General features: G+C 39.5%; 1 protein-coding gene across 2 annotated transcripts; it reads right to left on the reverse strand.

Annotated features, from left to right (window-relative positions):
* Positions 1–6792: 6792 nt before the first annotated feature.
* Positions 6793–114088, reverse strand: gnao1a (guanine nucleotide binding protein (G protein), alpha activating activity polypeptide O, a). 2 transcript variants are annotated; one of them, XM_008412506.3, is made up of 8 exons: positions 113371–114081; positions 112654–112696; positions 88268–88409; positions 43031–43191; positions 33960–34088; positions 31507–31636; positions 13735–13888; positions 6793–9477 (listed from the first exon to the last, which is right to left on the reverse strand). In XM_008412506.3, the coding sequence occupies exons 1-8, from the start codon at positions 113486–113488 to the stop codon at positions 9290–9292; spliced, it is 1065 nt and encodes a 354-aa protein (XP_008410728.1). In that variant the 5' UTR covers positions 113489–114081; the 3' UTR covers positions 6793–9289. The 2 variants fall into 2 exon arrangements, with proteins under 2 accessions (XP_008410728.1, XP_008410729.1); XM_008412507.3 differs by lacking the exons at positions 6793–9477; positions 13735–13888 and adding exons at positions 14337–21513; positions 23977–24130 and having other exon boundaries at positions 113371–114088.
* Positions 114089–124364: the final 10276 nt, after the last annotated feature.

Genomic DNA, 124364 nt, shown 5'->3' on the forward strand with positions numbered 1-124364 from the left:
GCAGTCAACACAGCCCGTCATGAATGCTAAGGCTAGCATTGGTCAGCATAGCCACCGATGTCGGCGATAAACGGTTTTCATGTAATGATAAGTTGTTTCTCTGCCATTAGCATATTTAGCAGCGAGTACAAAAGATTGATTGACAGCGTTAAGCCCCTCCTCCTGACTCTGATTGGTTGTTTTTGGGGTTTTCTTCAGACAGCAATAGTAGCTCAGAGAGAAGGGAGAGGAAAACGATCTTTTACAGATTATCCGACTCATAACATGCTGTCATGACATGGTGATAGTTTTAACAAATAGGTTTTGTTTTTTTAACAATAGTTACATACTGCAGCTTTAAAGAAAACAGGGAATCAAATCCTTAATCCATGTTTGACCTTTTTTAATAACTTTGAAAACACCAGAAACACATTTTTCAGAGATCAATTAAAACGTGTTTGTTATGGCTCTTTATTTATAACATTATTATATATCATGTCTCTGAAATCTAACACTAGCAGTAAAGTTTATATCTTTGAATCGAAGCGTCTTAAAACAGATGCAGCTTTGTTTTTGCTGCTCGTCAGCTTTTTTTTCATGAAATGCACTGAGTCGGGTCCGTTACTTAATGATGCAGTGCTACAGTAAGGGAATTCGTCCTCTGAGAACCATAAGGACCAGAACGCTCCAGCTCCATTAAAATGAGAGTGTGAGACCTGTCGGCCGGATTTATGACAACACAAAGCAAATATTCAGCACAACAACAAAGTAACAGGATACTGATGGGTTTTAGTTTGAAGTTTGTGGCTCCACACCAGCATAATGAATATAAGAGGGAGAAATGGCTGGGGCGTCTACACTGTAATTTATATCGCTGTATGTTAACAACCTCCCAATGCAACACCTTTTCCTAAAGCAAACTGAAACCGTTACTGCTCATATTTAAATGAGTCAGCACAAAAGACATGTAAAAACTCTGTTTTCAGCTTTGCATCTGCAAAAATATAGTATTTGTATACAAGAAACAAATTCACAGCATAGATAATATCTCAGACCTCTCATTCAGACAAGAATGAAACCAAACAAGCTTAATACAGCAAACAAATGCAAGCAAAAATGGAAAACGAACACAAATAGAAAGTATGGTGGTGGAGGGATGATGACTGGGGCTTTCTTTGCACCTTTCAAAAAATTTAATATTCCATATATCAAGAAGTCAAGAAATGTTATTTTTCTTTTAAAAAGAACAGGATTTTTATGACAAATATTTAAAAGTGCTCTTGGAAGTGTTGATTTCATAAGAGATTTAACATAAAAACAATTGAAAGAACCACTGGCTTTTGTTGGTAAAAATGTTTAGACCTATTTTTCCTCAACACATCTCTATTTTATATTATTAATATAGGTAAAAATAGAAATATCCCTTATTGTGGCAGAGTGGATAAATTCTGATGCAACAAGCAAAGCGACAGACAGGATTATAAAATCTATAAAAACAGAATAAAGGCAGCCTAGTCTCCAGTAAGGGAAATATTTCAACATGAATACTGTGCAGTTTTTAAAAATAGTGCAATCTTGTCCAGTTCCTCGGTTAAACATGGATAACTCAACAGCAACAATAACAACATGACACATTTTGATCTTCCTTTTCTTTGTGTTGTCAGAAATAATCTGGAAAGTTTTTCAGATAACCAGGGAAAGCTCGACACATCCAAAGAGAAAAGGATTATTAAATCCCCACAAAGCACACTGAAATAAATCCGACAGAGTTTTTTCCTTTTAAGTTCTGCCTGCCTTCATTGATTATACTGACCATGAACATATTACTTTGTATCTGCTATTAAATGTCAGCAGAGAGAGAGAACAAATTGTCATGTAGTTGTCATTGGGGATTTTTTTTGGCTTAAAATCAACACCGTTATGCACAAAGTTCATTTCCTCAAAGAGATAAAGCTGAGATAGATTCCTAGATCTAAATCTAAAAAGTGTTTAGCAGCATTTCTGTTATCTCATGGCATCTGTTTTATTTTCAGTTCATTTAAAAAATCTCTCTGCATTCATAAATACCTCACAGGTTGAAAGGCGCTAAAGTAACCCTCAGCTAAGATTTAGTTTTCTTTATCCCCGGATGTGTTTATGGACTGACTGCTCATCACTTCATCCCCACTCGGTTACATCAGAAAATCGATAACTCTCTCTGTCTCTGCTGCAGTCTGTTCTGAATTTACTTTCATTTCTCCTCAAACGTCTGACATCCTGTTGTACTTTCACTGTTTTACGAGCTGCTACTAATCTGCGTAAAACTTTTATGATATTCCACTAATGTTGAACAAACACAATTTTGCAATTGCCGTATTCCGTTAAGTAAGAAACATTAAAAAACATTTCACCCTTCATCCTCCTAACACTTCCTGTTGTCTTTTTCAACATTTCCACCAGAAGTAACATCCAATTGCTGATCAAATGACTTGAGTGATACAAAACAGATTTTCTTTGCAGATTTCCCAAATACACTCATTTTGATATGGCTATGCAAAAACTTTTTACAAAAAAAGTGAGTTTTTTTTTATTTTATTTATGTGTTTCCATTAAGCAATTTTATTTTTGTATTTCAAATTTGCAGTTTCATAGTCAATGAAAATGCAGCTACTGTCCCCTTCATTTTCTTTTCTTTTCATGGGTGAAATCCCACTGGTTGAAGCATAATTAAAGAAAAAATAACATTATAAACAGACCAACGCGTTTTGGCTTGTGGCTTTCTGCAAAGTCATAACAAAACAATGAGGAGTTTACAGTGAAAAGTGGGAAAATTCAAGTTAAGTAGTTAAGGGCGTGGAGTCACATGGTTGAGGCAGAATCTAAATATTTGGTTTGAATCTCTTCAAAGTAAATGAAGCTGTTTGGGTACTTACCAGGTGGTGAGCAGCAGAGCAGGCGCCCCATGTGATTAAACTGTTTAACTACCAACCTCTTTCTGCTACTTTCCAGATCTTAAACACTGTAAATAAAAGTCAGGGATATGTAATATCCCGTCAACTGCTAACGCGCTAAAAGTCTCAGGCATGCGCAGAAGAGGGCACAATAACGTCACACATAGCTAGCATGCTCAGTGTTTTACCAACCGGTATAAAAAAGAAGTGCCCAGAGTTTGCGGCAGTAAACATGTATGCTAATGATGGAGCATATCTTACAATTTTAAAGTTGTTTTCCGGCCGGAGCCAGCACATTAACAACTTTATCCTCATTATAGTCCGCCATGGTGGTTGTTTTTCTTCCCGTTTGCGCATATCAGGACGCAGAATAGTGACGTTTGTCGAGTATCAGTGACGTTCAGACTCAGGTCAGATTTGAAAAAATCTGATCCGTGTTGGATTCAGGACCACGATTCAAATGCAGAGGGCTGCATTCTTAAAAATCCGACCATGACAGTGTTCAGTGTTCAGACTGTCATGAAAAGATCAGATGCAGGTCGCTTTAGGGAAAAAACTTCGGATTTGAGTCACTTCAGGTTCAGGCCACAGTTTGAATGTAAACATTGACACCACTACAGCTAGCTTTAGCATTTTAGCTCATTTTAGCTCCTTCCTCTGGATAACTGAAATCTGGAGATAGACACACATGAAACTAATTCCATATTTTTTTAACATCTTGATGTAGTTGGCATGCTTCAGAATTTACGTAAGTGAAAAGTGCAGAGTCACTTTCAGGGTTAGCGGTCAGTTTGCCCAATGCGCGCCACATTTCTTGCCTACTCATTGCCATTTCATCACTTCCTATTTTTTCCTGTAAATAAACTTCATACTGAAACTTCAGACTTATACTCATGCTTTCTTTTGTAGTAAAATATTTTCACAAATTATGGACATTTTACAAATAATTCACTTGAGTTTTAGTTATTTACTCAATATATTTGCATCATTTTTTCATTTATTTTGGGTGTGAGCCCTGTTTATTCTGATCAAATCGGAATAACACTAATAAACCTTCTGATGGGAGACTATAACCTTAAACTGTCAGTTGATGAAGGGAATAAAAACCAATGCATGTGGAAGAAGTTTGATAGGAAAAGAGTAAATCTGAAAAGAGAGGAATCCACTTCTCATTCCAATGTTTCTTTTTTGTGTGTTCCTGATCTATTAGCATCTCATCTGAAGAAAAAGTACAAAATTCTTAGCTGTGGCTGCAACGTCCTTCAGTCGCTCTCACACAAACACATCTACACTAAATGCATACGTCTTTGCTCTATAAAAATATAGCCTATGTATATTTCATAAAGCAGTGGGAAAAACATAAAAAAACAAAGTAAAGGAAAGCAAAAAACTGTATATTTCTTGCAGATGTTTGAGGCTCTGTTTCCTGCACTTCTCTGTTATTATGTATGAACTCAGTGAACCAGGCTGGTCCTTGCAGCAGCAGCAGCACCAGGGAGGATGAAAGCAGTTGCTCTCTGCCTCAAAGCTCCACTTACATCGACTTTCCCATCTACTGTGACAAGGACGCTTTGTGTTATGCTTCATGTCAGGATAAGTACTGGATGTGTAGGACTTTTTCTCTGTGCTATATCTGAGGAAATCCAGTTACTGATATGTGTATTCATGTTGCAGAATTACAGATAGATATCCGTGCACATGTAATAAATCCCACTGGAAGAGGTTAAGTGTACTTTGTAGGACATTCCTGTAAATACACCAACAGAGGAGGAGTAAGTGAATCCAATTTCCTGTTGACAGTAAGAGTGTGGAGAACAAGAAGCACTTTAGGAATGTGTGTGGAGAAGACCAGAAGACGTAAGGATACAATTACAAATTTAATGGCAGGAAACCGAGCGTTAGATGAGTCGGATGTTTCAATGTCAGTCACAACTATAAAGCAAGTGATACTTCACCTCTTTACCCCCAAACTGCTGAGCTTCTGTGAGAAAACCCATGGAATGGCCTGGTGCTGTGAATGACCTTTAACCTGGTGTTTGGACCTACCTGCAGGAAGTGGTTTCTGGATGGTAAGTCAACAACAAAACACTTGTCTTTTCAGCAGCCATTGGGCAGTGCATTCCGCAGTAAAACCAGCTGACCAAACGTGTTGGAGCTCTGCTTTGGTTGCTAGGTAACGGGCTGGGCTTCGCTGGGGTTGCTAGGTGATGGGCATTCGGGAGGGTTTTGAAACAGCTCATTTTCTAGACACCAAAAAACATTAAATTATTGTCAAAAACAGCTCTGTGTTTTTTAGGTGCTTGGTCTGTTTTTAGAAACAGTAGGAAACCAAATGGAAGCACAAAAGTGTTCAAAATTTTAATTTAGCATAATAAGTCCCCTTTAACAGCAAAGCATTGTGGTCCTGTGCTGTTCTTTAAAACTGCTTTATGAATAAAATTTTATTGAAACTATAAAGTACAAAAACTTTTCACACCTTGGACTTTCTCCCGCTTGTGAAGACAGTAATCACATTTCCTTTAAACAGTGAGGAACAGCGAGGAGATTTTTTATAATGGAGCGCTGGATGACAGTAGCCCTGCGGCGAGCAGCGCCGTCACTCTCAGCTTTTATTGCCCTTCGTCTGACATGAAATTAAATCAATGCTGTTGCTGGAAGCTTCCTCTGCAGGGACAGAGATGCATTCCTCTAATTTACTGCGGCGCTTCCTAACTGCTCCACATGGCTTTTGGAAACTCTAGATTTAAATGTTTTATCCGAGTGAACTATTTGGAACAAATGTTAAAACATTACAGGATTTATTGGGATGTTAATTTTATCCTGAGGTTGAAGAGTCAAAAATTTAGTAATGATGTAAGAAAAATGGTAAAACGTAATATGAAGTCAAAAATGTGCAACTTTTGAAACTGAAATTTCAATTTTTTTATATAAAGTTTGGAGATTATTCTCAAAATGTCAGTTTTCAAAAATTAAGCTAAGCTAAGAGTGGAAAAACAAGATAAAGCCACAATGTAGAACTAGACTTGATTATTTTACTGTCAGAAACAGAAACGAACTGAAAAAGTTCCTTACGTTGGTCATTTAAGGTCTTTTGGTCCGTAAATAATTTTATGCAGCTGCTTTTATCTTATGGGAAACTGGACCTCATTGGTTCAGTTATTTTTATTCTAAAGCAGACTTTGATGCCTTTTAATTACTTACTGGACTTGCCAATCACAGCATGTGTTCATAAAAACAGTGACTCATATATAGTTGTTATTGCTGACAGATTTGTTTTTTCAGCAGAGCTCAAACTTTTTTCCAAACTGGATGCCTTTCTTTTAATAAGGCAAATATGAACTGATCTATAATATTTTTCCTACACAAAAATATAACTTTTTTTTAAAATATTGTACTTATTGCTAATAAGGGGAAAAAGAAAAAAAAAATCAGACTTTGGGATTTTAGAAAAATCAAATACTGAAAATACCTTTGACTTGTTAAATTGGTTCCACTTTGTTTTATTCTGGTGCTATTAATTAAGATATATTTTGTTCTTGAACTTTTAATCTAGGCAGTTATACATGTTTACAGAGTCTCAGGGCTTCACTGTAATTTAACAGAAGGGTAATACATGAATGATCAAATATTTAGTCAGAATTATCTTGTTTTGTTGTTCTTTTCTTTAAGAAATGAGAAAAAGGATAGTCTTTTAAAAAGTGTTGCTCCTGTACCTTCTATAATTATCCACCGTGAAAAAAGAAGGTTTAAGTGTTAAATGTTCATGGTGGAAACTTTCCATCACATCTCTAGAATGTCTCATCAGTCGCTTGAAGCTTAAATATGAAACAGCGATGTGTAACGCTTCTTGCAGCTGAAAGTCAGAAAACCAGAGACAAGAAGGTATTTTTTCTGTAGTCATGAAAACAGTGGCTTTTTAATGTAAACACTACATTCGATTGGTTTTTCCAGCACGGACATCCCACATGAAATAACAACCATTCACTAAAGAAGAGTAGAGGGAGAGAAAGAGAGAAAAAAGCTGCACAGAAAAAAAGCATTCACTGGGTAAAGAACAGAACGAAGGTAAGAAAAAAATAAATCATGAGGATAACAGGAACAGAATGCAAAAAATAAAACAGCTTCATCGTGTCATTATACACAGTTTTTTCTTTTTTAAAAACTAGAAATCAAGAAGGCAAGAAAGAGAGGTTTCTATAGATAGATTGATGAGGGGGAAACATAGATCAGGTATGAATAAATAAATTTCCAAATCTACTCATTGTGTGTCTGTGTGAGTGTGAGTGAGTGTGTATGTGTGAGGTGAGAACTGTGCTTTTCATTATAGACCTGGAAGGTGTGCACTAAACTGAAAAGATAGAGAAGAAGAAGGAGCATGACTTTATACAGCGCCGATGTGTTAACATGCGGCATCCCTAACTAGCGGATGCAGCCAGAAACGTGCTCTCCCCCACAAAAAGAGTGTTTTTCTTTTATCCCCCCCAGAAATAATAAAAAATAGATATTGTTATAATATTATATTTAATCGTTCTGAGTCAGGCTAAAGTGAGGAGACGGTTCTAATGCAGGGAAACAGGCAGAACGGTAAAAGAGGTGGAGCTTGGGCCTGGGGGCGGGGCTTAGGGACGGGGCACAGATCGGAGCGTTACAGCAACACCGGGTTCTCCGTGGTTCCTCGTCAGCTCGCCGTCCAACCGGAACCGCCCACCAAACATCGGCTCATGTAAAATGGAGAAAGAAAACGTTCCGTAGCTACAAATCACGAGAAATCGTCATGATGTCGGTCAGTGTCGTGGTGAAGGCGGTTTTTCTCTGGGAGGTTTTTGCCCTTTGTGTCGCTGCAGGAAAAATCTAAACTTTTCTTCACTTCAAAGCTTCACATGTGAGCTGTTCCTGCTCGGAAACTTCAACTCACATTTTTCTGACATATTCTCATAATTCATCCCTCACCCCCCATTCAGAAACCAATCAGCTTTCCCCTTCAGTTGCTGCTTCCACATTTATTTATTTTTTTTATTATTTTTCCATTTAGTTTGCACTTTTTATTAAGTGTTTTTTTCCCTCATAAGCAGCTTTATGCTTTAAGTTTTAACAATTATCTGGTCTTTTTTTTTATACAAAGTTGAGTATCTCATGCTATTTGTGTTGGGAATGGAAAAGAGAATGACAAGGACAGGAGGGGGGAAGGGTCAAATCCCGACGCCTGGGCGCCATGCAAGAATCGACAGCGAGGAACGAGAGGATGGCGGGCGATTGGTCAATAAATAAATTAATAAATTAATTAGTTTTCTTAAATGGACAATGTTATTGGGTTATTATGGGGAGGAAGGTAGAGTTTTACCTGCTTCTAAAAGCGCAGCTATCTACAGCGCAGTGCCTCTGTTACACGGCACTGACGATTCAGTCAGTAAGCGAGTTTCCTATTGGCTCTCGAGTACGGCTGTGGTCAGCGGCTGGCCAATCACAAAGACCAGATTATGGAAACAGGAAACCAGGAATCCTGGGTGGAAACTGGGTCTTGAATGTGAAGATGTTAAAAGTTACTCAAAAAAACAAAAAGAAAAAAAAAAACATCTTAAAATGTCTTCTCAAATGTAAACAACAAAAATAATCAAGTCAGTTTTAGCAGATTTCTTTTTACGTTCTTATCCAACTTGTCAGGTGCATTTTAGTGCCGCTCACATATACACATATTTCTGCAAATAAAAAAAGTATTAATAACCCGCAAAACAGCCCAAAATGACCAGGATTAAACAGGAAGTACAGCTGAGAGGTGAGAAAAATCAGTGTACAGACTCAATAAATATACACACGATCATCAAAGAAATAAAACAGCATCATCATTTTCAAAGAAACAATACATAAAAAAGTATGCAAGAAAAAAAAGTACAGGCTTCGGTTTTGTTAACAAAAAAAAAATCCCACAGTCGACCACGTGACGGAGCGGCAACAGAGGCTTTCCTCAACTTTGTTCAAGATGTTTCAAGGCTGCAGGTTTTGGGGTTTTTCCTACTAAAACTAATTTTGTTTGCTTGGCAACAGACCCAAAAAAACATCAGGGGGAATCAGAGCAGAGAGGACACAAGAACTAAGAACATTAGATAGATTTATATATATATTTATATTTATATGCATGTATGCCTATTTTTTTTTTTAATCATCCTCATTATTAATATGTACCTAGTTGGATTTTTGTTGTCGTTTTTCTTTAGAGAATCATCATCATCATTATCATCATCGCCATCATCATTTCCACAGCAGTGCCAAAGGAACAAGACAGAGGAGGAGGAAGAGGAGGAAGAGGACAGGAAGGATGGGAGAAAAGTGGTGGGGTGGTGGTGGGGAGAGGAGGGGGGTCCAGGGTGTGTGTGTGGGCGCGCTCAGTACAAGCCACACCCTCGAAGGTTGTTGGCGATGATGATATCGGTCACAGCATCAAACACGACCTGGATGTTCCCCGTATCCGTGGCGCAGGTCATGTGACAGTAGATTTCCTTATTTGGAGAGCGGTTCTTGCTCTCGAACTGTGCTTGGATGTAAGCTGCCGCGTCTTCGTAGGTGTTGGGTCCTGGACGAGCAGAAAGCAGAACAAAAAAACTCAATTTAAATGAGATTTTATCAGATTTTACGTTAAAATCTGCCTGTTTTGCAGAAGCTGCTCTCGGTTCAGTTGCATGTTGATGTAGTCAACTTATAGAACAAGTGATCACCAACAGTTGAGATAATTCTGCCATCCGCTGATCGTTCTCCTGCTTTTAACTTTCTATTTTCATGAACATGAAAAATAATCCTAGGTCAGTTCTTCCGTTTCTTTCTGTGTCTGCTCTGACTTCTCAAGCCTCCAGTCGGTCGTGTCAGATGGTTCTGGTTCTGCTGGAGGTTTCTTCCTGTTAAAGGGGAGTTTTTCCTCTCTACTGTGGCTACATGCATGCTCAGTATGAGGGATTGCTGTAAAGTCAACAACTCAATGTAAGCGATTGTCGCTGCATCCAGGAGGAGTAAATGCTACAAGTCACCGACTCGGTCCAATCTGCTGGGTTTTTAAATAAAAACTTTAAAAACTATTCTGAATAATCAATTGAGCAGAATGTTCTGTTTGATGAGTAGGATGAATTGGAACGTATGCATGGCTGAATCAAAATGATTTTTTTGTAAAGTCCCTTGAGGCAGTACTTGTGAACTGGTGAATATCTGTTAAAGGTGACCCACTATAAACCCTTGAACAGGTTAGGATAGGTCTATGGTCTAAACAAAACATGGTAATTAAATTAGTTTGCTCAAACATCATTGTTAGTCTGCTCAGTTCTACCCATTTTGAGCTCATTCAGGGTCTCTTGTCACTGCTGCTGCTGGCCACGCCCATCAACTCAACATAAAGAAACCTGCGAACAAACGTACAACTGTACATCTTTGAAAAGCAGAAGTGGAGCCTCCTGCACATTCAACACGAATGCAGCAAGTGGTTTCTGGGTGATAAGTCAACAAAACATTTAGTCTTTTCCAGCAGCCATTGTACAACGCACAGCGGTAAAACCAGCTCAACAAATGCGGTGGAGCTCTGCTTAGGTTGCTAGGTTACGGAGCAGTTCCTGCTGATTTGTGATGTTACATTCTGGGGGGTTTTGAAATCAGACACCAAAAAGCATCAACTTATTTCCAGAAAACGTGCTTGGTTTGTTTTTAGAAGCAGTAGAAACCCAAATGAAAGTACAAAAACGTGCAATATGTGACTTTTACATAATACTTTCCCTCTATGGATGCAAAGCTGCCAAACCCTCCAACTCCACCTCAGCCTTTCTGTCATATAAAATGAAATCAGAAAAGTATTTCCAGTGATCAGAATGAGGAGTGTTCAGACCTTTGGCTGGACAGAGAGGGAGAACGTGACGCAGCAAAAAGAAAAGGTGGCAGCTGTCAGAGCGGCTCAGTGTGACTATCAGAGCAGCGTGAGAGACGGGTGCGCCGCTGTGAGTGTGTGAAGAGGCTTATCATAGCGCACCACGAGCGTCTATTACTCACTGCTTTTATCCGTCACCACTACATCTGGCTCCCACTTCCACGTCAAGAAGTCTTTCTGCTTCCCTCTGCCGTTTCTGCAGACTCTCACTGCCAACAACTTTCCTCTCCTCCCTGTGCACACTATCATTTCTCCACTTGTGGAAATGCAGTAAAGTAAATCTCTTCTTGAAGTGAGGTTTTATGTCCCTCCAACCATTTCGCTCTCCCTCTCTCTGCTGGAAACTAACTTGCAGCTGTAATCATACCGCAAGATTTAAAGTGGCACATTTTTCAGACGGTTTATAATGCAGAGACAGTAAATCCACATCTGAAGGTCCCATGCACAACTAATGCCCTCAATCAGGCAGCTGTTAATCAGAGAACAGACCTGAGGGTTTTAATTTCCAGGAAATCTCACTCAGACAGTAAATATCAGACATTCATGCTTTCGTATCCAGTATGAAATGGGATCAGGATGTCCACACGGCTCTCTGACTGAACAATCTTAAGGTTAATTTAAGGTTTTAGGTCAAGAGTTTGATCTCCAAAGATGGTTTGCCTGTTTGCTAAAAGCTGTTGGAGAAAACTGATTTTCTGTCCCAACAGGAAATATGAAACCATCACTGACAGTCGGAACCGCTGAAACATAAAAGCAGCAACTTGAGCTCTGACCAAAGGCGATGAACGCAGCTCAAAGTTTGGGCAATTTATTTTGCAGTTTTAAACAGTCAAAGTTACATTTGTAAGAAAGTCTGAATCAGAATCAAACCATTTTGAGAAGTGGAGTTATACTGGGCCAACACTGCAGATACAGGATGCATTTTTCCAATATTTCCTGCTAAATATTTCTTAGTTCAAAATCATCAACATTTTCTATTGTAAAACAGAGATAATCATTAAAAAAGTAAATTATTTATCTACGTTCCTAAGCAATACAGACATCTTCACCCTCCTTTGCCAAACTGGGATGATTCTTCCTGAGGTTATTTCACCTTCTGCTGTTTCTCCTGAGTCTTTAAAATATGGGACTGGCTTTTCCAGGGCTGAATAAGCATGAAAAAACCCAACAACATAAAACTGAATGTGGAAAACAGCTTGCTCACCAGACTCTTAAACATATTCCTTTTTTCTAAAGCAAAAAAAGACTTTATAAGGTAAAGTCTCAGAAAAAGTCCTGCTGGCCACAAAACCGACGTATGACAAGAAAAAAAAACCAGGTACTAATAATTTTGATGTGACCATTTCTAGAATCAAGAACTTGATCATTTGGGAAGGTAAAGTGGTGATTAAGGTGCAAAAAAACCCAAAACGTTCTTTATGATCCCCATCAGGAGATTAGTGCATAACCTGTGAATGTGAAGCTTTAATGTTTGCAGCTTGAAACTGCTGGCAGCATGACCGTCATAAATTCAGGCTTGAAATAAAGGTATTGTTTCAACAATTCAAGCCTCAACATCTCCAGATCAGGAGACATTGGAATGAGTTTCTCATCAAAGAAACCTTGAGGGTCTCATTATTTCAGCAGATTAATGGAATAATAAAACTGTCGCCTCAAGAAAAAAAATGTAAAAACCTTGATATTGTTTTTTCTATTGAGAAAACGGAGCTGTTATTGAAACAATAATAAGTTTGAGAGTTTATTTTCTCAAAATAAACAAACAACCTCAAGGTAACGTCATCTCCAGCTAATGAGATAATGAAACATTAACATGCAAAACAAACTCCAGGTCATATTTAGAAAACTAAATCTAATGGCATAATTAAAACAAGCATCACATTTATCATCTCAAAATTATTCAAGTCAAGAAAACTGTAACCTAAACAATCTTAACATCACTTAATGTCTACATGCTGATGGCAGTAAAGCATTTCCATGTCAAATTAATTTCTTAACTCCATATTATAAGCTTACAATTTTTGACAGAATTAATTTAAGATCGGCTCAAAATCTGTTTATGAGTTACTGACTGTGAACTTTTCTATAATAATCAGTGCTGTAAATGAAAAGGTGTTTACGTCTTTCATTTTTTGTTTTAGAAGTCTAAGGTGTCCAAAATATTTTAAAATCAGAGAAAGATGAGCTGAGGAAAAACAAGTGTTTTTGCTCCTGCACGTAAGTTGTAGCTCATTTGGCAAAAACAAATAAAAACTGGCAGCTACTGTTGAAATCATATTCCCTTAACAACAACACCAATACCACTACTACTACTACTAATAATAATAATAATAATAATAATAATAGTAATAATAATAGTAAAGCATATTGTTTAACGATTGTAATTGTGGGGACACAGTTGGCCACACTCCTGTCTTGTAGCAAGAAGGTCCTTGGTGCAAATCCCAGTCTAAGGTTTTTCTACATTGAGACCTGAACTAAATGCCATCATCACTTGAAAACTGTTTTTTTGTATTTATTGTTATCGTTGTTTAATGTTAATGTTTATTTTAGGACCCAAAGCCTTTAAATGTGACAACATCCCTTTAAGAAATCATCATCACATGGCTCTTCTATTAACCCTTTAAAGTTTTACCAGCGTTGCTCTGAGAAGTAACTCCTATAACGAGCTCAGCAGATGCACAGTTCTATCAGATGTTTGCTAATTGATGTTGGCTAGTCTGAAGGAGCTGAGTGGAGGAGGAGATGCGTCTCAAAGGCGGAGCTAAGTCCCAACACGTGTTTTTCACAGCTGAATGGTTGCAATGGAGATTAAAGGATTTCTCCAAAATGCATGAAAGAATCAAGGTAGCACTCCAGGTATGTTTTTGATGAGGGAATAACATTATAATAATGTGATACTGCCTCTTTAAGTGAAAAAAAATCTCTCACCTGTGTACTCTGGGAAACAGATGCTGAGTGCAGACTTCTTAATCTTCTCTGCAAACAGATCCTTCTTGTTGAGGAAGAGGATGATGGAGGTGTCGATGAAGAACTTGTTGTTGCAGATGGAGTCAAACAGCATCAAAGACTCGTGCATGCGATTCTGCAGACGAGGAAGAAAAGGAGTGGGGAAACGGTGAGAGAAGCGGGAACAAGCATGAAAACGGGACGAAGAGGACGTATGACGGGGAAGATGAGAAAAGAGGAAATTCTCAAAGTTAACAGCAAAAGTGAAGATTTACACAATAACACGTTACTATTAAAAGTTGAGCGAAAGAGTGATGAGAGAACAAAGAGGGAAACTTTTCTCTAGAATTAATGCTTCAACATTTTCCTCAGCCATTATGCTGCTCTCATTTGTCTCGCACTCAAACAAGCGGCTGTTTTACTTGTTTACGGAAATCCTTTGTTAATAAATAATTACAGCTGTGGGAAAAAAAGACAAACCCAGAAAAAGAAATCGGAGGAAGAGAAGCGAAGAACGCGAGCAACACTAATAAACTCCTTGATATCCAGCAAAAACATTTTAGGAGGGAAAATAATCACACATCTCCGGTTGCTCATGTGGTGCTTTATTATCATTGTCTCATGTATAAATACAATGTTCAATAAATTATCAACAGCGAGGGAGTTACAGCACAAACAGTTTAGCCCTTGCACACATACAGTATATACACATCCATATACAGTTTGTGCAGGTTTTGCAGTACCTGGACAGTGTTTACAGTGTTGGTTGGCATGGAGATGGAGTTAACTTATGGTTGGGTCATGGGTGTGATGAGAAAAGGCACAGTTGATGCTCCGGAGTCAAATCTGCTCTAATGCAGCCGGGAGACTTCCTGCAGGAGAGCGAGCGACTCCTCGGCTTAAGTGCTCATTACGGCAAAGTGAGACTGAAAATCAGAAGATAAGGGCATGCAAGCAAGGTCAGGATGGGAGCTGCTCTGGAGCTAATCAGGGAAATATTTGGCACTTTGGTTTAGTTCTTCATCTGTAGCGCTGTGGCATAGCAGCAGCTTGTTGTGGAGGGAAAAAAACAAACAAAGAAAAACGTGGCACAAATGCAACCATTTCTCTGCTGCAGCCATGCAGCATTTTTTTCATCTGAATTTAAGATCTACACTGAGAAATGACAGATAAACTACATTACCCACAAATCCCTATTTTATGCAGCCAACACAGATTAGATATTTACTATCAAAGATCAAGCTTTTTTTTTGGTCTTGGCTGTTTGGCCCCAACACACACGTCTACACACAGACACACTGATTGGCTCATTGTTCTTCTCTCAGCGCCGTTTCCATCCTATTAACCTCTAACTGCTTTAGTGCTACAGTGCGGTACTTTATTTCTAAGAAACAATCGGATGTTCTGGAAGGTCAAGCTGAATGAGCAGATCACACTGTTTAATCAATACAAACATTATAAGCTGCTACGAAATGTTGGTTCTTCACTGTTTATTAAAGAAAAAACTTTCTACACATTCTATAATGTATAGATGAGCAAAACTCAAGGCTTGTATTTATAATAAAGACATACATTTAAGTTATGTTTGGAAAAAAAACTGACTAAATAAACTGTAAAAAGAAAACTCCCCAAAGGTTTTCACTAATAAACTTTTAATTGGAAACTTTGGGATGTTTTGCTCCATTTCCTAATGTAATGTGGACTTTTGTGAACCATAAACTGCTTTAATTTAAACAATGGACGGCTTTTTTTTCCAATTAAAAAAAGTCATAATAATTACTGAATAAAACTAACAATGAAAATATCAGAACTTTTTTGAATCCTGGCCGGTACAGTCCGTCCCTGTACCTAACAAAGCAAAACATCATAGAAAAGTAATGAACCCGGACATGACGAGGCAGAACAACGTGAATTCCACACCACTGATCCCAGTGGTCACACTCCATCAAAAGTCACACATAATTCTGCTTCTTTTCCTCATGTTTAGACCCAGGAAGGACGCCAACCGATACCGCATGAGAGAAAACAGTGAGACGGCAGCTTTAGCTTAAAAACATAATGATGATAAAGTGAAATGACCATCAGAAGGTGCATTTCTGGTTCTGAAGCTCAAATGTTTCTCACCAACCCTGCTTTCAAATTACAACATAGCTGCAGTGTGTATAAAATCAAATACTAGATACAGTTATAAACTGGTTATTTGACCTGATAAACATTTGAATCTTAATAAATCATTCATACAAACATTGCTCATAAAATTTGTTACTAAAAGTGATAAGCAAGTTACTCAACATTTTGAAATGTCTCAAACAGGTTTGATTGTTACATTATTTTCAGATTTAAGAACTAGCAACTGGAGTGCAGCATAAAGGTCATGTTTCCCTGCAATGAAATGCAAAAAAAAAGAAAAGTAAGGTAAATATAGGATTTTTTTAACGAGTTCAATGTTTGGTTTCCTGTGAGGGACTGGTGACCTTGTCCAGAGTGTATCTGACCCTGAGAAGATTCCTGCAGAATCCTTCTGTACATCCTGATTTTAAAACCATTTATCCAAAGTTCTTAAAAACCTTTAAGCTTTTTCTGGGAATCAAAGGAATCAATAGGAGCCACATTGACAGATGCATGTACAACTAGGCCTGTCACGATAACACATTTTGCTGGACGATTGTCTAAAAAATTATTGCGATAAACGATAATATTGTTTCAAGACCTTTTGACACTGATTTAATGGAAATGACTAATAATACATGCAATTTCCTGATAGACACACTTTAATTTCAAAAGAACACGTAACACTGCAACTGATAAACTAAATAAACAAAACAGCCAAAAACAAAAATAAAATGGATTCTCAGTCTCCATTAACAAAAAACGTGCTTGAATAAAAACTAAACAACATAAAGCCAAAGTGGAAATAAATACTGCATTCAACCAAAAGAGTGCAGATTATGAAGTCTGTATACTATATTGGCCTTCAGTAATCACTAGATTTAAATAGAGAATCTGGGCACATCCAACTACCTAATGCAGTAGTTCATACTACACCATTTTTTGCCCCTATTTTCCCCTTATGACAACCTTAGATCGTTGGCCGATCTAACCGATCATCCTGCAGTGTGGTGGGTTACGGTAGATCGTCGTGGTCGCTCTGATCTAAATCAGGGGTTTTCCCCGTCTGGGAGCTTAACGCAGCCTGTTGAATGTGACAGGTAGCCAATCAGAAAGTGCGGATTCTCCTCCGTGCTTTCTGAGGGGAAATTATGGAGGGGAATCCCAAACTGCTGACACTGCGCAACCCGAAGTCCAGCGGACATTGGAGATGATTTGTGCTATCATTAATGTTTATTCAACATTTCGTGCAAAGAATATAGAAATGACAAGGGGAGGAGTTGGAGCCAAATTGCTACACAGTTGATAAACCCGGTAAGTTTTCAGCTGTTCTTCGTTAACGTGACATAAATGGGTTATAATGATTTTCATTCAGTCAGGACTTTACGCTGACTCTAGCCACATGCATCACAGGTAGATTCTAGTAAAACATTGATTATTGCCTGATTTTAAAATTAGTTAACTGGACTTGTAGCCTTTATTTTGTGCCCAGGTGGCTGGACACCACACGGCACGACGAACCCGATCGAACCGTTATACCTGGGATTTCTGTCGGCTAATGTGTCTCTCAGGTTTTGGAAATGGGCCAACAATCAGCCGACAGCTTGCGCTGGACATTAGACTAAGGAAATGAGGAAGGGAGGGTCAGTGGAGAGCACCGGAGCTGAGCCTTTTCTCATTCAGGGTCATCAACAGAAAGAAAAAAGGCCGGAAGAGATGATAAAGACGATAATTATTAATTGATTTATCGTTTATCGCGACAGGCCTACAGCATCAGGCAAACCAAAATGACTTAACCACATGTCACTTCAGAATGTTTCCAAATAAACCAGATACTCTAAGACATCTGCAAAGACATTTCAGTTCTGGAAAACAATCAAATTTAACCAAAAATATGCAAAATGCTTAAAGCTCACAAACACTCTAACTAATTTAGATGTACAAAACGCATATTAGATAATTTAGGTTTGAATTTTGTTTATGCTGTGAACCAACTGGGGGTAAATTAATAATACTGATCAAGAACAGCTGATAAAACACCTCCATGTCATTTAGTGCTGCCAGAATCGAGGAGATGGAGGTCAAACAGCATGTTGTCACTTTCTGCTGCGAGGCAAATAAAAATGAAGACTTTTATTTTATCACTGTGAACTGGAGCTTACAGAACATGGAAGATTCAGCAGGATATCTTCCTCCAACTGGTGACAGCTCTTTATGTCAGGCACTAGAAACAAAAAACTAACAAAACTAATAAACTGCGCTCATTTGCTAATATCTTATTTTATAGCCTTTTCTGGCTTAATTCAGTGAGATTAAACAACAACAAAAATTTTAAGGCAAAGTTTAACAAGATCAATGTTTGTTGATGAAAAATGTTGCCAGTAAAGTGCATTATCTGGATTTGGAGACCCAAGAATTTAGTTTTCATAAAAAAAAAAAACATGCAACTTCCCCTGTGGATTTAGATGGAAAGTAATTTTCATAAAAAGGTAAGGAGAACTTTATTACTAAATAATTTTAATGCACAGAACAAACAAAACAAAAATAATATAAAAAAAAAAAAATCAAGAATACAATTATTGTTGTTATTCTACCAAGAGATGTTAAGAACACAATGCATCATTATTCTTACGCACAAACAGCAGATTTTCTGTTTGCCAAATCAAGCAGCATCCATCAGATGCTTTTAGCTGCGAACGATGGGAACATTTGGCAAAGGAAGGTGTGGCGACATTTTAAAAACCCCAGGGCTGTTCTGTGCGTTCAGTGCATGTGTGTACACTTGCCTGTGCTGCTGTGTGTGTTTGTGTTAGCGTAAAGGGTAGACAGGTGCCTTGCGGGTAATTAATCCACAGATACTGACTCCACCACTGCACCCCTGAGCTGATGCCGTCTCCCAACACAACACGTACACACACGTTTGTGAGCTGACCTTTCCTGTTCTGTTAAATGACACACACACACGCACACACACACCATTAACTGTACGCAATCTGCAAACACACACAGACACAGAAAATCCACAAGCAGAATCACACACAGCAGGCCGATCAACAGCCTCGGGGAGCTCTCCGCCGCTAATTAGGAAATTTGGCGCAGATGTGGAAAGATGAGCTGATGATGTCATCTACCTGTTTAAAAGTGAGGCAGAGGATGGGAGTGATGAAGCACGAATCACATCAGACACTTTCAGTAGGGGTGGGCAATATGGACTTAAAGTTTTAACACAATATTCTGTGGTTCTGTTGTGATAATGATAAAAGTGACGATAAGAACTTCTCTAGTTGGTAACTTTATGGCTGTGACTTTTATCATCAAGTGCGATTTTTATTACTAAAATGCCCACAGTAACTGCTTTTAATCATATTTTCAAACATATGGATATTTATCAAAACTCTTATTGAATAGTGGAGAAAATAGTAAAAAGAGAAATGTTGACATGAATAGCTATGCTTCCTTTACAAATGTGCAAAAAACTGTTGCTGTTCCACTAAAGTGAAAAAAAATAGAATTTTGCTACTGCAGTGTTTCCATTACAAAAGAAACACAATTAAAATCACACGTGAATAAGTTTGTTCACGTGATAAGTTATTAAAAAAACATGGCCGCTCCATTATCCTCCAACTACTTCCTGTCGTCTTCTTCTTTGTGGTTTGTGCCAGTGGCAACATCCGATTGTTGATCACGTGAGTCGTGATGCATAAAAAGTTTTCTATTGCAGTTCTGAAAAATAAACTGATTTTGATAATACCAAAAAACCTCATAGCGCCAAATCTTTTTACTGAAAGTTGAGTTTTTGCAGAAGTGGTGTTTTCATAAAAAAAAAAAAAATTGACATCTTGTATGGCCGATGAGAAACGCAAGTAAAAGATATCAATTTGAATTTTATCACGATAAATGATAAACGATGTGATAAACGCCCACTCCTACCTTCATGTAATAACCTTTTCTTCAATCTGAACCCAAACCCAGCCATACACTCTCTCCAGGTTTCAGTCTTCCAAAGCTCAGCTGTGTTTTCACGGCGGACAGCAGGAATGTTACAGAGAGCAGCCTCAGATAATGGCTGTAGTCTCAGGGCGGGGTGAAATCGATGCGTCCATCCAGCCACTATCGGTAGCTGCCGGGCTGAGTCAGCTTTTCTAGCCCTTTGTTTTAAGTGGTTTCATAATGGAGTCGTTCACACTGCAACATGAGGCAATGATGCAACCTCCTCCCAGCTCAGATCCTGTTTTCCTCCTTTACATCCTAACTGTCTACAAATGAAAAGCAAAAACACACAATTGATAATTATGTAATAAGGAATGTTAGAGTTGAAAGTATTTAACATGGTGAGATTTTTAATAATAACGTTCTTTGTTTAAAATGTGGTTGATTCTCAGGTCTTATGTCTCATATCAGAAGCCAGAGGAAAAACTAGGCAAAAATGGTTTTCATTGTTAAAAACCATGTAACTATGCAGAAAACAGCGTAGAGAAAAGTGTGGCATCCCTGCAATTCATAGGAGATATGGACCACAACTGCCAATGAATAGCTAAAACATCCCCTGAAATGCTTGTAACTCCCTACTTTAATAGTTCAAACACCAAATATACCTTAATATATATTAATACAGACAGTGGAAACCGTCTCAACACTACCGCAGAACATCAACCGTTTTCCTCATTTCCGCTCTCAGGAGTTACAGCTAATCTGTGTCAAGGAAAAATAGGATTGGCTGCTTTGCAAACGATGTCAATGAGCATTATGTTTAGGTATTTTAGTTTCTCAAGCTTTTCTTTTGAATAATTTGGAGTCACATTCCACAAAAAATCCATAAATATAAAGACGTAGCTAATGTAGGAGTGTTCAAATAAAACCACAGACATTAGCTTACGTTTGTCTTCAGAGACTAGCTAACTGTGGTAGCAAAACAACCCAATTTTCTGGTTTGCTATTGTGTTCAATCTCTGTAGCAACAAAGATAGCAGAGTACTGTGTGTGCGACTGATTCAATGAAATGCAAAATGCAGTAATACAAAAAAATCAGGTAATTATAGGAGATAAGATTACACGAGCAGCGGCCATGTTGGATTCTGAACGAGGTTGGTGAGGAATCTCGTGATATGAGGCCAAATAGGATGAAGCATTAAGCAATGGAAATTTCTTACAACACTATGTATGCATTAATGGCTTATCTAACAAACTTGTTAAGCTTTTCTCACAATTGCCCCTTTGCAGAATGAACCAGGACACCGTTGTTTGGTATAAAGGCCTGAGACAGAGGGGCTGGGACAGGATTACTGGGAAGGTCAGAAAAACAACAGTGGTCCAGGACTAAACAAGCAGAAGTTTCAGCCAACCAACCAACGAGTTAAATCAAGCTGGACCAACAGTCTGCTCTGTAGTAAAGGAGGACATCATTTGACCAACTCTCACAGGATGACCAATCAAAACAAGGTACCACAGAAGTAAAAGCATCCGGTCAGTACAAGCCGCAGCCCCGCAGGTTGGTGCCTATGATGACGTCTGTGACAGAATCGAAGACGAACTGGATGTTGTTGGTGTCCGTGGCGCAGGTCACGTGAGAGTACACTTCCTTGGTGGGCGACTTGTTCTTGCCTTCGTACTCAGACTTGATGTAGGCAATCCCATCTTCGTAATTATCTGGACCTGGAGAGGACATGAAGCAGGAGTTACGACCAGTTTCAGATTTTTGATTTGTTTAGTTTTATTTCGTTTTGACTTTTTGTTTGTTTAATTCTGTTACTTTTATATGAAACTAACTGAATTAGTTCAATTCAGTTACTTTCTAGTTTACTTTATTAGTTTAGTTTTAGTTTAGTTTTTATTACTTTTAGTTTTTTTCATACTTTGGTTAATTTTTAGGTGCAGAATTCAAAAAGGTTGCAGTATTTTATTGTGATACATCGATAGGGAAATGAGTTCTCAACAGTAGACACTGTTTTCATAAAATGTAGTTGATTGTTGTTGAACAACAGACTCTGGCGTTTTTTCGCCATTTTTCAGACCAGCCGTCATTTTGTGGACTGGTGTAGGAAGAGTAAGGAGTGTTGTCATTTCCTGACAGTTGACATAAACGGCTTGTGCGAAAAAAAAAAAATCCACATCAGTTTGAACGACTAATGAATAAATCCAGAGACACAAAAACAAAAGATATTATAATTCTAATTTCAGCATATTTTAGGAATATATGCAGAATATAGTCCCAGCTAGCTTTCTCCCACTTAATGAAAATGTTTCGGTTGTCTTTAGTTTATTTTTGATAACTTTAATAACCTTGGTAGCTTTTAACGCGTTTTTCATCCGAACGTTTAGATCCGTGAGCCGCCTCCTACTTCTCATTATCCCCGTTTTTCCTCCATCAGCGCTATTTTGTGATTTTCTTTCTGAAAACCGAACCTTTGACTCTTGAGCTCAGCAAACATTGTGCTGAGGTTGTGCTGAGCTGGATGCCAGCGCGCTTTAATAAACGTGATGCATGGGCAACTTTCTGAGACAAACTGGAGCTCTGAGTTTGCTCCAGTAAATGGAAAGTGATGGACATTAATACGTCCCGTTGTTGTTGCCGCAGTGCGCCGCTTTCTCCTGGATTCCTAAGATAAACCAGCAGCTACAGAACGAAGCTCTGACAGTTCTGACAACCTGAAGCTAAAAACACTGGAGCCATTATTTGTACAGTGAGTGTGGTGATCAGTTTAACACCGGAGCCAAATCCACTGTGGCTCCTTTCAGGTCCAGTTCATAATTAGCCGTTGGGGCGAGCGTCACCTTCTGCCAGCTCTTGGCTCGCTTTCCTTTGTTCTCGTGCTTTTGGGATGAGTCTGAACTCAGAGACTGGAGTCATTTTTGGTCCAATGTCTCGGTGGCTCTTGGCCATCAGCAGCCGCTGCCTGTCTGCTCCGGCAGGAAGTTGGTCGGAGAGCGGCTAGTGGGGAGGGATGAAGAGGGGAAGGAACAGCTTTGGAACCCTAATCCCTTCTTTCTCACAGTCTTGCTGCTTTTTGTCTTTCTGTACCCTTTTTTCCCACAGTTTTTTTTCTTCCTAATTTTCCTCCCACTCTCAGGCGCTTTCATGTTTGGTTGTTTTGTCTCGTGTTTTCTCGTGTCTCACACAAACTCAGGCCCTGGAAGTTTGGACCCTGGAAGCCCTGATCTCATTCTCTCCTGCTGTTTTCCTTTTTTTACTCTCTGTAACTTTCATCCCTGGTAGGATTCATAGTAACATGAACCTGCAGCTCTGTTGTCTAAAATTTAGCAAATATGTCCTCCTTTTTGTATAAAACGGCCACTGTGATTACTCTCGACTTTTATTAGTTGTAGGAAAGTAATGAAAAAAGAGAATTCAAATTTAATTTCTATTTATAAAGGTTTTGCTTTCAGAAAAATCCATACTTGAAATTTAAGTATATTATTTAGCAAAATGTTACTTCTCACAACTACCTGCTCAATTAGATTGTTTTTCATTTGGGCTCTTAATTAGTCTTAATTTATTAGGACTGATGTTATTGTAAATAAAAAATTATTTTAGCATCCAAAAACAAACAAAAACTATCTACAAATGAATTGAGGGTTGTTTAAATTGAACCAAAATATTAAATTAATATTCACAAAGAAATAAAGGTCTTGTTTCCATGGTGGAGAGCCACCTAGTGGTTTAAACTGAAAACTGCAGGTAACTTAAAAGCTCATTTCTTTAAAAAATTGGATTTTAGAAAGTTTTTTTAAATTTTTTTTATATAATGAGGGAGTAATGTCAATAAAATGAGGAATAATTCACCAGATTAACAGATTTTCTTTGTCTTTATAGCACAGAAATATTGCATAAATGTTATTCTTTTTATCTGTTATTTTTATTCCTCCTATATTTGTGATTAAAATCTGTACGCTGAGCGTGTGCAACTGGAGTCAGATTCCTTATTCGAGCTCATAAAGCAGCAGATGCTAAGATGGTTCACATCAGTAAAATTTGAAAAAATATTCCAAAAATAGTTGAGCAAAAGCCCAGAGATTGGGATTGTCTGTTTTTTTTTCTGGAGGTTAGGCAGTTTGGTGACTTTCTAATGTTTTAACCAGAATCCAGCATAAAGGGAAGAGTCACTGTGAAGGATGTACCGGTGTATTCTGGGAAGCAGATGGTCAGCGGAGACTTGACGATCTTGTTTTCGAACAGGTCCTTCTTGTTAAGGAAGAGGATGATGGAAGTGTCGTTAAACCACTTGTTGTTACAAATCGAGTCGAAGAGCTTCAGCGACTCGTGCATGCGGTTCTGCAGGAGAGAGATCAGAACATGTCAAACGGGACAGAACTCAAAGAGACAAAAACTCCAAACTGCAGAATATCATGACGTGTGCAAACGACACGTAATCTGAGCTCAAGGAGGAACTGTGATAAAAGCTAAAACCAAAAAGCAGAACAGAAGTTTGGGGGAGTTCCTCGTAAAACCACAGTTTGTGATCCGAGTTTGTTAACATTTTGTATCAGCATGCAACATTCAGAAATGATTAGCAAGACTCACTGGCAGTGAGCTTAATGAAGCCATGCATGTTGAGATGTTAGCTGTGTGTTAGTCTGCTCTAACTGCGTCATGCTAAACTTAACGAACCCTGTGAAGTTTTCACCAGTAGGGGCGCTGCTGAGCACAATTCCCTCATGTCACAACAGTTTGATTGAACCTGACTCGTGAATCACGATCAATCAGCCCAGTAATTAGTGAAGGGCTTTAAAAAAATAACTTTTTAGAAAAGTTTTAGGGTTGTAAAAATTAAAAGAAACTCGTTTTTGTGATCAAACCCCTGTTATAGTGAATAATTTAGGAGAAACTGAGGCTAGGGGTGTGGATGCACCACAGACAACTAACAAAATGAAAGCAATCATTTTTAATATCAACTATTAAAAATAACTATTTTTAAAATGTAATTTAACTATAATTATTTAAGAACAAGTATTTCGCAAAAATGGTCAAATATGCACACAATAAGGACTCACTAATACAAATGTAAAATTATTTTGAGGCTCTTATTAACAGATATCTTCAATTAAAGTTGAAGAAGCGGAAATAAAAACATGGACGTCGTCCTCCTTGTTCAAAACTAGTTATTGGAAGGAAGAAGGTGAATTTCCAGCTTCTGAAAATTCATCTTCCCAAAGCATAAAGCTTTGGTTATTTAGCATAAAGCTTTGGGAAGATTAATGCTTTGGTATTATTTTGAAACACTACAATTAAAAAAGAGAGAGGTGGGAAATCCCTTCTTGACTACAAAAACAGTGAAACTTTATAGGAGACCGAATATGATTGGGGCTTTGTGTATAATTTTAACCTTCTGCTGTAATAAATCCAACTTGTGGATTTATTACACAATATGTTGCCTAATCACCTCACTTTGAAAAAGGAACAATTTAATAAATCAAATCATAATAACATGAACTGCATGTAGTTAAATGATAACAATAACAACTCCACAGGGTTCTAATGTAGAAATAAGCAGAAACATTAAGAGCAGATGTAAAAGCTGCTAAATTAATGTTGGAGCTGCTTTGGTTATTTAGTATCAAACCTTGTTTATTACATAAAACCAGAATACTTGATTATTTTTCCTTTTACAAAATTTCTCATGCTTAATTTGTGTTTTCGGTGAATCATTGCCACCTAATTATCCACATTGCATTAAAATAAATGGTGGATTAAGGAGAAAACTAACAAGCTGTTTCAGTGATTTTTTTTTATGTGACAGGTAATGAAAACAGACAGATTCCTTCAAACTGTGAGCTGGAAGCAGTTTCTCTCTGGTTCTGATCCAACATTCACTTGAGGAGAAAGAGATCGATGGGATCCATCGACCAGATTCATGAGAAACGACTGTTGGAGTTTCACAAACCAGGAAAAGGAAGAAGAGAGATCTATTAATAGAGATGCAGCTTTTCATTTCCGATACCAATATCTGAGGTTTATCGATCTGATACAGAAAAACAGCTGAATTGACTTAAAACATTTCTTCTTTTTTTTTTTTAAACACATACATGTACTAAAATAGGAATTTATTTGATAATTCTGCTCCAGTACAGCTCACGTAAATACACCAACAGCTTCACAAGCTTGGTCAAAAATGTAAAAACAACTTTAATTTGTTTTTAATTTGTCAATGCAATTAGGAATAAAACAGCCAACGTAAAGTAAATAATGAAGAAACTGAACTACAGGGTGACTACCTTGGTCAAACATGTAAAAATAAACTGCAACAAATCTACTTCCAAATGGATCAGAAAGTGCAACTAGGATTTGTAAACATAATGTGAAATAAATAATAAAGCATAGAATTAGACCGAATAGATCTGCCCTTATGGATCGGGAACATTGTCGCCGATACCCGATCTAGAATGTTTTTCAATATCAGGACCGATACCGATATTAATAAGGAATCGGTGCATCTCTAGCTATAAAACAGAGTAAACAGCAAACACAGAGAGGACCTGCTTCCAGCCGCTAAGGTGAGTGTGTCGACCTATTGGAGGTTTTCATACCTGGCTGTGGGTGGAGCATCTGCATCTGACAGCTGATTGGTTAGAGAGGACAGTCGGTGGCGACAGTGACAAGAGGAGTAGAAGGAGCCAGAGATGCTGCAGGGCGGAGCTCAGAGAAGGAACAGAAAAACGCAAGGGACCCGCCCCCCGCGTCCGCTTCCCCTCCCTCCTCAACCCGACATGCTAACGCTAACACACATCCGGTGCTGCAGAGAGAGTGTTCACAGGGCAGGAAGGCAGCGTTCACAACGAGCAGTCGTCATTTCAGAGAACACGATGAAGAGGAGCAACGACCAAACACAGTACATGCGCATCTGAAGAAGAAGGAAGGGAGTGACAGAGAGTAAGTGGTGCAGGGCGTGTTTGTACCAACAGACACCGATGGGAAACCAGTCAGAAGCTGGAGGCGGAGCCTGTCAGGAGCTTTTACTGCCTTTCCCAACAGAGAAAACAAAACCAAGCAGCTCAAAACTTTCTGGAGTGAAAGGTTTTAATATCTGATGGTAAAATATGATCCTCCAACAACAGAATCATGAAAGAAATTTATAAAACGGATAAGACTCAATAAATTAACGAGTAAGAATTTTATAAAAAATTGGAAGACATGTTTTTATATTTGTCACTGAAGCCAAGTGTAAGAAGGACTCAAAATGAACTAAATACGTTTAGATGAGATTATTTTTTCTCTTTTTTTGAGAAACTGATGTTACCTGAATATTTTGGTCTTATCTTCAGAACTTTCCATCTATCATATTCCTCACAAATATCATACCTGTGCAATGTATTTGTACGAGTTCTTTCTTTTTTAAGTATGCATTACAAAAATTAAGTTGAAAAAAAGAACAATCTGTTTGCTGAATAATCTTTAACAAGTTTTGTCTCACTCAGAAACAGATATGAACATTTTTAACAACTTGATCTTGTGAATATCATTTCTCAAGATGTTGAACATTTAATGTTTTTGATAAAATAGGCAAAACTTTGAGCAAAACTTTCCCCTTAAGAACCTAAAAACACCTCAAGAGTTTTTGGTTTTTAGTGTTTTTCCTTTGCACTCTGGTAGCCAAGCAACAACATTTTGTGACAAAATTCACTGTTGCCTAAGTCTAATCTAATAGAGTAAGAAAATAGTCCACCTCTGAATGGCCTAGTCAAAGTCTGACTAGCAACCATGCTAAAAATCGAAACAAAACAGTGTAGCTGAATCAAAACTGCAATGTGAAAGACTAGTTCCTAGTTATCACATTTTATGGCAACTATTAGGTTGAAGGGGCACTTACTTTTTTTAACAGAGGAAGGAATGTTTAAAGTAGCTTTTCCATAAATAAATGACAATATTCTTTGAAACTAGCCTTTTTATAAGCTCTGAAATATTCCGGTGTGACAAAAAAACAGCAGACATATGAAAGGAGCCAAATACTTTTGCTCTGCACAGCAGATGACTAATCCACTAAGTTAATATGCAGCTGAGTTTGCTCTTCAGTGCTGTGACACACATCAGCTCTGTTACTTACCCCACAGGTCCTTTCACAGGTGTTTTGACATTATAAAACTATACACCTCCCTTTGACTAAAGTTCAGCCTGTTTGCATGCAAATGTTCCTTTTATGAGTCTAATTATTGAAATACAGAGACAGGAGGCAGAGCACAGTTAACAGCTTGCAGCTCTGTTTCCTACAGCAGCTTCAGGAGCTGGTGCTAAAATCTAACATTCTGGTCCAAGATTTAAATGGTTTATAGATTATTACTGCCTGAAAATATCTCCTTTAACTGATCCCAAACTGTTTTGGGAAAGAGAGACCGTTGACCTGAAAAGTTCAGCGTCTTGCCAAAAACTACACAGGATTTTACTGGGAGCTGAAAAGGTGAAAGTCGTGTATAAATTCTGATGTTGGAGAAATATTATTAGAAATAAAAATCTGAAAAGTCTGCATTTGAATTCAGCTGCATTTACTCTGAAAAATGAAATACTGTACAGCTTCACTAGCAAACAGAATCAGAAATCCAGCTGTTCTCTGAAGGCATCACATTTTACCAGAAGCCATGTGAAGAACACAGCAAACGTTCCTCTGGTAGGTTCTCACATCCCGACACCAAAAACTAACTGTGGCGCCGCACCAAGAACTACTGAGGGAAACGACATCATCAGAAAACATCAGAAGACACTGAGCGCAATTTCCTTCTTCACAAAACATAAACAAACCTACTGCGTCAGATTTTAGCAGTTATAGGATTTATTTTTTGTCTTTGGTAAAAAAAAACACAAACCATTTTTCTTACTATCATTAAACTTTTGTGTGTGTCTAGGTTACATTTACCCAGAATGCCTTGCGCTGTAGTCTACTTCCTGCTTTTGGAGCGGTCTCTGGTTCACTTTGTGTTCACATACGTGATGAAACCACAGCAGAGTTCACCTCAAATGAACTGAACCGAGGCTTTTAGGTGGACCAGAGTTCGCTGTTTTGTTGCGCCTCAGAGAGTGATTAGCATTCACACTTTAACAAACAAACTGGACTTTAAACAGACTGGAGTTGAATTAAAGCGGACTGAACCGGGCTGAAAACAAATGCAGACCAAACTTTTCAGAATTTATTTGTGAAAACAGATGGAAACCAAAATAAATAATTTTCAAATCAGTACAATTGTTTGGTTGGAAAACACCTGAACCAGAACTCATCACTGAATAATAACCAGGAGTGAAAATGGATTCAAATCCATGTTTCCACTGCTTCCTTGCCGTTACAGGCAGATTAGCAATATAAGAAATGTTGCTTGCCAATTAAAACTCCAGCAGAGCAGTGAGTTTAGCGAGCTGCCGGATCGGGTTATGTGTTGCTTCCTCAGTCCAATTACTGGAAGGTCCTTCGCTTTTTCTTCCAAATTGTGGAATATTTTTGCTGAACTGGAGGCTTTTGGTAGTAAAACAGAGAAAAGGTTGGAGCCAGGAGGAGAAACATTTGTCTGCTAATTAGAACTCCTACTTTATTTCTAGCTTGGCGATAATAAAAATGGATAACAGAATGAAGATCGGTTCTGTTTAAAGTCTCACAGTTTTGTCTCACTGCAAGTGCCTCAGTTTACAGACGTCTAACAATCACAGACGCGGCTGTGATAAATGAGTCAATACAGTTCTCCATTTATTTCCTCCATGATGGATTGTTTCTCCCTGTGTGGTTATGAACCAACCCTGGGATTCTAATGACGCTGACTGCAGGCGACGATTCTCTCCGTTACTGTTTAAAATGTCATCGAATGACTTTAAAACATGTTCACAGCACTAGCTGCACTTCCATTCACCTTGAAATTAACTGGTTTCTCTGCTGTATCGAAATTAGTGTCTCTTGTAAAACGGCAATGGAAATGATTTATTCTCATCACGAGTCACATGATCAACAACAAGATGTTGGTAACAGGAAGTGGTGGGAGGACGATGGAGCCGCGTATTTTTAAATGACTTATTGCATGAACAAACTTATTCGAATGTGTTTCTTTTTAAACATAAACAATAGAAATGAAAAAATTTAGTTTTTTCGACATTAGTGGAATACTGACAAAGTTTTGCTCACATTTGTAAAGGAAACGCAGCTACTGACAGATTTTTACTTAAAGTTAACCTTTAATTTAACCAACATGCTTCTTCAAACCAGAAAGTACGATTAATATAAGTCGGCTTGAATCTGTGGATGGAGCAAAAGATTAGGGTTTTGGCCAAGAGGCCTTCCAATGTCAAGGACTTTGAACTCAATGCAAACAATAAATCAAAATAAATGAGCAGAAACATAAAAAACTTGTCACGTATCATTAGTAATTTCATTAAAGGATATTGAGAATTGTATAAAAATTACAGCTGTTACACATTGTCTGCCATGAGTATAAATCATTATTATTTTGTTTTTCACAGCCTTTTGCATCATTTCAGACGTACTACATGGAGATCTGAGCGGCTTTACCCCCTCGACTCAAAGTAGGCAGGTTGTTTAATAAAATATGATCCTGTGTTTGTATGACGTTAAGCTTTTGGATGCTTATGTGGGCGTGATATTTATATATATCTTATATTTCAAATTTATTGCAAATGAAAAATGTAAAAGTATGTGAACATTTTGGATTCAGTTTACCATATCTGAGTGTACAATGATGCAAACATGTAAAAGCTTTATGGTTTGAAAGTTTAGAAAAGCAGAACGGGGGCCTGATTAGGATTTCAGAATCACTGGTTTAGTGAAAAATGAGGGTGCAAAGTGGCAAAGGGCTGAAATTATCCTGAGATTTATTGATCAGATATTATTTCTGAATGGAGACTCTGCTGCTTTAGGTCAGTAATGACATATTTTACCTTCAAGATACTCAGTAAATCCTCATTAAGGTAGAAAGGATTGTGAGCGTGTTTACTCTGTGATCAGCTCTTGCAGCTCTGAATGAACTTTGATCATTTTTTTAAAGCGTTCTCTGTAGAAGAAATGCTTATTCCTAAATTCTGGAGACATTTATCCTTTCCTGTCTGAAGCCTTTCCACAGGTCGTCTGTTTACTGTCGGCTTATTCAACACTTTCTACGTTTAAAACACACATCGCGTCTATTTTCAGAAACGTTCCCTTCTGGAATAACTGAACAGCAGCAGACACTCAAATATATATGGGTAGAAAATCAGAGTTTTTATCTTTATGTTCATCTTTCAGATAAATTAATTACACAATGTAAAGTTACTATTGAGACTAACAGCTTCAAAAATCCCCTTTCAATAATATTTATTGGACACATTTATGTAATCCTTAATTTTTTTTTCCTGACTACTGAATAAGCCATACAGGAGCATTTTCACATAAGCCTTTTTATTTGCCAATAATATTAATATATTTTAAGTTAGTCACAGATGAAAATAAGGCTACATGTCGCTAACGTGCAAACATATCAACTATTAGAAATAATATCTGACTTGTCAGGTGTTTAAGCTGTTAAAACTCACTAAGTTACAAACAGCTATTTGGCTCAAGGGGATTTATTTGACTTCAAACCACATTTATAAATGATAAAACAGTTATAAATAAAGCTAAATGTAAAATATTGTTGCTAATCTAGCGTTAGCTGTTTCCGGAGTCGAACCCAGGCTCGTCAGGTTCTTACCGTGGTTTCGTCCTCATGCAGAACCTGGTCGTATCCGCTCAGAGCCACGCAGAAAATGATGGCCGTCACATCTTCAAAACAGTGGATCCATTTCTTCCTCTCCGACCTCTGACCTCCCACATCAAACAGCCTGCAGGGCAGGAGAAACAAATACAGCAAAATAAAAGGTTGTGTAGGTGCAACGCTGTCTATCTTCCCCTTTTAGCATCTAAAAACACAGTTCCACTCTGGAAACTGTTTACACTCCGATTATCTGTGCTGCAGAGATATTAAGGCCCTGAAACACCTGAAGGGTCAGGCAGCTCAGCTTGAAGTGAAAAAAGTGGATTATAATTACACACCCAGGCTCCAGTGTGCACATAAAGTGTCAGTAACATGTAGCTAACTCTCCATTAGCAAGTTGGAGAAGTTGAACAAAACACTAAATTGTTAAACAAGAAAAGACAGAAACTCCAAAAGCAACAAATGCCATTAAGCAAACAAAGATAAGCTATCTTAATTATTTGAATAATGCAGAACACAGAATTACTGAAACACAAGTAAAATATAGAATAAAAACACAGTTGACCTGTCCATCTGGACAGCTTCACATTTCCGTTGAGTTCAAAGATTTTTGAGACTTTTGGAGACTTTGGAGCGTTTCAGTCAACACTGGAGTTCCAGCATGAAATCCTGAAGCTTCATCTATTGTCAGTATATCTGATACTTTGACACAGTTAGGTGTTCCTCATTAAAACATTAAGCTGCCGGAGAGGCACAAACAAGAATCCTGCTGAAGATTTTTCAGAGTAAACTTTAAAGCCGAACCATTAAACGCAACATTAATGGAGGTGTATGAATATATTTGAGCCTGAATGTATATATTTGACTGGATGTGGTTAAGGAAAAAAAAAATCTGCAGTAAATTCAAGGCTGTGAACAAAATCGTTGCCATGATTTATTTTCTGCAAAAAGAACTGAATTATAGAGCAATTATAAATTTTTTTTCTCATTTAAATGTTCTTGTAAAACCATTTATACAGATACGCACTATTTTTTATAGTGAAGGGATTTAAGCGTAGCTGGAAAAACCAAAACCTGGTTGGATTGCTGAAGAACAGCTAAAACTATGAAGTGTTTGAACCGAGAGGAAAATGTCTGAACAACAGATGTTCTCCATTACGTCATTTTTGCCCCAGCAGAAAATCACCCAGCCTCACTGTGTTGTGTTTTTGTGGTGTTGGGAATGAGAGGCCTGAGTCCGGAGAGAAACGGAGCCAGCCGTGTGTGTGACAGGTCTAATGGTAGGCAGGCTGACGGGTCCCACCCGTTACAGGAACAGAGGAGCCTCCCACTCCCCACATCACCACCAATAATAGCAGCCCAGCTGGAAATCTGCCTCTGAGAGACACACAGCGGCGGCGCATCACAACCAGCGCAGTGGAGAAAGAACCTCGATCAGCAGCACAAACAAGCATATGAGCCTGTCACAATAAATCAACAAATCGTGTGACAAATTAAAATGAGTTGTTAAAGAAATACTCCCCTTTAAAAAATTTGAAAAGTCGATATTTTGAAAAATGCTGCAAACATTTGACACCCAGTTTGTATTTAGTTTGCACTACCTGCATGTTTTCCCTGTCAAATGATGATGATGATATTTTGTGAAATGTACTTTTAGTTACCAAGACTTCATTATCCATCTTACTTATTGCTGTTTCAGTGTTTTTATGTCTATTTTGGATATTTAACATGTTTTCCAATTCCAGCGTTGAATGTTCTTTAGAAATTAAAATATATTCTTATTTTTATTATAGTAGTTGAAATTGTCTGAAAATCTAAATATTAACTTTAATCACAATCATTTCTGTACAAAAGATGTTGAGGGCCAGTGCCAAAAAAAAGAAAAAGAAAAAGAATTGTGACTTTAATTTTCTGCAATCAAAAGTCAGAATTCTAAGAACAAAGTTTGAATTTTGAGATTAAAGTCCAAATTATTTTCTTGTCAGAATTGTCAGAATTCTGAGATTAATGCCAATTTTCATTTTTTTTCAGTGATCCTAATTCTCTTCCATATTTGAGCAAATATGGAAGAGGATGTATTACTGTGACCGGCCTCCATGCATCTACAGCTACAATTTGTTGATACAAACAGCAAAAAAGAGGCATAATGATGCACCCATCCAGATAAATAACGGCCCTTTAACAGTTTACTAATCCCTCACTCTCCATGTTTGAGTTGCTTTATAAATGGTGTGCAGCTGAATTATGACAAAGTCTCATCCTCTCCATTTCGCGCCTCGCCTCTCGCTCCCTCCGCTCCGTGCTCTAATTGAATCTGACCTCGTTAAAGAGCCAGAGAATCATAAATATAGATACTTGTTTAAACCATCAGATCTAATTAATTACAGAGCGGAGTTTCTGCGGTGTGAGTGGAGTGGGGAGCAGGTGGACACGCTCTGGGTCATCCCAACCTGAAGTGAAGGTTTTTGAAGGTGAAGTGCGTCTCGACGATGCCTGTGGTTTTCACTCGGGTCCGGAGGATGTCCTGCTCCGTGGGCTGGTAGTCGGCCGCACCGATACGATCTAGGCTGTCGAGGTAGCTGCACACACACACACACACACACAGAGGGGAAATGTTAAACAGCAGCAGACAATCACTGCCCAGAAGATCAAATTATGGTCGGATACCAAACTACTCTGAACACAAAACCAAATATTAGACTTTTACGAGCACTGAGGCAGATTCAACATCAACTGACTTTATTAACACATTATTTTGATTTTATTGTCACATGACTTTATTCTCATATTACTAAGACTATCTTCTTGTAATCAGACTTTACTCTCATATTTAAAAAAGAAATATCATAGGATTGACATGAATTCAAAATCCAAATAAATAGAAGCTGTAAAACGAGATGGTAGACGATTTTCCTCTGAGATGTGGAAACACAATGAGGGAATTGGTGAAAAAATTCAGGTTTTCCAAAAATCAAATCTTCAAAAACCATAAAATCAACGTGTCGCCCAGCCCTATGGGTACATGATGGTTACATTGTATTTTCATTCTGTTACAACATGTTGTCATAAACTAATGTGTATTTCTGATTTCTCTGTAATGTTTCTACATTGTCTTGATCAAAATATATCCAGACTTTCTGAAGCTTTTTGAAAAACTTTCTTAGGTTTTCTACAAATTTTTTCAGTCAAAGCCTTCTCAAAAAAAAAAAAAATTAAATTAAATAATGACTTCATTATGTTCACTGTACATCCCAGAGACGCTGGTGGAGGTGAAGCAGATGAAACGGAGAGAACGACGCTGGGTGGTCTAACCTACTTTCCATGATAGCAGAATGCTGGTGATGAATATTATGGCTCAGGTGGTTTATAGGTAACATTACATAACAGTGATAATATCACTCCCACCTACTACATTACTGTCACTGTAGTTAATGTATTTATTTCAGGGGTTCTGCCGGCTGCAGATCAGCTTCACTACAACATGCCGGGGAAATCAGCTCAGCAGTAAACAGATGGGCTGATCTTACCTGAAAAAGCTTCATCATCTTTATTGTATTTCACACAAAGGAGAATAATGTTTTTAAAGTGCAAAGCATTATTCATATTTACCTCTCCTGTAGGTGCTCAGCTAGCTGAATGTCTAAATGACATCCTTGCCAAGTGAGCACAGCGAGCAGCTGCTTGTTTAGAAGAGAGGAAGAAAGGCAGGGAGGATGAGGTGATTCTGTTCGGTTGTGTAATGGAATATCCCTGGAAGTGCACCTTTATTTTTACTGTAAATCAAATGATCCCGAACAGAGCCGTGCAGAGATGCATTCCAGCAGTGTGTGGAGTGCTGCTCTCACTTTCAGCTACTGTAGTGAAACCCAGCAGTAGTTTCTCGTCATGCTAACTGCCTGGCGTTGTGTCGTAGTTGGTAGCACTACTGCAAGTTTCTGATCCCCCCACCCCCCAAAAAAACCAAGAAAACATTTTCTGCTGGACTTTCTGGCCTGGTTTTGTTTCTCTGAGTTTAAAGAGTGCAGAAGTTTCCTCCCCAGATCAAAAATACACATGGTTACTGGTAGCTACAGACTTCCGGTATTAAACTTGAACCCTCAATTAGTGGGAACTTGCTGAAGGCCTCTGGTCAAGAGGCCGGGAATATCAGGAGAGGTTTAGTCTGCAGAGTCATGAACACCTTTAGAAAGACATCGTTCAGTCTGCAGGCCAGGAGCAGCAGTCTGGGTGGTCTCACTGCTTTTTAACGCCGTTCTACTCATGCTCATTATTTCTTCATAATTAAGGTAGACTGATGGCTTCATGCATATTTTTCCACCTTATTAGGACTCTTTATTTCAGTCCATCAGACTAACAGGCCAAACCAGGAAGAGGCAGACAGCCGCTCTCCTGTGTTTAGATGCCTTTACTGGCTTCCTGTTAAATGTTGAACTGAATTTTAATATTAAATCATTTTGTTTTTAAGGCACTACACTCGTGTCAACATAACCCACCATGGATGCTAAGGCTAGTTAGCATAACCACAGATGACAGATAAATGGTTTTCCCCGTTTCTCTACCACACTGAGCAGCGCAGACAGGAGGATGATTGACAGCGCTAAGCTCCTCCTCCTGGCTCTGATTGGTTGTTTTTGTGGTCTGCATTTTCGCATAACAATGGCATGGGGAGGAAGTGGAGGAGCTTGACTCATACAACATGGTGCCTGTTTTAATAAGAATGGAAAAAATATTTTTTAACAAGTTTCACACTGCAGCTTTAAGATCAAATTTAAAAGCTAGTGACAGATCAGTTTAGATCAACATAAGCAAAAATATTGATTACTAAAAATGAAATAGTGGTTAAAAGGACCCAAACTGTTTCCGGAACCAATCGGGTTTTATCCGTCTCTCATACGCCTCACTGTTTTCTTCTAAAACTTTCTGAGGAAGCAATCATAACAAATCACTTCTCCCAAACAACCAAACATTACCGATGCTCTCCATCAGCAGAGGTGAACCCTGAAGTACGGACTGAGAGAAGAGATGAGCACCACGCGCACTCAAACGTCCTCCCAACGTAATGGATATAATGCTTTTTTATTTTTAGATTGGTGGTGTTCTTTTAGGGCTAGCGGACACTCAGTTACTTCAAAAGGAAAAAGATAAAGGCTCCAGGGAGAAGACATGTTGACAGAGTAAGAAAAGGTAGACGGAATACACACACGGCTTCACTGATGAGAACTATTGATTTTATAGGAAAACATTGCTTAGATTGTGGTTTGAAAAAGAAGAAGAATATGACGAGCTGGTCGGGAGGAGACGAAGAAAACGAGAAGCAGAAAGCACTCTTTACCTCCTGAGGCACAACTGGGCATTAATCTGCAACCGCAGTGTGTTTTATGGAATGAAAATGAACGCAAACGCGCACCACATCCTACACAGGCGGGCTTTGTTTGCTCCCAGGGAGCGTGAGTGGACAGGATTAATGACGACTCGATGCTGAGACAGGTTTCAATTTACAAAGTGAAATGGCAATGATTAGATTACAAGGCAATCAAACAACCCACACATTGTTAGCATTAATGCAACAGAAGGAAGAGGAGTTCAATTGAAAAGAGAATTGAGAATAAATTAAAGCTGCAAGCAGTGAAATCCATCCAGGCCTCCGACGCCAGATCAGAAGGATTTTATTGTCAGAGACTTTTCAGGTGGCAAAAACCTGAAGAATATTCCTTCATCATGTGTCAAAAGCACTAAACTACCACAGATAGAGTCTGGAGCAAAGCATTTGTAGCATTATTGGTATTTTGTGTAAATCCGCTAAGTGTGGCAGACACTTGAATTCCATCCGCCTAACAACATTCTTACTAAAACCAACCTTCACTGCTAATATGACAGCAACTGTTTGAGATGCGTCTCTGCTAGATCTGCACATCTAGAGACTGAAACGTTTTCCCATTTCCCTCTACCAGATATTTCAAACTCAGTCAGATTGAGGAGAAAAGCTGTTGGTAAATCCTACTGAGAATCTTTCAAAAGGATTTAGGTCTGAACTTTAAAACTTTAAAAATATTCATAATTTATTTTGTATGGAGGCCAAGAAGTTTCATTTTGTTTTCAGCTGACCAGAGTAACTTCTGCCTCCGGTTTGATTGTTTCAAGCTTGTGTCAAACTTTTCAGTGGCTTTCTTATTGCCATCCTTTTATAACTGAGACTAATCAAACGATGACAACAGATAAATGAGTCATTGACTCAACGGATTCTCTCCTCCAGCATTACTACGGTCTAGTTGACTGTTCCTCTGATTAACACGCTCCTCGCTCCAGTCTGTCAGTTTGGGTGGACTGCAGCTTCTTCATCCTCTCTCTTTGTTTCCAGATGACGGATGAAACAGGGTTGATGTTCAATGCTTGTTGTTTTATAACGTAACGCTGCGTTAAACTTCTCCAGTTAACAACGAATGGACCGATCTGTTGTTAATATCTGTGTCTGTCCCGATACTGAAAAAGATTCTAGATCTGGTGTCAGTGACAATGCTCCCGATTCATAAGATGAAATCTATTCGGGACTCTTAGCGACGTCATACTTTATTATTAATTTTACATTATATTTAGAATTCCTAATCACACTAGAAAGAAACTGCTGCAGTTTATTTTTTACTAATTTAGTAAATCCATTGTTTTTATCAATTTCAGTTTCTGTCATTTATTTTACATTGGATGATTTACTCCTAACTGTTTGCTTACATGTTTGACCAAGCAGGTGAAGCTGTACTTGTGCAGAGTTACCAAATAAATCGGATCGGTATCAGCTGACGATAAACGATAAAGGTATCGGTATCTAGAAGTGAAAAAAGTGGATCAGTGAATCCCTACCCACAACATTCTCTCTGACCTTTCTGCTGTTCCTTAGTCTTCATGCTGCTGTTTGTTTGTTTACTAATGTTCTCTATGAAACATGAAAAAGTCAAAGAGCTCTCTGTAATTTTGCAAGACGCTGTACAATGTGACACCCTTGCAGTTACAACAATAGATGTAAGAAATGTTTCCATCTACTGCAGTGAGCAGAGTAACTATGAAGGCTATCAGTCTACTTCTACAACTCCAGTTGTTTGATAATTGAGTTAGAAAGGTCAGTCAAAGGTCAGTAATTGTTTCGACTTATCCATTTGTCTTCCACGACCTTTCCTTTGACACGAGGCTGACCCCTCTCTGCTGCTTCTGTTTGCCGTTCACCCTGCAGCCACTTCTCGCCGCGCTGAACTTGCACTAACACTCATGTCAACATTATTTTATGCACAGCACCGTTGTCCGCCTAAAGACTCACACACAGACAGCAACGTAAATTACATTTAAAGCAGCCTGGAAAGGGATGATAAGTTTTCTGTCTGGTTTCTGGATGACATATAGTATGTGCACAGCTGCTGCATTAGTCTTTCCTCTCAGACTGATATTTCTCAACATGGCGCATTAAGTTGATTAACTCCAGACCCCTGAGTGTGCTCGCCTCATTTCACTGGTGATGTGCAGAATTATAGAAGAGTGGTGGATTTAAAGCCCAGAGAGGCTGTTACTGTTCAAGATGAGCGGCCAACTGGTGAAAAAGCTAATAAATGTTCATTTGGAGAAACAAAGTTTAATTTCCTGTAATCATTAACAGTCCACATCCCGCCCTCTGACTTGGAGGAGTCTACCATGTATGGTATAGGAAAGATCCCAACCGCTCTGTCTATTCTAAAAGTTCACATGGCTGAAGCTTTCAGAAAACTATTTGAACTCTTCCAGATTATTTTGGTTGTCTCTTTCCTCTCCGATGCTCTTTTTTCTCTACAGCATCTGAACTGAGAAGCTCGACTTTGTCCCTGACCCAGTTCTGTGTTTATTTGGTTATATGTTTTGATCGACTCCTCCAGGGCTGTCTTATGTCACCGATCCTGTTTGTGGTTTTCATGGACAGCATCTCAAGGCGTCCTCGTGGAGAAGAGGGCGTCTGGTTTGGGAACCGCAGGGTCTTATTGTTGCTCGTCACAGATGATGCGGTTCTGTTGGCGTCACCTCCAGTGTGAACTGGTGAGTGTAAAGTGGCTGGGATGAGAGCCGCCCACCTCTGGGCTGGGGGTCAGTTGCTGCCTCAAGCAGAGGAGTTTAAAAGGGACATATTATGTAAAACTCACTTTTTGCACATCGTTGTACTTCCATTTGGGTTTCTACTGCTTCTAAACACAGTACAGAAACACAAAACTGTTTTTTGGAGATTAATTCATGTTTTTTGGTGTCTGGAAAAATAAATTTGTCAAAAACCTCCAAAACGTAACGTCACAAATCAGCAGGCACTGCACCGTTACCTAGCAACCCCAGCTGAGCTCCAGGTCATCAGGTCAGGTGATACAATGGCTGCTGGAAATAATAATAATTGTTGTTGACTAATTGTTCAGAAACCGCTTTCTTGATTCGAAGATGCATGATTATATAGTTGCGCATTTGTTTTTAGTCATTTTAATATGCAAGTGTAAATGTTGAGTTGGGGGCGTGGCCAGCAGCAGCTTAATGGTATTTAAAGTGACAGAGGTCCTAAAATAGCTAATTCTGCAAGGAGCTCACAATACGCAGAACTAAAATCTCATTATCTAAGAATCATTTTGTGCAAAAAAATGAATAGACATGTTTCGTATTGCTACACCTCCAAAGCAGGAGCTGTCTAAGGAAACCTTATATTAGCTTTTTAACCCTTTAATTTGATTGACAGCATTAGTTTTTCTTGTACCAGGATTTCATATGCTGCTTTTGGAGACATTGTATCTACTTCATGTTCTCAGGTGATTTCATGATTTATCAGACCTGACAGTAAATGTGGCTCATGAAAGTTAAGTCATGATGTAACAAGGAAGCAATAACATTGTCACAAACGGTCAGGTTGATTGGATAGACTCGTCTTTTAATACATAAGTCATCATTTGGAAACTCCATTTTACATTTACTCCGGTTATTTTGCCTAAAATAATAAAAACAATCTGCAGGGATATATCTGTAATACTTTTTCAGGGCCAAGTATGTGACGTTTCTTTACATAATTGTTTAAAAGAAGGTCACCACAGCCGAATGAATGCATGGCTGTTGCTTAGTAACCAGTGTTGGGATGGTTAGATACCACCCTCTGGTGTGATTTACTGACATAGTTTTACTTGTGACTTCTTCAGAAGCAGGGCCGACAGAAAGTAACATAACAAAAACACAGAGCAGCATGAAGAAGAAACGGTTTTTCTGCCGTCGCTGAGCAGAGGAAGCAGGATAAGGAGAGCAAAGCTATTTCCCATAATGAGGGATATAATGATGGTTTTTCTTAAAAAAAAAAACAAAAAAAGAATTTTAAAGTTTCTTACACCAATTTACAGCTGCAGCATAACCACCTTCAGAGGCACTGCTGCATTTAAAGTGGATGTTCTGAACAAAAAGTCGAATTCAAAATCTGTGGTAAAAAACTGAAACTGCAGGTTTTCTTGCCTCGGCATGGACTGTTAAATATTGCCAACTCAGAGAATTTAGCCACCTCATGTGGCATTTTGACATCTTTCTCAGTGAGAGTACGTGCATGTTGTGTGATCGCCTTTCTAAATTATGGCCGTGTCACAAAGGCAGGAATGTAAATCGCAGATGGAGTGTACAGTATGTGCATTGTGGTAAATAGGTCAGAACACTCAGGGCCTTTGCACACAAACACACAGAGGTGGCTTCAGGCGGGACCTACTCCTTTCACACAGCAGCGTTCTGCTTTCTATGGAATAAAAACACGCATTACATGCATGTGTGATTACCAAACCTGCACCATGCATAGAGACGTCTCCAAAAGAGCAGAAAGCTTTGACCACAGCTGATCTCTGGGTCACTGAAACATCACCAGATTTCTGGGGTTTCTCAGGAATGATGCACAAACACACGCTTATCAACAGTTTGTGTGGTCTGGTCATGTGATGTCTGTCCTGTCGTTTGATTGGCTGGGCACTATGCTCGGCTGCACAGGCCACAGCATAATAGGAAGTGTGCATCAATTTTTAATGTGACATTTAACACACACACAAAAGCGATAAATAAGCTGCAACTAAAAGGTTCATGTCTGAGTTCATCATCAGTTTGGACACAATTCTTATGTTTTCACCACTTTTTATTGGCTTTTACCCCAAAATGATGCCTAAACTCTTCTGTGATAATATATCCACTTAAAAAAAAAAGAGGATACCAATTTCAAAAATGCCTTTAAGTTCTTCACTTCTTCTCTGCTCACTTTTTTGTTGGGTAAGTACTCCACCTTCTCCTTTATTGTACTGTAAAGCTTTGATTTGATTCCTGTTATGAATTAAATCATCTGGGCTTCGGGACATGTGAACAACTCAATGGTCTGAGATTTGCAGAAAACCAGGAATTTAATTAAAACAAGAGTAGAAAGAAGAAAAGATGTGAACAAAGACAGATGTGCTTTGTTGTGGTTATTGTTGTTGTTCTGTTTGAACCTTTAATTTTCCTTTATGGAAATCTGATATGTGATTTAAAAATATGCAACTGTACGACAAAACAGTTAATGAGTCAGATCTTTAAATGGTTCTGCTACAAACAGCAAACTTATGTTTAATGTGTACAAGCTCTTCTGTGTCCAACTAGCAGTTATTAAATCTGAGCAGACTAAAAAATGTTGAATAACTTTTGACATTTGGTTACTTTGTTCATATACTTTACTACCGGAAGGTTAAACTATTCTTTCTTATTTTATTTTTAGTCCTTTCAAAGGATAAAATATCCTGACTACTACTTAGCATTGTGATTTTCTGCAGGACCAGAAGTGTTTTCATCTTTTTCTAGATTTCCTGATTCTTTCTCAATATTGGTGCCAATTGTCTTCAGAGAGCTCACAGTAACTTGATCATTTACATCAGCCCTGTTAATCCGCTTCTATCAAACTGCAGATAGTTTGTCTAGAAAGTCTGGTTTGTTTGACCACACAAGCAAATTCAGGTCCGCCTCAAAACCTCAGAGTGAAGTCTGATGCGGTTTGAATGCATATGTGAACGCCAAGCACACCGGAGGCTGCTCCAAAAGCAGAAAAAGGACTAAAGCACAAGGCATTCTGGGTAAATACAAACAAAACTAATGCACAAAATGGCTCATAACCTTTTACCAAAGACAAAAGAGATTTCATACGCCTCTAAAATCTGACACCACTCTATTTTTGTTTACACTTCATGAACAAGAAAGTTGTGTTCAAACCTCTGACTTCTTCAGAGGTTTTTGTGCCGTTTTCTTCAGAGGCTGTTGATACAGCGCCACCACAGGTGAGGAGGGGTTATAGCTTGCTCAAAGTTCTTACAGGAGAATAACCAATCAAAATGACTGTTTCAGGAAGAAGGCAACCACAGGAAGTAAAACGCCACCCAAAATGCGCTCACAAGTAGAGAAGAAACTCGTATCAACAAACCTTGAACCAAACCTCAGTGAGTCTCTAACGTCTGATTTGTTGAACTCTACATGAACAGATTTAGAAACATGGACGTACTACTGCGCTGAGTCGTTGAGCTGGTACTCCCGGGCGCGGCTGAAGCACTCCTGGATGCCCGAGTCGGCCCACAGGCGCATCATGGCGCCCAGCAGCTCAGCGGAGTACGGCTCTGTGTCTTCCATACGACTGACGACGTCACACACCATCTTAGCGTCCGCCTGCAACACAAACACAAAAAAGAAAACAACCGGTTAGCATGCTGCTAGCTATTTCTGAGGGACTGATGAAAACACCTCAACACAGCAGGACGTCTACCCGTTCACTTCGACAAATAATAACTGATGAAGTGTTAAATATAGCAGAGAACAAGGGCAAAGTTCAAACAGGGAGAATAAATGACATAAGCCCTGAAAACAGTGGAACATGTGCTATTACTGAGCAAAACCACCCAACAGAGCTGCTCTTACAGAGGCGTCACTCCACATTTATTTTCATCACTCTTCATTGTGGGCAAACCTTAAAAAAATATATATATATATATAACAACACTGGACATTCAGACTGAAGTGGCTGTTTGAAAGCTGCACATCCAGAAGATCCAGAGGGCTGGAAATAGACGCAGCGCTCTGGCATCTCGCTCAGCCTGGCGGAGGTTTGTTTTTAGGCTGTTGTCATGCAGCTGTGATCCGGCCGCGCTTCCCTTCAGGGCCAGAGGCTGCTGATCAGCTCCGGGCTCCTTCCACACAAAGACGCCCCAATGCAGCACTTCTCACCGAGTCACAACATCATAAACTGCTCATATGATCGCAAACACCCGACAGTGTTAATCTGCTACACTTAAAACATACAGATGTTTATGTCTTCATATTCATGGTTTAGGTTAGAAGAAGCAAAACATCACGAAAAAAGACAATATTGATAGATTTTCTTTTTAAAATCAGCAATTTGGTTTTGTACTTGAAATGACAAGCCATAAAACTTGATTAATAAATGCATTCAGTACAGGGTTAAAGGTTAAAACCACCCATAATTCATCCGTTTTCCTTCAAAGCAGACGTTCGTTCGTTGAATCATCTGAAGCGGTCCTGATTAAAAACTTCTCCAGGTCTTCTGGGCATTTTCAAAAACCCTTTATTGAAGTTTGGATACATTTTTATTCACTTTCTGTCCAGATTTCATACTTAACCATGAAACAATTTGATGGTCAAGTTCCACTCCTGCTAGAAGTGAGTTATTCAGTAGTAACATGTTTTGTATCGCCCGTGGAAGCTCTCCTAACCTGTTCCAGGACTAATTATAAGTCACCATTAAATCACAGATTTCTAAAAAATATTTGGAAACTCAGTTTTGCATTTACTTGTTATTTTGCTTAAAATATATAAATCTCCAACGGTAAACCTGTAATACTTTTCAGGGTACTGTATGTCATGTTTCTTTTTACATAATTGTTTAAAAGAAGTTTACCACAGCCAAATACATTTTTTTAAATTAAAAAATTCTCTTAATTTGATAAAAAATCAGATTTTAAATGTGTATGTTAATGCATTTGCTTACAAGAGCTTAAACATTGGGATTTCTGTCAGCAGACCTTTTTTTTTACAAAAAAAAAGAAATTCTACATCGTTCCGGAATCGTTCAATCCTCCCTCTGCTTCCTTGACAATAAACATTCCTGGATTAATCCGTTTTCCCCACACAAATGTAAACGTCAGCAGTAAAGGCGATCAGATTTACACAGCTTTTGTTATCTGAGTCAGTGATGCTTTAGATTTACAGACCACAGTGAAAAAGCAACAGAACATACAGCAGGATATACTGTGTTACTATAAATGTGAAATAGGAAACCTGGAGAGCTCAGCGGTAAAATAAAGACATAACACAGCGACAGGAGATAAATATCAATTAAGGAATGCATTAAAATCCACATTAGACCCAGTAACTGCTGTCACTAAAACAATACATCATTAAGCTTTACATCAGAGAAGTCAGCATGAAGCCAGTGGAGCGGTATAGTGTGTCAGATTAGAGCCGATTCTCATCGAAATGTAATCATAGCCAGACATTATAATTAGATTGTGCAGCACTCAGGCTGATATTACACCACCTGAAGTCAAGGTCTGTGTGAAGTCTGACATTCTACAAAATTTACCAGCAAAGTGACTGACGCTGAGCACAGACTGAGCGCTGTGGTGATTTAAACACAGCCGCTCTGATGAACTCATGGGTTGCACAGTTTAACCCCAAATCAGAGCCACAAGCTGCAAACGGCTTAATAAGCAGGTTTTCTTTGTTCTTTTGCACTTTTACCCTTTTCTGTTGCATCACTTCATTTGCTGCCTCTAGATTATTAACAAAGGTTTGTACCATCATTACACTCCAAGTGCTTCTTTACTGAAACTCTGCTCCCAATTCAACTAGTTTTGAACACTGCAAAAACATAAACAAGTATTTTTGTCTAGTTTATAATGCAAATATGTTAATACACTGAAAATAAAATAAAACTTATGAGTTTTATTTTATTGTTTATTTCATTCAGTCAACAATAACTATAAATGTAACAACTAAAAGACGAATTAAAGCAGAAATAAGTATAAACGTATAATATATGCCTCCTATTCATATAAAACAAAATGAAGTATTCAACTCAAAAGACTATTGCAAACATATTTCAAATATATAGATAAACAAAAAAACTGTCAAGATTATTCTGTAAACTGATAGTTTTATTGAAAAGCATCTTTCTATTGTCATCAAGTCACTTTTTATCAAGATATATTAGCTTGTTTTAAATAATTCCTTAAAATTGATGAAATAGTTCTAGCTCCACTGGCAGAGTATTTCACTAATAACATAACATTTTTCTCTTGGTATAAGTAGAATTAGAACTTTTTAATCAATATTAAGGAATTATTTATTTATAATACCCTTATTTCAGATATTTGCACTACAAACTAAACCAAAAATATTTAAGATTTTGTGTTTTTGCAGTGAAGCTGCTGCAGAGAAACAGTTTTCTGAAGTTTATATATATTGCATATTTCAGCGAGAAGACAGTTTGATGTCACCGAATCTGTAAGTGTGTGTTGTTTAACAGATGATAAAACTCTACATGAAGGTTGTGCACATGAACATGGAGATGATCCACCTTCAGCTTCGATTACAACACATGCATGACTGTGATGAGTCTGCAGAATGCAGCGCTGCATCATTCATCTGCTGCCAGCATGCGGCTGAGTGACGTCTGAGATTCTCAGTTATGTTCTGGAGCGCCTGGTCGCCACGCTGCTTCTAATATTAACTCGCCCCACTCTGAACCAGGGTCTCAGCTCTTTTACATACTAGCAGTTCGTGACTCGGTCGGCAATGAGCAAGGAATTAATGTAATAAATAATAATAATAAAAATCTAAAGTCGCTGACATCACCTCCTGGTAAATCCAGAGACCGGGATTCAACTCAATCAGCAGAACTTCTCACATCATTTATTCATTTTAACTTGAAAAACCTTCTGCATGATCTCACAAAGTTCAATAACAACCAGCTGAAACCTCAAAATCAATTAGCAATTTTTATAAAACAAAACCTCTACTTCTGGTGGACAGCGTAGCTTTTCAGATCTAAATTAGAACCGGATGATTTAATCAAGATGAAGCTTTAACCTGAACAGAAGGAACAAAAGGGTGAACGGGTAAAGGAGAACAAGAAAAAGAGTGGGACTGAAGGAAGGAAAGAAGAAAAGAAGGAAGGAAGGAAAGAAGAAGGTAAGGAGATGAATAAAAGGGGCATTAGAGGATGAGTAAAGGAAGGGAGGAAGGAAGGAAAAACGAAAGGAAGGACAAGAAAAGGAAAAAAGGTGAAGGAACGAAACAGAAAGGAAGAAAGGAGGCAAGTAGGTAAGGAAAGGTGAACGAACACAGGAGAAAAGTTAAAACTGAAGAAAGGAAAGAAGGAAACTAGGAAAGTTGTGGCAGAAATGACAGGATGAGTCCCAGTTGAACCAGTTGAACCAGTAGACTGGTTCATCAGAATCCACCCAGAGCTGCCGCTCCTCTTCCTGTCTCTCCCTCTTCATCTCCATGTGCAAACATGTCAGCTCTCCGCCCTGCAGCCAGCGGGCCTCTGGTCCCTCATCAGTAGTCCCTCCATCCCTCCATCCCTCCATCCTGACCTCCATCTACACTCGTCCCTCTGTAGCATTGTTCTGTCCTTCATCTGTCTTTCCGTCCCAGCTCACCGACATGTTTGTTTTGTTCTCTAATGTTCCTCCCTCTGCATCATATTTCCCCCCCTGATTCTCCTCAGAACTTCTGTCGTTCCTTCGCCTGTTTTCCGTCTCTTCTCGCCTGTTTCACCCTGCTGTGTTCGGTTTCCCCTCTGCATCTATTTTTGAACACCAGTCACATTCACCATGACTTCCTCCTCTCCTTTCAGTCAAATCTGTCTCTTCCCTGCTCGTCCTTCCCATCTCCCCTGTCAGTTCCTCTGCTCTACCCATCATGGCAGAGATGAACTCAACTGTGTTCTGTTGTGTCAAGCCATTTTTCAAACCTGACACCAAACGCTGCATGTCAGTTGTTTTTGTTGTATTTTAAACTCATGGGTAAAAAGTTGCCATTTTAGACAGTTAACATATCCTTTGAAACTAGATTCAATAGCTTACAGAGTATCTGATCATGTTATGTATCATGTTTACCGTATGAACAATAAGATTCTGTATTTGCAGATTAACCTAATTGTGGATTTTTCAGGGGAATGTAACTCCAAAATCTGCTGACTCACAAAATGTTTCATAAGCCATTTGAGAGAAACAGAAACTTACGAAACTTTGGTGCAAAGCAGCCAATCCAGAAGCAGCTTTTCTGTTCCTTGGTGCCGATTGGCTGGACCCTCAAGAGCAGAAATAAGGAAGTCTGCAAATATTATCTTCTGGTGTAGCACAAAGATGGTTTCCACTGTGCGAATCAATGCATTTAAGGTACATGTGGTGTTTGAAACATTAGAATAAACATCTACTGTTCCTCTAAGTAGTTTGTTTTGGTGTAGAGAAATTTATTTCCACCCTTTATAAATGTCATTTTTCTAAGTTTTTAAAACAGCAGTTTGGGGCATTGCTTTAAAGTCATTTAGCTGATTAGGATTGGTTTATTGAGCTTGTGCGATGTGGCAACTGCAGAAAGTTATTGCAGCAATCATCCTGAGTATTGATTTATTTTACTGTTGTGTAGGACTTTAGGTGATTATCAGCCAAAGTGATAAAAACACCTTTGCCAGTGAGTCACATTGTGCCAGAATTCACAAAGCAACATCACCTGGCTGCTGATACGCATGTGGGAGTTATATTTCCACTTAGTATTTGTGAAATATTAAAGCTAAAGCTTGTTGTCAGGCAATCGTTCTGGCCAGAAACCCAAGAAGGTAATGAAAAAAATTATCAAAAAATAAAATTCAAGCATTAAAGTACAAATTGTGACAAAATAAAGAAAAAGCACAAAAACCCTACATTTCATCACTTATAATCCAGTATCAGCCTGATCAGTACGTTTCAGCTAATTTACTCTCCAGCTTTAAAGCTCAGTGCAGTTTAGTCTCATCATGCATCATAATCAGCTTCATAAACATAATAAACTCAAACTGGATCATTCACCACTTATCAATACAGACTGGAAAAACTAAAAACAAATAAAAATATGGCCATCAAAACGCTTCCTGTCTTTTATCTTCCCATCCACTAACAGGTACCATGATGAGAAAACCATCAGGGCTGTTCACCTGTCAGATGGACCACAAGTCACTGCTTATTTTACATAATACTTTTATTGTACCATATTTGGGTTTTTGTGTGCAGGTTTAGCTTAATATGTACAAAACCTTACAGCTTCTGTACAATATAGAAGAAATCAGTCAGAAAACCACATAAAGTGGGATATTGGGAAATTTAATGCATTGAAATTCATGTCAAATTGAAAATTGTACCATTTGCAGTAAGAAAACATCAACTTCCACTCAACATGCAAAAACTGTCTTGTGACAGAGAGGAGAGTTATAATTTAATGGAACAACCAAAAACAGTTTTTGTATATAAATGTGTGGAGTAGATTATGGAATGAATAAAACGATAAACTCAAAGTACAGATAAAAAGCATCTTAAAAAATGAACTGATCTGAAAATATGTTGGCTAGAGGTCAGAGGTCGAAAATCTTCTCAATTCTCTCTATTATGATAACGATAAAATCTGTGTCACAGCAATTACAGCCCCACAAACACAAATACTGCTCTTGAAAAACATTCCCACATATAATACGCTTCTTTAGGACACCAGTAACATAAACAGGTGGCATTTGTATAATTAAACTGCAAAGCATATCTGTACTTAACCATATTCTCAAATTTGTTGATGCTTTCATTGAAAAGGTTTTTTTTAAATATAATTAACTGAAATTTATCATGACAACAATAAATCAGAATTATTATGATAATAAAAAATTATCATAATAAATGCCCACCACTAATTCTAAATACAATTTTTCTAGCAAATTGTGTAAAATTGCAAGTCAATTGGCACAACTGTTAACCTTATTATATTTTTTCAGTCTTTCCTTTGTATTGTTTGTTCAAAATAATTAGATAAATACACATAGTGCATATGGTTTTGTTTAGCAGCTTCGAAACAAAAATGAACTCCTGTTCAGGTCATTTTTACTGACTTCTGAACAATCAGATCCAGTTTTGTTCACAGTTAACGTCCACAGAATAACAAACACAGAAAGTGACTCCGCCTCTTTCAGTGAAGACATTTCTGTCCCAGAGGGACAGAAGGGGGTGAAGTGCCAGAGTCCGTGGTGTGACCTTTGACCGGGATGTGCCAACAAGTTCCTCCTAAAAGCCGAAGCTGCTTCTCAGAGTCATCCTCTGCTGAACACTGATCCCACTCAGACTGAGTGGATTTCAGCGAGCTGGAGGAAACGGAGCTCCACGTTTTCCTGCGACGGTCCTGAGTGAGCAGAGCCACACAATGCCTGAAATGGACTGAAAGTTGTGGGCTTCAGGGGGTTTGAATGGAGGAGGACACCAGATGAAACAGAGCATGAGCTTCCTGTGTGTGTGTGTGTGTGTGTGTGTGTGTGTGTGTGTGTGTGTGTGTGCGTGCGTGCGTGCGTGCGTGTGTGTGCATCCAGCTTTGGTTTGAAGAACTGGGCACTTGCGCCACAAACTCACTGCCTATCCAGAGCCAAAGCCCAGGAAACTCTTCCAACATATTAAAAAGTCACGGCTGTTTATTTTCCAATGAAGCCACGAACTGAAATTCTCCAAATATCTTTCAACACTTGTTTTTGCCACACATTCAGTTGTAAATTCAAGGCACTAGATCTAATTTCCTGATCACACAGATACGTAGTTTCAGTGAGATGAGCTTGTTTCGCTGTGTTTTGACCTGATAAAAGTTTTTCTTTTTCTAGAGAGAGAAATCTTCGTCACACTATTTTGGAAGTAAAAGATTTACAATTATAATTCCTTTTAAACAACTGTAGAAATTCAGTTCAGTTCATTTTATTTATATTGCACCAGAGCACAAACTCACCTCAAGACGAGTTGTTTATTTCAATTACAGACATTTCAGACTTGTTCTTTTTTTTTTTTTTTTTTACAGTGCTAAGAAGAAAACAAACCTGGAAGTCCTGCTTGCTGCATCTGTTGTGTAAAAACTGCAATGTGATATTTCAAATTTTGGAATGTCGCCTAAAAATGCAAATGATTCCAGTAGCAGCATTAAAACAAAATATATAGTTTCCTGTAGTGGCTGTGAATGGAGGCTGGTCTGTATTCTCACCAGAACCGCACCAGAGTTCGTTTGGAAGCAGACCACCTAAAAAAGTCGGATCAAGTCGGGTCGTTTGGCTTGAGACCAGAATTAAGTGTATTCAGTCCAGATCAACGAGCAAAACCAACTCTGGTCCGATTAAAGCAAACCAAATGCATCAGGTGTAAATACCTGAAACCCTCCCTAAAAAAAATACCAAAGTCAAAAGACCAAATATATCTTAATATACATTAAGTTTCATTTATGGGGAAGTGTTTATTTCTCCTCAGTTTATATCAAGGAAAAACATGCAACTTGAGAAGCTTTGGGTCATTTAGTTTTCCTCCCATACTCGTGTCTTCGTACTGTTATTTTGTTTTTCAGGCCGGCTTCATGCTTTTAGTCTTTAAGTTTGTGAAAAGCCACTGAGCAGTGAATAAACTGATACTCAAAAAGCAACAGAAAACACCAGAGCGCAGATTCTAAATGGATCAAAGACTTTGGTTGGATGAAATGAAAATTTACGTGTTTGTCCTTTCAGGAAAATATACTGGGACACTTAAAATGGTTGATCACTGTTTAAAAGGCACATTTATGATATATGTGAAATAAATAAACTGATTTATAACTCTCACTCATTTTAACAATTAGCAGATCTGTTTAGGAGACTTTGTTAAAAAGAAATAAGTGAAATGAATCAACGGACAGTGCAGCAAAAAAAGTTAAGATTATATTTGGGTTTCCAAAATCCATCAGGTTATATTTAGAAACAGAAAAACACAAAATTCCCCAAAGAAGACTTAAAATAAAATATGGAACGGATCTAGATCTGTTTAATAACCAGCAGGTCCCGTCATCAGACATTCATCTCATTTTTGTTTGGTATAAATGGAACTTTATTTTCGTGTTTCTAACATGTCAGCCGTTTCCTTCTCTGGTGTGTTTTACTGAGTAACTGGAACATTTTAAGAACAGAACCAGGTCATTCACATCCAGTAAAAACGAGGCGTATAAATGAGTTTAACTGGCTTTTTAACAACGCCAGGGGACTCACCAGCCAATCGGATTACTGTAAAAAATAAACCCAGCCTTTGGAGAAACTTCTGTGACTCAAACCTCCTTTGTGATCCGTTTTTTGACTCTTTGGGTCTTCTGCTGGTTCTGGAAACCATTTATTTTCCTCACACCCGTCCCCTCTCTCCCACTGTCTTCCTCCTTCTCCTCCTTTGCTGTCTGCCGGCGGAGCGAGACGCCCCACCCTTCTGCTCCGTCTTTCCCTCCCTCCTCTGCATCACGTGTCGCTCGGCTGCAGTTGCCATGGTAACCCTCCTCTTTTCCCGGGATGGTGAGATAGTCCGACTTTCCTCCTCCTTTCTCTCTCTCTCTCATCCTTCCCATCCATTCTGTTGCACCCCCTCTTCCATCTACCATCCCTCTGTTTTTTTCCTCCTCTTCCTTTGTTTTCCAATCCTAGGATGAATCTGTCCGACTCACATCAGAGACAGAGATGTCAGAGAAGCATCCGGAGTTGGGCGCACGACCTCCCTCACCCCCCGCCACCCCCTCGTTCTCTCAGGCAGTTACTGAATAATAAAAGCGATTCAATATTTCATCGGCGTTCAGCCCTCCTGCAGTCCGCCTCAGCAGCTCTTACTCTCAGACTCGTGCGCGCCTGTCAGCGTGTGTGCCATCCTTTACCGTTGCCACCCTGGCTGAGCTCCCTGCAGCCACACCCATCCCCGACCACGGAGGCGGCGGATGTAGGGAATGTACAGTATGTGCTGTTAGCGAGTTAAAATCCACTCAGGGCGGGGAAGACAGTGAGAAAAAAGAACTGCTGTTCAGCCTCACACTCAGCAGCAGAGAGGAGAGACTCACTGTATGTAATTATGGTTGTGCACACAAAGCGTGAAGGAAAGGAAGGATGCATTCATGAGATGCAGATCCGTGTTGCAGTGCAGCTTTGTGCTGATTAAGTCTCCATTACAGTTATTGATCCTGATTATTAGGGCACGATATACCGGTTTAAGTCACTGCCGTTTCAATCAGCTCCAAAACTATTTTAATTATGTTTTCTCACATCTAGTTTTTCAGCTACTGATATATAAACTGTACGCCAGCAGGTAGTTCAGGTCTTAGTTAAAAAATTATGATAAACACAAAACAAACCAACCAAGCTGTTAAACTATTTCTGTCAGCTGTTTTGTTGACAGTTTTAGAAATGAAAACATGATGTTCATCAGACATCTTTTAGATTTTGACGTCATTTTTATAAAAATGATTTCCCAGATCCCAGACGATGTTTAAAAGCTTTGATTTGTATGTTTATCCAACTCTAAGGTGGTCATAATGCTAAAGAAGAAACAAATCGCTCATTTTTTGTTTTTGTAGATCCTGATAATCTCTTCAGTCATTGTAGAATTATCCATTTCAACCTTGACTGGAAACAATCAGAAATGTGTAAAAACAAAACAAAACCTTGGAATAACCTTTCAGTTTGGAGATAGCCAACAGAAAACTACAACTGCACCCAGAAAGTATTGAAAAATCCCAACTAACTGCTACAAACATGCAAAGAGTCTAAAATTTAAAAGCTGAACTTTGGAGAAAGGATGAAGAAAAGAAAAAAAAGAAGTTTTCAATGACAACATTCATTCATTCAGAAGCAGAGTACAGCGTGTCCTCAAACGGAAAGTATTTTTTATTTTTTAGATTTTGGTAAAAGGTTGGCATTGAGTCAGGAAGGGCAAACATTTATGGATTCATAACTTATTTATGGCTGCAGAGAATTCTAAAAATATACTTCAGAAAAGCAAATCCAGATGAGATTCAGAACAGGAAGACCTGACAACAAGAACAGACGATAAAAGTAAAACAGGAGGAGCACGGATGCTTATTGGAGGTGGCAAGAAAAACGCAGAGATGAAGGATCTGAAACGGAGTCAGTGGTGACCTCTGAAGGGAGCAGTCAGAGGAAAACAAGAAAGAAAATCCTAATCTGGGCGAAAAAAATCTTAATCCACATTTTTGGATGTAATTTACAAAACTGGCTGGAAAATGTTCTCAGGATAAAAAGGAAGTTTGTGCAGATCTGCAAAACTGCTACAAAGACGTTGTAAAAGAGGAGAGGATTCACTCTGATCATAGTTCTAAAGTTGTTCTTGCTATTTATTGCCATTAGAAAAGGTGTTGCATGTAAAACCTTAATGTGACCCTCACAGCCCACCATAGATCCAGTGATTTAAAAAAAAAAATGCTGTTGTCGGTTTTACAAGGTTAAAAAAAAAAATCATTCCAATCTGTAAAATGTTGTTCTTCACTTTTATTTAATGATACATCATAAATGTAGATTTCTGGTAAATTTTCAAGCTAAATGTAAATTTTAAATTATGAATTAAATGTTGCAGAATAAGACAAGAGAAACAGTGAATAAAAAAATAACTTAATTACGTAATAATTTACAAGGTGTCATGCTTTCTGTATTAGACATCAGATTGAGCCTGAATAAACTGCTGCTGGCTATAAACTGAAAGGTTTCAAGTCATCTTTAGATAAAGTAAACTCATCAGAGAGAGAGTGTGTGTACCAGGTTTTTATATCCTTATGGGAACCTATTTCTGTCTACAGTGCGGGGTTATGGGGACCATTTCTCCTTGCGGGGACATTTTCTTGGTCCCCATGAGGAAAATTGTTGTTTTTGGTTAGTGGTTAGGTCTGTGATGGTTAGGTTTAGGGTAAAGGGTAAGGTAAGGGTTAGGTATGTGATGGATGGGGTTAGGAATAGGGTAAGGGTTAGGCTGTAGAAATTAATGGAAGTCAATGTGAAGTCCCCACAAGTGATGAAAACACGACTGTGTGTGTATATGTGTGTGTGCGTGCGTGCATGTGTGTGTGTGTGTGTTCCCCTACAAGCTGAGATCAAACCCACCAAACCAGACGAGCGCCGTCACATCCCAGAATGATGAACAAGCCGTTCACCTTCAGCCGTCATGACGACGCCCCCCGCCCCCCGGAGTGACAGTGAAAAATGCTTTGCATACAAAGTGTATTGGCTCAGGACAGCTGTCTGGAATACATCCACTTCTTAAACACACACACACATTAATACACACAGAGCAGCACCTCCATGTGTCTTTGTCAACAACGGTTCCTGAATAAAAGTCCAACAGGAGCCGTTCCTCTCTTTCTCTCCAACCACCGTCTGCTCCATCTCATGCTGGCCTGATAGTTTCCTATTAAAGATTTCCAGCTATGCGGTATTATATCACTTCCAGGCGCTTCATCTTTGGCCGGTTATTCTGCAGCTGAGCAAACCACTCAAGAAAGAGAGAGAGAGAGAAAGAGAGAGAGATAGATAGAGAAAAAGAGAGAGACAGTGTGCTTCGTTAACTATTACATGTAAAAAGCTGATCTCAGTAATCGGCCTGCATATTTCTGGAGGTGGTTTTTTTTCAGCGGTTTTGGGTCTTTCGGTTGGAAATGTGGAAATTTTTTTCTTTGCAATATGATGCAAACAAAATGCAACAAAGAAACATCCACACAACTACACGAAATGAGCTCCAATTATGGGTGGGAGTTCGCTTTGCTTTTATTTTTGATTTAAATCAACGTTAGTAAGCGTTTAGCAGCTGTCGTCAAAGGTTTCAGCAAATTTAAGTGCTAATGCAGTAGACAGAGATATTTACATCCTTTTCTTTGTCAAGTTCAAAAACATTCAAATCTAATCTGAGGTGGACAAAATAAGATCTATTCAATAAAGTTGAGGATAAACTTGAATTGTCAACACAGTGGATTGCTGGACCCCAGTCACACAAGAATAGTGAAAACCTCCAACTGCACCTTAATATGCATTAACACACACAGTTGACGCCAACACAGGAGCTGACATCCTCAGTCTCCCTTTTTCTGCTCTTGGCGGTTCAGCCAATCAGCACCAAGTCCAGCAGCATTGCTTCTGGCTGTTTCAGCTTCCAAAGTCACATTCTTACTTTTTAACATGGTAGATATTCTCTATGAAAAGCCCCCCAATAGGGAAAGATTGACCAAATAATTAGAAGTTATGTTCCATAGAGAAATCTGCAACTAATTTCAACTCAAAACATTGTAAAAGGCTGTACAGTCAGGTTCATTTACTTCACCACATTAACTGTTACAGAGCAAACAATGAACAAAAACGCATCAAAGAAAGAAGAAAACATTAAATCTGGTAATAACCAAAAGGGAGGACAGCTTCTCCGTCAGGCTCGGTTCATATTTCCACCATGATGGACAGAATCAGCATCTCCAGAGATGCTGATTCCGTCCCAAACTGAGAATGAATCTCCGTTCTGTTTGTTTTAACTCAGGTAAGACATATGAACTCCTCCACCTGTTTCAGTGACCCCTGACCCATGTGACAAGACAAGGAGTCGTTCTTTGTACCGATCTGCAGAGGCGCAAAAAGTGGGTATGCAGCGCATGCAACGCATAGGGGCGCAGCACCAGAGGGGGCGCCAAAACCCCATCTGGAGGGGGCGGCGTGCCGATTATGTTTTCCCAAACACTTCAGCGCGCCTGAAGCTCATTTACCTCAAGCTCATAACGAGGGAGACGAGGTAGATGTAGCAAGTTTTACCTTTCACATATCGTCGCCCTCCCCCGAGGGAGGCTGGGGGTGGGGTTCTGACCTGACTGACGTACCTTTCTTCCGGGGGGGGGGCGATTTATGTTTCGCATCCACCTGAAAAATGTGTAGTTGCGCCACTGCTGATCTGTAGCAGAACCTGCGGACCGACACATTCCAGCGGCTCCTAATAACTGGCTAAATATTATCTAATGGTTTTGAAAATGGCCACAATAACGTACAAAGGTTTTAGCAGTTTTTCAGTCAGATTCCATTACTTCATTATATGTCCACAACAGACACTAAGCGTACTAATAATATACTTTTAAAACATGCTCTTTGTTTTATTCTTGAAATATTTCTGACAAATAACTGCATCCTACAGATGAAAATGTGTTAATATACTTTTTGGAAAAGCTATGTTTTTCTTTATTTTACCCAAAACAAATTAAATGGTGGTTCTTTAAAAATGTTAAATAGTAGATATTCAACAAAAATTAAGTTGTCTTTTGTCAAGACATCTTAAAATTTGCAGCTCTAAACTGTTTTTAAAAATCTGGACTGAGAGAGAAATGGATTGCAAAGGATGCAGACTTCTGGTTTGCAAAAATCAACCTTCATCTTTTAAAAATGTATTAAACTGAGGAATATTTTCTTCTCCTCGGTTTTCCTTTCTCTTTTTCATTACTAAACCCCAACATCTCCTTCAACTCTTTCTCCCGGTTTCTTCTTGACGGCGTATCAGCCTCTCATCCAATCTGCTCCTCTGTCACTCACTGTCAGTTTCCTCTCCAACTTCCTCTATACTTAGCTCCAGCTGTCACCTCCTTCTGAAAATCACATCCGCAGGTCCACAGGAGCTGGCTTAACATGCACTCAACACGTCTCTGAGCTTTACACACTGAGCCGTTCACATCTTCACATGAACAGTCGCTGTTACACATGGTGAGCAGCTGTTGAATCAACACACTACCTGTGTATTTGCAGATGCCTGAGACTCATATGGTCAAATGTTTGATTTGCTTTAACATTTCAATTACTTGAAATGCATCAATTTATATTTAAAATAACATGTTTGCATTCAGCGGTCATTAAAGGAGACCTATTATGCTTCCTTGATCAGGTTAGAGATAAGACTATGGACGATACAAAATATGTTTATTACATGTTTGACACAAAATTATTCTTAGACAATGAGGTCTTAGTATAATCATACATATTTGAAAAGCAAAACTGGAGCCTCAAGCACAACCAACATGAATGCAGCAAGTAGTTTCTGGAGGGTAAGTCAATAACAAAACATTTGCTTTTTTTCAGCAGTCATTGTACAGTGAAAAAAACCAGCTGACCAAATGTGCTGGACTGGAACACAGCTTTGGTTGTTGGGTGATGGGCTGGGTTTCGCTGGTTGGTGACATAACATTCTAGACATTTTTGTAATGGCTCGTTTTCCAGGCACCGTAAAACAATAACTTATTGTCAAAAAAATGGCTGGGTGTTTTTTTTAAACACTTGGACTGTTTGTAGAAGCAGCAGAAACCCAAATGGAAGTATAAAAATGTGCAAAAAGCGAATTTTGCATCATATGTTCCCTTTACACAGCAGCCACTGGGAAGCTCCTGCTGGTTGTATTAAAGGACAGGATGTCATCAAAAAGAGAGGTTTTCCCAGGGGAGCAGTCTGCTGACATTAACCAGACATCTCTGCTGTTTGATAATGTCCTTCTGGCTGTTCTCATCAGACAGTGATCTCCACTGTCTGTCTGTACAATTGAAACTCAGTTGAAAAGTAGAAATTGTGAGTTTGTGAGCCGAGTGAGCGTCTGCAGCCAGATGTGAACAGAGTGTCAAGTCCTGCAGGCGTAGCAGCAGGTGCACGTGTCACCACAGTTCGGCAGAGGAAGGATAAAACACAGGACAAAGAGGACAAGGAAATGAGTTGAACAATCACGAGAGCAACAGAGAAGGCCTTCACACCCAAAAATTGCACAGGATGTGCTCCTTCTGCTATTGTCAACGTTTCGTTTTGCTTCACAGCCACTTTCACAGCTGCGCTCTGCGCCTGTCAGACTAGGACTCAAGTAATGCAACCTGTTCAGATTTCCAGGACTCTCAGTACCGCTGTTCCTAAAGCCAGAGCGTGTTAGTAAGATACCTGAAGTACCACAGCCAAGGTGGTGCTTTTAGCAGAAAACACAGAAAAAGGCTTACAGGATTCCGCTAATGATTTATTTATTGCCCCAAAGTGATGCTTCAAACCAACAACTCGTCATCAGACACAGTCACTGAGCCGAGCTCCATCTTACATCAGCAGGTACTTAGAACATCAAGTCTCATGAGAAACATGTTAATTGGGAAGCAAACATCTACAGTATATGGAATAACGATGATCATCTGTAAACAGGGGAACGGGTTTGCTGTTGGTTTGGCAGCTTGCTGTTAGATAGAGCAAGTTTTATCTACAATACAGGTAAAAACAAAATTTAGAAGGTTCTGGGTTCGATTCCCGGCCCGAGGTTGGTAGAAACCAGATTGTTCTGATTGAGTTGAGGTTGGCTTTCACCAGCCCAAACAAAGCAGACCATCTGAGTGAAAGGGCAAAAGTCAGCAACCCTAACAGCTCTGGTTTGACTCGTCCCTGAAAGAAGGTTTTCTGCTGTGGAATCTGTGTCTCACAGTTGGGCATCCTCTTCCCAGACACCACTGACACCAGCACACACTGAAAACAGCTCGCAACTGAAAATGCAAATGTTTTTGAACTTTAAGCTCAATCTTCACTGGTTAACTTTACTTGGTTAACCACGTAGTTAGCAGAGCATCAGTGGTAAACTGTCAGCACAACCACAGCTGGCTGAATGGTGTTTTCAGAGCAACTCACAAGACAATTACACCAAAACAGACCAAGGAATTTACAGAAATGTCAAACAAGCACAACACTCAGTTCTTACCAACCTAAAATGTGGCATCAATGTGAAAACCAATAGAGACTGACAGACTGCATGTCTTAGCAAAACGACTGCAGCAAAAACAATGAAAGGGGAAAACTGACAAAATAACCGTTTAACTCATCATAGATAACCAGTTTCAACTGGTTATCTATCATCATAGATAACCATCATAGATAACCAGTTAGATAACCAGTTTCAACTGCTCCCGTGATTGTTCAACTCATTTCCATCTACTTCCTGTTGTCGTTTTTGTGATAAATGCCAGCAGTAATCTGGGTGTTGATCATGTGACCTGTGTGATGTGAATAAAGTGTTTCCATTTCAATTTTGCAAAAACAAAACTAATTTTTGATATGGCAAAAAAAAACACACAAAAAAAAACACATCATCCTAAAGCAAAAAACAGTTTGCAGTGTCCTTTACGCAAATTTATTTTTGAAAAGTCAAATTGTCCACATATATAGTCAATGGAAACGCAGCTCATGTTTTTGCAGTTCTGACTGAATTAAAGAGTCTCAAAGCTTTTCTAGTTCTTTACAAACTTCTTGGATCAGATCTGTCATCTATCAGAGTTCATCTTTTCCAGCTGATAAACCCAAAAACAGCAAACTATTCCAGGACTGAAAAATATATTTTAACATACCACAAACAAAAGCAGCCAAACTATGCCTTGTACCTGCAGAAAAAAGCCATTGGCTCATTTCACTTCCTAATCCAGAAGCAACTCACAGCATCCAGATAGAAATGTAAGAAACCAGTTTATATTACAGAATAAATGCTCTCCATTAGGTGGCATTATTTATGTGAATCCTGTTTCTCTGCAGACTGTTCTTTATATGTTAAATCTTCATGTTGTTAAAGCATCTCTGGATACTTTAAAAACTGGCTTCACACTAACAACAGCACTGGCATATTTTTATGTACAAAGCTCTACCAGATAAGCCACCGTTTTTATTTCAGAACAGTGGGTTATGTTTGAAACAATATGCTAATAAGTCATACCATTTATTTATCACTTTATCACATTTATACAATCTAGGTATTTGGTCAGAGTCTGAGTGTAGCTCTTGAGTGAATCTTCACTCTGCTGCCAACTGATATCCTGACAGAAATCTTTTCACTCATCAGAGCTGCAGCTGAGGTCAGAGGTTAAAAAAGTCCTGGAAGCTATTCCACTCAGGAGATATTTCTGATTACGCTCCAGAGGGCCGGATCACCCAGCAGCCTCAGGGAGCTTTGGATCCTGCTGATCCTAACCAAACAGGTGTCACACAGTAATGACAAATCTATGTTTAGTTTCCACTTTTATTGTACGGTTGGAACTATAAGCATTATAATGAAAATACATTTTAGGTGAACTCATTAACTCATCATTTCCAAGAAAAATTATGGAGCATCAGTGAAATTTCAGCTTCTAAAATTCGGACTTTGAGTGATTCATTCTGGTAATTTTGACATCGACCAAGTGGAGTCCCACAGTCCAGAAACATGAACGTCGGGGAACACATTTTATGAAATGTCAAGTTCTGTGACGTTTCCCTGAATTTTACAGAATTTTTCCATCCATCCATCCATTTTCTTTACACCCTTGTCCCTTAGTGGGGTCAGAAGGTGCTGGTGGCTATCTCCAGCTAACGTTCCGGGCGAGAGGCGGGTACACCCTGGACAGGTCGTCGCAGGGCAATCGAACCCAGAACCTTCTTGCTGCAAGGCAACAGCTCTACCACTGTACCACTCTAGAGGTACCACTCTACCTCTACCACTGTGCAGCCCTTACATAATTTTTATGATTGTAAAATCTTACAGTCATAAGGTTATCCCTGAATTAGGACTGGAAATTGCTGCAGAATAAAATCCGTCTTGTTTCTTTATTACTAGTGTGATGTTGCAACATATCAGTGGCATTTCATGCACATGTAAGTTTGAGGTTCACTTTCATGAGATTAATTTCAGACAAATCATCAAAACTTAAGTAAGACTTGTGCAATGAACAGACAACATGCCAGTAACAAAGTGCCCATACATTTGGAGCAAATTCTCATCAGTGCAGACGGAGCGTTTGCATGCTGTGGTATGTATTTCTGCAAAATTACGTTGGGCTGCAAAAGTGATTAATGTAGTAGGTCAGTTTGGTGGAAAAGCAGATTCTCAAAGTATGACCTGTTATGGGAAAGTGCATCTGTATGTGAATGTACAAACTTGAGCCAATTTGCATGTGGTGCAGGTGCAAGAGTGAGTGAATGTGCATCAATGTGCTGACCTACTTTACTGGCAGTATGCACTGTTGGGGTGTAATGATACACAAAACTCACAAGAAGAGATGAGACACAATATTGAGCTCACGAGACGGAACCACAGTTTAATATTGCTGCCAAAATTCATTATTGCTAAATGATTTTGCCACAAACTCGACAAACAAATACAAAGTCTTCTTTTCTGACTTCTTGAATCTCTTTAGACATTTGGACAGTTCTTTAACCACTCATGATCTGCAGTACATTTAGCATTTCCCAGTTGCTACTGATAGGTCGCGCTGTGACAGTAATGTGACTCAACGTATCGCTAGATCTTGTTCCAGCCCTAATACACTGCTGAAGCAGTTTTTGTCATCTTAATGCAACATTATTAGAAATGCATGCTCTAATGTAGTAATGGTTGGAATGAAAAGAGCCTGATAAACAGAAAAATGATGAGTCAGCATGTTCTGTATCCGTCAGCCTACACAAAAGTGAGCTGCATGAATGTCAGTCATTCCCTTTAAATATTATAATGCTTGAGTTGTAACATCAGACGTAGAATATGGAATTTTTGAATGTGTAATAAATCCATTGTGGGATAACAGTGATGGTTTCTTTACAAATCAGATACAGACATGTTGCTTCGTAGAAACGCAACACAAATACACAGAGGTGTGTCAAAGGTCACTGCTATGAAAAAAGACAGGGCCTCCTGACTAAAAGTACATGATTCATTTGCTGCTTTTCTCAGAACTAATAAAGGGAACAATGATATATAACAAAGGTACTCTTTTATGCTTGTTCTAAAGTTCAATCATTATTTTTAAGAATCAACTAAAAAGGGCTAAAGGCTTTAAAACTGTTTTTATGCTGTCTATCTTCTAGACATGTAGTCTAAAAAGGCCAATGACATGTCTGATTATTCTTCTGAATATAAACGTTCTGTAAATGCAGTTTAAGTCTGTTGAGTTTCATCTTAAATCACCTGAAGAAGGTTGATTGCTCACTGAAAGTGAAGGGGAAAACCCAGAAGTATGACCAGACCTGATTAAATGTTTGATTGTAAATATCCAGAAAACTGATAATTATTCCAGCTTTTAGCTGCAGTCTCACACAAGCAAGCAATTGTGAGAAAATCAAAGCTGCAGTGATCTGCAGCCTTTTTATATAAAGGAACCCAGTTAATTTCAACCTGCAAGTCAAACACCAGGGAGTCATGAGACTGTTGTGAAGGGGGGCTAAGATTAGCCGTGCTCTTTTTGATAGAGCACAAAGTAGCTCAGTTTATCTGAAACACTGATTAAGGCTGATCAGGCTCTGGAACATGTAAAATACGACTCAGAGTGAATACAGTAAACGCCACTTCATTTAATCTCCTTGCAGTAACAGATTAGTTGCCTCAGATACTTTCAATCAAATCCTAAGTGTCAAATGCGCACCTGGATGTTGCCGTTGCAGCTTTTCACTAATGTAATTCAGTTCCTGGGCCTGCTAACAGGCGGGTGGGTGGGGGTTGAGGTGTGCAGAGGAGCAGCAGAGATGGAGAAATGGGACCAAAGGAAGAAAATCCACTTAAAGGTATGAAAATGACGGGAGAGAAAAATGATTGGGGGCCCTCCGCTCCGGCCAACTGCATGCAAAACGGCGAAGCCAAAATACAGCGTCCAATCGCAAAGGAGATGGCTGGTCAGGTGACCGCCAGGCTGAGAGCTCTATAGAGGCGGCTGCGAGCCTGGTTGCCATGGCAACTGGTTGGTATCCTAGAGACTGGCAGAGAGGGGCTTACAGGAAAGTGAATGGTAAGACACCCAGAGGAGGGAAAGAGATGGAGCAGAAGCCTCGTCCCGCGTCTCACAGCCAAGAAAATGCACAAGCACTTCAAGTCTTATGGCAGCATGTGAGGGCGGGTGTGTGTGTGTGTGTGTGTGTGTGTGTGTGTGTGTGTGTGTGTGTGTGTGTGCGTGTGCAACATTTAGGCCGCTGCGGCCATTACACAGAAGTGCTGTTAAATTAGATTATCTTATTTTCACAGCCAAATACACATAGAGCAGTGGAAGCACAGACATTCAGGTCTGATGCTTCATTGAACTATAAATAATAGCAATCCACACACACATGCACACACACACACACACACGCACACATAAAGGCTCAATCACAAGGGACACAAGGACGGACGCTTGACAAGCCCTGCCTGGATATGCCTGGGTGTGCGCCAACTCATCCCGAGAACATGTTGTACTGAGTCTCATATCTGCTGAATCTGCCTTCGTAAAACGAAACGATCAGCTTTAGTTTATGTGCATTTATTTATGTATGTGGTAATTTGGTTGAACTAAGTGATATCTTACCGGCTGAAGTCGTAGCTGGTGACATTTCAGCCAGAAGAGCAGCTATTTGCCGTGATTATGCAACTGTTTGCATCTGATGGGGTCAGATTGTAAATGCAGGTCCCTGAAAACAGTTACAGCCTCAGCAGGAGAGAGAGAGAGCAGGCTTTAATGTGTGAGATGGTGGAACAAAATGAACCATATTAATGCTTTTGTTAATTAAACAGCAGGCAGAATGAAATGCATGTTGTGAGTCTTGTCCATATGAAAACAGGTCAGTGTCTCTATGATGCTAAGCTAAAATTTGAGAGATTAATTATATTTTTAAGGCAATAATAAGTTAGTGACAAGGGTATTTCTTTCTTTCGATACCAAATGTGTATATTTGTTCATCAATTTTCTAAGGCCTTGTATTTCTACACATCTGATATTGTAGCATATAATCTAATCTCAAGCTAACGCCCCACCATTTAACACTTTATAAGTTGCCATGGCATGAGAGTTTCAACTCAGACGGCACAGAGGAAATGTGCATTTCCTCTGTGGTAACATTATGGTAATGACCTAATCTGAACCTTACCAAATCTGCACTATGCAGATGTTCTGTCTGCACTGAGGAAGATTCACTTACATGTTCAATTGTTAAAGTAGATGAAATGACATTGGAGGTGGGACTGTTTTCTGATTAACGTGGCTAAGATTCATCTGAGAATTAAGGAGGCACTCAGACTTTATAGAGGATTGAATATTCAGACCAAGATGATCAGGTGATCATAAAATAATAATAATAATAAAAAAGACTGAAGCCACTGGTGGCCTGGAAACCAGATCCAGTTACAGCAGTTCTGTCAGGACGACCAGGCCAAATCCAGCAAACTGTTACAGCAACAATGTCCAAAAGTTCGTCCTGTTCCGTACAGTTTAAAGAAATTCTTGCAAATTCTACATTCAAAGTAAGTAAAAGAATAAAAAACCGAATTAAAACAGGAAAATGTTATTGTCAAGTTTAAATTGTATGTTGCATGAGGAGTAACATTGTGACTACTGTTTAAATGTTACCTTGGTAGCCTGAAAGCTGCTCGTACATTTATTTTAAAATTTTACATCCAAAGAACCAATACAGTCGATATCTCATGGCAAGAAACGGTAATCATTTCCTAAAAAAACAATATCACTATTTCACTTCCTTTTGCTACCTGAACACCCAGACGGTCAGTTCCCAGCACAAATTGTTGGTCAGTGGAACAAGTTAAAATGTTTTGTTCTATTGATCAAAAATACTTGGTAATATTTTGCACTTTTGCTGAATTTTTGTAGAGCAGTATGAGGTTTTTCTAACTCCACAAATCAAAATATTAGCATGTTAGCATGTTACCCAGGCCTCAGCAGCAGCAGTCATCAATATGTTTTTGGTTACACCATAATCCTTGCAGATGTCACCAACAAATCACAACTATTCACACAACGAATACGCCCGTCACCATAACAAAGAAAAAATAATACATTTGAAATTATATATTGATAATGGTGTAATAATACAAGTTTGCCCTCTCAAAGATCAATAAACTCTAATTTTCTGAAGGAACTGCAAGATATTTTAAATATCCAAAAAAAAAAAAAAAAACAGCCAAAAACAATAAATAAAGCAGAAATAAACACAACTTAAAACTGAAACCGTAAATAAAATGGATTGTAATTTTGCAAACAAAATTTGGAAATTATCAAGCTCATTTGAATTTATCGTGAAATTAATTGTTTATTGCGGCAGGCTTAACAGGAAGGAGAATTAAAAATGTGTCTGGAGAAAACACATTTTTAATTTTTTAAAAAAAATACTGTAGGAGAACAGCTGGGATCTGAACCCAGGAAATGCTGCTCTTAACACTCATTGTACCATCAAAAGCGTGTGTGTGTGTGTGTGTGTGTGTGTGTGTGTGTGTGTGTGTGTGTGTGTGTGTGTGTGTTCTTCTGTCAGCGCCCTGTAGGCTGAACTTTCTGCAGTACGACACCAGAAAGCTGCAGTGATGGACTTGCTGCTCGACTGAGTAGGCGCTTTAACAACACAACATCTTCCATCTTTTTTTTCCCCTTTCCATTTTCCTCCATTTCTTTCTCACCACTCTGCCCATTACTCAAGCTGCTCCCTCTCTCTCTCTCTCTCTCTCTCTGTCTCTCCCTCTCTCTCTCTGAGGTGTAGGGATGAAGAATAGAGAAGCAAAGCCGCTACGGGCCGAGCGCCGCGGTCAGAGGGAACATCAGCGCTGAGGCATATTACTGTATGCATGACAGCATGCATGCAGGATGCACTATAGCTGTGAAATCCAAAGACAAAACATGCAGGCACAAGGTCCTGCTCTCCTCTTCCACCTAGCAGCACTTCCTGTGTGTGTCACCCTCAACATCACAGCAACACCCGTCTCAGGCTGTACAGTCGGATCTTCTGCCGGTTTGTTTAAGCGGATTCTCATTCCTCCTCTGCGAATAAAACATAGCCAGTAAAAAAGAACAATCTGGAAGGATTTTAAATATACATTCAATGTTGCACTGTTTGAAAAGCTGTGTAAAAAAAAAAAAGCCCCACTCTGGTTTGAATTGCAAATAAGTGCCACTTTAGATAGGCGTGATTCATGTCTCTCTGAAAGAATAATGATTCCTCATCACTGCGGAATGATGGTGTTCCACAGGGCTCTGCCCTCGGTTCGGTTTGTTTTACTTATTATGACATTACCTTTATATAACTTCCAAGACAATTTATAATCCAACAAAATCTGTTATCATGACAGGCCTGGGTTTTCCTATGTTCCAACACAGATTTTCTGTTTTCTTTCAGGTCTGATCTATTGCAGTTTTATTTTATTTTATTTTATGGAGTCCCACACATAAGGAAAAAAAGTGCTGCACCTTCTTTCACAGATGCAGTGGATTTAAATCAAATAGGAAACTTAAAAAAAAAAAAAAGCAGGATTATCCCAATTTATCTATAAGTGTAAATATATCTGACTTTTAACTGAAACGTATTAAACTGAAAATGAATTCCATTGAAACTTAAGTTTGGTCTAAGTTGGTGCGTTATTAGACCAAAAACACCAGGTGTTTGTAGTTCTGTCATTTCTTGATTATTAAATATCAAACATGTTTAATCCTTTTTTATGAAAGATAATGCTGTTGCAATAAAATATAAATGTATTTTCTTCATTTTGACAATAAAACAAGTTTTTACACTTCTTTACCAGGCGCTGCAAATTATTATTGAGGGATTTGTTAATTAGCAGATAGTAATATATTGCCTATATCATAAAGTAATGAAGTTATGGACTCCTCTTCAAGACATGCATATTTGGTTTTGCTTTTTTCAAACTCAGTGTCCCCATCCAATCATAAAGTTACTATGGGATGGAATCGCCTTGGCGCCAAAGTACCAGGAAGAATTTAATCTCTGATGTTTTGGTTTCCATCCCTAAATTCACCTTATTCAGGCATTTATTTCCTTGTCTCTTTGAAAAAGATCTCATCATATTTGGATCACCCCATAAATTCACTTTTCCGTAAGTATGCTTGTTTTTCTTGTATTTCCTAAACAAAGTGGGAGGCAGAGTCGTCGTTAAGCTTTTCTTTTCTGTGATCCGTGTTGCACCTGAACAGATCTGCAGTTTTTCTAATGAGCTGCTCAAATTTATCTAGACGTCATCATAAGAGTATTTTTTAATTTATTTTCCTTTGGACAGTAATGTCACATAATTTACAGAAAAATCTGCTTGATTATTCAGATGAAAACAGATTCCAGCATATTTCCCTTTTGAAAACAAGAACCTGTTCACTCAGACATAACATGCACTATGTGAGTGTGCAGACACTCTCCAAGGATACATTTTATTCTCTTTTCAATCTCTGGTTTAAAGAAGAGAGGGATGATTCAAAGACGGATAAAAGGAGGGCCAGAGAGAAGACAGACTAGGCAACACTGAAAGGGAGACGTGAGAAAGAAGGACTGAAGGATACTTGCTTGATAAGAGGAGAGGGAGCCTCCAACAAGCCTTTCATTAAAAGTCCAAACACATTGGGGCCCATGTTATGTCACCACACACACACACACACACACACACACACACACACACACACACACACACACACACACACACACACACACACACACACACACACACACACACACACACACACACACACACTCGGAGTCTTTCTCCAAGAGCTTATCAAGAGAAGAAGCACTTGAGAGTGAAACACAGACAGAAGTGGAGCGGTAGAGCGAGGGAGGCTTGTGAGTAAAAACCAGGACGGATCAAACGCCTCCTTGTTGGGTTTAAACCCTGAAGCCAAACCCAACGGCCACGGCGGCCATGACAGCCGTGTGTGACGCCGGTGTTCTGATGGGCTGCACTCCAACACTGAAGCAATGGGTTTACGTTAAGAACAACTCCCTTTGTGAAAATGGGTTTAAACTAAAGTTAGACTAAATTAGCTCCATGTCTTATGTAGAGGTTTTATAAAGCACAAAAACATCTGTAATCACTTCAGTCCAGCTTTGATAAATAAAGTGTGTTTTATGTTTTTATCCAAATCTAAGTGGTCTTAGGGAAAGTAGGACTTGGAAGAGAAGATTTTTTTATGTTGTCACAAATAGAAAAGAGGGAAAATGAACCTGAAAGTGCAGTTTGGAAATGCTGCGTTCAGGGCATAACTACCCAGTTAGTCTGACTAATCTAAATACACAAGATTTTGATGAGATGCAGTCAAGTAGAGCTATAAACACAGAAATAGCCCTTTAATTTAGTCCCAAATTAGAAGCTATGAATCAGAAACTTCATCAACCACCTGTAAATCTTTACACCTCCACTGCAGACAGTTACCAACATTTAAATTTGTTATTTGTAACGAAGCAACAAATGTTTGAGCTGCTAGACTGATTAGTCATTTCTCTGGTCAATTAATGTGCAACAATCTGAATTCATTTCAGTCTGAAAGGTGTTACTGTTAGTTCAGTTGCAGAACCAGTTGAAGCCGCTGACAGAATTTGTTAAATGTGTGGATAAAAAGATGGACAGGAAATGAAACTGGCTAAAGCAGGAAGGCTTTGAGAAAAATGGCACACAAAGTGTAAAATATGAAGGACAACATCGACGTTTCTCATGTGAACGCAACGTTTTCCAGCCCAAACTCCACCTTCAACGCGAACGCAGGGGACACCCCATTTAGAGATGAATTATTAATGTTCGGCCAGATGCAGCTTTTTATGGAGTTAATAATTAAAGAAAGATGAATTAGTGGAAGGAGGTGGACAAGCAGTGGGGAGGGGGCTGACTTTATGTTTTTCACTAACAAGCTCAAAATGGAGGACTGGGCTTCCTGCCCTCCTTTCTGTCAGCTGCCTCATCCATCCATCCATCCTTCTTTTCCCATCCATCTGTCCGTCTCTCTCACTTCCCTCCCTCATCTTTATTTTTCCACATCAGCACCGATCATTCTCGACTCTCCCACTCCTTCACTCTCCTCTCTCAGGTGTCCTTGTTACCATAGCAACAACAGACCTAAGAATTAATCGGCTACCATCTGAGTGCGCTGTTTGCATGCAGATATGATACACGCACACACACACACGCTTACACAATGTTGGGTTGACATGACACCATTTTTGCAACAGAGACAGTTTTTCTCTGCTGCAACTTTTATTTGGCTTTACATTCCAAACACACACACACACACACACACACACACACACACACACACACACACACACACACACACACACACACACACACACACACACACACACACACACACACACACACACACACCTTTAAATGTTGATACTAACATCCAAACAGAAATGAAAACCTGAACAGTCAGGGTTGAACTGGAATATTCAGGACAGCAACAAAATAAAAAAATTTAAGAAAATAAATAAATAAAACTTGCAAACCTTTGTTTTCCTGAATTTCCAGTTAATGCATGAAAGTAAATAGTTTACATAAAGCAGCTGGTTGGTATAAAATGTAGGACACCCAGAACAAACTAATCACGGTGAGCTGCTGGAATAAAGTGACCTTTCACCTCATCGTTGTTGGGTTCTAGTTTTAATTTAGACAGAAATGATCAAGTCATTTAAAACAAACTGTGCATTTCAGAAATCCAAAAATATCAAGCCTGCTTAAGACCCACAGGATTGATTAAAAGGTGATTTAGTAGCTAAAATATAAACAAATATGTTTTCTCAGACAACTATAATTTACCGACAAACTGAAGTGTGAAAGGTTTTAAAGTGAGGAATCCTCCATCACTCTTATTTTCATGCAACAGGAGCTGCAGGTGTGATAATATCTCACACAAACCAGGACAAAACATTCACTTTCTAAATATTATAACGCAAATTTGCGTCACATTTGAGCAGCAGACAAAGCCACCCAGTAAATCTGAACAGCAGCAGCAGAAACAGAGCTGATGCTGTGAATCGGTGCCTGTTTGAAAGCTGGATACTGTAGAAGTTACGGTGGACAAAAATACGGCTTTATCGACCGACGGCAGGAAGAAAGAAGGGCAAAGAGAGGAGGAGAACGACAGAAAGAAAGAGAAGAGACACATGCTGATGCTATCTGCTAACCTTCAATTAGCAGCGGTAGTCAGCAGGACATTGATTTCCCTCCAAATGCCAAAGCAGTGTGCAAACAGTCCCATCCACCTCCACACACACACACACCCACACACACACACACAGGTAGGTAATAATGCCACAAGTTATTTCATAGTGATTGGTAATGAGTAAAATGCTGGTAATGAGTAAATGTTGCAGCTTCGGTAATATCTGACGCCCCACAGCTGCATTAGACACACAGGTCAGGTTTTTCCTCCGACTCCAACTTTACACACACGACAGAAATGCAGCAGAGGAAGTCGGAGTCTGACCCTCATTCAGGTTTTACTGAACTACGAATCAGGCTGACTGGTTCTAAGGCTACCGATGTATTCAGACAGGTTTAAACATTTAATTAGAGACAAACCGATCAGATGCTAAGATCTGTATCGGTTCTAATATTGATAAAAACTCTAGATCAGGCATCAGTGACACATATCCCGATCCACCAAGGCAGATCTATTCAGTCTAGTTCTATGCTTTCTGCTCTGAGCGATGTCAAGCTTTATTTATTTATTTTACATTATATTTAGAAAAACTAATTGACCTTTATGAATCATTTGAAAGAAGGTTTGCTGCAGTTTATTTTTACATGTTTGACCAAAGTAGTCAACTTATTATTTTTGTCAGCTTCAGTTTTTTTATGAATTATTTTTCCTTGGCTTTTATACTCTTAATTACACTGACTGAACAAATTAAAGTTGGTTTACATGTTTGATTGAGCTTGTGAAGCTGTGAGCTGTCACTTTGATGCTGATGTTACAGGACTGTTGTATAATTTTACTATTTTACTATGGTTTTTTATCTTTAACAATAATTTAAATTGTTAAAAATAAAGATTTCTGAGCTGAACTGCAACAGACGTTTTCAAGAGCCAAATCATAAGAAAGTAAGTAAATATTCTAATGTATCCACATTTCTTATTTTCTCTGAAACGATTGAAAGCTAATCTTTATAAGTTGCTGTTTGGTTAGGAATAGCAGGAAGTCGCAGTGTTTTCTGTCCCAACATTAATGAAGTGATGTTAGCGCTCTCTCCAGACGTCTCGCAGCTCCAGAGGCCACTGAACGGCGTTTTCTCTCCAATTCCACGGCAAACAGCCGGGAGAACCACTGACAGGGACTAAAACAAACCATTTCTTTTTCAAATGCCCAATTAACACCCAAAATCTCTTCACTCAAGCCTGTGAGACACTAATGATTCACATGTCGCGATAAAACCGTATTAAAGTCATGTGGCTGGTCAGATTCCAGCAGTTTGTTGGTTTTCATAGAGATAATTTCGGACCTCGACTCTCTGCTTTCAGAGCTGATAAAAGTCAGCTGAAGTATAAAAGGAAGAAAGAAGCGTTTTATTCTTACAGAAACTTAAAGAAACCAGCTGAGAAATATTTTTATTTCACTGGTAAACAGGTCTGGTTTACCTGGTGTATGAAGACCTGGTGGTAAACCTAATGTTTGTAACATCAACATATCTGTCATATCGATGCCGACTTTAAATTTGGTAAATTGTTTAGGTCTGCTCTCGTATGATGACAAAATGTCACAATTAGTTTCAGACACAACATTTAATTTCCCTTTGGTATAAACAAAGTATTTTTAAACGAATTAACTAATTATCTGATCTTTTTTAGTCACACTGGATTTTATTTAGTGGCACAGAAGTAAAAGGGGCTGAACTTAAAAGCTATGCAACATTATGAGCTGCAGTGTCGGTCCATGGAGGTGTGAAAACTTTATCACATCAGCTTACAGGTTAGCTCAACCCTCCAAGCTGCTGCTGTAATTTTCATGCTGCTATAGTTTTATGTGGATGTTCAATTCAATCTGACTATTATTGCGTAAACAAGCTGTAAATGTTTTATGATGATAAAGACATATTTATGCCGTCTATCACTCTGATGGTCTCTGGACTCTCTAAACTCCTTGCCAGCCTAGTTATCTTTAATATTATTACAGTCTAGACAACCTTATTTATAAAGACGAGGAAACTAAAAGCTGCAGAGCGACAGACTCTGAATAAAGTCTCCTCACAGTCAAAGCCACTGGGCTTTGGGTTCAATACAGTCTGAACCCAAAAAGTCTCTTATTTTAAGCAGGAATGTTACTGTTAGTCAGCTGATTCTGTGTTTAATCTAAATGATGTACATGTGATGCAGACGTCCGGTATGCAGTAAAAGGACAAACAAACAAAAATAACAGAGCAATAAGAGAAAGTACAACTCCCCGTTAATTTCATTAACTCCTTTCCCTCCCAGGAAAGAAACACAAAGAGCTTCTCTGTTGGATGAAAGAGTTTATGCATCTATTAAATGCAGCTCATGCTGGTATTTGTTGCTCTGTTTCTTCATCCTCGCTTTGTTTTTTTCCTCTTTTTCTCGGACCGATATTCTTTGCCGCTCTCCATCTGTGCAGCAGAAATAGCAGCGCTGACCGTGTTGCTGCTTGTGTGCATGAGTGCGAGGTAAACTGTGCAGCTGGACTCGCACGTCGTCTGCAGATGTTATAGTTTTTACGTGAAGTCTGACGTTTAATGCAGAACTCTGCAGAACAAAAGCGCCGGAGTCGTTCTCATGGAAACAACTCGATGGTTTTTAACGGTTCTGACATCACCGCCCATCATCTCGTCCACCGTTAATCTGAGACGACCCGGCTGCTCTGACCCGACCGGACAGGCCGCCCTGAACCGCTCAACCTTCAGGGAGGATCGGTGAAGCACATCAGCATAATCAAAATAATAAGTCAGATGATCCACAGACGATGTTTTTGTTGTGAAAAGGTATTGTTGTTTACATCGGGAGGAGCTGCAGAGATGATTGGATAATTCTGCCTGAGGTGACTCATTCTAAGTGCAGGACTGTGTTAGTATTCCCAGTTTAGGTAGTGAGTCAGCACTGATGGACACAAAAATAAAACGACACTTTTGTGGTACTGGAAAGAAAAAAAAAACATCCAGTGTAATGGTAATATGAATAAAAAAACATGTTTTTTTCTGTTTGTTCTATCTGGTTTCATGCAAAATGCTGAAATGCAGCCATGGATAAATTATTATTACTTTAGGGCTGATACTTAAAGGTGGTAATGCTGATTAATTAAGACAGAAAACAGTGTTTGCTCGCTCTGAGGGCGTGGCCATCCTGGTCACCGCGCCAGAATCCACTCAATCAACAAATTTTTACTTTTTTCAGGTCAGTAGAAATATGAGAAGGAAATAAATTCAAAGATCTTAAACTGTTGCGGATTCCTTCCTCGATATTGGGATTAAAAGTAAGCAGGCAGGGGAGAGCAGAGCCGCAGCATCACGGGTCAGAAAGAGTTCTGCAGCGGAAAGGAGGTGGAGCGGTTCTGAATATAGAACTACGCTGCAAAAACCCTCTTCTGTAAGGTTTAGTCATTTGGAGTTTTTTTGACCCAACGTAGTTAAATCATTTTGGAGAATATGACGAATCGAGCTGCAGTTTGAATGTGACTGAATCTGGATGAACCACCGCATGAAGCAAAGACACAGCAAACTTACAGCAGTTTAAATATTATATCTTTACAGATTTGGTTGTCAAACTAATTTATTTGAATAAAAAATATATATTTTTGTGTCAAAAACTCCTATTTGATAAAAATGTGATTAATTAAGTTGAATTAATTGCAAAGCCAACGATCTCTAATCATTTTTCTGTTTAGCTTCAGTTGTAAGAAGAGCAGTACATTTCAAATAAAAATATTTTAAAAATTCTTAATGGAGATATTATTTTGTCAGTCGCAAACAGGTTTATTTGTTATTTAGTTCAGTATTTTACAGCCATAATGTCTTTACCGCTCCAGCCTTCTGCTGTGTTGGACTGTCAACATGTCGGGGTGCAACCCGCCTCTCCGCCCGGTGACAGCTGGAGACTGGCACCAATATAGATTCAGACGTCTGAGTTTCTCTCTATAAGGCCCACAAATACATAAAACAATCCCAGGGATCTGCCTGAGAGTGTGTGTGTGTGTGTGTGTGTGTGTGTGTGTCTGCGTGTGTGTGTGTGTGTGTGTGTAAAACACAGAGAGTTCAAGGGAATGTTTATATAACCCAGCAACAAAATTACAGCAAGAGAAGAAATAGAAATGGGAGCTCAGGAAATTAAAGGGTTTTTCTCTCTGCAGTCATGCTGCACACACACAGGATGAGGGCCAAACGTAACCCCTGGCAACACTCATCCAAACATATTTTAAACAGATATTTCCCAGAATGCCGCTGTCCAGACTGGAAAAGCAGAATGGACCTTTAAGAGGCCCGGTTCTTGATACAGCAGACCGAGACACTTTAATTATCTCTGTTTCTATTTTGAGGTTGATATAATTGAGAGTCTGAACAGCATGAAGGATTTACATGACAGAGGAGAGTTCAATACACACAGGACTTCCACTGAAAGGGTCTGAAACTATAAAGATAACATGGATGTGAAGGTATCTGTTCAAATACTCAATGGTTTCTACACTTCACTCGCTGCGCTGGCAGCTGGAGGAATTCCTATCCTCAGAGTTATGGGGAATGCGCGGCCTGGCATGGCTGCAGATTGGCGTTGGGGGGGTTGTTATGAAAAATCCCTGTCAGTAGTTTGTCTTGAAAGCATGCCCAGAGGAACACTAGAGTTCCCATTCAGCATTTATCAGGGCTCGTCTGACATCCCGCTGGCACGAGCCGCCGGAAAACTGACGGAAAACTGATGTGGTTTGTTTGAAGGTTCCTCTAGGGGTCACATCCGGGTGGGAAGAGGAGGAGAAATAACTAAATCACACTTCAAAAATGATTTGGCACAATACAGTAAAACATTTTGTTTAACTTCTAAATGGGGACGCAAGTTATCAGTTAATGGTTTGGTCTAAAGTTAATTAATCTTATTGATTAATTGATAAACAGTCATTTTCTTAAAAACCAAAGTTTTCTCTGGTATCAAGAGGGACAACCGTCTTTACATAACGTGGTACAGAAAGAAAAAACAATAACATTTCAACATTATTTTGTGTCAGCTGTATTAAATATTAACTGAATAAACCATTTCTAACCACTTCTCTTTTCCGTACTGGAATGGCCCCGCCATCTTTATTTCTGTATCAACTGGCTGCGCTGAAAGTTGACCAGAGGCGGCCACGCTACAACACTAAACGGACTAAGTGGACGTTATTAGTTGATCAACTGAAACACATTTTAATCTAATAAACAATTAATCAACTTACATCGTTTACATCCCTTCTTTGAAAGTATTTGTTTAATTGTAGAAATGTTTTGTTGACAATAATAAAACTAATACTTCTGACATGATGAAAATGTATGTTGTTACACAACGCAGCTGAGAAATGTTGGCTATATTACTATGCAGGTGAACAGTCAGAGTCATTTTTACACACAAAGAACCAAGTAGAACGGGTTAAATGGCTGAATTTTAGAATCAGTACATCAGTTACTCCTGTGGGCTGTTTCACATCTGCAGCTGTTAGATCACCAACATGTAAACAAGAGGATGATTATCAGAGCGTTGCATGTGGAAACCAGAGGACGATCCATAACGTTTGAGGAAGACGAGGCCTTTCATTAAACTGCAACAACAAAACGCTTTAAAGTCCATTTGGTAAGACATCTTATGTATGGAACTGGATAGCACATCTGCACTCACTATAAGCCACATCTGTTCAACTGCTTGCTAAGACATATAGGCAGCCAACCAATCAGGGGACAATGGGCTGGTTTCTACCAGGTTAGGGACTGACAGGTCCTCAGACTAAAAAGCCATTGAGAATTTGTCAGATGAAATGGAAATGTCCCTCATAAAAGGTTTTATGTCATCTTTGTGATTCAATCCATCTTGGCATAGACATTCAGACGTGTAGCTGTGGTAAAAGTTGTTCTGGTGGAACCACCAGTCTGGTCATTTCACCACCATGGCTAAATGAAGCACCAGTGAAAGCTTTACTCACTGTCACATGATGAAAATTCTGCATGCATCTTAAAGGTAGGCGACTATTTTTAGCCCGGCCTAATTAGCTCCACCAGCGGCTGGCTGACAGCAACAATATCAGCCTACAATGAACTACAAATAGTTTCCATTTGTATTCCAGCGGCGTTAGGAAGACCTTGTGAACAGAATTTACTAATTATTAGCAAGCAGCTCCAAGGCAGCAACAGATAAACTTAATCCTGCTGCTTTGGTCATGTTCTATTTTTTTTCTACATGGATGCCTGCAGGGAATGAAGCTTAACTTAATGCAAACGGTTTAAGGCTGGGATTTTGTGTCGCTGCACCTTAAGTGTGCACACATTGGGAAACAGCATCATGCTTTATTGTTCATTTAAAGCAAAGCAGAAAGTGATGATATTCTGCTGTTTAGCAGAGGGAAGGAAACAGGAATTCAGGCTCTCTTAGCCTGATCCTCTCTCTCCAAACGCTCACAGGGACGTAGCGGTGAAGCATTGTGTGTCAGCGCACTAACCCCAGAAGACCAGCTCCTTGGTCTTTTCTTCTCTCCATCCCTTCTTTCATCATTTTTCCACCTTAGGGAGAATAATTCATGTCTCTGTCCTCCTCTCCGTTGCTCCCTCTTCCGTCTCTCATGAGACTGAAGTTTGTGTTGTCTTCCTGCCTCTGAGCACCTGAGAACCAAATCCCTGATGTCTGCATGCACCTTTCAAAAAACCTCCTCTGCTAGACTCATAAATGGAAGCAGCTTCATGACTGATCACAGGCATGTTTGTGACTTTCATCACACCAGCTTTCCCACCGCTCTCCATGAACTTAAGCATTTTGAGGGCTCAGCAGTAAAGTTTAAAATGTTGGTTGTGATCATGAAAAACTTACAAAATTTTCTCTGCAAATGCCAAACAGCTCATTCTGCTATAAGCTTTAGCTTGATGTTTATTAGATCGGATGGTTGAACACATTGGAGATATAGCAAATTATCTGTTTAGCAAACAAAGGCCTCACAAATGCATGGGAGAAAAGTAGAAAAGCACAAAAAATGGCTACATACTTGTGATCACACACAGGTTAAACCTGAAGATCCATCTGGTTTTTTACATTCATCCTTCTTTCTTAGAGTAACCATCATAAAATCCAAGGCTCCTATTTTGAAAAGGTCAAAAACTTCTGCTTTCCAAAAGGAACTGGGTGCCACCGCCCCCACATTCAGACCTATTACCAAGTGAGATGTACAAAAATGTTTTCCAGCCAGCATAAAAAAACCAAACATAAAAAGTGACCACAAACAGACCAAAGGGCAGTGACTGTTGAGTCAGTTTGCATCGCGGCCATGTCTTTTTATCAACGTTTGTTCCCGTCAGTCAGCTGCTGCTGACGTCTCTGCCGCTGGTGTTTTATGGGTCCAAAACTGAGCAGCATGAAAATCGAATGAATTACAAAAGTCACAAAAGAATGAATGCCAGGAAATTTTCGATTTGCTCTTCTGTGACCAAAAATGAGCAGGAAAAACACTTTATTAGCATTTTTCTCCGCAGGGCATCAGATTGTGAGCTGTGAATGGGAGGAACTGGAGGAAACTCAATGAACTGTGTCTGAATGGGATTATGACTGAAACTACACTGGACTCGTTTGATTATTGGGATGCATCATATAAATATACACAATTAATGTGAATTTATGACTATGATCAGAGACGGTGACATGGAAGATTCAAAATAAACCAGGGAAGTTTCTCGTGCATATCTGATGCTTGCAAGTCAGGTAAAAAATATATATTTTTTTTATTTTTTTCCTATGCGATCTTATTTAGCAGCACTATAATTACAGCTACGTTTCATTTACTTCCGTCTCTGCATGTGATTTTTTTTAATTTTTTTTAGATTTTAAAAATTTTATTGCACAGACAAAAGTGTTTTGCAAACCAGCATCTGTGATCGACAGCCTTGGTAACCGTGGAGGACAGAAGCAAGGAATCATGGTTCTGTTCTTAGTGCGGTGTTGTGGCTCGGCGTGGCGAGACGGGTCCATGTGCCTGTCATGTGATGCTGGCAGCACCAGTCTGGTTGCTCAGGGAGTCAGGCTGTGACTTACACAGGTCTGTGTGTGTGTGTGTGTGTGTGTGTGTGTGTGTGTGTGTGTGTGTGTGTGTGTGTGTGTGTGTGTGTGTGTGAGATAGAGAGAGAGAGTCAGAAAGATGCTACCAGGCGATCTCTGGACTGGTTGAACGAGGGTGTGAGTGTGTGTTTTCTTCCCTTAAGGCTCCACTCTGAGTCTTCCTGATGTTATGCACTTTGACAGGCTTTCCTATTTAAATGCACTGCTGGTTCACCGACACACAAACAGAAGGGAAAGCACTAAAACGGGCGGCTGCAGCTGAGTGAGTGGATCTCAGAGCGACTCTGACCTCTGCTCCAGACGCAGAAACGATCCTGTCAGGTGCATCGCTTCAATCACCCCACTGCTTTACAGGCTTTCATGCAAATGAGCAACTCAATGAGTAATTCAGCAGTGCTGTCATATATACACACATAATGTCACAATGTGAGTCACCAGTGCTGCAGAAACATAAAATATGCTAAATATTTTAATAAAACCTTTATCCAGTCAAAAAATGTTGTCAGCTTGTAAATTAAGAGAATATTAGAATATTATTATGACCCATTTATCACCTCTGTTTCTAAATTTCAGGTAGTTGGTTTCAAACAGATTCACATTAACAATTCAAAGACCATGATATACATTTTTGATAACCATTTGCTTGAAACGGAGGTGAACATTGCATGGTTTTTATAAGTAATTAATGTTGCTTTGGTCCAGTTTCCTTCCTCCTGCCTAAGAACATCAAATGCATGTTTCTGGGTGGATAAAAGTTTACATTTTTATCCATTGAAATTATGCATTTTATTTTTTATATTTTACTGTTGTGAAAATCTGCTCTTCGGGTTTCCAAGAATCTAATTTTAGTTTTTCTGAGGACTTAAAGACGTAAAAGATGCATTATAAAAGAACCAAACGATTGCTTTAATTTACTTCCTTCATCTATTTCCTGAGCTGCTTACCAGCAGAGTTGGCAGGATGCTCGATTTCATCCCAGTTTGTACTGGTTGGCAGGCTATCACAGTGACTGGCACACACCCACTCACACACACACACGCTCACATTCACACCAGCAGGCAGTCCAGATCATAAAACCTATAAGTCTTTGGACTGAGGGAGCAGAGAGAGGATGGCAGCAGGACTGAGAGCGGGGGGCGGAGCCAGCCTGTCAGAGGAGAAGAAGGAACAGAAACTGGGAACAGTGGAACTGGGAACAGTGGAACTGAGCTGGGAAAGCTTCATCAGAGAAATGCTGCAGTAAAAATAAAAACCTGGCATTTTTAGACCCTAATCTGAAGCAATAATGGAACAAAGACAACACTGATAAAACCAGCATCCCTGATCTCAGGTGGAGGATCATGGTCCTCCCTGTTGCTAGGATACGTTTCATTTCTGACAATCTCACTCTAACAATGCCGAAAATTCTCTCCGTTCTTGTTCTGTGGTTCACTATTATTATCCTCTAAAATCCACAACGTGTGTATCTTTGAGTAAATCACTCCTCATCACTCCAGGGCTTCAAACTGAGGCAGTTCATTCCAGCCCGTCACCTCCCATCTGCCGAGCTATGAGAATAGAAAGTCCAAAAGATGAATGCAGGAAATCTGAGGAAATAACTCTCAGCTGCACCAACCTGCCAAAAGACAAGACATTAAATGACAATGGCTGAAAAAAGACAGAACAGGAAGTCAAAGCAGGAGGAAAAAAAGATGAGAAACACGATGAAGAAGGAAAGAAAAGGAAAAAACAGGAATGACAGACCGAGGAGGCGGAGAGACGATGGGATGATGCTGAAAATAAAGGTGGAAAGTAGGGGGCGGCATCAAAGAGAGCACAGGACTTCAAACAGCAACACACACACTGCAAAAAACACACAAACAAGCTTCAAACATCCGATTGGGAGTGTGTGTGAGCGCATAAAAAGCTCAGTCCACATGGTGACCTTCTTAACCTGGTTGGAAAGGATCTGTCACACACACACACACACACACACACACACACACACACACACACACACACACACACACACACACACACACACACACACACACACACACGCACACGCACACACACACACACGCACACACGCACACACACACCAGGTGTGATGATCTATAACCTAAAAGGTTATAAATAAACTTGATTTCTACTCTGATTAACATCAGGAACCGTTTTTATGTGACTCTTAATCTTGTAGTGGAAAATTTATCAAACATTTTTCAGCTCATCTTGAACAAAACAGCTAAAAATCGGAAAGTTTGTCATTCCCTGAAATTTACATTTATAATCCTTTGATTATTGATCAATAACTGATTATTAATAGGCATAAAATAAAAAATAATGGTTACTTTCAAGAACTTGGAACAACTTCGTGATTTTTGGTCTTACAGAACTCCAAGGACAAATTTAACTAATTTAACATCAGACAATCCTCCACAATGGCTGAGCTTTCTTACACAAATGGTTTTGATCAATTATTGTATCTACAGTAGTGGATTAGATCGTCAGGTCTCTGGATATGAACTGGATTTGTATTAAAGTGTGCGGTAAGATGTTTTCTCTTCTGTCTTTTGATCTATAGATTTTGTGGCGCTCATCACTTGCCTTCAGTGAAAACAGTTTGTACCACCAGGTTTATCTTTCTGACTTCATTCACCTTTGGTAATCTCTGGAACCAGCATCCAGCATTCCCAGTTCGAAACCCTAAAAAAGTCTGTCTGCCACCTCTATGAAACATCAATAGTTAGAACATAATCTCAGACACCAGGTATTCTGGTTAAACTGTTGACATGTAGATTAATATTTAGAAACTGAAGGAGGGAGTCGTGCTTTTAATGAGCAGAGAAGATTTTAAAACCTAAAACTCATCCAGACACACAGACGAATCTTCAGAATAAGGATCCGTTTCCACAACAACAGGCCGGCCGGTTGGCCTGCTTTCTGTCCATTTTCTGTCCCGTCGCTTCATCCCTTCATCCCGTCCGTCTGTTCATCCCATCTCCCCTTTATGGTGCAGCGTCTCCGTCTTCAAGAGTCCGTAGAGATGCTGAGTGTTTCTCCAAAGTATTTGTGCTCCAGTTCAGAAGACATTGCATCCTTTACTTCCTTTTTCAGATCTTCCACTTTGGACTTAGATGGAGTACGATGTTGGGAAACTAAACAAATGCTGTTGGAGTCGCTTCATTAAATGAGTCTCTGTCTCTGCAGCAACATGTGAAACTTGGTGCCATTTATTCTGTTTCTGAGCGATTAGAAGAACCGGATCTTTACCGCAACTGCCAAGCAGACACACACACATACTGCCATCTCTCCAGCTTTATCTGAATCCACTGAAGCAATTCCTATATGGGAAGTGGATTTAAAGGTTAACCCATCAGTAATGCAGAGACTCGCTGAACAGCTGACACAGGATGGCTTCAGGCGAACTCTTAAGAGGTCTTGGTGCTTTCAGAAAAGAATAAAGTGAAGCTCTGCAGAGGTGGAAGAAAGGTCAGCCATGATTTAATAAAAAATCTAATTTACAAAAAGCACATTTATTTAATACAAGTAAAGATTGCACAATTTATATTGTCATATATTGGAAATAGTTTATTGCTTTTCAATACACAGATGTGTATGCAATATTTTTAAAGTTCCACATTCCTTGGATTGGAGGTCCAATATATTTTTACATTTAAATTTTGTCCTTACTGTATGATACATCATTATTCCTCGTTTATTTTTGCTTGTTTTCATTACTTTTCATCTTTTGTGTGAATCTACATGCCTAAAATCTGATGCTAAACCTGAATTTCCCCTAGAATAGAATATTTCTATTCTATTCTATAATGAGTAAATAAAATGTCCACAGTAAAACTGCATAAGTCTCACATCCCATTCCAAATATTCTCTACGGTTCAACTTCTCTCATCTTACTAAGCATCTTTGGGTTGTAAACAAAACCAAATAATGTCTCAGTTTTCCATAAACAACAAAGTTAAGCAACATCTGGTCTAAATGTGAAATGTTAGCAGGTATGAAAATCAAGCTGTAGACACCTTTCAGCTGGAAATACCAGGGATAAATAATTGATGAGGAGGATCAAACTCCCTGAGGTAGTTTGTTGTCAACGCAGCATCATCACCGTGTTGGAAAAGCTGATCTGATCTCAGTCGGTTCGATGCTTTGGAAGGTTTCATGCAGCCATTTTTTTAAAATTAATCTGCAAATCCATCATGGTGTCAAAACCCCAGGGACAGTTTAGGGGTTTCTACACATTTAAATAATCTGACAGAACAGTTTCTAAATCATTAATTTTATTTTTCTCATCATCTCCAAGTGACAGATACACCAACCAACCAGCTTAAGGTTGAAATTTATTAGACCACAATATCTGCTTGATCTGGTGATCAGCAGCTTAAAACTATAAAATGTAAAGTTTTTCCTGCTTTTTAAAAACATATGACCTGAAAACTCATCAACAAACATCATCTTTATGTTTTTGGAGTTTAGCAGAAATCCCATAAAAGTTACAGACATACAAGCAGCAGACTTTATTATTTTAAGGTTAATATTTCTTAATAAAAAAACAACAAACATTAATAGCATCACAACGTATCCATGAGATGTGGGTCCACTAAAGAGCGGACAAACAGCCGTGCATACAGACACCTGAAATCTAAAGTCATGTTTTAGATTTTAGACAGTTCAAGCATCGACAGGCAGAACATGAAACTTCATCCAGAAAGATGCCAAGCTGGGATTTGAACCCAGAACCTAGCAGCTAATAAAACATGTAGCTTCCGTCTAATGGAAACATCCACTGCTCTCGCTGTGAACCAGACATCTGAGCGAAGGCCGTTTGGTGAAAGTGGAGGACACTATAAACATTGCATGTCTTACCAAGTAGCTTTGGTTTAATTTGTAGTGCAAGTATGTTACTAAACTTGAAATAAGACAAAACCTAACCTACAAGTAACTTTTCAGCAAGATATAGGACTTTAAGTTAAGTAAAGTTCCCCTGGAAGAGAAGACATGTACATTAAGACATTTTCTCCATGCCAAAGAAACTATAATTTAGATTTTTTCATCAATATTAAGGAATTACTGACTTTAAACAAGCTCCTATACATTGCAAAAAAGTTACTTGTAAGTTTGTTTTATCTTCTTTTAAATTTTCTAAGATATTTGCTCTAGAAGTGAGACAAACGGTATTTGGCAAGATTTTGCATTTTTGCAGTGTGTGAGCAAATCTTGTTGCATCACTGGGAAAAGAAGCAACAAAACCCAAAACGGAACTGAACAGGTCACTGCAGGAGCATCCAGAGAGATAGAGATGCTCCCACATGCTGTGAAGTGGCTCATATCTTCAGGCCTGAGTGAAAAGTGCTCAAAGCTTCATACGGCAGTGGCAGCACAGTCTATTTCAGGCCTGCTGTCACTGCGCGAGCCTGCACCGTGCGTGTGTGTGTGTGTGTGTGTGTGTGTGTGTGTGTGTGTGTGTGTGTGTGTGTGTGTGTGTGTGTGTGTGTGTGTGTAGGTGTGTGTGTGTGTGTGTGTGTGTGTGTGTGTGTGTGTCACACCGCCCTTGGACACAAGCTTGTGGAATGTGTTGCGAGCAAGGCAAAACACCAGGTTGCCACAGCAACCAGCGAAGGCCACGGGAACAGATGGGGTGGGTGGGTGTGGCGCTAAAAGAAGATGAGGTGAGAGCGAGCGCCAAAGGTAGCAATCAGTGCCATCCTGAAAAACTACTAAAAAAAGATTATTTAATATAAGGAAAGGTGTGTTTATGCACACACACACACACACACACACACGCACGCACGCACACACACACACACACACACACACACACTCCTGATGCTTTATGGGAGTCAGTGTGTCTGGTCCGTTGGTGGGGAAGTGAGGTGTAGACCGTAGTTTACACAAACTCACTGTGTCCTTCTGTCTGTCTAATGTCCACTGTCTCCTAAAACGCTTCTACTTTTAGATCATCTGCCTTCATCCTCTCATGTGTTTCACCACATCATGGATCTCTGCATTTCTCTAGCTGTGCTTCCACTGACCGTGACTTAATGGAAACACGTCAATTTAAAAAAACAAACAAGTTTTTCAATAAAAAGTTAGGATGAAATGTATTTTTTTTTTGTGTGTTTTTATTTTTCAAAATAGCAACAAAAACACTTTTTTGCATCATGTGAGTCATATGATCAGCAGCCGAATGTTACTTGTGGCAGAAAAGATGAAGAGGAAGACAGGAAGTGGGTAGAGGATGAAGGCGCAGCACGTTTTAATGACGTACTGCATGAACAAACTTGTTCCCATGTGACTTTAATTGTGTCTCTTATTTAATGGAGCCTCTGACCAGTTGTCTCAAGCTACATTCAGATGAACCAAATCATTTATTTTTTAGTCTGCATCAGAGTTCGATCAGCATTCACACCTCCCCAAATGAACCAGACTTTAACAGAGCTGGTCTGAATGCTTCCTTCAAGGTTTCAGAGGCCCTCAGGCGGTGGGAATAACGAAATGAAGCCCCATGGAGAAAACTTAATATTCTTCACCTTCAGCTACTCGACATCAGGGACTGACTTATTTCACCAAATGAAATGAAAAGTAACCGTCTTCCTTAGTCAGAGGTCGATTCTTATAACCGTTTAGAGTATTTCTCTGCAATTTACAATCCAATATTTTCAAATGTCAGGATTTAACAACATAATGCAGTGCCACACACACACACACACACACACACACACACACACACACACACACACACACACACACACACACACACACACACACACACACACACACACACACACACACACACACACACACACACACAGCAGCAGCAGTCCATTAGGTTTAAAGCTGATGCCGTCACCTCTAACAGGAAATGCAATGCCGATGTGTACTAAACACTCCAACACACACACGGATATGTTATCTTAATCAATAGGCCTATTGTTATTTCATCTCAGCAGAGAACATCAATAGTTTGGCTGAGTAAAAATATTCTGTGCCTTTGAAAGAGGTTAAAGCAGCAGCAGAGTGTTCGTTGTGTTCATTGTGCAGAAGGAGAACCCAAATGCAGAACCAAACATGACAGCAACGTGCAATCAGCAGGTTAATGATTTATTGTGCAAAAAAAAAAAACTATTCAGAGGGTTGTGGCAGACAGCAGAACAGGAACTCAGGACAATGATCTGGCAGTGACTGTAAATGAACTGAGGAACAAACATTCAGTTGTTTGTTTTGAAATGTTTTTGGCTCATTTCAGTTCAGTGTCAGTCAGTAGCTCACTGCAGTTTCATGGATCCGTTCAAAATGATTCACACCTCTGGCAGGTATCAGATTCAAACTCATCTTTAGATTTGACCAACTCCACTCTTCAGAGTCCTGACTTGAAGCTAATAGATAATCTGTGAAGGGAACTACAGATTATGGTAATGGCATGGAGACCTTACAGCCTCAAACACAGAGCTTTCAGTTGAGAAGCGTGTATTTTTCAACATGCCATTTTTAATAAAATGTGGATAAAAACAGTTTTTTTTCTTATTGATGCTCTTTTTAGATAGTTTCATATTTGATTTGTGTCTCTTCTGCAATCAGACACAAACTTCATATGATCAATAAAATCATATGAATGATTTTGGGATTAAATTTAGATAAATTTACTGATAATAAAAAATGAGAACTGAATACATGATGCAAATCTGTCTCTGAATCCAGATTGCTCCCAAATAAAAGAATGATTTTCCTTTATTCGTTTGCCTTATGCTGGTGCTTCAAATACTGTTTTGTGTGTTTGAAGTCAAAATCAAAACTGAAAGATAAATTTGCTTATTAGTAAAAGTGTGACGTTTTCTGTTGAACAGCCTGTGTGAAAACTTTCCCACAAAGTTGTGCCCTGGCCATTTAAATGGAGCAAACTCAAAGTTTATTTTCTATGACCTTAGATTTTTAAAGATTGTTTATGAATGTTTTAGCACCAAAGTCGCAGCAAAACACAGATTAGATGTTGGATATAACTAAGCGCTATGTCACGGTTTGTCCCTGCGTTGTTAATTAACCTTTACCTCACTGCTCCAAATTCAGACAGAACTGGTGTTATTCTTTGGATTAGATGCATAATCCCCAATTAGCGTATTACATATTGAACTTGCCTGCTGTGGGGATTTAGCAAAGGCAGAAGCAGGACTAACGCAGCCTGACAAGATGGAATTCTGCATGACAGAGTTGGCTGGCAGCCTTTTTTATTAGCCTTTAAATCTGGGAGATATACGTCAAATATCACAAGAAACGGCTCCAATAACCAACAATTTGCTGCTATACAGACAAAGAGCAGGAAAGAAAGCATGAGCCACCTCACAAAGGGATTAATACTCTATAAACTGCATGTGTAAGATGTGGCGTAAGCATTTACCTGGCCCTGCTGAACAGCTTGAGTCATGTGATCTCTGTGCCATTTTCTGATTGATCATTAATGTTGCCACTCCATCCCTGCAGTTTTATGGAGGTTTAACATTAACAAACCCCTCCAGCACCAGTTGAATACCAAGTCGTTACATTCAAGGATGAGTTAATACGTGCATTAGCTATAGTGTTCTCCATCACCGACCACGACAGAGATAATTACAGAGCAACCATTAAATCTGCAGAGGTAGAAGAGAAGCGGGCGTAGAGGAGTCTGTTACAAGAGCTGGACTCAAGGTGGCTGAAAGACAGGAAGTGTGTTTCTGTGTCAGGAAGCGGAGGCAAAGTTCAGTGGGTCAAATTAATCCTGAATACAAACTTCTATCCAGCCGAACAGAAACAAAACTGAAGTTTTTCATCTTTAGACCCAAAGAGGAAAGATGTAGAGTCAGCACAGCTCCAGTTATTACATAAACTGGAGATCAAACTGAAATAGTGGCGGTACAGTGATGAACTCTGACCTGAACCTCCAGAGCCACATAATGACAATTACAAAGTCGGCCTTCTATCACCTGAAGAACATTTTTAGGATTAGAGAAATAATGTGCCAACAAGACCTACAGAAACTCATCCAATGCATTTATCTTTAGATGCATTTATTACTGCAACAGCGTCTTCACAGTTCTGCCTGAAACATCAATCCTCCAGCTGCAGCTGATCCAGAACGCTGCTGCTGGAGTCCTGACTAAAGCCAGGAGGATGGAGCACATCACCCGGTTCTACAGTCCTTCACTCAGAGAATGGACTTTAAAATACTGATGTTAGTTTATAAACAGCTTAGCAGTAAAAAACATTAAAGATCTGCTGTTGCTGGATCAACCTTCCAGAACCTCTCAGGTCTTCTGGTTCTGGTTCTGCATCCCCAGAACCAGAACCAAACACAGAGAAGCAGCATTCAGCTTCTATGGACCACACGTCTGGAACAAACTTCCAGAAAACTGCAAAACAGCTGAAACACTGAGCTCCTTTTCAATACAAGCTAAAACCACCTGTTTGCCTTTGATTAGTGAAACATGGATCAACATATTTCACGTGTAGATGAGTTCGATGAGGATTCTTGACTATTGATGACTGTGTGATGTTTTCATGATTTAAAGCATGTTGACTGTCTTGTTGCTGAAATGAATATAAATAAACTGGATTGGTTGTGACTGTGAAGCAGCTCATTTGGGAAGTGGTGTGCATATTTTGCAGCTCGTCAGCGGCGGGTCTACTTTCCAAAGCATTTCTCTGACCTTGCGCTCTTTGTCTCCGTACTCCAGGCCCAGCGTATCCATGGCGCGGACGATGGCAGCCAGAGATTGGATGGTGTTGCTGTAAACGACAGGCTTGTACTGCTTTACGTCATCACCAGAAAAACCGTCCTCATGGATGATCCTGGACAGAAACACACAAGAAAGTCAGTTTTTATTTTAGGAGAAGGTTGTTGTTTTTTCCCTTTTAGAAGAGAGATAAATTGGTGGAAGACTATAACAAAAAGACAAAGAAAAACACAGACACTGGGACATAAGGGAGGGTTTATTACCAGTGGGCTTAGCTGACATTTAGACACACAGTGCGTCCTGCTGTTTCAAATGCCATGATGTCTTTCACTGCAGTGAGCACATGGACAGAACGGCGGCCCGGTTAGCCAGGCAGACAGACGATCAAACAAAGTCAAACACAGCGAGCGATGATGGGGAGATGGGCAGCAGAGAACAAAACACGGGTCACCAGGAAGCTTCTTCCCCACGATGCAAAGAGACAGAAGCAGGTTGGACAAACGCTATGAGGCAATTAAGAGGGACAGCGTCCCCACACATGAGGACGTAAGGAAGAGACAACCAGATGCATTTCTCCGTCTCTATCAAGCTGACCGGGTTGGTCTTCATTTGGACAACTATGAATTGTCCCAATCTTGAATTGATCTTTTATTCCTGCAGAAATCAGCAGGTAGGTAACCAGTGTACGACTGGTGATCGTTACTTTGAATTCAGCAGTGGACGTCACGCTGCATCAGCATCCATTACTATGAGCATGTCACCTGCAGAAAGCAAGCCAGAATTGATCAAACAGCGACCACCTCAGTTCACCCGGCGCAGGTTTGTGTTGTCTCTGTACGTCACACAGCCTCCATTCAGCTTGATACACTTTTAATTTCAGACAGCTACCTGCTTCATCTTCACTTTTCCAGTAAAAAAAAAGTTATATTACTACTCATTTGTCGTTTGCACGCTAAACATTTTTTATTTTAATGAAGATTTACAGTTTTAGACAACACATACCTCACTGAAAGCTGTCCGTACAGTAAGTAAAACTGCTTTAATATTCCTTGTAAGTAATGTGCAGCGACTGACGTTTGGGACATTTATCATAACTCATCTGAATGCAACACCTCTGGGTCAGTAATGGGTCACCAATGCCAATTTGGTAGCATAACGTATTTCATCAGGCTGTGATAAACAGCTGTAGTATGCTGACAACATACTGGCTAATCCTAAAACAACATGATTACTGCAGGTAACCATGGCAACCGTTAAAAGTTTAAAGGCCGGGCGGCTCTTTCTGCAATCAAGCTGCGAGCACAACCACCACGTTGACAAAAAAATAAATAATCCCTTCAGATTGTTCACGTTTTGCTATAATAGGTGCCACAAAGTTATATTTTATTGGAATTTTATGGGCAGTCCAACACAAAGTAGAGCATAAAATGACACAAATAAAAGTCTAAAAAACAGAATTTATTCATTTGAATTAAAAATACATTATATATCCCAAAGGGAAATGAAGTGTCATAACTCATATTATCCACGCATCTTTAGTCGTTGTGAATGGCAACGCTGTGGGCAGGAATAATATCCAAAAGCAGTCTGTTCTGCAGTGAATCTGAAGAGGCCTCTGATTGAAGACAGTAGCTCTTTATCCAGGCAGCAGAGATGATATTACACAGTAACAGATGAATCTTTAGTTTCCTTCTCAGGGTATGAAAGGGTTTCCTCTGCAGAAGCATCATGCATGCAGTGAGCAGTGACGGGGTTAGCATTGTCCCAGAGCCGTCCTCTGGCAGCTTAATGTTTCAGATCAATCAGACATCCCTCCCTCACAATTACATCACAGCTTCAGACCACCAGCTCTGTTCCTCTGCAGTTTTCTCCTACATGTTCACAGCTGCCTCCACTAGCAGAATTACACGTAAAACCTCAGAGTGCATGCATGATTAAAAGGCGCCATGATAACAGCGTCTCTCCGTCTCCCTAGGTGCTCCTACTCAATTTTTAGTCTTCCCACTCATGTCTCCCCATGTCTTAATGACTTGCCAACCAGCCACTTAATCTGAAACTTCGCCTCCCATCTTCCCTTGCAGCTGGGAGGTGAAACAAGGACGAACTCCTAATTGGATGCTGCCGTCTCAGAGGTAATGGTATGTTAAGCTGAAAATGCCAAGAGAGACTCTGGTGTCAGATGAAGCCAACAAAACTTTAAGATAAAAACATTGTGCTGTTGATAAAATATACAATCGAGTCATCTTAACGTTCAAGGATGACAAATACTCAACTACAAAGCATGGTGGTGGCAGGCTGGTGATTTGTTCTCATTTTGTGTTCTCCAGACAAACGTAAAGCAAATTATCTGCCAGCTGAGGTTCGACCCAAATAATCTCCAGATGCAGAAATGAATATCTGTAAGTAGCATTGCAACCAGTGGTTATTTTATTTTAATTGACACAGTCTTCAGATTTTTCATTTAAGCCTTTTAATATATGCTAGAAATGCATTAAAAGATGCAACAAATGTTTCATTTCCTTTTAAAAATATATATAATTAATTGCCTAAAATGCAATAACAGCATTAATTAGTGAACGCTTGATCATTTGTGGAAAAGGATTAGAATATATTTCTCATAATGCTTCTATGCTCAAACCTTTCTGCAGAGCAGAGCTGAGTTTTTGGATTACTAGTTAATTTTCTTAAAGATGAAGCTAAAACTGAAATCTGAGGAGTTCTGGGTAGAAAATATTTACAAACAAATATTGTTTTGTCATCTTAAATGCATAATGTATGTATTTTTTGTACAATTTTGGCTTAATTACAGCTCTTTTGTTCTCTCGGCAATTTTTGGAGTCTGTACACTAAATTAGTTGACGATTACTTCAATAATTGCTTTACCATAAAGAATCTAATTAAGATTCATCAGACACCAAACAATGAAAAGTATCTTTCACAGAAGTCAAATCATGTCACCCTGATTATCTCAGAATAAAGCCACGTCACACCAGGTGAAAAAAGAGCTGAACAACGATTTAATATTAATATTAATGAAGGTGTTACTGACCCGCTTAATGTCAGAGTGTGTGTGTGTGTGTGTGTGTGTGTGTGTGTGTGTGTGTGTGTGTGTGTGTGTGTGTGTGTGTGTGTGTGTGTGTGTGTGTGTGCGTGTGTTTCAAGCTGGCATGCTGACGTGAGCTTTCATGCACAAGGACCTTTTTCTCATTACCCACTCTCAGCGCCCTCCTGTCAGCAAAGGGACTGGCCTGCGTCCGCGCATGTGTGTGTGTGTGTGTGTGTGTGTGTGTGTGTGTGTGTGTGTGTGTGTGTGTGTGTGTGTGTGTGTGTGTGTGTGTGTGTGTGTGATTTTTTGTAATTTGGCACAATCTGGACGGTGACCTGAAACATAGTTTAGCTTCACACTGAGTCCGGCAGATGGATGGAGAGACAGACATATGGGTAATTTACTCACTACATTATTCCATGATATTATTACTCGGCTGCCGTTTTGGAGGCTGAATCGCAGGTGTTTGGCTGAATGGAAACTGCCAGTCAGTGATCCATAATCACTTTTAATAACTTCTATTTGTGGTGCTCAACTCTTCCAAATCTACTTTTGGTCTACTTTAAAATGACGAACTCGTCACATTTCAAATAATCAGATTGGAAGTACGCTGCTGTTATCTGTGACCATTAACATACATTTCTAATGTCAACTCCTCAGCTACTGCAGCTCCAGAATTGACCAAATAATGTAAATTATCCAACAGTTTAACACAGAAAAATTAGGAGTACAGTAAAGCAAAATTATTAATAAAGCATGTCAAGTTTTTGATGCTAATCTGGCTCGGTTTTTTTGGTCCTGCCTATTGAAAGCCTTATTGTTTTTCTTTGCTTGTGCAGATTAGTCAGTCTGACTGAAGTGAACTTCTTTAAAATGATCTTTAAACTTTAGAGAAACAAATGCCCTGCTGGACTGGCTGCTTTGCCAAAAGCCTGTCAGGTAGCATTTTAACTAGGCATTCCAGTTTCCAAAGATTGATCTTATTTTGAATATTTCAGATATCATCTACAAAAACATCCACAAATAGGTGAATGTTTTTGAGTTACACTCAGCAGAAAAATAAATGAACACTGAACCACGGAGGCAGGGGTCCACTGCAAATATGAGGAGCTAGAAAGTAAGTAAGTTTTTGACATTTATTGCCCCCAACTGGACTTCAATGAGACAGAAGGGCTGAAATGACCAGTACGGCTGTTTCTGAAATCTCTGCTTTCTGTGGAAACTGTGGTCCAAAGATGAGGCCCATCTTACAAGCACACAGACTAGATATTTCAATATTTACACTGGGTTTCCCCCAGACAACCTGCTGCCCTTTGACCCTGCTAAGCCCAGGGTCAGGGGAGCCAGGGCAGTCCACTAGCGGCCCCCGTGTTTATTGTGTTAAGAAATGTTAAAAGTCACAAATGTTGAACAAGCAGGCATCATAATTTGGAAATAATAAGTGCGTCAGGTCAATGGGCAATTGGTGCACAACCCTCACGTCCAGTTTGACGCATTGACTGTAAATCTGGCTTAATCCGCTCACTGGTACTGGAGAAAAAGAAACCAAACAACACTTGTCCTGGTGGGGAGGGCAAGTAAAGCCTGGTGGCCTGTCAGGCTCATGATACACTGAGGGAAACCCTGTTTATAGGACGACGTGACAAGTGTTTTTACCTTCAGTATATTATCTGGTCCTTCTTCTGAGTGAAACCGTACAGATGTATGTAAATATGGAGTAATAGACACAAAATACATGAAAAGACAAAGTGCATGAAGCTCTTTGCTCTCCGCCTCTCATTATCCTCCACACTCATATTTTTATCTTCACACCTACTCAAGTGAACACACACAAACACAGAGCTCACACACCACCCTGTGCAATTAGGTCTTTATCTCAGACCCTGCTAGCTCGGCACTGTTTGTCCTGACAAACATGCACACACACACACGCACACACTTGCACAAAAACCCGTGATTGGTTCCTTTATCTGTAAGCTGTGCTTTCGCTCACTCCATGCTGTACGTCGACAGCGCCCTTGGTCATGACAAAGTGCACGCTGACCGATGGCTGTCAACACTGCAAGGTCCGATTTACTTGCGTAACAACCAGGTGTGTGTGTTTGCTGAGCGGAATGTTAGCGCAGGTGCAAAGAGTGAAATAAAGAGTTGGTGTAAGATGTGATGTGTGATAAGGAGCTTAAAAAGCATGAAATAAGATGGTGCTAATCAGAAGGAAGAGGTCTGTTTATAGCTGAGGGCATCAGCGGTGCAGCCCCCACCTCCACACTGACTAACCCACACAAACAGCAGCACAAGCATCAGCTGCTGTCATTTGGCTCCATTCTGGTTTTCTCACCTTCAGGTCAAGCAGCAACATCCTGCAAACACACACACACACACACACACACACACACACACACACACACACACGTTTGTGTCCACATCTAAGGTTGTTTAGCTCCAGAAACATCTAATCGTCTGCCTTCCTGAGCCACGTATTAGCAGGTCTCCAACAGTCGACATCTTTGGTTTTAGAAATTACTTAATAGATGCTAGTGCTCTGCATATCTGTCATCTGAAGGGTGTAAAATATGCAGACAGGAAAACCACAGTGTCTTCCTGTTCAAGCCTTTCCTACACCAGCTTGCTGTCCAGTTCAAGTTCCTGGTTCAAAGCACACCTTCAAAGAGCTTTAATGAAGCTATCCATGGAAATCTGATCATAATAAAACAGTAAATGATACAGGGTTGCATTCGATTGTGAAGTGGGAGCAAAATGGAACGAATAGTTTTGAAAATTTGTATGTATGCAATGCATTCATTGCCAATCCCTTCACTGCTCATCTCTTCCTGTTAAAGAAAAGGTTCTGTTGATGCCAGCAGCATGCAGCACCGAGGGCAGGGTGTGTTCAGGTTGATGTGAAAACTTCAGCTGTTGTCTCATCTAACCAAAGCAACTTCCTTCCTGTTTTTCAATGTTGCTTACGTTCCTCGTGTCAAACTACAAGAACAATGAAAGCAGTTCCTTCAACAATGTCTTTCTTTTTTCCACTAACAGTCGACAGATTCTGCACTTCCTCCCGAGTCTGACACCTCGGACGGAAGCCTGATATTGAAACCTGTCAGCTATGCATTTATGTCCAAAAAATGTGCCTAATAAAAGAAACTAAAGACGACTTCCTCTTGAATTGCTGCAGACCTTTGACCTGCTTTCTTACCCAGCCTGTCAGTGCAGGTGGACCTTCATGTCTCGGTAGGTCTGCAGTTTGTCCATTCTCTCTACATGCTCAGATTATGGATTGAACAGAGTTTTGGTGTTGAATGCTTCAGATATTGTTTTATGGTTTGCACACAAACTGCAGTTCAGACATGAGTTAGAAAATGTCACTTAGGCTGTGAGAGTCTTCAACAGTCTCAGACAGGAAACGAGATCATTCACATAAAGTTCACAAGTTCTTAGAAGGAAATTTGAGGAGGTGGAGTTCTATCAAGGTTTAGTTTATGAGGAAGTTTAAGGTTGTTCTCTCTCTTCACACCGTGACGAACCATCTTTCTGTCTTTCAGGAAATGGGTGGGAGTGGCTAAGAGCAAGCTGTCGACTGGGACCATCTGAGCCAAATGTTCTCAGTCCATTTGGACCCAGTTGCTCTCTCTTGTCCCACACAGCAGGAAGTTTGGTTTTGCTACCCAATCATTCCTTTTCTGGTCAATGGATTCTCTTTAACAATTCAGCAGTCCATCCCAGGAAAACAGAAAAAACTTGCAGACACACAGACCGAAGGGAAATTCACACAGACCTTACATCACACAACACTTGCACTTGCTTTCGCTCTTTCATAATACACTCGTCCTACACCACTGCTTCACTCATGATCACAAACTTTATTGTTTCGGTTTATCTGTTTCACAGTGAAACTTGAGTTAACCTTTAACTCCAGGCTACAACCAGCCTGATGACTCATCAAGGTGACCGTCTGGCCTGGAAAGAGAATAAAACTGGCTTCAGATGGTGGGGCAGGCATACGTGAGCCTGCTCAGCTGCAGAGGTGAGCGGGGGACTTCAAAGGTCGGGAACACCTGCTGGGGAGCAAATATATCCATTTGATAAAGCACCTCATTACTAACATGTCTGATTGCTCCAGATCTAGATTTAACAGTGGGATGAAGAGTCAGAGTAGTTGAGCTTGAGGACACTTCAGACAAAAAACACTTTAATCTAAAATAAACTGGGTTGGAGGTTAAGAGCTGAGACTGACTGAAAAAACAGCAAGGGGAGGAATTATTTCTAAAATTGCACTTTTAATTTGTTACCAAAAATTAAGAACATTTAATAAAGCCTTTATTAATTTGCCTTATTGCTGATTTCATCAGAGAAATAAAAACATGGATCTGGTTGCACTATAATGAATTGCTGACTAGTTTATACCAAGTGTGAACTTGCATTTTTTATGCGAATGTAATTTTCAGCCAGTTGGACAGAGTCTTACCTCGGACACTAATGATGTTGTCCAAAATGGTCAAAGAAAAGAGTGATGGCAAAAAAGGAGAAATGACGAAAATAAGCAGACATGGCAACTGATATTTTCATTGCAATAATTACCAACATTGTCAACAGACCCGAACAATCTGAATAACTCAAATACAGCAGAAACAATACCTGCAACAACATTCAAGACAAGAGGTAAGATCAGTGATGGTAAATTGTCAACAAGATGGCGGACATCAGGTCAGCTATTACACATTATTTCACATATTCTCCATTTGCAAAATATATTGCAGGGTGGGGCTGCACAGTGGCGCAGTCGGTAGAGCTGTTGCCTTGCAGCAAGAAGGTTCTGGGTTCGATTCCCGGCCTGGGGTCTTTCTGCATGGAGTTTGCATGTTCTCCCTGTGCATGCGTGGGTTTTCTCCGGGTACTCTGGTTTCCTCCCACAGTCCAAAAACATGACTGTCAGGTTAATTGGTCTCTCTAAATTGCCCCTAGGTGTGAGAGTGTGTGCATGGTTGTGTGTCCTGTGTGTCTCTGTGTTGCCCTGCGACAGACTGGCGACCTGTCCAGGGCGTACCCCGCCTCTCGCCTGGAACGTTAGCTGGAGATGGGCACCAGCAACCCTCCCGACCCCACTGAGGGACAAGGGTGAAAGAAAATGGATGGATGGATGGATATTGCAGGGTTAGAAAAAAAAAAAATCACAAAATGAGTTTTTTCCAATATCATGCAGCTCTAGAAAAGTGACAGAAAATATCACCTTTTGTTGGTTCAGCTCGTTGGTTTGAACCTACAGATGTTTCACTTGCTGTCTAAATTCTCATTAAGACTGATGAAGAGTTCAATTCTACACCATGTAGGACTCCGTCAGTGCTCGGCAGAAAATCAATAACATGTCTGATCGAGATCAATAGATAAACCTGCAACGTTAAATAATCTCACTGAAGTCAGATCCAGAACCGCACAGCATTCTGGGGGATTTAGACAGATTAAAGTCTTTGGCTGCTCAACCTCTAAGCAAAGTTAGTGGGAACAATTAACTCACTCAATCTTTGGTTGCCTAGCAACTCACTCGCTCTTTGGTTGCCTAGCAACAACCTGTTGAGTAACATGCTCAGCAGCAGTTTAAAGTTTTGCCGCAGTGTCTCGTAACTGCCTAAAAACAAAAAACAGACATGGAGTCAAACAGGAAAGGTTCCTCCTGCCAGTTTGGGAGTTTTTCAGATATTCAAAACAAAAAACTAACAATTAATTATTGATATCAACTAATATGAAACCCTTACGTTGTGGTACGTTTTTCAACAATATTGTCCAGCCCTTTTAACACTTTTAACTGGGTTAACTGTGTTAAAAGTGATCCATCTGCAGCTGATCCAGTCGAGTCTAAATGTTCAAACCGTTTATTTTTGTTCTCAAGAGACAATAACTGACTAACAGTAAAATCTGTGACAGAAAGCTCAGATTTTTATGCAGCAACGGATAAAAAGCATATCTGTAAAACTGCACAAATGTAAAGAATCAGTCGGTGTGTAGCACCTTTCACATGCACACCTCTCACAACCTAAATATGGCCGCCGCGCGTCGTACGCAGCGAGGCTAGCATTCCCCATGTGGCAGCGCACACAGGAGTCTCATAACTTGCGGCTCTGACAGGGAGGAGTCCTCTGGCTCCAGCTTTGGTCATCTGCTGATGAAGAGCCCCTCTGCCAGGGGAGCCAATCTGCTGCGGCTGCTTCAGCAGGGCTGTTAGAAGCTGCACATGCTTGCATGTAAAGCCAGGCAGACAGCAGAGCAGAATAATTACAGCTCAGGATTACATCTAGGGAGACCTCATTAAATCCGTCTGCCATCATCTCTCTGTTCCTCTGTCACCTGGTATCTCTATCTGCCTCTCTCCTCTGCCAACTCGCCTTTCATCCCTCCGTCATGCATCCTCCTCTTCCTCTCTGTGAAGATTTCAACACTGCACTCTGTTTTCCTCTGTGTCAGTTCCCTTTCCTCGCGGTACTATTGTCTTTCAACCTTTCCAACTCCTCAGTCCTAATTATTTCTGCTTTTTTAACTCCTCTCCTCCTGCTCCACTTCATTTGTCATCCTTGAAGAAGTAGGGGAGGATATGACATCTGAGCCGGTGGAGCATTGGAAAATGTTGACATGAATCTTCTAAATGATCTTAATGATCTTAATGTTTACCATCCTAGGATTACATAATTAATATAATTAGCTAAAACTAAAGCTACTGTTAAAACTGTAGTTAGTCATGGTGCTTATTTAAAAAAAAAAAAAAAAGTTTTTTATCATCCATTAAAGGGAACGTCTTGACAGAAAAGCAAAAAATCTTATCAAGTAATTTTTGTCAGAAATATGTATTCCAAAGAAGAAGACCATTGGTATACATATAATGTTGGCTGGACATTTAAAAGAGTTTCTGTCCTCACTGTGCAGAGGGAAACTTCACTAACTTATCAAACTGCTGATGTATCTATAGTTTGTATTTCAATATATATAAATATTTTATATGGTCTCATGTATCTTTGAGTGAACCTACCTGCTTTGGCTTCCTGTCACTTTGTTGCAGTTACACCAGAATTTCCACAATGTGGGATAACAAGTGAATTTCTATTCTTTTCTTTTTCAACAACAGGGTCTGTAGAGAGCCGTGTACTGAATAAAACAGTGACCTTTAATTCTAAGCATTTTTTAGAAGATAATAGTCAAGTTCTCTCCTCCCAACAGGCATCAAGAATCTCCTCTGAGACAATTTCTCCAACGCTCCATTCAGGAAAATCAGAAAAAGTGAGTCAATTGATTGTAAACATTTATAAAAATGTCTTCTTTCAAAAGTTTTTCTTCTGAAGAAAGTATCCGCTTGATGGTACTGAAAAAGAATCAGAGAAAACAGGTTGCAACTTGCTGAAAGTGGTGCAAAACGTGGGTATGGACTGAACTCCGAACACCGCACAGCATTCTGGGAGATGTAGGCAAAGGAAAGACTAACTACTAAAACACTCACAGCCGACTAAACAAGGCTGGTGGTGGTATCAATTAACTCAATGGCTCTTTGGTTACCTAGCAACTCACTCACTCGTTTGTTGCCTAGCAACAACCTGTTGACTAACTTGTGCAGCAGCAGTTAAGGTTTCCCCACCGTGACTCATAAATGCTTAAAAGTAAAAAACAACATTGTGGAGTGAAAGGAGAAAATGAGTACAACAGGTGAAGAGAAAACTGGATAAAACAGAAAAGGCCATGTCATGAATTCAGGCAGAAATTCACCCAAATCTAATCAATAATTATTAATACTGACTGATATCTAATCCTAGTTTAATATCAGCCCCAATTTTAGATATGCTGTACGAAAATTTTTAATGAATAATCTGGATTTTTCTTTAACGGTTCAAAGAAAAACCCAGGAATAAGTGAATCATTTCAGAGTAGCCACTAAGGCTAACATGTTAGCATGTGGGCTGTATAGGAGGAAGCTGCAGACCAATGCATGGACATGGAGAACATGCAAACTACACAGAAATGCCCCAGATGATGCCGAAGTCCAGAATGTTCTTTCTGTGAGGTAACAGTGTTAAAAACTGTTCCACCGTTTAGTGTGGCAGTGTCAATATATTTACACTGAAAAACTTAAATTATTAGTATGTGCCGACTGAATCTGTCCTCATTTTTCCAGCTTTTGTTCTGCTTTTCTGCAGCCTGTAGAAAACATTCCTCCTAAACTCTTTCTGTACCCTAAACATCCAAGATACCAACAAATCTGACTTTATCTGCATCTGTTTTCTGTTTCTCTTCCAAGGCAGCAGAGATGAGACTAAAATAAGACTCTGTACTATTATGTGTTAACTCAAATTCCCTATCAAAGCAGGTTAGGGGAATTTGCCTTGCTCAAATCAAATCCCGACTTTATTCACACAGCGTGATCTGATAAAATCAGGCAAAAACAAAGGCTAGGTCTGTGCAGAAATTCAGAATATTTTTACATGTATATTAAAAATGAATTAGAAGCAGGAGCCTTTCTAATAAATCATACAAACCAAGCTTTGCTGGAGTCTGCGTACTGAATGCAAAGAAAGCAAAGGGAAGAGTCTCTGCAGCAAATTCAGTTTATCTGCCAGCTGCACACTGCAGAGTTTGGCTTTATCTCAAATATCCAATTCTAACTGTGCTCTTTAATATCCCTCTAACAGTTTTTGCATCAAATGCTCCACACAGATCCTATTATTTCTGAAGTCCTGCAGCAAACAAACAAATGTCCTGCAGTTTCTGCTGGCAGAACGCTACAAAGAAACACGCTGCGTAAATATGTCAGCCAAGAAAAATCCGATCGGACTGAAAGGAGAAAGCCCTCTGGGGGATTTTACTGAGTGATTACCAAACAGTGAGGGTGACATAAAGAAACACTTCTGCATTTCCAATAGTCAGTAGAGTTACAGGAAGTGGTTGCTCCAGGAAATGTTGATATGATCAGCATTACAGCCGGCATCATGTGCTTTGTTGGAGGTGCTTTGAATGATTCGAAGATTGGCTATCCAGATGGGGAGTGACTGGGGTAATGAGACGGAGGGAGGGGAAAACAGGGACACAGCTTTAATCAGATCACCTCAGATATAATGCCAAAATGGAATTATTCACATTTCCTGTCCTCTCATGATTCAATATTAATAAATTACTTGGAAGGAAATGAGCAGAAACCAGTTTTTAGACACAACGACATTCCAGCGATCGCTTTAGAATCACTATAAAACAGGAAATTTATTGGAATTATTCCCCGTCTTTTGTTTTGAATCTTAGGAAATCTCTAATCAGGACGAACTTGATCTTTTTAATAAAGGCACACCTTGGTCTTCTACAGCTGCTGTGTGTTAACCTGCAGTAAACCTGGCAGTGGTTCCTGCTCAGGCTTTTATTTTCCAAAACCAGAGGAAAAATACTCAAGAGAAAAGTTTTAATTGCTTTAACCAACCCAGGCTCATAAAAACTCACTGCATCACCCATTTACACCACAAAACACAAAGTCTCACCAAGTATTCATTTCTAGTTTCTGGTGCAAATATTTAAGACAAAACTAACTTGCAAGTAACTGTTCAACAAGATATAGGAGTGAATTTTAAGTCAATAATGTCCATCAATCAGGGATTTACCAACACAAAGTACAGCACAACTGCAAAGATGGGGGAAATGTGGTTTTCAGATTGTTTTAACATAAAAGTCACAAAAGTGTGGCAAGCAATTTTTTTTAGCAGTGTAAAACCATTTTTATTGCAATTACAGCTGCAAGACTCTTCAGATATCTCTAGCTTTGCAGATACATTCCTGTCCGACCACAGGTGGAGTCAATTTACAAATTAGGTTACTTCTGAAGGCAAACTGGATTTTAATTTTGAGCAGTGGGGTGAGGGGGATTTATCCAAATGCACAACACACTTCTCATGTCTTTATCTAGTTAACATAAAAAAAACCACTAGTTTGTGTTGGTCTATCACATAAAATCTTAAAAAAAAATGTTGATGCTTGTGGTTGTAACAGGACAAAACCTGGTGTATGTTCGTAAAGGCATCCCATTCCTCAACGGCTTGTAACTTTTTATCAATGCGTATAAATTTAAAAAGGAAAAATTCAGATGTTCTGGATTTATGTATACTAGGACAAAAGTTAAGGCAGAGATAAGTAGATAAGTAATCCAATAATCCTGTGCAGAATAAATCTGTTCTGATTATCACTAATTATAACAAGACTGGACATGGTGTTTCTGGAATTTATTATACTGAAAAGATGAAAAAACTCCAAACATAACAAACTTCCAATAAAACCGAAAAACAGGTAATTCAGTAAATTAGAATATTACGGAAAAGTCCATTTATGTTAGGAACTCCATCACTAACACATTCAATTGGACAAAGACTGGTGTTTATTTCTCTTATTCGTTATAATTTTCCACTTACAGATAATAAAAATATGACCTTTAAAATTGGCTGTAGTTGTACATACTTTTATTTTGAAGGGAGACCAAGAGATTTTAGCTAATCGTGTTTGGCTGTGGTTCCTAACCCCTGCAAATACCAGGCCATAAATTAAAAAAAAATAAAAAAAACCATCAAATAATCCAGTCTCCGTCCTGCATCTGAACATAAAGTGCCTGAAAATGCACAGTACAGCTTACATGTACTTCTGTTCTGACCGAGGTGTGATCCAAACCTCCCTTCCTGCAGCTACAAACCGAGCTACAGTCACCATCAGCTGACTTCAGATCAGCTGAGTTGGGTCACAGTAAAAGGATTCCTTTGTCTTTCAGCTCTCTGAACCAACATCAAATCTGCCAAATAGGTCCAACACAAAAATAAACACTCACAGTCACACAAACACATGAACAGAAGCACAGAGAGACGACGGAACACACACACACACACACATTCCTAAAAGTGTGTAAAGGCGTACATACACACCGACCTACCACACGTTGGTGCAACAAAGGAGCTTTGTTTTTCATAAGAAGCTCTGATTAGAGCACAGACCACACACACAGGCATCGTGCTGAGCAGATACAAACAGAGCCAGAGACGGTTCGCAGGGAAAACAGACTAAAAAATGAAACAAAGTGGACAGAGGAACAGTAGATATAATATCCATGCAGCTCAGGTCCCAGTAAAAACCTTCTCAGGAGTCTCTGTCTCCTCCGTCAAGCTCACCACAGTAAACTACTAAGTGTATTTTTCCAAGTTGAGGAATTAATTTGCAAATGTTTCAATGAGTTTTAAAATAACAAGTTTGGTGTCAATGTACATTCTACTGTACTTCATTAGTTCAAAGTCTTTTTGTTGACAATAACTACTTTGTGTTATCTGGCTGCATATAAACCTGATTGAAGAAAAATCACATGTGGGGCTCCTCAGGGCTCTGCTCTCTGGTCACTTTTTATTCGTTACAAACCACACCTCTCCTATCAGATTACTAGTCTCTTCTAGGATACTTATATTGACGACACACAACTTTAGATTTCCGTATCGCCACAAAGAAAAAAAAAAAAAGAAATCACATGTGGGGCTCCTCAGGGCTCCAGTCTCGGGTCACTCTTTATTCCTTACAAAGCCCCCACCTCTCAAGTTTCATCAGGGCATAATATTGGTCTCTTTTAGAATATTTATACTGATGACAGACAGCTTTATATTTCCATATCACCACATGCCAACAGCCATTACAGTCACAGAGGAAGTGTGTTTATCATATCAACAAGTGGATGAATCAGAATTTTCTCCAGTCACACTTGGAAAAAAATTGCCCCAAAATCATAAAGAAAAAAAAAAAATTGCCAGAATTAAGTTGTTGTTGTTGTTTTTATCAAAACAGGGCAGCCAATCGTATCACTACAATACTAAGCAGATTACTAGATACCTTTAGCCAATGATTTACAAGGATAAGGTTGATGGAGAGATTCAGATGAACAGGTTGAATCAGTGCCCAACTCAAGCACTCCCTCCGTTTTCTGATTCATCTCTGGAAAAGGAGGCTAATAATTATCGCTGAATCCAGAGTCTGGAGTCCAGGAGCAGAGCACCCTTTGCTCCCGGTCCTATCAGCCCTCTTTGGCACCTTCTCCAGCTTGCTTAATAAGTGAGAACATGTTCTTTCACCCGCTGGCCTCTCTTAGCTCAGAACGTCTCTAGTTCCTCCTTTTTTTCCCCTCACCAGCCTCTTTCACACTTCCACATCACTTCACCAGAATCTGAAAGTAAAAAAATCAATTTCCCTGCCCTACTCTCCTCCTTTTTACGATCATATCACTCCTCTGTCTTCATCGCTATGTCAAACTTAGAGGAGAGAAAAATACAGCAGAACTTTGCTTATTTTAATCCACCTCTGTGCTCTAAACATTTATTTTCTTTCATTAAATTCTCCCTTTCTCTCCCTCCAGCTATATCCGCCCCCTTTGCCACTCAGCATGAAAACCACCACCTTTTTCTCCTCCATGTTCCCCCTCCTTCCCTCGTTTTATTCTCCTGTTCTGAGGCTTAAACCTAATTATCTCCTGCTGTAGGGAGAAAAGCCGCACACACACGATGGGAACAGCCTGTGGGAAGCGGCGCAGCCGCGAGGGACGGACAGCGTTTGTTCTCCCTTCGGCCGGTCGCCTCCAATCATGTCAGCGAGTCCCAAACACTCACGGAGCGAGAAAGACGCAGAAAAAAACAAAAACGGAAGACAGAGGCTTAATTTGACATCTTTACTTAGATCATAATGCAAGATGAGGCAAAAGTTTGTGGTCTTCACTGCTGAGAAAGTCTAATCAAAATAATTAGACGACTGTACGTCACTGCTGGTTAACTTTATTATTAGGTGAGTTTATTAAGCAGCTGTCTTTAATCAGCCTGGAGAAGACTCAGGCTTCCTCTGAAATAATTCAGACCCTGCAAGTAACATCAGTTTCACAAACTCCTTCAAACTCTGTAGCTCAAACTGTAGTTTGAACTACATGACTATGAAAAGTCTCCATGACTCTTCATGAGCTGAGAAAGTTTTAGCACCAACATTAGTTTCTTTGAGCAGAAAAGACAACAATTTCCCTCAAAAAGCTAAAGTTTGGTGTGTGTCTGATATTTTTCAGATGAAAACTGTTACTGACTGAAACGTATTTTACTGTTTCAAGCATCTGGTGTCTTGTAATGGTATGGGAGATCAATTATTATTATAATTGTTATTATACTTATTATTCATCAAAAGGCCAAAGAAGTCCATCCTATTGGGTGCGGATCTGTCTACCTCCAGCAGGACAACGCACCGTGCCACAGAGCAGACATCTGAAAACTTTCATCCTAAAGATAAGAGTCGTCCAGTAAACAGGAAATCCACAAATGTGCAGCTGACAAAACTGCAACAACTTTGTCCAAATGGACCAAAACCTTTAGAGGAATGTTCTGCACTCCTTCTTGAATCTTTTTATGAAAAATGAAAGCAGCTCTGAAGGCTAACATTCATTAAATAGCCAAAACTCGTTAGGGATATTCCACATTTTGGGGCTTTTCATGCACATTTATTGGATTCCCAACCTCAATAAAACAAATGAAAAATTATAATCCTACTCATTACCTACCATCGGCTACAAGGATGTAAATCATTGACAGATTTCTCATGGGACAACTTCCGATTTTTCTTTTTCAGTAAACAAATACTGGTGCGTATTTAGTTGAAATGTTCCCAACAATCCAAGCATTTAGAAGTCATTAGCTGGAGAGGACACATCCCCTCCTGCAGCCATTCCAGGACTATAAACTGTGTTTATGGTATGACATCCTCTGTTTATATTGCTTTATGTGGGTTGAAGACAGTTAATGATTGAAAGAGGAGCTGCCTTTGGGTTTTAATAAACAGTAAAAAGAGGTCGTGGATGACTCTTGTGACGACCGAAAGGCCTGAAGAAACCAAAGAGGGAAAAAAAACTAGAAGAAGTACTAAATGAGTTGATGCCTTTTCATGAACATCTCATGAACTCTGCAGACTGACAGTCATTTAACGTTTTCACCAGCCAGCATCCAAAGAATTAAGTAAATTCAGTTAAATGTATGGGTGGTGCTCTTTATAAGGGCTTGGTAACGACATTAGCTCCACTAATTCACTTATGTTTTTCCATGCATCTCTCTTTTGCAGCCATCAGCCGGCCCCTTTCACTTTTACAGCTACATATTTGTTTTTATAAATCCAGGACCAAACAGCTGCTTTGTGACATTTACCAAAATGGCCGCTTGAAACATCTGGTGACATTTGATGGTCGTCCATTCAGCTTGAAATGTTCGGTGCGAGTTTCCTCCAGCAGCCGAAATAAGCAGTTCATCTGTGATGTCACTGATCAAAACAGCTAAAACACAGCTTCCATATAAACATAACCTTGTTATGAACTGTCCTTCACATTGCTGAGTTGTAGCCATTATATTTGTTAGAGTTTTTTCAATCTTAACTCTGTAATTGTTGGTAATTGTTCTCTTCTTTGGTTGAAGCTTTGCATGTTAGGACAATGACTTCCTCTGGTTTGAGGCTGTGCAGCTAAACGGTTTCACTGTTTTTACTTTTGGACAGTCCCTATGATTCGTAACCGTGCCAACAAGGTACTGTTTCCAACTGGGAGCAGCTGAAAAACATCTGAAAAGCTAAAATAATACTTGAACTACGACTCCAAATCAAAAAAGGAGTTGGAAAGGAGGGTTCTTGGAAGCTTTCAAACCACAGAAAGTCTTTGGTCAGAGGCTGCTTCTGATTCGTTGGAGGACTGACTGCTACAGGACATCGTTTTTGTTCTCTTCTAACAACTTAGAACTTACATTTTTTTGAAAGATCTCCAACTGTTATTTTCTCCAAGGTCTGATCCCCAACACCAGAAAACATTTTAACTAGCACCAGTTTAACTAGACCAGGTCCACTTGCTAATAGCAAGATATATCAAACTTATAAAACCACTAAAACATACAGTCCTCAAGTTTAACAAAGTCTAACAAAGTCTAACAAAGTAGTGGGGGGTAAAGTTTCTGTGTCTGGGTGAAACAGAAACACAGAGCTGCCCAGTTTGCTGCTGTGCTCTGCTGGCTGGAAGACGCCTCTTTTCATGTGGTTACAAAAAAAAAAACCGAGTTTGGCTGTTTCGAAATCTAGTCTGCCGCCAAAATCAAGAGGGTCGTGGTGTGGAAACTAAACGGACCGACATCACTGAAGCACTTAGCAAAACCCAATGTGTTGCAGCGCTTTTCACCGATTTGTTGAAAACACTTGATGCTGCACACGATGCTGAAACAGAAACTCAACAGTACTGGGTTTTCTGGTTGGCTGGTGTGATAATGATCTTTCTTGTGAAAACGGCGCGTGCAGGCAGATGGTTTCACTTCCATGTCACTTGCTGTCAGAATCAGATCCTGGTTCATCGTCAACTATGAAAACATAAACTTCAAAAGCAATACAATAAATGTTAAAGGGAACAGCGTGTGTATGTATGCACAACCAGTTTTTTTATTTTTTTTAAGTATTTTCATTTAAAGAAAACAGAAACTCATTACTAATGGTGTCCCTCAGGACTCAGTATTAGAACCACTTCTATTTGTAATGTTACAGTTCAGTCTGGCTCTGGCTTTAATCTAGAAGGATAATTTGGCTCACCTGTATTCAAACCTTCACACACTCACTCATCAAAACAGTTACCATGGTAACAGTGTTCAATTACAAGATCTTGTTGTCTGAACCAAACGTCAATAAAGAGCTGGGAACACTTTTTGGGGAAAAAAGTCCTAAAATTTAACAAAATGATGACCTTGATCATTTTTATATGTTTTAACGTTTAAATTTTTTAATTTATGAATTAACTGTATTATTAAAACTAATCCCAGTTATTTTCCTTATTTAGTGCATTCCAACTATATGATGCTTTTCAGAATAATTAAATATCTTTTAAGACCAAATTGAGTTTTAAATTGTGATAAATCCTGCCAGCTAATGAGGCAGACTTTAAAAGAAATCCTTACATCTTCGGGGCATCCGAAGCAGGAATAATTCATCTCTGGATTTCTGATGCTCTTCCTCCGGTCTCTGGAGTTTCATCAAACAGAGCCAGACCCTGCAGCTCAGGATTTAAACTTAAAATATAAACATTTCAGACCACAATAAGAAAGAACTGCGAAAGCTAACATTTCTTCCGATCGTCGTGGCTGCACCTGAAAATGGCTTCCTCACTTCTGCTCGTTTATGGGAGAAACTTCCTAGTCTAGTTTCCTCAGCACACACACACACACACACACACACACACACTGATCGCTGCTGGAGAGGTCAGTTTGGCAGCTTGGCGGCGAGAAAGCCATTGAACACGTCTGAACACACACAGGCTCCAAACACAGATGGTGTTTCCTGCATGCAGCTTGGCTGTTCACACATGACCCGGTCCCTTTGGTCACTCGCCCAATTATCACGTCTCTGACAGATCATGTGTCCAAACACAGATGCAGCCCCATCATCCACATGCACCTGCAGAAAACCTCCACATCTCTCAAGTTCAGCTTTAGAGCTGGTCACTGTCTGATGGGATGATGGCAGATATTGAGTTATTGTGACCCTGACTGAATCGTCTTATTAAGCAAGAATCTGTACAGCATTTAAAGAATCTATTACAGAAAAACACAATTATAGTATAATATGTTTTTCAGGCATCTAGTGCCATTTTATAGCCCGCTAAAGTAACTATGTTGACTTCAGATGTAATAAAAAGCTATGCATTTCACATATGATTTAAAAGAAACTTCTCTTTGTAATTTAGCACCTTGAAACCGGGCCTCTATCGCTTAAAAAAAATCCCTGCTCTTTCTGAAGCTCCACCTTCTGAAAGTCATCACAACATGGCTCCTCTATTAACCCTTTGACAACATTTTACCAGCACTGCAATGAGAAGAAGCTCCTAATAATGAGCTCAGCAGTTCCACCAGGTGTTAACTAATTGCTGCTGGCTAGTCTGAAGGAGCAGCGTGGGGCAGTCGTAGGAGAAGGCTGCTCTGTGAAGCAGAAGCGCTGAAGCTTACAAACTACAGCTCTGATGAGTAGCTGCGTCCAACCAGGCGTTTTGGACAGCTGAATGGTTGCCATGGAGATTAAAGGATTTCTCAAACATGCATGAAAGAATCAAAACAACACTCTAGGTATGTGTTTGATGATTGAATAACTCTGTAACATGATGTCAAGCTCAAAAAAGTTGATTTCACATAATACCGCCCCTTTAATGAGCGGCTGTGATCCTGACAGTATCGTCTCATTAAACACTAATCTGTACAGAGACAACATCAGCTCTCAGCTAAAAGCATTTAAGAATCTGTTACCTAAAAACATAATCAACTCCGTTAAAACCAACTTGATGGACACGCTTTTTGTAGGGTGGTAATGGACTACTGATCCACTCACTGGCATCAGACACACAGCTGTGACACACCGTTAAATTTAAATCTAATCCACTGACGTGGGTGGCTTCTTCACACACACACGCACACACACGCACACACACACACATTGCCAAGGTGCTGAGAATAACGGGATAATTCACCATCAAAAATGGTGACGTCTTCCCTCTCAAACACCTATTTTTAAAAATATTGTTGAGAAAAGAAAATTTAAACGTAAGTAAATGCAAAAAAAAAAAAAAATTAAACCATTAATCAATTTTCTTCACCGACTTCCTTTCATCTCAATTTCCAGCTGTTATGAATTGATGCTTTGAAACTTAATAATGTAATCAGCCTGTTAGATGCAGTCCCACTGCAGTAGATGCCCACAGTTTACACACAGGACAACGTCCAAGAGGTTAAAGGTCAAAAAACCATTAGAAACAAACACAAATAAACATTAGTTCCTCTAACACTTAAGCACTACACCGACACGCTAACTAGCAGAAGCTAATACTGAAGAGCTAACTTCATTTTAAATTATATCAGCTAAATGTGCGTCTGGCTTTTAGCAGAAACTCCAGTTTATTGTGGGATTATTGGACTGATGGCCATGAAAACACTGGGAGACAGAAAACATGTCACAGATGTAGGAAGATCTGCGCTAAGTAGCACAGGTGAGTCCCAACAGAAATATCATTAAGTACATCATGATACCATAGGAGACATAATTACCAGGCAGCTTTAATGAAGCCACTCAAGCAGATGAAGGTTCAGAGGAAACCAGCAGCACTGGGGTTGGATTTTAAATCAGAACTGACCCCAGATCAGGGAGGAAAAATCCACTTATTACAGATTCAGTCAGAGAAAACCTGAGCAGCCGGAAATAGAAACAGGTTTTTATTTCCAAGTAAGTAGTTCCCAAAAGTCCAAACCTGTTCTGACTCAGATTGGATCTGGATTTCTTTTTTATCACTTTAATAACATTGACTGAAAATAATTCCCTGGATTTACCCTCAGCCTAGTTTGGTTTTACCATCTGTATTCTCCACAAACCAACAAACTGGAGGTGGACTCTGATTTGGCAGTGGCTGTTTTCAGCTTTTTGCACCTTTTTTGGCAGAAGCTCCATTTCTGAGCTGTTAGCTTGTCATGATACAAAATCAGTTTTCAGTCAGAGGCGTCTTCAGATTGGTTGTAAGCCTGGCTGCTACAGGAAATCCTTCCCACAGCATCACTACTCAAAACGACTATTTGAAGATACTTGGATGATTTTAGTTACAATATTTTGTTTCGCTTTGGATCAGCAAAGTTTTTTTGTTTAAATCCTAAAATATAGAGAAAGTAGTGGAGGCACCAAGATGATGGAAATTTAAAAGGGAGGGACATATTTGTTTTAGTTAATATATTTATTGCAATATATTAATGTCAAATATTAATAATATTGTATCACCCTCGCTGACAAAAACTAAATTATTCCTTTGGGTGAAATGTGATTTATCTAAAAGTTTTCCATCAGTGTCTAAAAAAATCTAAATACAGATGGATAGAATGTTAAACTCAAGTTGTTATGTGGATAAATGTGTCAATTAAATGGAAATCAGACTAAAAAGCACATCGTTTATCCTGGACAATATAGTAAAGCACAATGTCTGGAAAAAAACATCTGAAAAAGACAAATTTAACGCAGAAATTCACGAGCCTAACAAACAACTAATATAGAAAGTTATATTGAAACCACAAGCAGACCAAGAGGAACAATAAGATCATCGGTTCTGAAGAAATAAAGAGCAAGGAGGTTTGAGCTTATATCCGCTAAAAGACAAGGTTGGCTTCTTCTTCTGTCCTTTGATTAAACATCTGACAGACCAGCACATGATCGCCACCTATGAGGCTCCAGTAAAAACTGCAATTATAATAATAATGTAAATCAACCTGGATCTCATTTCCTTTAGAAAACAACATGTCAGCCTCATCTGGACCATTTTCCTCTGCTAACTTACACCATGTCAGCAAATGTGTTTAAGTTTATTCTGCAGAACCGGTCCGGTTAATCAGTTTGCTAAACACGGAGGGAAGCTGGGGCTTCCTTCTTCTTCTAAGCTGCAGAGCATGAAAACTGCAGCGCTCTCAAAATTCACAGCATTTTTAAAGTGCAACCAAATTGTTCTTCCATGCCTGTGGACCAATGAGGAGGCAGCATTCAGAGGAGGAGGTGGAGGAAGGTCACAGGACCTCAGAGCAGGAGACCTGGATGTTCTTCAGGGCAGCTTTCTCCCTGGACTCCATCTTCTCTTCAGCTCACTGAAATCTTTCAGTTATTTATCAGAGACGTGCTTCAAACACAAAAGCAAAAGAGCAAAAGCCTCTGTTTCTTTTTAAACTTAGCAACACCAGCAAGCCCTGCAAACCAGCAGCATGTGACACTGGAATGAAGATCTGAAAACCTTCAGAGGCTGAACACACCATGCATGTTGGGAAACAAACAACTGATGGGTGATGGGTAAATATGCTCACACACAGTAAACCTGTTCACATTGTGCCACAACAGAGACAGAGTTCGATGTATTTGATAGGTTTGAACCGATAAATCGACCCAGAATTCCTTAATTTCAGGAGAGAATAAAAAATAATCATGTCTATGTTGAAGAATTCACCAGTGTTGAAAGTCCCACTTGCAATTAGGGCTGAACCTAACAAGTACTGCAGTAAATGATTATCCTGTTGATTCATCAGGTAAAAACATTTTTTATTTAACCATTTAAGCCTTTCTATACAATATTTAAATGACATTAAAAGATGCAAATAAACAATTAAATTCCTTCTTAGAAAATAAACATTTTATAGCCTTAAATGCAAACACAGCATTCCTTTAGTTTACATTTGAAGCAAAGGATGAATCTGCTGCTAACAACCATTTCTAACATCAACATGTGATTAGCTTGGCCATTTCCACTGGACTTAGCATCAATACAGTGAAGGGCTGATTATTATTATTATTATTATTATTATTATTATTATTATTAATTGATTAGTAATTGGATAGCAAAAGGTGCCTAAGAGGAGATTGTTGGGTTTTTTTTTGTTTTTTTTTTAAAGAATTTGAACCAGATGAAGCTAAAACTTTCCCACCTGAGGAGTTCAGGATGGAACATATTTGCAGATGAAAGGTTTCTTTTTCATCTTAATGCAAATATCTACATTTTTGACACAGTTTAGGCTCTTTTACTGCTTGAATTGTGTTACTCTTTCAGAGGATGGCATATTTTGACTCTGTATACGCCAGTTAAGGATTAATTGAATACCAAATACTAAACTGATTAATCATTTCAGCTCTACTTGCAATTAGCTGCAAGAAACACACTAGACCCAACACTTGAATACAAAGGCACCCCACCATTTTCTGCCACTTTACTATTTTGCCTTAATAAATCCCAATAAACTCTATTAAAGTTTGTGGTTGCAAGTTTATTAAATGTGGAAAAATTCATGCAGCATAAATACTTTTGTGAGCCACTGGGTTTGATTTACTGAACATTTCATCCACCGAGACGAGAAAAGAGACAGCGGAAAAGGAAGGAACCTCCGCAGAAAGACAAAACAGCCGTTGAAATTGCAAAACCAAACAGTTTGCAGTAGTAAAAAACTGGAGGTTTAGCACAGCAGTGACAACACCCTGCTGCCTCCAGCAGCTGATGCCCCCACTGAGCTTTTATCGATCAAACCAACTGCATTTCTGCATATCCACACCCGAGCGTGTGCCGCTCACAGCTCCGTGGATCTGGGTCGGTTTGAGCAGGTGGACCTGCAGATTCACTGAAGACGCTACTGTACATTTTACATTCACCGATTACAAAAAAACACAGAAGGAGATAAAGTGGGAGAGGAAGGATGAGGGGAACCTTTACAGAGTTACTGGACCGTGATTATGGAGGACTTACTTCATTTGTTTGACGATGGTGCTTTTCCCTGACTCTCCAGCCCCTGAGGGAGAAAGACAGAAGAAATCAGTGTAAACAGTGTGTGTGTGTGTGTGTGTGTGTGTGTGTGTGTGTGTGTGTGTGTGTGATAGACAGAGGGGAGGTAGAGGAGGGAGTGGGAGGAACAGAGGAAGAAATGGGAGCTTGAGCTGAGCAGCAGGGGGTGCGGATAAAAAGGATGTGGAAAGTGGCTGCACCTTTTCTCCTAATTTTCTTCCTCCACCCTCCATCTTGTGACTTAGTTTGACAAACAGATTAAATCCTTAAAGGTTGCGCTCCCTAAAAAGAATCAATGATGAGCAAACACTGCTGCTGGGCCTGCTGCTGCTGCAGCTGCAGCAACCTGCCATTTTTTCCATCTGCAGCTCTCACCTCTGTTGCTTTTTGGAACATTTCACCACCTGCCACACCTTTTTTATTATTTAAACTCCCTCATTTATTAAATGTGACTAAAAAAAATGTAGGTTGTATTTTAGAAAAAATGACAATTCATGACGCCCATGAATTCAATTCTTATTTTCCCCCTCATCTCTGAGGCGTCGTGTTTCTGCTGTAATTTTACTCCCCCAGTTCCCTCCATCATCGCCACACCTTGCGCCGCCCAGGCTGGCCCTCTCCCCGCTCCCCGCTCCCCGTCCCCCGCTCCCCCGTCCCCCGCTCCCCGTCCCCCGGCCTTACCGAGCAGCAGCAGTTTGACATCTTTGGCCGCAGTCAGCCCGTCCTCCTTCAGGTTCTTCTCGATGGCTTTGCTCCGGTCCAGAGCCGCCCTCTCCTCTGCGCTCAGCGTACATCCCATGGTTAGAGAACACAGCTTGATGGCGTTACCGGTACCAGGATCCACGCAACGAAAACGCACCAGACCAACGGGTTTATATCAGAGGAGGAGGAAAAAATCAAATCTGACTGCAGATCCTTTGAATTGTGAATATTTCCACCTTTTCTGAGCTCTGCCTTCGATCCCCTGGTTCTCTCTGGGCAGATCCCTCTCTCTCTCTCTCTCAAGCCGGACGCAGACGCTCCGTTAGCGCATTAAATCGGCGATCCAGTCGGTGTGATCCAGAAGAAAGAAAGCGAACACGGTGGAGCCACCGCAGCTGGCTTCGTGTCCGTTTTCGTGGCGTTCTCCTGACGGTGGAAACCTCCGTCCCTTCGGGTCTCCTCGGCGCTGGTTCGGCTGGTTACTGGGCGGCGGTGGGCTGCGCTCGCATCGCTTGGTGCTTCTTCCTGCGGCTGGCGCACAGCGGACCGTTTCCTCCGTTCGGCTCCTCCGGGGCGCGCTGCGGGGACTCGCTCTGTAGCTCTGCTGCCTCCCGGTAGATCCGGTAAGGGCTCGATCTCTCCTCCGTTAGTTCCTTCGTTCACTTGCGGCTTGCTGACGTCACAGCAGTAACAGTTATTGCGGGAGAGCGTCCAGCCGCTCCCAGTGGCGCGGCCTGGTGGTGCGAAGTGAAACAGGTGCAACTAAATAAAATAGAGTATTTATTCTTGTATTTATGTAAATAAATGTTAATTGGCATTAAAAATTCAGTTAAAAAGTGAAACATTTTGTGGATTTGTCTGTTTTTGTCTTGTAGCGAAAACATAAAATTCAGTTTGTCTAACAACGTAAACATGACACGATGAATTAAAATATTTTTTTCCTGAAGAATGTGTGGTTTTAGACTTTCCTAAACTGCTGACTTGACAGTTGGCCAACAAACAGGTCACTCCCGGAAAGTTTAGTGGAAGGAAAATGCCTGCTAGAAAAAGGGATGACTGCAGTCTTGACCAATTGTGAAACTGAAACAAAACGCATTTAGGAGTTTTCTGAAAGATTTGCAAACTACGACTGTTCCCTTTTCATTTCAAACAAAATTTAACTTTTTATTAAGGTCACAGGATCCAAGGGAGGGGTGATGAGGCACAGAGTGTCAGTGAGTCGGCTCCGGTGGGAGATTTCAACCAGTCCAGAGTCATTATTGTGATGATTATGGCTTTCAGCTAAAACCCAAAAATCAGAACATAAAATCAGACCAATAGAAGAGCAAATATTGCTGTCAAATACACCAAAGTTATGCTAAGCAGACAGTCTGCGCTTCCATCACAAATGTGTGCAAAACTTTGTGAATATTCTGCTAATGCTGAAAAAACACAATTTTGCAATTACAGTGTTTTATTTAAACAACAAATACAATTTGTTTACAATCATGCCACAGCTTCCTCCTTCTACTTCCTGTTGTCTTCTTTGTGGTTTCCACCAGTAGTAACATCTGGTTGTGGATCACGTGACTCAGGTGATGCAAAAAAAAAAGCGTTTTCATTGCAGTTTTGTGAAATACATTCACTTTGACACAGATGAAAAACTTCCTCATCCTAGCCCAAACATTTTATGGGAAAATGTGAGTTTTTCTAAATTGCAGAATTTTCATTAAGCAAATTTATTCTTGTAATTCCAATTTGCGCAATTTTATGCTTAATGGAAACGGAGCTGGTGACACCCTCCACTGGGAGGTCATCACTACAGAAACTGGCTGTTCACATCTTTCTGTGTCCACGCATTTTTATGTAAAATTGAGTAGAAGGAAAAACTGTAGTAGAATCTCTACAAGCAAGAAGGATAAATATTTTAGATTTTCACCTTTTGGAGATGAAAAAACAATGAATAGATTTATTGCTTTATGGAAGCCATTTTCTCTTTGTCATTTTTTTACTCAACCAAAGTTTAAAGACGCCAAAGACCAAGTTTTAAATTGAATTGTTCCATTTTTCCCATTATGTCGACATAACCCTGGTCACTCCTTTACATCCAGGTGTTATTTCATGTCTGAATGATCACAAGGAAACGATGAACTGCAATGACTGCAGAAACATTCAGCCGACCCTCTTATCAGCTGTGTGTCAATAATCAAGTCATCTACTTGAAATCATTTGCTCCCATTGAGTCCAACTGAATCTTAAAGTGGTCTTCCTGCCGTCGTTCTTCCAGCTTAAATTTTTTAAAGGCAGCCATACAAGTGTTTCACCAGCAGAGACAAAGGTTTATAAATAATCTGTTCAACGAAAAGCAAAAATTGATAAACTATTAATGGAGTCAAAAATAGCTCCGGTCCTCAGCTCGCCTGAATGAAAATGCTTTCAGATTTCCTTCAGTGGATGATTAACTGTTTTAGTCATCAAGGTCACCTTCACAAACGGTTTCTCTGATGTAGTTTTTGCCTGCAACGTGTTTATCAAACTCAATTTCTCCAGTTTTCTATCTTTAAAGACACAGAACACTGCTTAAGGTTTTAGATTTTCACTTTGAACCGACAATAGCATCTCTATACATTAAATAAAATAAAAAAATTGTGCTAATTCACAATATTCAGAAACGTTACAGGTGATAAAAAGTGACACGTTCTAATATTTGACAGCACTGATTAAAAAAAAAAAAACATCCTCTAAAACAAGATGAGTGAAAAACTGAAGGATAGTTTCACAACACCACTTTAACACTATTTCAAAATATAAAGAAAGTGACTGAAAGGTCTTGAACTGTGTTGAAAATAAAAAGACTTATGTCAAAATATTTTTTTTCTCAAAAGAAGGAATGTTCTGTATTTTCCACCCGACAGTAAACAGCTTTCCATGTGTGCCTGCATCCAGTACAACGTCACTGTAGAAAATGAAAAGCCCATTTTCTTCACGCAGTCATGGAAGATTAGTTTTCACATTAAAACTTAATAAAAATTAAGATATAAAACTAAAAAATGAGACCAAAATTAAGTTTGTGTGTGTGAATCCTACATCCTTGCAGCTCCTGCAGGATTTAAGTAGATAGCAGCCAGTTGATGCTAATCAAAGGCCTTTTTTAACTAATCACCGTTAATGTATGTATTTGTTAAAACTGTCACTATGCCATGACAGAATAAAATGAGACAAAAAGTTAGTGGAAAAAAAAATCCAGTTCCTGTAGTCCAACTGCCATCTGCAGAAATACACAGCTTGGTCAGAAACAACCAATCAGAGCCAGGAGGAGGCGGGTCTTGGCACTGTCAATCATGTCACGGATGCTCAGGCTAGTTAGCATGGTTATCGACGATGGTAAGTTGTTTCCATGCTATTTGGACATTGAGTAGCGCATACCGAAGCAGATTGACAGCACTAAGACCTTCCTCCTGGCTCTGATTGGTTATTTTTAACCAGGAGTTGTGTATTTCTGCAGGTGGCAGTAGGACAACAGGGAGCTTGATTTGTTTTTCACAGCAAACATTTCACAAACTTCAACATTTCAAGTTTGTGAAATGTTAAAGTTCATATCAGGACAATGAGCTTCAATAAGTGTGGCTGTTTAGAACAATGGAGAACCTGGTGACATGTTTTAGGAGTTCAGGCCTGCATCTGAATGAAGTTGGTTCACGATGCACTGCACCATGTTAGCAAAAAGCAAGCGCAGCAGATCAGCACAAACTGCTCACACCAACTTTCAGGCGCGGTGGGGGAGGTGCAGTGCAACCACAAGGCCTGGGCACCTCGCAGCCACACGGGGGGACCATCAAACTCCTAGCACAACTCCTGCTGTAAAGACAAATGTGAAAAAATCTGACTGACAGCTACAAGACGGGCCAAACTGGGTCACCACAGCAAAGAAACAGCGCTGCAGGTAGCAGAGTGGAGGGAAACTCCAAATCTGCCCGACATGAACGACGACTTCTAACTACTTTCTACTGAATTATGGGATGTACTTAGTTTTCACATACATACAGTTTACTATCTAGTTTGGTTTCATCGTTGTGTAAATATGGACAGTGTGGAATCTGTGTGTTTTGTAGCCTTGAAATGAGATTGGATCAATCTTATAATCCAGTAAAGAACAGAGATAAATAAAACCTTAATAGGCGAGTTAACTTTTCTTTTATAACTTCTAGGTGAAGAGCTCAACACCCAATACGATATTATCTATAATAGAATAAACCCATCTTTAGACAACAGTTAGCTGAGCATCAGGAAATGCTATCAGGAAATGTTAAACTTCAAGAAAATATACATTTTAACTGTATAACAGATCATTAAGTTACAAATTTTAATGTATAAAGTGAACCACAGCCACTTTGAAGGACGTGTACATAGAAACACGAGGCTAGCATAAAGTTTGCTTCGATTTTCTGTTAGATATGAACTCTCTCAGCAGACTGTGGTTTCTGTTATAGAAGCAACACAATACACACGCGCACAGACACACACATGCACGCGCAAAGAGCGTGAGAGATACAGACAAGAAATAGTGATGTGATGCAAGACTTTGTGGGAAAGTGTAAGAAGTAGAAGATTGCCTCAAACTGCGAGAGGAGGGACCCACTGACTGGCAACGAGAAACGGAGGAAGCTGAAACCCAATTCTGCAACACATATGAAATATGCGCTGACAGCAGTTTCTTCTTTCACTTCACTCTGTTCAGGCCTGAAGACCGGTCCACAAAATCGTTTTTAGACAATATAATTTTAGTTTGCTCAGTTCTGCCTTTTTTGATCTCCTTTCAGATTCACCTGTTTTAGGCCCTTGTCACTTTAAATCCAAAGGAGCTGCTGAAGGCCACGCCCCCAACTCAACGTTTACACTCGCATATGAAAATGGCTGCAAACAGATGCACAATTATACAACTGTACATCTTTAAAGTCTTGGGTCTAAATGGCCGTTTTGGTCTAATTTTGAATTTACCCTTATATTTTCACCTTAAAAACTATTTACCTTACCTTGTTTGGTATCATTATTTTCAGAACATCCTAAACTTTGTGATTTTACAGTGTTTGTTTCCTTTTGACAAAATTTATTATCACATTGGAGCAAAAAACACACACAGAAACAAAATCCCAGTAGAAAAAATATTGATATTTTTACTATAAAACTCACAAAAAATATTGAACAAACCATTTTTACAGTCTAACATGAACATTTTTTAGGTAAATTTTAAGAATCTTTGGACAAACTTAGTAAAAAACAAATTAGTAGTCATATTTTCACCATATTGTGGGTAATTTCCCAGGCGTTTTTTTTACAACTATTTACAAAATATGTCAATATTTCCATCACAAATTTTCTCCAACATCACAATGTCTCAACCCTCCCCCCCCCCCCACTTTCAACTATTTACAATATTTACAAAATGGGTGCCACAAGACAAACAAATTACTTGTGCCATTGTGCAAAGCAGTTTCTGTCCATCAGAAGGCACAGTGGCACATCACAGCCCTCACATTTCCAGGGAGTGTCCTTCCTGACATTGTTCACCTGGAGGCAGTGTCTGCACTGCAGTCTGCCATTTCTGGCATTTTGCTGAGCACTAATGGGCACAGGAATGTGTTCAGCTGCCTTTCTCTTTGGAACACCTGCCATGTCCACACTACAAAGCTGACTGGCCATCTCCACATTGAAGTCTTTGTGCGTCATGGGCTTCACTCCTTTGGCTTTGCACAACTCTTGGTGTAGAATGTAAGCATTTGCTGTGGCAATGTCAACCAAATGCATAAGCACAGTCTTGTACCAGCGATAAGTTTTCCGTTGTGCAGAGTAGTATTGGATGAGTTGATCCGACAGGTCAACCCCACCCATGTATTTGTTGTATGCCATGACTGGTGTAGGACATGGAATGTCTTTTACAATCCAGCGTTTCTCTTTGTTCTTCACCCTCCTTTGCACCGTCTCACCTGAAAACGCAGGATGGATAGTGGAGCAGACAGACACCTCCTGTGTGTCCATCCACTTCACAAAGACCAGTGGGTCCTCTCTGATCCATCTCACTGATCCTCTTCCACTTTTTTTAGTGAGAGCATTTGGCCTTCCTTTAGGACATCCCTTTCTGGATTCCCTATAAGTGCCACAAGCTCCAAACTTTTTGCTGCCAAGGTCCATGAACAGTGTGGGACTGGTGTAAAAATTGTCCATGTAAATGTGGTAGCCGGTGCCCAGGTAAGATGGCTGAATAAGGTTCATTACCACATCATACGACAGCCCATGCTCACTTGCAGTGTGAGTCTTGCCAGTGTATAAGCTGAAACTCACAGTGTAGCCACTGCTTGACTCAGCCAACACAAACAACTTTAGTCCCCATTTAGTTGGCTTGTCTTTCATGTACTGGGTCATGCCAGTTTTTGCCTTTGTTGGCACCATCCTTTCATCGACTGCCAGCTCCCTCTTTGGGTGATAGTAAGCCTGGCAGGCATTGAGGATGTCATCAAAAACAGGCCTGAGTCTAAATAGTTTGTCGTAGGCTGGTGTTCCCTTCTTCTTATCATTTTTGACATCCTCCTCAGGATTGCTTGGATGCAAGTTCCACATAATGGTTCTGAACCGGTCCCTTGTCATGACCTTCGCTGGAGTTGGAACAGACAAAAAATGATTTTGTCTCCAGTAGTCCTGGACACTTGGTAGTTGCACCAAGGACATGTAGATCAATAGACCAAAGAACTTATACAGCTCCTCTGTGTCCATTTCAGCCCATTTATATTTTTTCCCATTTGCTTGATTTTTTGCAGCATATTTGTTAGTGTTGTCACAGATGGTCTTGACTGTATCAGCTGCAAAAAACAACAAAAACAGCTCACTTGGACTGTGGTTGGTCATAAGATCCATCTGTGGTCCTGGTGTTCTCCTTGGTTGAAACCGGCTGACAACAGAGGGGCTGCATCTGTGTCCTCTTCAGTGCTCCACTGTCCAGCCCGTGTTTCTGGTGCTGCCTCAGCCAGAGGAGATCTGGATCTTGCCCGAGTTCGCTGGGCTCTCCGTGGCGCTCTCCGTTGTGTGGGCCTCAACTGGACAGAGCAGGCGGGAGTTTCCTCCTCCTCCTCCTCGTCTTCTTCACCGAACAAAATGGAGGGATCACCAACCTAGAGATGCAAATTAGCATGTAATCTGGTTCCGTGTGCATCTACTCCGATTATAATAATTTACTGTACATATCCCATGCCAAACAAAGAATTAAAACAACAAGAACAAAACAAAACAAACCTCATCTTCAAGCTCAAACTCCGAGTCCGAGCCATCTGGCAGCGCGCCTTCGTCCTCTTCCTACATGCACTTCAGGGCTTGATGTAGCGACTCATTTTGACACACTAAACACACTAAAAAACGTCTACAAACACTGCACACACACACTAGCACACTAACTAACACACGTACGGTCGAAAAATCTACTACAAAACACTACTTCCAAAAAAATCTAATCCAAAACACCACTAGCTAAATCCGAAATGTCAACTACGCGCCGTTCTCTACCGCCACAAAACTCTCTCCCGCGCTGCTGTTCCGATCGCAAATCAAAATGCTTTCTGATTGGTTGCTTCAGAAATGTGGTGAGTTTGCAGGAACTCGGAAAAATGGCTTTCATGATGCATTCGTTCACTTTTTGGTCATAAAACATCCACTGATTGCACTCAACGTGCGTAAAATGCGCTTTACGCTATGGCGAAAATGATCGATCATATTCCTGGTTTTATTTGGAAGTAAATATAAAACAAAATCAATATAAAAACACTACTTTTATAAAGTTTGAAGTCTCTACTGTCCAACAGAACTGAAATGCACACTTCTCATGCCGTCTTTTTTTATACGGAAGCCTTTCCTGTGGCCACAGGTTGTGCAGGAGGCTCTGTTGGTTAGAGCCTCCTGCACAACCAACAAAGATGCAGCAAGTCAACAACAAAATACTTGTTTTTTTCCAGAAGCCATTGTACAGCGCAGTGAATTTGCATAATGGGGTCCCTGTGAGCCTCAATTTTGTTTCACAAAAGCAGTAGCACATACGCTACAATGGCGATGTATCCTGTGTGGCTAGCCTATTTCAGCAGGCTAACAGCTAAGTCGAGCTAGCCTTACCTGGTCACGGCTATTAGAAAAATGTTTTATCAGCAAGTCAGTTTTCTATTCTGTTTTATAAACCTATACATTAAAACACCCCTGATTAATATTGGCTTTCAGACAGGTACAATTATTATTTTAACATTATGATGTTAGAATATATACATTTTAAATTGTTAGTGTTTTGCGGTTGTTGTAAGTGTGACAGAAAAGACGTTTCCGTGTGTTGAGGGGATTAGAGAAATGCCTGATAAGAAGCAAAGATGTATTAATCAAGTCGCAGAAAATCCCCTGAACAACAGATAGCACTTTACAGATGAATTTTTACTTAACTTAAAATGTCGTTTGGCATATAGTTAAACAAATGTCAAGTTTAAATCACACAATATATTTTTTTTTAAAACTGTAACAGCATACCTTACACTTCTATCAAGGTGGAAGCTAATGACAAGCTACATTTTACTAGCTCAACGCCCCTTTTCCACCGCCCAGGCTCCGTCTGTAGATTAAGCTCTTTTTGCGCCAACAGTTAAACAGGAAGTTGCCCCTTCCAAATAAAAGCATCAAAACTGGAACAGGAAGTTTGCCATCTTTTTAGACGATAAAGCGCCAAAAGCGACACCATGTGGTATCAATTGTTAGTTTATTATATGAAAAGTGAAATAATCTGCTGGTGAAACTACAAATTTTTTAATCAATATTAAGGAATTGTTTACATAAAAAGCTACTTGTAAGTTAATTTAGTCTTATTTCAAGTGCATTCAGATATGTGATAGATCGTACTTGGTAATATTTTTTAGCGTATAAATAAATACTTGTCTAAAATTCTTCAATTTAACACAATAACTTTATAGGCAATATGTAGAAACGCTGTGAGGGACTGGTTTTATGTTATTAAGCTTTTGAAACCCAGATGTTGGCAACTAACAGGGAAAGTGCAGATATTAAAGGCAGGTTTCTGCAGAAAACCTGCATTTTCTTTTGTCTGAAATGCAAGACTCACCTGACCGAGATTAAGATTTTAATGAACAACTTGTCATACAACACAGAATATTCCATTTTATAATAATGTCAGACTTTATCAGAATGAAATAAATGAATCCACCCTCACCACACAGAGCGAAAAAGCAGTGGGTTTTTTCTAAGAAAAATTGCTCAGATATTTATCAACACCTACTTGTTCTTTTCTGAGGAAGAGCTCAGAGGCTTTGTGGCTATGAAAACCACAGAGTGTAGGAAGAGGACTAACTGAAGGTGTCAGGATGTAATTTACACTCTTCAGTCCGTAGCTTTCAAAAACAAACAAGAAGAGAAGGAAAATCACAGGGAGCAAAGGAGGAAGGAAGGGATCGAGACAGATCAAGACAAAAGCAAAAACTTAATCAATAAAACAGAGGAAACTAAACAGAAACAGCCGATGCCAAACCAAATCTATGTTTTTCAGGAGCATTGAATAGGAATCAGCGTACAACCAAACCATGAGGTCTGCCAGCGCTGACTCATCACAAAGCATTTAAATTTCTGCAATATCAACACAACCTGGAACAACACAAAGCATTTCTTTTTCTTTCTTGGCCAACGGTTCTGTAATATTATCAGCAGAAAAATTGGTTTCATTCACCTGTTGATAAAACGAGGTTGGAAACCACCAAACTGTCGTTTGCTCCAGTTTTTATCCACAGCCCATCTCTGCATGTTGTTCAAAAATGAGTGTGCCTCCGCTTCGTACCGACGCAAACAAACCCATGAAGGAAAGGTGCCTGGGCTAGGGTTTCTCATTGGGTATGGTTCACCCTGGACAGGTCACCAGTCCATTACAACAACCAGGTACGCACACCTGAGGAGAAACCAGTCATTAGTTATGTGTTTAGACTCAGGAGAGAATCTACACCTGCACAAGGAGAACACACAAAGAGCAGAAAACGTCGCTGCAAGGCAGCAAGTGCTCCTTTGTTGCTGTGCAGTTTAACAGATGAACAGATTAACACAATTTGCATGTAATTTTAAAGTCAGGTTGCACACTGCAAAACTCTTTTTGTCTAGTTTGTGGTGAAAATATTTTAGTGCACTTGAAATAAGACAAAACTAATTTATAAGTAACTTTTTAGCAAGATATAGGAGCTTGTTTTAAATCAATAATTCCTTAATATTTATGAAAAAGTAATAGATCTACTGGCAGATTATTTCACTTTGTATCGTATTGTAAGTCATATAATCTGCCAGAGGAGCTAGTACTTTTTCATTAATATTAAGGAATTATCGACTTAAAACAAGTTCCTATATCTTGCTGAAGAGTTAATGACAAAAGTTAGTTTTGTCTTATTTTAAGTTAGATATTTACTCTAGAAGCAAAACAAAAAATACTTGGTAGGATTTTGTGTTTTTGCGTTTGCAGGAAGGTACAGTTCCAAGAATCTGTAATCTGGTAAGGGTAGACGTACATCAAGATATTATTACTGTTACGGCCCTGGGCCTTGTGGGCCTGGGTGGCAGGTCTTGTCTTTGTTCTCCTCCCCTTTGCAGGTGCTGCTGATTTGTTCATTTGGAGCACAGAGTACTTGAACCCGGCTGTCTCCGTCTTCTGGGTCGCCTTCAGTGTCCACTCTGCCGCTTGACGCTTGTGATGTTTTGTTGCCAGGCCTCAGCTCCCCTCCTTTTGCACTTTTGAGTTTGTCTTTGTTTTGGCACCTCAACACTTCCATATACACTCATACAACACATCCAAGCATTTGCATTACACCACTGATACTTATATCCACAATCCATTGTTGTTATGACCTCCAGCCAGTCGTAACAATCACAGTAAAAGTTATTGGTGTGGTGCAGTAAAACTGCTCCTAAATACAGGTAAAGGTAACTAG

Source organism: Poecilia reticulata, chromosome 6, assembly GCF_904066995.2.
Source record: "Poecilia reticulata chromosome 6, P_reticulata-male-v2, whole genome shotgun sequence".
In the NCBI taxonomy this organism is placed as follows: Eukaryota; Metazoa; Chordata; class Actinopteri; order Cyprinodontiformes; family Poeciliidae; genus Poecilia; species Poecilia reticulata.

Coding starts and splice junctions, on each gene's coding strand:
- gnao1a (XM_008412506.3), bottom strand. CDS start 113,488: ATGGGATGTACGCTGAGCGCAGAGGAGAGGGCGGCTCTGGACCGGAGC. Junction 43,192..88,267: donor ACGGAGACAAAGAGCGCAAG/GTCAGAGAAATG, acceptor TTTGTGTTGCAG/GCGGACGCTAAGATGGTGTG. Junction 31,637..33,959: donor TTCAAAAACCTTCACTTCAG/GTTGGGATGACC, acceptor CCTGCCCTGCAG/GCTGTTTGATGTGGGAGGTC.